Genomic DNA, 144179 nt, shown 5'->3' with positions numbered 1-144179 from the left:
GCAAACCGACTAATGAAAGTTCACTATCTAACTATGGGCTGAGCATTCAAAACTTGCCGCATGGCCAACCCAAAAGATGCATAAAGAGTCCTCTATATTTCTCCAACTAGCAATAATTTGGCCGTGATCAATAACTGTTTCTTAACAAACATGATATCCAAGCAAATCCCTATGACCGAGAAGCACGGAGTGATTTATGGGTGGGATACGCAGGTTGCTACCATATCAACCAGTGTATAGTCGTGAACTACTTGGCGGCAAGCTTTGACCCTCATGTATATATTGCATTCTCGGAAGATTTTTAGATAAGTTATCTTTCGATTCTCTTATGTTGTTTCTCTGCTCCTCTTAGGCTTCCTCCTATTCCTTAAGAGTCATGTTTGACTTAGGCACCAAAGGATCCCCCACCAAATACACTTCACTAGGCGAACTTCTTTGTTTTTATTGTTTCAAGTCGAAATAATGTTAGAGCCCCGGTTGAAGCAGTTTCTCCTCCATCCAACGCCAACTTATAGGCGCTCGACGCCGAGATCATCATCGATTGAGCGCAGCAGCCACCAGACCATCACCATGGAGGCATGCAGCGACCCCATCCGAACTTTTTAATTCTAATGGTAGACGAGTCGAGATCTCCGGTGACCTCGTTAACTTGGTGTTTGGGTCAAGTCGGTTTCCAATGGCAACAAGACATAAGTTAGCTTAAATAAGTGACCTTTAGAGCATACACTCTACTTGGAAGGGAGTGGTTGAATCGAAATAACCAATATATAGATATAGAGATCAATAATTTATAATATCCTACCAAAAATATGCCATAGATTTAGAGATTTATAAATTAGTAAATAAATTATCATAGTCATGTCTATGAGAGAGAAATATACCAAGAAAGAAACGAAAAAAGTAAACGAGATTTACTAATAGTTAGTGATGTGAAATAGAAATTTACTAAATTGAGCTCTCCACACTACATGGACTTTCGTATTAATAATATCATATGATTTTTTTTATTTTGGATACTAATTAGGGCTCTTATAACTAATACAAGATGAAGATATTATGACCAAAATTTTGTTATAAGTGAGCATTATATTATCTGTTCCATTAATGATAAGTGATTATGTGTAATAGATAATGGAGTATCTTGTTGTCATTAATATTAGGTGTCAATGAACTTATAGAATTGACATAATCACACTTGATAATATTTTCTAGCTACAATATACAAGTATTATACTTATCTATATTGATATTACCATGACAATTTAGATATTTGATAGGTATTCCTACTTGGCCATCATTAAAGTTCATTACTTAATGTGCAATAGAAACTTGGCTATCGAAGCATTCTATTTATCATAATTTACTATATTATCTTATAACATTTAAAGAAAAAAAAGGGTACCCTGCACGTCGCTAGGGTTGACATTATTGATATTAGCATTAATGATGAAAGTTTTTTCACGAAGGATCAGCCTTGTGCAAAGTTCTCCATTTACTATATAAATACCAGTATTAATGATAAGAGTTTTTGTTTAGCCATTATTAAAGTTAATTACTTTATACGTACTAGGAATTTAGTTATTGAATCCATCCATTTGTTATCATTTAATATATTTCTATATTGCATTTCAAAAATAGTCAAAAAAAACTGTATCCTATGCATAATGCGGCTTATACACTAATATATATGTATCGTGCACATCTTCATAAATTATGCACATCTCAATGCGCACATGCGGCATAAGGGGCCAAGGCAAGTGAGGACCGACCTTGCACTACACAAAAATCAGGCATTGCTGATGCTTATCATTGCCTATACCGACGCTTATAAGTGTCGTTAGTTTTATTAGCAATACTTTATAAAGCGTTGCAAAAGCATCGGCAATGTGAGCGTTGAAAAAAAATTACCAACACTGTTAGAAAGCATCACCATTGCCAAATATATTTTTTATGCATTGGTTAATAGCAATGCTAAATTGCGTCGCCAATTATATTTTTTATAACAATGCTTAAAGCGTCATTATAATTACTTTTTTTGAAAAAAAATTATTTTAAAAAATTTTAAAATTCTGTATACATATATATGCTAAACACATACTAAACAAAAGTCAGATTATTCGAAATATTCATATTGTCAAATATGATTACATTTACATTGCCCATTGATATTTACAATGTGCTTCTAAATAAATAGTCCAAAAGCTATCGGGGTCGATGGCATCATCATCATCTCTAGGAGTAGAGAAAGTATCAGGAACCTACAAGGAACGCTGACACCAATGTCATATTCTAATCTTCTTCTACATTTTCTCGTGTTTCTCGTTCGACTCTTAGCTCTGCAGAATCTATGACATCATCGCACAATATTTGTAGAATTTTGAGTTTTCTGGCCACAAGAAGTTCATAATATTCTCTTTCTGAAAGGACATACTAAATCCCTTCCCACCAAGGCCTCTCATGCATGTATCCCACTGTGTAGAGGTACTCCATTAAGAAAACTGACCAAGTTAATGCATTGAGCAAGGTCCAATCTTGATGTTTGTGGATAATATGGAAAAGAAAAAGAACAAAAATCTTTTAACATCCAATGTCCAAGCCACTAGAAATTTGATTAACAAGTAATCACTCATAAATAAGGAGACAAAGGAAGTGCACTTTAAGCATTTTGAGGCTAGCTTCGAGCCCTCGGACGAAAGCATTTGAAGATGTCGTCTTAGAGCCCGCATGAGGGAGACATGGATGACATCCATTAATAAATTCTGGACATTGCAGTTGAGCAACCCCACAAAATCATCAAATCCAAAGGGACTCAAAAACAATTGGACACTGAACGATCTTAATAAATTGTACATAAAGAATAAATAACTAATCGATTCCTCAAGAACAACAATATCCCTCGAGGATGGAAGCAGAGGCAGCACCCGGATCTCCTGAGATGACACAAAGGCCCGAGCATGGGCATAGTCACAGGAATCGCTGGAAGAGTCGGCATCCTCAGAGAGGTTAGAGTCTAACCTGCTAACCACCAACCAGCGCATCACTATCTCTCGTCATGGCCTCTTCGGATCCCAGATCCACCCTCTCTTTAGCAATGCTACTCTCCTTCATGTTCCCTTGGCTATGAGACTTGCTCCTTCTGATTCTTTACAGCATGAGCAATGAAATCCTAGAAAGCAATCCATTTGCCTTTAGAATCGAAAGCCCCCTCCTCGGATTTCATACAAGAGGGGAGGGGGGCTTCGAATCGGCATTGAAGAGGAGGAAAAGGGGGCTAGGGCTGATGGAAAATAAGGGATGGTGGGTTGGGATTAGATTTTAAAGGGGGACATGACGCATATAAGTATCATCTTAATTCACCTATTATGCAGCCATTGTTATGATTACATATCAAGGATTATAGAGACTGTAATTGTCACACACACACACACACACATATGTATGTATGTACGTACGTGTGCGTGTGTGTCTATATATATATATACACCAATACTTCCCTACATGGATGACTCTCCATGGGTTTGATACATTGACTCTTTTACATATATAAACACTCATATCAATAAGAGATGGCCGATAAGATTTGGGTTGTTGATCGATACACGATACTTCTCTCCTTAACACATGTATATACAAATACATATATCTATTATATGTAACTAAAATAGAGGCTTAGCTTATGCTGAGTTTTCCATTCATCATATATTGTTATTAATACAATCTTAATTTTGGATTAAAAAAATTGGACTCTTGTTTAATATGGTCCTTTATTTTGGACCGCACTAATAATATTTTTAATATAATTTATTACTTTGGATAATAAGTAGGGCTCTTATTTAATACTATCTTTTATTTTGGATAATCTATTATATATCTAAAACAACCATAGTAGATCATCAAACTCTCTACTCTTGATGAGAAGTGAACATAGTTACCAAATTTCGTTTGCTCTTAATAAATTTATAAAATCTTACTATCTGGCCCTATAGTTTATGTAAAGGTTTGATGGTGAGTCCTACGAGAGAAAAGTTATGGTGGAGCGGACCTCCCATTAAACCTCCAACCCTCCTCCCCCACACCATACACCAAGCTGGCAAGTCCTATTCCTGTGCCATGCGATGTCCACTCCCAACACCCTCACGCGGCCCCGGAGCTACGAGTCCCTCCCTCTATCCTCGAAAGCCTATTCGGAGGCCAACACTGTGGCTCACAGTGAACCAAATGGGTGCTCATTGGGTCTTTATCATTGGAAATCTTGTGCTTTCTGGATAGCTTGTAATCCATTTCTAAAGTTAATAAAATCTTGTCTGTTATGTTGTCTGTCCGGTACACCTACCTTTAGATGCCGGAGGTACGCCTTCCAGTGGTCCTAAATTTACATAAGAATGAGAGAGGTAATTGTTGCTGGAAATTGGACCCGGGGGCCGCCGCGAAGCCGGGGAAGGAGGAGCTCCGCTGCTACAGGGGGCGGACGGCGGTGCGCCGGCCGGCTGCGTCCTCCGCTGCGGGGGGGTGTGCAAGTCCTGCAAGGAAAACCGGTGGCCGGGCTCCCCGGCGCCGGCCCTCCGATGCCTAAGTCAGAGGGGGCAAGTATGTGGAGAGAGCAGGGAAGAGAGTATATGGAGAAGACAGCAAGAATATTTGGATAGGATAAAGAAGACGAAGAGGATGATGTCCTCAATTGTGTCTATGCTTCCCGGCGGGTTCAGTCCCGGGGATCTGTTTCCGTTTTTCGTTTGTTTTTCTTTTCCCTTGGTTCTCCCAGCTTCCCTTTTATAGGAGGGGATTACGTTACCTGGGAGGTAACCGGGGGATTTGTCCCTGTCTGTGATAATTGGGCACGATTTGGCCCATTTATGGCATAGTGGAGAACAGGGCCGAATCAGACCGGAATCAGGGAGTTGTCACGGTCGATCGGACCTGTTAGAGTGGTTGAACCGCCGGCCGTAGCGGGCCTGGGGTCTGTGGATGGTAAGTGCATTTATTACCGAATGAACCGGCGGTCAGGTAGAGCCATGCGCTCTGATGGTTCAGTGATCCGGAGATCGTCTTGGGCCGTGTTCATTAAATGACTGAGTGCATCGGAGGCTTGAGAGAGTCTCGTGCATTAATGGCAGGTCGTGCCGAATACCTGCGAAGATCTTATGCCTTGATGGCTTGGAGATAGTGGCAGGTCGCAAGCCGTAGGAGTTGTCAGTCCCTTGGACTTTAGGCGGAGGTTGAACATTTGGTTAAGGCATCGGCTCGGCAAGAGTGCCGAGCCGAGCTGGTCGCCCAATGGGGCGCCCTGTGGCGGGGTTGCTTCAAGTACTCCTGGTCGGCGCCCTTTAGGCGAGCACCTTCTAGCAGAGCGCCTTGGCGATGTCTTTGGTCGGCACTTTCTAACCGAGCAGCTTTGGGTAGGGCACCTCTTGGCGCGCGCTCTGGTCGACGCCCTCTAGTCGAGCGCCTTCCTGGTCGGCATCCTTCGGCCGAGCGGCTTTCCGGTCGGCGCTCTTCGGCCGAGCGCCTCTGTGGATATATGACTTAGGGTTTTTCCCCTAACACTACCCCCCGACTTCCGAGCTTCAGTTGGCTATCAGCTGGAGCGCGGGAAGTAGCTTTAATTGGGTCATCACGAATTCCGAAAATTTTGATTTACTGTGCGTTTTGAGTTATCGAACGCTTCGAGGTGCCTTTAATAGGCGGCGTCTCTTCTTTCCCGAAGAACCTCATTATTGGGACACCTTTTGCGAAGCGTCCTCGCGTCGTGGGCTCATGATGGGGCCGCACGATCTTCGATTGCGGATGCCTTTCCGCACGATCCGATGGGGCGCTTCGACATTCGAAGCGCTAGCCCTAATTAAATGCGTCGTTCTGTCTTTTAGGCCGACACGTGTTATCATCTAACCAGGACGCAGCGCTTTCTTCGCTGATCCGGGCCGTTGGGGAGGTCTATATAAACTCTCCCCCGGCCCCCTGTCCTCTTTCCATTGCCTTCTGCTTCCAGCTTCCTATTCTCCCAGTCTTCCTCAGACCGAAGTCCCTTTTCTCCGGCATCTTTCCCAGGTCCCCCTTCTTTTTGATTTCCCTCTCTTGTAATGGGTTCTTTGCCTAGCGAAGTAGTATCCACCATGAGTGTCCTGGAGGTCGAGATGACCGAAGAGTGGTTTTTCCCTCTTCACGGGTTCCATTTGGAACCCGCCAGGCGAAGGGATCGGGTAACCGATCCTCCGGTAGGCCGGATCGGAGTGCACTCGGAGTCACTCTGGGCCGGCCTCCGATTTCCTCTTCACAGCTTTGTGAATGAGTTGCTGGCGGTATGCCAGTTGGTCCCGGCGCAACTCACTCCAAATGCTTGGAGGACAGTGATGGGTTTCCTATCACTGTGTTTACTACAGGGGATTCCTACCTCTGTCAACGTCTTCCGGCGACTTTTTATTTTTAAGTCGAACCCGGGAGACGGGGAGTGGCTCTACATCGCCCTCCGGGTGGGTCGTCCACTTTTTCATGGTGCCCCCTCATCCATTCATGGTTGGAAGGAGAAATTCTTCTTCCTGGGTTCTGAACGGTCCTGGGGGTTTGACCCCAGGTGGAGGCCGGCCCAACTTAAATCCATCAACAGGCTCCCCCAGCTTTCTCCGCATGAGCAGGAGATCTTCGATACCATCCGCAGCCTTGGGGACGGGATTTTGCTGAACGGCCTCATTGGCGAGGACGCCCTGGTGAACGTGGGCTTGAGCTCGGCACGTCCTCAGGGTAAGGATAGTTACAGCAACTTCTTATTTCCTTATTGTTCTAATGTTCTAATTTTGCTCATCTTTGCAGACATCGCAAAAATGGTGACCAAGAGCGAAGTCCTTTACGCCCGCTTCCAGAAGAGGGCGGCCGAACTCTCAGGAGAACCGACCGAGCCGAGGAAGAAAGCAAAGACCTCGGCGAAGACCTCGACGACCACAACCGTTGAGGCGCGCGCTTCTCGCCCCGTGCGCCCTGAGGCTGGTCGAGGAGAGGGCGTGGGCTCTGGCGGAGCCACGATGGCACCTCCGTGTCCGGTGCCGATTTCGCAAGTCCCTGGTCGGCGGGAAGCTCCAAATTCCGACCAGGGAGGGAGGACCTCAACAGATCTGGCGCTCGCACGCCCCACCTCTACCACGCAGCGGTCCGGTCAGCCGTCTACTCGACCCCAATTCCCCAGCTCTGAGCCGGGGAATAGCCAAGAAGCAACGGGGTCGGCCGCACCCAGGCCAGCTGAGGTCGGTCTGGCGGATTCTTCGGGTCCTCAGGAGCGGGTGCCTTACGCTCATGGATGGGCTGTTTTCGAGGGCGACTCGGCCCTCGATAATGCACAAGTGGCGCGCGAAGTTCTTCGGGTCGCGCTGCTCCCGGCCGACCAGGCCAAAATTCGGTCCATGAACTACGGCGAGTTCATGGACTCCGCTATTTGCTCTTCCATCCGAGTAAGTCAGCTTTTATCTCTGTGCAAATTTGTGTTTCGGCTTAAAACTGTTTCTTACATGTCTCTCTTGCAGCGCCTCCACGAGACCGAGACGATGATTCACATCATCCAGGACTATCGGGACCGGGCCCGAAGGCATCAAAGGGGGCGCGAGGAGGCCGAAACAAAGTTCCTCGCGTCTGAGGCCGAGCAGAAAGTGCTTCAAGCGAAGCTAGGGGCGGCCGAAGACGAGGTTCGGACTCTGGTCGCCGAACTTGAAGAGGAGAAGGGCGCGCACTCTTTGACTAGGTCCGAAGTGCGCGCCGCGGAGGCCCGCCGGACGGAGGCCGAATCGTCGCTCGCTATACGCGAGCAGGAGGTGGGGGAGGCTCGAATAAAGGTCCGAGATCTCGAGATCCGTCTACTTGACGTGCAATCTCTGCTCGCGGATCGCGAAAGAGAAATAAAGATTTTGGAGCGGAAGGCCGCCTACCATGAGGCTCGGGAGAAGGAGGCCCGGGAGCAGGCCCAGGACGCCGTCAAGCTCTTTCGTGAATCGGAAGAGTTTCGCAACTTGATGAAAGAGGAAGGCGTCAATGGTCTCATCCAGGGCTTCAAGGACTTCCGCAATCAGTTGCGGCGACTTCTCCCAGATTTCGACCTTAGCCTGCTTCAACCAGGCGCTGGGGTCGAAAACCCAGAAACGGAGGCGGAGGTAGAGGTTCCAACCTCTGGCGGGACCGACCAGGAGGGTCAAGCTGAAGAAGGCGAGATCGTTCTCGAGGTCACCGAGGCAGCTCCTAAAGCCACCGTGGGGGCCTCGGCCGCAGTAGAGCCAGCTGTTCCTGAAGTCGCCGGGCCTGAGCCCTTGGTGTAGTTTCCCCTTTTTCCTATCTTCTTTTTCCTTTTTGTAAGCCGGAGCGGCCTCTATACTTTGTTAAGGCCGGGTCCGAGCTCTTGTACTAGGCCTCCGGGCTTTTTGAAATGAATATTCATGTGTGGAAACTTGTCTATTGTAGCTTAAGTTTCTCTGCTCGGATCTATTTTAGGTTCCGAGGATATGGGCTCCAGGGCCTGGCCTTAAGTTTTGGCTTGCCGAGCTCCATTGCTCGGTTCTTCGACCAATGGTATAGCAACGCATAGATAATGTAAAAAATATTAAATAAATGGGTACCTTGTACCGTATGCGTCCATGCGCCGAGGCGACTGAGGACACTTCTCTGCTCGGACTCCGTTCTTCGAGGACGTCGGCAGAGAAATCCAGAAGCAGAATGGGTACCTTGTACCGTATGCATCCTTGCGCCGAGGCGACTGAGGACACTTCTCTGCTCGGACTCCGTTCTTCGAGGACGTCGGCAGAGAAATCCAGAAGCAGAATGGGTACCTTGTACCGTATGCGTCCTTGCGCCGAGGCGACTGAGGACACTTCTCTGCTCGGACTCCGTTCTTCGAGGACGTCGGCAGAGAAATCCAGAAATGGAATAGCGGGCCGAGCTCGTTGGCTGAAGCCGGTAAAGAATGAGCCGAGCTCGCTTGGCCAATAAAGACAACATCCCAACGTATCGGGGCATCTCGGCCGAGGTCGGGGTAGGAGCACGAGCCGAGCTCGTCCGGTCAGAGAGGACCGCTACTCAATAGTCAATGGAGCACGAGCCGAGCTCGTCCGGTCAGAGAGGACCGCTACTCAATAATCGATGGAGCACGAGCCGAGCTCGTTCGGTCAGAGAGGACCGCTACTCAATAGTCAATGGAGCACGAGCCGAGCTCGTCCGGTCAGAGGACCGCTACTCAATAGTCGATGGAGCACGAGCCGAGCTCGTCCGGTCAGAGAGGACCGCTACTCAATAATCGATGGAGCACGAGCCGAGCTCGTCCGGTCAGAGAGGACCGCTACTCAATAATCGATGGAGCACGAGCCGAGCTCGTCCGGTCAGAGGACCGCTACTCAATAGTCGATGGAGCACGAGCCAAGCTCGTCCGGTCAGAGAGGACCGCTACTCAATAATCGATGGAGCACGAGCCGAGCTCGTCCGGTCAGAGAGGACCGCTACTCAATAATCGATGGAGCACGAGCCGAGCTCGTCCGGTCAGAGGACCGCTACTCAATAGTCGATGGAGCACGAGCCGAGCTCGTCCGGTCAGAGAGGACCGCTACTCAATAATCGATGGAGCACGAGCCGAGCTCGTCCATGGAGAGCGCACCATAAACTCATGGACATCTTCAGGGAGTCCACGCAGGTACTCCATCATCCCGAGGTATCAGGGCATCCCAACCGTGGTTAGGGAAGAATAAACCTGATGCCATGAGATAATCAAGAAAATTGGTGAGCTCGGAATAAGTTCGCAATCCATCAGTTTACCGTGAAATGAAATTTATAGAGTGAAATTCATAAGATGAAATTTAATGGTTGAATAATGAGGGACCCCTTAGGGTTCTACTGGTGGTACACGCGGAGATTTTCAGAGCTCCAGCTCCGCGGAATGGGAGTCCCATCTAGAGACTCCAATTGATAAGCTCCGGGTCGGCGAATGCGCGTGACTCGGTATGGTCCTTCCCAATTCGGGGCCAGCTTTCCTCGCTCAGTTGGTCGGGAGGTTTCAGCTCTTCTTAGGACAAGGTCCCCTGGTCTGAAAGATTTGACTTTGACCCTGGCGTTGTAGTACTGAGCTGTCTTTTGTTGGTACCTCGCCATACGCACTCGGGCGACCTCCCTTGTTTCCTCGATCAAGTCGAGGTTGCCTCTGAGCTGCGAAGAGTTGGAGCTAGCATCGTGGTGCTCGACTCTTGGAGAGGGGAGCCCAATCTCTAGTGGAATGACGGCCTCCGTCCCATATGTCAGGTTGAAGGGAGTCTCGCCGGTGGGGACGCGGAACGTAGTCCGGTAAGCCCACAGGACATTGTATAGGTCTTCGACCCATTGTCCTTTGGATTTGTCGAGCCTGGTTTTGAGACCCTGCAAAATAGTACGATTTGTTACCTCGGTTTCTCCGTTCGTCTGAGGATGCGCGACCGAGGTGAAGCGGTGGTCAATGCCAAGCTCGGAGCAGAACTCTCTGAAATGGATGTTGTCGAACTGGCGACCGTTGTCAGAGATAAGGATGCGGGGAAGCCCAAATCTGCAAACGATGGACTTCCAAACGAAATCCCGCATCTTCTGCTCGGTTATCCGGGCGAGGGGCTCAGCTTCCACCCACTTAGTGAAGTAGTCGATGGAGACGACCAGGAACTTCCTTTGCCCGGTGGCCAGAGGAAATGGCCCGAGGATGTCAATTCCCCACTGGGCAAAAGGCCAAGGGGAGCTGATAGAAGTCAAAAGAGCCGAGGGCCGGCGTTGAACGTTGGCGTTCCTTTGGCACCGGTCGCATCTCTTGACGAAATCCATAGCATCCTTCTGGAGTGTCGGCCAATAATACCCTTAGCGCAGAATTTTATAGGCCAAGGCTCGTCCTCCCAGATGGTTTCCACAAATTCCTTCGTGGACTTCGCGCAGGGCATAATTAGCTTCCGTTGGGCGAAGGCATCTGAGAAGGGGAGAGGTGAAGGATTTCCGATAGAGCTTTCCCTCGTATAGTATGTATCGGGTGGCGAGGCGCTTGATTCGGCGAGTCTCTCGTACATCAGCAGGGAGAGTTTCGTCTTGCAGATAGCTGATGAGTCCATCCATCCAGCTTGGCTCGAGCTCGGTTTAGAGGGTCTGCTCGGTCTCGTCCGTGCTGGACTTTTGGAGATATTCCAGGACTGCCTCTTTGGGAAGCTCGCTCATGCGAGAGGACGCCAGCTTTGATAGCTGGTCGGCCCTGAGATTCTCCGACCTGGCAATATGTTGAATGTGGAAAGAGTCCAAGGTCGAGGCGAGATCCCGTACCTTCTGGAGATACTTCTGCATGGTCGGGTCTCTAGCTTCGAAGTCGCCCACAATTTGGTTGACGACGAGCTGAGAATCACTGAAGGCCTTCAAGTCCTTCACTCCTAGCTCTTTGGCTAGCTTAAGCCCTGCGACGAGCGCTTCATACTCCGCCATATTATTGGAAGCAGGAAACTCGAGGCGCAGGGCCTGCTCGGCGACCACCCCCTCCGGGCTGGTGAGAATAAATCCTGCTCCACTACCCCCTGAGTTTGAAGAGCCATTGACATGTAGAGCCCATGTAAAACTCGGGGTCTGCTCCAGCGGTGGCTCAGGTTCAGGCTTGACCTCATCTGGTATAGTGCACTCGGCCATAAAGTCTGCGAGTGCTTGTGCTTTGATCGCCTGTCTGGGCCGGTACTCAATGTCGAATTCTCCGAGCTCAATGGCCCATTTAGTGATCCGACCCGCACGATCCGATCTTTGCAGGATCTGCTTGATCGGCTGGTCAGTCAGCACGGCCACTGTGTGAGCTTGGAAGTAGGGTCGGAGCCTCCGAGCTGAGATGACCAAAGCATAGGCGGTCTTCTCAAGCTTGGAGTATCGGGTCTCAGCATCCCTTAAGACCCAGCTGGTGTAATACACCGGTTTCTGAAGTTTCCCCTCCTCTCGGACCAGGACCGAGCTTACTGCTACAGGGGAGACAGCTAAATACAAGTAGAGGAGCTCACCCTGTTGAGGCTTCGTGAGTAGGGGAGGGGAAGCCAGCAGGTGCTTGAGCTCTTCAAAAGATTGCTGGCACTCGTCCGACCACAAAAAGTTCTTCGGCTTCTTGAGGGCTGCAAAGAATGGAAGGCAGCGCTCGGCCGAGCGGGAGATAAACCTCCCGAGGGCTGCCACTCGGCCCGTGAGCCGCTGTACCTCCTTGACCGTCCTGGGAGGCGTCATCCTTTGGAGGGCTCGGATCTTCTCTGGATTGGCTTCGATTCCTCGTTGTGTAATGATGAAGCCGAGGAATTTGCCGGAGGTGACCCCGAATGCACATTTAGCTGGGTTGAGCTTCATCTGGTACTTTCGGAGTGTGGAGAATGCTTCATTGAGGTCGGCTATGTGGTCTTGCGCCGCCTTGCTTTTCACCAGCATGTCATCCACGTAGACCTTCATGTTTCGGCCTATTTGGTCTTTGAAGATCCGGCTGACCAGCATTTGATAAGTCGCCCCGGCATTTTTTAGACCGAATGGCATCACTTTGTAGCAGTAGGTTCCCCCGTCGGTGATGAAGGCTGTCTTTTCCTCGTCTTCTGGCGCCATGCGGATCTGGTTATATCCGGAAAAGGCGTCCATGAATGCCAGCAGCTCGTGACCCGAGGTGGAGTCCACGAGCTGGTCTATGCTGGGAAGTGGAAAGCTGTCCTTCGGGCAGGCTTTATTCAGGTCGGTGTAGTCCACGCACATACGCCACTTTCCGCTAGCTTTTTTGACGAGGACCACATTGGCGAGCCATTCCGGGTAGGATATCTCCCGGATGAAGCCGGCTTCAAGGAGCTTACCGACCTCCTCGGCTGCTGCTCGTTGTCGTTCAGGGGCGGCGCCTCGTTTCTTTTGTCGCACGGGCTTGCAGGTCGGCTTTATCTGAAGCCGGTGGACCATGACCTCCGGGTTTATTCCCGGCATGTCTATAGGCGACCAGGCGAAGACATCCATATTGTCCCGTAGGAAGTTGACGAGGCGACTCCTCCCGTTTTCGCCAAGGCCAGAGCCGATCTGCACGGTTAGCTCGGGAAAGTTCTCTCGCAAGGGAACTTGAATTAACAACTCACCAGGCTCTACCCGCTCTTTCTGGGGGTTGACCCGTGCCTCCATAGCTTCAGTTGAGGGCTGGTCAGTCGTTGGGGCGGGCACCTCGGCTGGTCGTCTTGCCTCGTGGGTCGCTAGGTAGCATCGCCTTGCCACCATTTGGTCCCCTCGGACCTCACCGACTCCCTGGCTGGTGGGGAATCGCATCAGCAGGTGGTGAGTTGAGACCGCTGCTCGGAGGGCGTTGAGTCCTGGCCTTCCAAGGATGGCGTTGTAAACCGAGGGCAGGCGTATCACAAGGAAGCTCATACCCATGGTACTTTCACGAGGGGCGAGCCCGGCTGTGACCAGAAGGTCGATCTCGCCCTCTACTGGGACTGAATCCCCAGTGAATCCAACTAGCGGAGCATTCATCCTCCGTAGCTGTTCTTTTGTCATCCCCATTTTACAATAAGCATCAAAATACAAAACATTCGCCGAGCTTCCATTATCAACCAGGATGCGTTTTACATCAAATTTATTTATGATCATGGAGATGACCATGGCATCATCATGGGGAGTTTCGACTCCTTCTAGATCGTCATCTGAGAAGGAGATAGCTTCAGATGTGCGCGGGCGCTTCGAGGAGGCTCCTTCCCCTGAGGCTTCTCCAGCCGAGGTCCCTCCTCGGATAGTGTTGATGACGCCGGCGATGGGCCTGTTGGCATTGGAACCTTCAGGCTGTGCTGCTCCTTCGGCTGGCTTCTTCCCTTCGCGCCGGCCTTGCACAAACCGATCGAGCACCCCTCGGCGAATGAGTGCTTCGATCTCATTTCGGAGCTGATAACAATCCTCGGTATCATGGCCGTGATTCCGGTGAAAACGGCAATACTTCCGGAGATCACGCCGGATTCTGGTGTCTGACTTTGGAGGGGGGAGCCGGATGCAATCCCGATTCTCAATCTCCATGAGGATTTCAGCCCGAGGAGCATTAAGGGGAGTATACTTTTCATACCTCCCTTCAGGTGCACGGGCCTGCAGTGGGAACCTCGGGCGGAGTGACCTCTGCTGCGGCGGTCCTCTCAACCGGGGTGGACTCTTCGGGCGGGGCGGATTCTTAGCTCGTCGTGGAGACGAGCTTCTGGGTCGGCCGCGTTCCTCGCGGCGCCTCTTCTTGGGATTCTGCTCGGTCCCGCCCCGCCTGACGGCCACGGCTTCCTCAGCCTTGGCGTACTTCCGGGACCGAGCGAACATTTCTGTAAGGTCCGCTGGGAAATTCTTCTCAATCGAGAAGAGGAATCTGTAGGACCGGGCTCCAGTCTTCAGCGCCGACATGGCGATTGACTGGTCAAGCCCCGGACTTCCCATGTTGCGGCGGTGAACCGGTCCAGATATTCCCTTAAGGACTCTCCCTCCTTTTGTTTGATGTCGAGGAGGGAGTCGGATGTCCGCCGCTGAGGCTGGCTAGCGGCGAAGTTGCCGGCAAACTGTCTGCCGAGCTGCTCAAAGGAGGAGACAGTACTTGGCTTCAGCCCGGTGAACCAAAGCCGGGATGGTCCTCGGAGTGTCGCCGGGAAAGCCTTGCACATCATGGCTTCCGAGGCTCCTTGTAGGGCCATTAAGACCCGGTAACTCTCTAGGTGGTCAAAGGGATCTGCCTTGCCGTTGTAAGGCTCCACTTGGGGCATCTTGAACCGGAGGGGAACCGGTTCATCTTCAATCTCCTGGGAGAAGGGCGACTTCGTATTGAACTCGAAGTCGCCGTTACATCCCGATTTTCTCCCGTGGAGTGCCTGGATTTGGCGCTCCAGCTTTTCGACCTTCTTGTCGAGTCCATCACTCTGGAGGATCGCTACAGCGGTTCCTCCGGGTGCAGGTTGCCCTGGAACCGACTCAGCTTCTGAAGGCTGTGGCCAGCCTCCGTGATCTCTGACTGGGTGCTCTCTCCAGAGGGAGGCCTGGACTTGAGGGTCCTGACCTCGAAGAGGAAGCCCGCTTGTAGGGGGCTCCGGTTGAACTGGAGCTGGGGGAGGCGGTGTTGCTGGGATGCCCCTGGGTTGCAAGCTTTGGACGGCGGTAGCCAACGCCTGCACTTGCTGCACCAGGGCATCAAATTGTTCCGGTTGAACTTGAGGTGCTGGCTCAACCGGGGGTGGTGAGTTCCGAACGGAACATTCTGGGCTTGGTGGAGGACGTCGAGAGGCGTTGGAAGCCCCTTTGCTTCTTAGCTTCATGGTAGCGAACTCGGGCCCTTCCTCTAGCGCCAACTGTTGCTGGAAATTGGACCCGGGGGCCGCCGCGAAGCCGGGGAAGGAGGAGCTCCGCTGCTACAGGGGGTGGACGGCGGTGCGCCGGCCGGCTGCGTCCTCCGCTGCGGGGGGGTGTGCAAGTCCTGCAAGAAAAACCGGTGGCCGGGCTCCCCGGCGCCGGCCCTCCGATGCCTAAGTCAGAGGGGGCAAGTATGTGGAGAGAGCAGGGAAGAGAGTATATGGAGAAGACAGCAAGAATATTTGGATAGGATAAAGAAGACGAAGAGGATGATGTCCTCAATTGTGTCTATGCTTCCCGGCGGGTTCAGTCCCGGGGATCTGTTTCCGTTTTTCGTTTGTTTTTCTTTTCCCTTGGTTCTCCCAGCTTCCCTTTTATAGGAGGGGATTACGTTACCTGGGAGGTAACCGGGGGATTTGTCCCTGTCTGTGATAATTGGGCACGATTTGGCCCATTTATGGCATAGTGGAGAACAGGGCCGAATCAGACCGGAATCAGGGAGTTGTCACGGTCGATCGGACCTGTTGGAGTGGTTGAACCGCCGGCCGTAGCGGGCCTGGGGTCTGTGGATGGTAAGTGCATTTATTACCGAATGAACCGGCGGTCAGGTAGAGCCATGCGCTCTGATGGTTCAGTGATCCGGAGATCGTCTTGGGCCGTGTTCATTAAATGACTGAGTGCATCGGAGGCTTGAGAGAGTCTCGTGCATTAATGGCAGGTCGTGCCGAATACCTGCGAAGATCTTATGCCTTGATGGCTTGGAGATAGTGGCAGGTCGCAAGCCGTAGGAGTTGTCAGTCCCTTGGACTTTAGGCGGAGGTTGAACATTTGGTTAAGGCATCGGCTCGGCAAGAGTGCCGAGCCGAGCTGGTCGCCCAATGGGGCGCCCTGTGGCGGGGTTGCTTCAAGTACTCCTGGTCGGCGCCCTTTAGGCGAGCACCTTCTAGCAGAGCGCCTTGGCGATGTCTTTGGTCGGCACTTTCTAACCGAGCAGCTTTGGGTAGGGCACCTCTTGGCGCGCGCTCTGGTCGACGCCCTCTAGTCGAGCGCCTTCCTGGTCGGCATCCTTCGGCCGAGCGGCTTTCCGGTCGGCGCTCTTCGGCCGAGCGCCTCTGTGGATATATGACTTAGGGTTTTTCCCCTAACAGTAATAATGGCAGTAAAACATATGGTACGTTTGCATATTGCATATGATTTTTTTGCCATCATCATTGGATTTTTTTAATATATAAACAACCTTCTAAAAATTCAAACCTACGTAAACACTCTCTTCAAATTTATATTTATTTCTGTACTCTTATAAAATACTGTTTTTGTACATTTGCCCCTAATATAACGGTTCTTCTAACACCATTAATAAAAACTATATTTATTTTAACTAAAAATAAAATTAAATTTTGAAATTACTTTTTTTCTTTCATCGCGATCGTCTTATAAATGTTTCTTTTTACACATCTATTGATTAAGGATATTTTGGTCATTTTAATTTGAAATCGTTAATTTTTTAACGGTGTTAGATGCATGGGTACATATGCAAAAAATATGGATAAAAAAGGTAGAACAATAAATCACGTGTTTTACGAGGATATACATACAAACATAAATTTGGAAAGGATATTCCTGCAAAATTCGATATTTATGAGATTATTCGATTAAGGAAGGCCTAGCCATGCAAAGTTTTATTGAATTGAAATAAATTATATAGAGTCAAGTTTGTGGAGAGAGTAGAAAACAAGGAGAACTCTAAAGATTCAATAGAAATTGAGAGGTAGGCCTAATAGATTGCATGATCTATATATGGACTGACTGGAGGAATATGAATATATAAGCATATCTTGCCTCAAGGAGCTAGGGGTCAGCTTTTGGCCACCTTGTGCTGGGAAATTTGGAAAGAAAGGAATGCACGACAGCTATTTCTAGGAAAGAACAACTCCATCTTCTCCGTGCTGTAAAAGGCAGTACCGCACTCGTTCAATAGCTGAGATACTTGTGTTCGGGAATTGTGGAAAGCCGCCGCAGCACCCTGTGGCACAATCTGTCTTCTTTGAGTCAGTACAGGACCCTGTAATCTTTCACTCTGTCCGTAACTATATATAAACTTGAATCTTACTTAATATATCTCTTTGTACGTATGTTCCTCCTTTCATCAATAAATTGGGGGAAGCTACTTAGCTTCCTCCGTTTCCAATCAAAAACAAAACAAAAAAAAAAAGGAGAACTGAGAAGCATTCAGTTCCTACAAATCAATCAGTAACAAAAAATTATTTAGTGATGCAGCGAAATCCACCAATGAGTAATGCTGATATTTATCTTCCATGCATGCAGAAAAATACTAGAACTTGTTGAGCTATGCATGTGTGTATACATAAGTTCTAGCCCCGTACAATAAACTTTGAACTTCCAAGTTAGTTAAGAAAATGGTTTAAGAAAATAATATTAATATGATATATAATAATATATTATCTTTATCTAACACATAATTAATTATTATAAGATTTTTGTAATAAATAAAGAATACTAATGTTGTAATATATATAATTCTTTTATTATTACTGAGGGACAGGACTAAAAGAGATGATATCTAGGCCTTCTTGGACATAGATTATCAGATAAATATCCAAGGATTTAAATCAGCATTCGCATGTCTATAAGAGTCAACAAAGGTGTGAATAAAGTGGATGCGAAATAGATACCCATGCTTAGTTTCCAATTTCTATCGACCAACTATGTCTTGGAGACCTCCACCAAACCCACCAACAATTAGACAATACTGATAAGCCTACGAAACGCACTATTTCTGTTCCTTCACATCACTCACTGTCACAGCAACTAGTTTGTTTGTTAGGCTACAGTGAATCCCTCACCCCCTCCTAGGAACCTGTAAGGCTAGCTATAACAATTATTAAGACAACCTAGAAATTTACCCTACTATTTTATTTGCATGTTGGTTCACTCATGGCAATGTTTTCCTCAGCCATATGGAATAACTTGGGGGTTAGATGTTATTTGCAACGTCCCCTGTGACAGAAGAGGAACCTGGATTTCCACCTATCATGTTGATTTGCTTCTAATCTCTCTGTCAAAACCAACAATATGCATGTTCAATTATGCATGCATGCATGTATGTACGTATGGGAGGAGGAGAGAGTAGGAGGAGGGAAAGGGCAACGGCCACGGATGGGAGTGAAGATTAGAGGCTGCCGTTTTTTTTTAAGCTTGCGTTTTCTTTTGGTTTTAATTCCTTGTTCTCCTCTTCTATGTTGGTGGGAGGGAGGGAGGGACACATGGAGGAAAATAATTGGCCCGATGTACGGCTGAGTTGGTATGCCAGGCGTAGAATTTTTCAAGGTTCCTAGGTTTGTTTGCGGCTTGCAAGAATGCACACGTAGGAAAGGTTGACGCCCAACTTCATTTAGAGGGTTTGGAGCCCTATAACTCAACCTCCATTTGTAGCAAGCAACTGGAGCTGTAGGTGGATGAGTTGCAGGGTTCCATTGCAATTGTTTTGATGATGACGAGGGGAGTGGGGGCAAGGGAGGAGGAAGGGTGGAGGAGGAGAGGGGAAACGATAGACGTTGGGTGTAGTGAGAGTGGGGGGAGGGGAGGGGAGGGGAGAAGGGAGGGAGGGAGAGATCATTGTCCGTAACCTCTCGCCATTGTCTCCACCTTGGCCGCCACTCCCTCCCTACCTTCTTTCCCTCCATCCTCATCTCTGCCAATGCCAACCTCACTCTTGTCACGCCCTGAACCCAACACCCGGGTTCGGGCATGCAACACGACTGCATGCTCTCTAGGGCATAGCCTTAGTGAATATGCTAGGCCTGAAATTTTAATGAAATCTCAATATCCACAATCAACAATGATCTCTATTCATACCAAATAACAAAGTTGTTCTAATTATAAAATTTGATCATCTAATCAGTATTAAGATGCACTAACTAATCATCCCTTCTATCTATGATCTCAACCATAGCCATGTACTATCCAACCTGCAACTCTGAAAAGAGAAAAAGGAAAGAGTTGTGAGCTTTACAACCCAGCAAAAATCCCCACACATCCACACCAACACAATAATAATATAAGTTGAAAATCATAAGAACTCGTTGCACACATTATAAAATCACAAACTGACTGTCAATAATGCTCGAATAATCAATATAAATATATACATCAAATATCAATAGAAATCCAGCTACTTAAGAATGATATATCATACGATATCTCATAAATCTTCAATAATATTTTTAATGCTTTTCATTCCATTCCTTTTAAACTCGATCCAGATTAATTATCTTTTCAACTTTGGGCCAAATTTCGGTCACGTTTTCAGTCCATGACAGAGCAATCAATAGTATCACATTTCCAGCCTGTGATGGGGCAATTAATAATATCACATTTTCAACCTATAACAGGGCAATCGATAGTATCACATTTTCAACTTGTGATGGGACAATCGATTTTTAGAACCCGCCCATGCCGCAGAAAATTTAAGAAAAATTCAGATGCAGCGGAAGAGGCATGCGCGGGATCAACCGTTCATCGCATGAACGTTGTTCAAAAACCGTTCGTAGTTAGATAAGAATTAAAAATTTTTAAAACATTATGAAGATCAGATCTTCACCTTGTGCGGGTAGATGATCACCGCAAACTGAAGTTCGTGGTTTAGGATGAAGGTTCGCTTGAAGCCGTTCAAATGTCCGGCCTCTACGGGTATCCACACGAAGCAGAGATCCAATCAAAGCTTCCTTGTCTCCCCGGGTTGCTAGCTCCCTTGCAGAGACTACTTTAGGTGGCTGATCTCCTTCCTTTTGATCAACCCTTGATTGTGCTTGGAAGGAGGGAGAAGAAGGATGAAGATTGAAGAAGAATCAAAGCACCTTTGAAACCCTTTTCTTTCCCTTGCGTTGGATGAAGCGAAGGAGGAGGGAGGAGGCCGCCAAGCTTCTTTCTTCTCCTCTTCTTGCTTGCGGCTGAACCAACTAAAAGGGGAGAGGGAGGCCACGGCACAAAGGGAAGAGGGCTTCTAATCCATGCCCTAGGTGCCTCCCATAGCCCTTTATAAGCAAGTGGAGCTTCTAACTTTTAGGAGCTCCTTGATAACCTTCCAAGAGGAGCGCCGACCCCTCTTGTTTGCAGCACCAAGTAAGGAAAAGGAGGAGGGGCGTATGCCCCTCCTTCATGGTTAACCTAATCCTCATTAAGTAAGGATTGGGATGTCCTAATGTGGCTAAGCCCTAATCTAATTAGGCTTAGTCCAAGAGTGAACCAATTTTGGGTTTGATCCATGCAATGTCCTAATCCAATTAGAACTCAATGAATTATGACTCAATTGAACCCTTCAATCCTAATCTAATTAGGAGTCATTAGATTAATAATTAATTGGGACTTAAGAAATTCTAATCCAATTAGGACTTATTTAATTTTAATCCTAATCCAATTAGGACTCTAATTTGAATCCAAAGTCCTAATCCAATTAGGACTTCTAGGAATCCTATTCTAAGTAGGAATCCAAATTGAATTCAAAATCCTAATCTAATTAGGATTGTTGGAATCCTATTCTAAGTAGGACTCCCAGTCCTACTCCAAGTAGGATTTTCAGTCCTAATCCAATTAGGACTTCCGAAATCCTACTCCAAGTAGGATTCATGTTTAAGTCCAATTAATTAATTTCCATTGTTCCTTCTTCAACTGATCATCAATCAAATTGATTACTCGTGATTCATAATCACATTTCAACCATCGGATCGGTCAATACTTCTAGTGTGTGTGACCCCATAGGTTCTATTCTGACTGGTAGTGAGATATATTGCGATCTCTATCACAATATCATTGAAAACTCCTTTCAATGGGTTGGAACGATTCCAACTCAACTCATTAGGGTTTATTGATCATCGAGATATTCCCTGTGAGTCTCACCATCCACCAGTGACACCTAGCAGCATGTAGTGGCTACTCAGCAGAATGGAATAATGAACCTCTAGGTGTAGTTATCGTGTGATACAGTCCTTCTATCGTGGATCCCTACAAGGCGGAGGTCATGGACAACTCGTCAAACCCCATCGCCTGTCATATGTCAAGATTTATTTGACTTAAGCTCGAGAGTGGAAAACTCTTTCTCCACTGTACAATCTGCCCCGGCTGAGGTCTTACGAACTCAGTCTTATGAATCACATAGGATCTCTCCTTATCTACCAAGATCGATAGATTCCATATAGGTGCATACCCTACTTCTACAGTGAACCTACTGCAGCCAATCTACACTGCATAGACCCATATGGCTAGAGACCATGTATGTGTGCAGTCAAACTACAATAACCTCACTGTGAGCAGCCGAAACATCGCAGGTCAAAGGACCAGTCACACTACTGCAACATCAAGCAAGTCACTGACGAGTGGATAGACATCCAAGTGACTTCTTGTCTTGGTCACGCTCAGTATCCTTGTTCTCTAACAAGCACCTGCACTATCACTTCAGTGTCCCTACATTGTGGACTCGAGTCTCGTCCATCCGTAATGAAAGTAATGTGTGCACTGATCTTATCGGATCGATCACCGTCCTCGTGATGATCCATCGATCAGGAGTATTTAGAAATTAATCACCAATGATACATAGCTCAAATTCTCAACTCTTGAGAATATGCATCATCATCTTATTAATTCCTTGGACGATTCATAGACACATAAACAATATAAATAAAAAAGATGCCTTTTATTTATTCAATAATAAATAGTCAAGTACAAAATTATGTCCCAGAATTAATAATGTGTCAGCCTTATTGGCTTCTAGGGCATATATCTAACATCGATAGTATCACATTTTCAGCCTATGATTGGGCAATCGATAGTATGACATTTCTAGCCTATCACGGGACAATCGATAGTATCATATTTCCGGCGTGTGATAGAGCAATCAATAGTACCATATTTTCGGCCTATGATGAGGCAATCAATAGTATCTCATTTCCGGCATGTGATATGGCAATCAATAATTACGAGATAAGTCTAAAGTTCTTGTTCATTTAATCAAGTTCACATTCACATATAGATTCTCTTTTATTTCTGGCTTTAGATTAATATGGTTAGTCCAGAGCACCACATCCATTAGTCCAATTATGCAAGTATAAGTTATGCTCATATATATGTCCATCACACCATCAATCACAAGCATACATGATCATAATATAATTTAATACCAAAACCATCATAAAACTATTCTTGCTTCTTTTTATCTGGATTATTAGCATATCATACATATATAGGTACAAAAATCTCTATATCATGTAGGTCAGTGTACAAGGATTCTTATTTCTTTGCTGACAACCTAGACAAACTAATTACCTACCCGCACTGTGATCTATGAACCGGTGTGCGCAGAACCCTGCTTAATATCTTCATGTCCAAAAGATTGTTCTCTTACAAAATCAAATTAACATCAAAATTATCCAAGGTATCCGACAACTCAGAACTCTCTACTAGCTCACTAAAGGGTCAACCATCACGTAGTAATTTAGGACTGCCCTTTGAGTCCCTTTAACCAATTTTCTTGGATCAAGCAAGAGAGAGAAAATACCAAAAGAAAGAAACAAAAAATAAAGAAACTAGAGCATAAAATCTCATTGGGCTTTTTCTTGCCCAGATGACTGTAGCCCCATACAAAACTAGAGTTAATTGTGAAAATAGATTCTTATAGAAAAATATACGAGGCTAACTTGAGAATAATGCCCAATTGTTCGAATCGGCCAGCATAACATAATTCAATTCATCTGATTAAGAAACATATATCAAATCAAAAAAATAGATCAGGGGTTATCAATTATGGGTCCAAATAGTAGCTGACAACAGTCGGGTGCAGGACTGATAGGGTTGACTAGGTAGCAGCATTTGACGATTCGGATTGGTCCACTCTGGCCAATCAAGCCAGTCAACTCAAGAGTTAGGTTTCAATATAAATAACTTAATAAAGATAAATGATGATGAAATTCAAATGTGCTCAGTAAGTGTCGTGGTGTGGGGCTGACATGTCGCTCGACGACCATGGCCTAGGGCCCTTCACGAGAGCCGACCAAAAGTCACTGCCCCTAGAGAGAGACAATCTAGGTAGAGAGAGAAATAAGAGAGATATAGGAGAGAGAAAAGTAGAGAGAGAAGAGAGAGCTTTCTTCCTCTTCTCAAAACAGGGGAGACTCTCCCTCTCCCTCTTCTTCTCAAATCGAGCCATGGAAGAGCTGATGGACAATGACCTACAACAGCCTCTGGCGATGGCAACGGTGATGACCCTAAGAAACCAGCCACTGCCACTGGTGGTCGGCAAACCAAGGAAGAAGAAAAGAGGAAGAAAGGGAAGAGCAAGGGATGATCAATCTCGGCCTAATCACGGAAGGAAGAGACGCTGAAACAAGGCACCCCAATTTCGAATGGATCCCAACGACTTGCCAGCTTAATTCAAAGAAAAACACAGCTAGATAACTGAAAGAAGAAGAAAGGAGGAGTGGCTTGGGTCTTACCTCGATCCGGCAAATATCTGGTGAGGTCTTCGGCGAGGAATCAAGGAGGAGACTCCGAGAAAAGGAGCTTGAATCGTGATGGTTCTCGGTGATTTGGGTAGAGAAAATCAAAGGAGGAGGAAGCGAGTTAAATATGCAAGATCCTTGTGTTCGATTCGAACTTGGACTGCCCTCGAGAAGTCTTCTTTTCTGCCAGAATTGGGAAGGAAGAAGACTCCCAACTCTCCCACATGCCGAGCACGGGTCGATAGGCCTAGCTTATTCGGGCAGGCCCACAAGCCCACAAGCCCACAAGCTAGGCTAGACAAGGTCGGGCTAGGCCTGGCCACTCCAGGCTGGCCCACGAGCCCAAAAGAACCGAGTTATTACACCTGTTGCCCAAGGTGACAACCCAAGAGGGGGGGTGAATTGGATTTTCTAAAAATTATGTTCCCTAATTTTTACTTTGAATAGAATGCAGCGGAATAATAAGATGTTATTTACTTAAGCTCTAGGCAATTACAAGTAAAGCAGTGGAAGATTAAGCTAGAGCAATTATACTATGGCTTTAGGGTGCAATTGATCTAAAAACAACTTATAGTTGTATGATCAATTTTAATCTATGTGTATGGTAAGAATAGAGTGGAAGCCAAGCAAATCACTTATAACTCTATAGAAAACAAAGCTAGAGATATTACACAATCAAGCATGAATGGAAGGCATGAAATACAAGAGATAAGGCATCACAAACACAAAGATGTATAGTGGTTCGGTGCACCCCAGCACCTACATCCACTCCCCAAGACCTCTTGGGAATTTCACTATAATCCCTTAGATTACAGTCGGTTGTTTTACAAGCTCACAACCCAACTTGTTGTTTTGCGAGATCACAACGAACTCTGTCGGTTTTCACAGGCTCACCGACTAGAACCTACCGATTGTTTTCACGGGCTCACAATCCAACCCAGTTGGTTTTCCCAAAGGCTCACCAACCACAACCTTACAATGATTGTTTTCCGGGTTCACAATCAACCCGGTTGGTTTTCTCCAAAGGCTCACCAACCACAACCTTACAACGTTGGTTTTTTCCTTTGGCTCACCAACAAACCTTAACCCCTTGATTCAATCCCTTGATTGAATCAAGTTACAAGATATTAGAACAAGAGTTTAACTCAAGTACAAGCTTCTCAAATAAGCGAATATAGCAAATATAAACGAGTAAAGTAAAGGGAAGAAGCCCTCAAACAAATTTGTAGATGGAGGAACTCAGCTTCTTCTTTACTTGACCCTCTTCTGATTTTGCACGAAGTAGAGGATCACCGAGGCAGCACACGGATGGAGAGGAAGCTTTGGGATTCACTTGGATGTTCTTCTTCTCTCTATTTTGCTTTGAATGGCCCTTTTGTGCTTTTGGAAGATTTTCCTTGTAATCTCTTTGAAATCTCTTCCCTAAATGTTCTCTCCCACTTCCATACCCTCTTCCCTAGCTCTCCTCTTGATTTTATAGCTTTAGAGGGAGTGGAAACAAAAATCTAGCCGTTAGAGACAAAAATAGAGCCGTTGGAATTAAGAAAAAACTAGCCGTTATGCCTCCCAGCGTGCTAGAGTCGACTCGGCTGAAGCAGGAGTCGACTCGGCTGAAGCAGGAGTCGACTCGGCTGAAATAGGAGTCGACTCGTGAATAGTAGTCTGCCGGCACTGTAGCTGGGAGTCGACTCCGCACTGTAGCACTGAAGTTGGAGTCGACTCGAGATCACTGTAGCGCTGAAAATCAACTTTCTGTCTTTTTATTTGTTCTCAGTCGGAGTCGACTCGTAGAGTATCGGAGTCGACTCGAGCACTGTTTCTTGAAACTCTAGAGTGCCAGAGTCGACTCTAAACTTCCCGGAGTCGACTCGAGGACTATTCTTTTGAATTTTTCTTTACATTTGCTCCTCCAACTTGAATTCTTTAAACTTGAAACTTGGGCCAATAAATTGTAGCTTTCTTCCAACTTTTCTTGAGAGCTTTGGAGGCCTTCTTGTATTCTTCCAATCTTGCTATGTTCCTTGCAAAATAAATTCTTTCTCCTTGCAACACAAACATTAGTATTTATACTTCAAGGTTTTGTGATCATCAAAATCAATCTTTAAATCAATCTTTGGGTTATCAGTCTCCCCCTTTTTGATGATGACAAAACTTGGAGTATATGCAATATATTGTGTTCTAGAAGTAATGCATAGCTAAGTTGCATGAAGTAGAAATTATATATCTTTAAAATATACTTCATGATAATGCTTTAGATTTAATCTTAACATAATCAACACATAAAGCATTATGAGCATATACTCAGATATTTCTCCCCCTTTTTGACAACATCAAAAAGGTTGTAAGATAATGAAACATTAAGCACAAAGATAATGGTACTCAAATATTTTTTTGTTTTTTTTTTTTTATAGTACTCTGATTTTCAGTTAATGCATGTCAAATTATTGCAAGAATATGAATCATAAAACTCAAGGCAATAATGTCAGAACAAGATTAATTAGCATAGATCAGAGCCAATTAAGATGATTTCAGAGCAAATTATGATGAGAGCACATCGAATGTGATTCCAAGGATAGTTTTCAAATCAAGTGTAGGTGGAATCTTTTTCAAGTTAGTTCAAGGAGTATCAAGACTGATATTCAAAGAAGGCACGAATGGAAATCTAACCTCTCTTCAATAATAAGTATGAAAGCTTGTTCATTTAAGATCTTTTGCCCAATATATAAAGCTTGTTTATCAACATGAGAGCAATTTAATTAATTTTCAGAGTATAAGATCAAAACTTATATACTTGAAAAACATACCATCATGTTGGATCATTAATTCTTAATGACTTCAAAGTTCTTTTATGATAATAAGAGCATTGGGGCACAAATACCAAAATATGGATTCAACACATTATTCTCCCCCTTTTTCATTAAGTTAGAGGCTCTTAAGATCAACTGTTTGAATTGCAATTTGGTTCATGATTTATGCATAAGATATATTAACCAAATAACAAGCCTCAAGGTGTATCATAAATTCTTTCTCTCTCCTTTAGTTATAGATTTATGCGATTAGGTTCCATAAAATTTCTTCTTCTGAAATTTTCTTTCTCCTCCTCAATTGATCATTCCATTTAAGAGTTTAGAATTTGAAGATAATGTTCAATAAAATTGTCAATCTCGAAAATATATTTTCTATAAGTTTCAGCTTATTTTCATAAAACTCAAGGTTTGAGATAAGACAATCTTTATAGAACTCATCTCAAAGTATAAACTTATTATATAATTAAAGCAAGTCTTGCAATATAAGGAGGTTCATCAAAATCAATCCATAAAATTCAAGGTATGCATCAAATTAAAGTAACTTTAGGATAAGATACTGAATATCTAAAGCTCCCCCTCAAAAGATGCATTCTTCTTTAATCATTCTTTTCTTTTGTTGGATTTCAGATTTTAATGATAAACGTGAATAAAACTGAAACTTTATGATATCAAGAATGTAGAGTGATCTAGAATTATTCAAAATTTATAGCAATCACTCTTTTTAATCCTTCAAGAACAAGTTATGCTTCCTCTTAATTTTTGAGAAAATGTACTGAAATATTAATCAGAAAATGATTCATTTGAAGCTCAAATTCTTTCAAAAGCATTTATATTTTCTTTCTTTTAAGAATCATTTGAGTGAGCTGAAATGTTTCTAGACTTAAGATCATTCACTCTCTTAATAATATATATATATATATATATATATATATATTGATGGAAGTATTTAATAATGTAGAAGAGAAAAACATATAGATGATCATTGAAGTATATATATATTTATAGAACTCAATTTCTTAATCATAGTTTTTCAGCAATGTATACATGAAGCACAATAAATCCTTTTTAATATCAAAATAAAATCATATATTTAAAAATATTTGTTTGCAATTAAGATCATTGAAAGACACATCATTTAGACCAATATTAGTACACTTTAAGGATAAGAAAAGATATATTTCGGATGCGTATCGAGACAATCAACTAAGGCGTCAAAATCAGATTCTGAATTTTCATAAGAATTTCCAAGAAGGCTTTCACAATTATAATTTGAGATATATATCTTCTACATTGTAGCTCATCTTAAATCTCTAAGATTGAAAACACATATTTCAATAACATTCGAGCACTTTCAGAATCTTCGTATTTAATATTGAGTTTCGATACAAAATAAAGGATATTTTAACAAGTATTAGGACATTATGTATCAAAGTTAGGCAAGTAGAAAGATAGATCAAGATCAATACATTTTGCCTAAAATAGAAATATCCTTCTCTTCTTCTTTTTGTAAATCTATTTAACTTTCAAAGATAATCGTGAATGATAAAACTGAAATTTCTTTTTAATATTGCTTAAAAAAAAGAACTTTATGTAGTATTTTAAACATTCAAGCATTGGAACACAAGTTAGTTTGAGGCAAGGGTGAAGCAAAGACTTGTGAGCAAAGTTAAGACATATTCCAAGTTAAGACATATTTCAATCAACTTATCCAAGCATGGAGCATTACAAAATATTGAGAATCCATAATTCAAAACAACATGCCACATGCAAAATATATTATGTGTTAAGTCATGCATTAAAATATTAAGAACAAGCATGTCAAGGATCAAAATCAATTCTTTTCAAATAAACTCCCCCTATTTAAATATAATCTTGCATTGATTTCATCCTTAAATTGTGTTTTCAAGTGATTTTTTAAAAAAATAACTTGATTCTTCTTATATACTTTCATTAACTTTGTCTTTCATTTTTACTTTCTTATGCTCTATACTCTATTTGCTCCCTATCCGGTGGAGTTGGGAAGGGGCACGAGGTACTACCACTAGCCTCCCTCTTGTGCCGTCCCTAATATGCCCTACACCGAATAGTTGGGTCAAATAGTGCCGGGTACTACCACTAGCCTCCCCATTGGCACCATCCCTATGATGAGCAATATAGAAAGGTTAAAATGTTCACTTCAAACTCTCCCTGTTTAAGTGTAATTAATTATGAATTTTATCCCTTCCAAATGTGCCGAATATATTATGCTTGTTTTGCTTTTCCTTAAGATTGGAGTACTTGCCTTTGCTTAGATTTTTCATCTCTTGAATAATATCCATTTTCTTTTCTTTATCTCTCTCTTTTTGTTATTCTCAAGTAATTTACATGAAAGAGCAGAATAAAGAAATAATCTTATGTATCATATAGATGTACATCATGCAAACAACATTTTTATTGTGCTCAAGGATTCATAACTTCTCACAAGTTATTTTAAATCAAAATTTTATGCATATACTTGTGTATTTCATGGTTATGATATAGGCAAAGAAATATTTTAGTTTGAGCAAACCATGAAACAATTTCTAAAAGCATAAGTCAATTAATGCATATATAGACATGATATCTAGAAATTAATATTTAAAGATTTTAATCATGCCACAATAAGATTTAAGTTATTGACTTTGCTTAGCTAATTTATGAGAGAGGTCTCTAAAATTACCGATTCATTCTGCATTCTTCAAGTCAGATACCTACTAGATTTCTTATGTATGAACTTTTGGCTGAAGAAGGTCCTCTCTCTTGTTTGCAGGTGAATGTTTATTGTATCTTACATGGAGATATCCTTCAAGTTGAAACCTCTCATTTTCTTGCTCAAGGATCCTGCATTATTAACAAACTCCTTTTCTTTCTTGAAAGAAAGTCATTAGTTTCTTCAAGATACAAAACATTCATCCAACATATTTTTTTTAACTAGATGACTCAATATAAGATATGACAATAGTTGAATATTGAGTCACTTTACTCAAGAGATTGCCTAAATATAAGCAAGCATATATCACTTGAACTAAAGGGATAGTTTCATTAACCAAGATGGTTCAAGGACAAGCATGTGAGGCAATAGGAAGATTTATCAAGGTCAAATCAATTTCTCAAAAACGATTTAGTTTAGATTTTATTTGCTTAAGATAATTATTAATAAGACATGCTAGCTAAGTTTTAATCAACTTATCTTAAACAGTTGTTTCTATCAAAATTCAGATTATGATTCATTAGAGTTAGATTGAAGTTTTGCACAAGGGCACATAATGAGCATACAATCTGGTCTACTAGCTGTATGATAAAATAATTATTCTATCATGCTTCAATACAGCTTTAAAACAATAGATCTACTTTGCTCATCCTTTTCAAATTCTACAAGATGGGGTCATAGACATATCTTCTTCATGCCAATCTTCTATAAGAGTTTTCTTGTGGACTAACTTTGGTCAATGAAGATCCCCTTTCTTGTTTGTCTTAATTTGGAGTTCGAGAGAAAATGTTACTTCATTCATCATACATATTTCAAACTCACCTTACATGAGTTAAGTAAAATCTTCATATAACTCTTCATTAGTAGAACCAAAAATGATGTCATCAATGCATACTTTGAGCAAATAAGATATCACAAATTCTTCTTTTTGATGTAAAGATTTATCACTATTACTTTCTATCAAAAAGGTTACTTAAGCTTTCATATCATGCTTTTGATGCTTGTTCCAAATTATATATTGCTTTAACATATTTGTAATGAGTGTTTTCAAATATGGTGGTTATTTAACATAGATCTCCTTTTTAATGAAATAACCACATAGGAGTGCATTCTACACATTCATTTGACAGAATATAAAGCTCATGAAGCAAGCAAATGATAATGGTGATCTTTACTTTTAATCATGCAAGAATCAAGATCTATTTCATCTTTTCTTGATTTAGCCTTTTAGTAGTCATCGATTTTTCTTCATTAAGTGTATTTCTGAAATTATATTTATTAACAAGTTTTCAGATTGTTATATGTAAAAGATTAACCATATACATATATAATTTAATTTTAGTATCTTGATAATAAATCATTAATCTCATAAGGAACAAAATGAATTGATATTTCTACAACTCGAATCTTTTCATTGAATGTTCTATATGCATTGCTTGATGAATGATATCCAAGGATAGAAATATCTTTATCAGATTTGGCATTATTTTCATGAGAACATATCAAGCATAGTATGTACGACTGAAAAATATGAGAGATATGCAATGGTTCATTTTCTATTTTTCAGAAGATCAAAAGAAGTTTTTTTCATCAAAAATAGATCTAATAGAAGTCATATGTATGACAAGCAGTGATGATAGCCTTTAACAAAAAATCATTTAAGTAGATGACTATCATACACAATTGTCTTTTTCATTTCTTCAAGAATTCTATTAACCCTATTTTACTTAAGGTGTCCTTGGTGCTGAAATAATTAATTTCTGTATAAACTTTATCAGGATTTTGGTTTTCAACACTGTGCCATGATACTCTTTATCTTCACAGTTTGGAAACCTTTATCATTTGAAACACTTTTACAAGATTTAGCAAATACAGAAAATATTTCAATTTTATTTGCCAAGAACACATCCAATGTAAGCTTTTGAAAACTTAGTGATGGAAACAACATCTTTAGATTTAGAAATTGATTTTTGTTTGTTTCCTTAGTTAGCATGCATAGTAAACTTTGACCTTTCAGAAGATAATCTAAGTAAGCCAATGGCAAGGTCTTTTGAGATTAAGTACATACTAGCATGAGTTGATTTTATATGCCAAAGATGGTTTCTTTAATCTTGGTATTCATAGTGCATATATTCAAAAGCACACCAAGTACACATTATCATATCTATGATCAATAAACAATAATGCCATGGATAAAAACTCTCAATCAAGCATATAGAGAATTCATAGAGTTATTCTTAATAAATTGATTAATCTTTTAGCAACTTGTCCAATAGTGAGTAAAGTATACTATAAAATGAAGTGATTTGATTATATTTCCAAAAGTATTTTCTATATCACAAAATTGGTCAATACTTGCAATTCATATTTTAATCAAATACTAAAGCAAAAATAATGATGAAATGCAAGGTTTACTGATTTCATTATTATTATTATTATTATTTTTTTATTATTTAAAATTGCTTTTCATAAGTATGTTTTAAGTTTCATTTTTGACGTGTGTCTTGAACACCCATTTGTATGAAAGTTCCATTTGTTCCATGGGTATCTTGGCACACCTATGTCTACATCCTCATATTTTCATTTTGGGTACCCAAGCTTGCTTGGGTCCTTGAGAGTTAGGACATATGGTTCCTTTTGGAACCCAAATTTGTTTAATTGTAATAACTTTACCACTTGATTTAATTATGTTAGAACGATAGGTAAAGTTGTTATGTCCATTCTTTTCATGTTTGAAATATGTTATCTTATTTAATGGTTTGCTTGATGCATTGATAACCTTTTTCTCTAGAGATTTATTGTCAAGTAAAGGAGTCAAGCCAAGTTTTGATTTATCATAAGCAACATATTGGCTTTCAAACATCAATTTTAATCGTTCTGAACTTACAGTGAATTTGTTAATAAGAGATTTTGATTGGTTAATTTCTTCACTTAAGTTTTGATTTTCTTTAATTAAATTCTGATTTTTCCGAATCAATTGTTCTGAATTTAACCTTAAGCTTTCATTTTCAGAATTTAGTTTGTCATATATTTTAGCAATAGAATTTCTTTCTTTTGAGATTTCGAGATTTAGCTTTTTAAGATTTTTATTTTTGATAGCTAATTTTCTACATTCACCATACAAATCATGAAAAGCATTTAATAGTTCATCATAAGAATATTCTTCATGAAATTTATTTGGTGTAAAATTAGATTCAGATTCTACTTTATCTTCTAATGCTATAAAACATAAGTTAGTTACCTCTTGTAGTTCATTGTTGCTTCTAGCTTTCAATTTTTTGCTTGACTCTTCCTTGGTCAAGGCTTTCTTGCTTTTTATCTCTTTCTTCCTTTCTTCTTGCTTCCTCTTCTTCTTTGTCTTTAGGAAGCTTTTGAATTTTTTTGTTGTTCTTTCTTCCTCGAGTCGACTCGGGTTTACTTGGAGTCGACTCGACTGACTTGAGAATCGACTCGAGATCTTCGGGAGACGTCTCGTTCTCAGAGGCCTAAAAGATGATTCTCTGTCTTTTGAACTGTTCTGCCTCGGAGTCGACTCGGGCCTTGTCGGAGTCGACTCGGCTAACTTGGGAGTCGACTCGGAACTACTTGGAGTCGACTCGTTCACAGGGTCTTCAAGACTGTGTCTCTGCCTTTCAAACTGTTCTTCTCTAGGAGTCGACTCGGACAAACTGGGAGTCGACTTGGCTACTGTGGAGGATTCTGCAATCTCATTGTTAGTACGCAATTGAAGCACATGTGAGCTAATCTGAGATTTATCATAAATATTTTCTAAAGTATCCCAGATCTCCTTAGCAGATAAGCATGCAGAAATTTCATTAAACTTCGTTTCATGAATAGCACAATATAATATGTTCATAGCATTAGCATTCAATTGTGCTAAGTCCTTTTCATTAATAGTTTGAGAGAGTGTGTGAAGGTCATTTATTATGATTTTCCATAAATAATAGTTTTGTGATTGAATAAAAATGCGCATGCGTGCTTTCCAATATGTGTAGTTTATGCCATTAAATAGTGGAGGCCTATCAATTAACTGTCCCTCTCCTAGAAAACTATCTATTTGAGTTGTAATGATCTTTGGCTCTTGTCGGTTAAGACTATAATTAATAAAAGAGCACCTGCTCTGATACCACTTGTTGCCCAAGGTGACAACCCAAGAGGGGGGGTGAATTGGGTTTTCTAAAAATTATGTTCCCTAATTTTTACTTTGAATAGAATGCAGCGGAATAATAAGATGTTATTTACTGAAGCTCTAGGCAATTACAAGTAAAGCAGTGGAAGATTAAGCTAGAGCAATTATACTATGGCTTTAGGGTGCAATTGATCTAAAAACAACTTATAGTTGTATGATCAATTTTAATCTATGTGTATGGTAAGAATGGAGTGGAAGCTAAGCAAATCACTTATAACTCTATAGAAAACAAAGCTAGAGATATTACACAATCAAGCATGAATGGAAGGCAGGAAATACAAGAGATAAGGCATCACAAACACAAAGATGTATAGTGGTTCGGTGCACCCCAGCACCTACATCCACTCCCCAAGACCTCTTGGGAATTTCACTATAATCCCTTAGATTACAGTCGGTTGTTTTACAAGCTCACAACCCAACTTGTTGTTTTGCGAGATCACAACGAACTCGGTCGGTTTTCACAGGCTCACCGACTAGAACCTACCGATTGTTTTCACGGGCTCACAATCCAACCCAGTTGGTTTTCCCAAAGGCTCACCAACCACAACCTTACAATGATTGTTTTCCGGGTTCACAATCAACCCGGTTGGTCTTTCCCAAAGGCTCACCAACCACAACCTTACAACGTTGGTTTTTCTCTTTAGCTCACCAACAAACCTTAACCCCTTGATTCAATCCCTTGATTGAATCAAGTTACAAGATATTAGAACAAGAGTTTAACTCAAGTACAAGCTTCTCAAATAAGCGAATATAGCAAATATAAACGAGTAAAGTAAAGGGAAGAAGCCCTCAAACAAATTTGTAGATGGAGGAACTCGGCTTCTTCTTTACTTGACCCTCTTCTGATTTTGCACGAAGTAGAGGATCACCGAGGCAGCACACGGATGGAGAGGAAGCTTTGGGATTCACTTGGATGTTCTTCTTCTCTCTATTTTGCTTTGAATGGCCCTTTTGTGCTTTTGGAAGATTTTCCTTGTAATCTCTTTGAAATCTCTTCCCTAAATGTTCTCTCCCACTTCCATACCCTCTTCCCTAGCTCTCCTCTTGATTTTATAGCTTTAGAGGGAGTGGAAACAAAAATCTAGCCGTTAGAGACAAAAATAGAGCCGTTGGAATTAAGAAAAAACTAGCCGTTATGCCTCCCAGCGTGCTAGAGTCGACTCGGCTGAAGCAGGAGTCGACTCGGCTGAAGCAGGAGTCGACTCGGCTGAAATAGGAGTCGACTCGTGAATAGTAGTCTGCCGGCACTATAGCTGGGAGTCGACTCCGCACTGTAGCACTGAAGTTGGAGTCGACTCGAGATCACTGTAGCGCTGAAAATCAACTTTCTGTCTTTTTATTTGTTCTCAGTCGGAGTCGACTCGTAGAGTATCGGAGTCGACTCGAGCACTGTTTCTTGAAACTCTAGAGTGTCAGAGTCGACTCTAAACTTCCCGGAGTCGACTCGAGGACTATTCTTTTGAATTTTTCTTTACATTTGCTCCTCCAACTTGAATTCTTTAAACTTGAAACTTGGGCCAATAAATTGTAGCTTTCTTCCAACTTTTCTTGAGAGCTTTGGAGGCCTTCTTGTATTCTTCCAATCTTGCTATGTTCCTTGCAAAATAAATTCTTTCTCCTTGCAACACAAACATTAGTATTTATACTTCAAGATTTTGTGATCATCAAAATCAATCTTTAAATCAATCTTTGGGTCATCAACACCCCCGGCATATCCACCCTCCATTCCAATGTCACCACCCAACCCTGTTGTCACTAGAGCCCCACTACTCTAGGATGAGCTCCTCCACCCTCATGGATGAGGGTCGGATCATGGACGAGAATGAGACGATGAAGGAGCACTTCGACCTAAGGCCATTTGACCCGAATTTGATGGATAACAATGGAGTAGGGAGACAAGGGATGAGGGGTTCGGGAAGAGGAGCGGGGCCGGCATGCTTATCATCCGTCAAATCACGGGACGACACAAGACTCCAACGAGCAATGGCCGAACTCGATGGGAAGGAGAGAGAGGGAGGAGGAGAGAAGTGGCTCCCACGAGGGGACCTAGGAGTGGTGGCAGTGCACGTGGAGCTGGGAGTGTTGGCAGGGCCGGCCCAACCCTTAGGCGACTAAGACGGTCGCCTAAGACCCCAGCCCAAAGAAGGCCTCAAAGACAAAATGGAAAGAAAAAAGGCCCCCCTGTGAGTTCCCCTTAGGCCGGCCCACTACAGAGAAGACCTCAAAGACAAAACGGCCTTAGACTCCCAAATATATTGGGCCGCTCTTGTGTGTTGGAGGACGATGCAACTGGCGAGGAGCAGGTCCTTTCGTGGCAACAGGATACACAAGTTGGAAAAGTATGGATGGCGAGGAAATTTAGCACGTACGATGGAGAGGGGTGCACTCTGGAAGGAGGAGGAATGCTCTATCAGGGGACCCAAGGTGGTGGGTTCTCTAGCTAAGAACCTCCAAATATGTGCACCAAACAATCCTTTAAATTAATAAGCCACTATTTGATATTAGCGTAGATCCTTGAATTTTTGTTTGTAAAGCTTGAGCTTTCATTACTAAAATTTTTAATAAAAAAATATTTATTATTTGGTAACTAGTGTCGTGGAACTTTAATATTTGTTTGATAACTAAATCGAGAAATTGCTTTTAGTTTTATAATATTTTTAATTATCTAATTACCTATACTATAAAACTATTATTATAAATATTTTAATTTATTATAAAATATAATAATATATTTATTATATTATTATATTATGATGATATTATAATTATACAATAATAAAATGATATATTATTATTTCAGTATGTTATAATAATATTATATTATTATAATATTATTGTAGTATAATCATATTCTAATAGAATAATAATGATAATTATATTATACTATATTTTATTATATTGTGTTATGTTGTATTATATTATTAAAAGTGTTATTACAAAAACTGTTAACTATTAAAGTATTTTTAAATTAATTTGTTAAAAAAGTTTTGTTGTCACGACTTAAAGGCAAGTCTATGGGAAAAAAATAACTTCCTAAACACATCTCAAATAGAGCTTTTGTCCAAAAGTTACATATTGGAGCTAGTAGATCTTTTTTTATTTTTGGAAGAACCATAAAGCTGTTTTAAAATTTTTACCGAATATATCAAAACTTTTTTTTTTTAGTGCAACGGCGGCTCACACATAATGGGTATGGATGCGGCCAACAAAGTCAAAAAACAACCACTGTCTAACCAGATAAACCCACTAGAATGATGGGCTGCAAAGGAAGCAACCCAGTCAGCAGCCTCGTTTGCCTTTCTGTAGACGTGTAAGATTTGGTGGGAGTGGCACTCTCCCAATAGTCTGCGAATCTTATGGATCAGCGGTCGGTCCTCAGTTATGCATCCCTTCAAAAGAACTTAAGAAATATTTTTTAGCTCTCCAAAAATACTGCCAAATGGGGTCTAAATAACAAATATAGACGATACCGTTGCAAAATATTTTCTACTTGCATCCCCCTAACCAAAATTTGGGAATTCAATTTAAAGTATGGACATGGTAGTCTAACGAAGCCTCAAGAATAGATCATTTTGAAAAATGTTTTACATTTTTTTCTCTTTTTCACTTTTCCAATAAAGAATTCCTTGCAACCGAAAGGTTCTTGAAGACAAGAGGATGGATGACTCACTGACAGAAACTAAGCCAACTTGAGGACCCGACTTGACCTTGTCTAGGCAGGGTTACGATCAAAATGTTTCTCAATTTCTTGATTGTGTTTAGGTTAAACATTTTGCCTCAGCTTATATAGGTATCGGGTGTAAGTGAAAGCTTAGACCTTGCTCAAATCATGAGGATCCAGTTTTCTTCGGATTAGGTCAGGTTTAGTTGGATTGGGTCATAGTTGTAAGATATAAATTTTGAGAGCTAGTGATTTGTCTGTTCTAATTGAAGTATTTTAGTTCACCTTGAATTGGCAATAATTGCAACAGTTAATTTGGATGGGATCATGTGAAGTATAGTATGGGTAATTTTGATTGGAGTTGGGTCAAAGTGTCAATCCATATTATCATCGTAAATTGACTCAACCCAAACTTATCCAAATAATTGCCTATCATAAATTATCTAATGAAGAGTTTAAAGGAATTATTCTCAAATGACTTGCATAGTACCAAGACAATCCGTCCATCAAAATCTTGGTCTTCTCAATCATTCTCAAAAAAATAGTAGTTTCCTAGTGATGGTGCAGGTGCACATGCCCACATTATTGATGTTCTACATATGACTTTGTACTCCTTTTTTCTGTCCTCCCCTCAAAAACTCTCAAAAATAGTTCTCATCTTGTGTGAGAATGATACTGCTTTCAAAACTACAAAGTTATGTTCAAGTCTAATACCCTTTTGGCACCCGATCCTTCGAGATGTTCGTAGCCTCGCAGAAGAGTATGGTACTTTTTAAATTTTTCATGTCTATCGAAAAACGAACAATGCAGTAGACTGGATTCGGCTCTTGCCCTTCTTGCTATACACTATTTTCTCTGGCATGAGTGACCGTTCTAACAAAAAAAAAAAAAAGTCTAATACCCCTCATGTCATGAATCCATGGTACTTTGTCAAAGGCAAACCTTCTATTGGAAGAACAAGAAAGGTCACTAATTGGTCCAATTCAATCCCTAGGTCTTAGTCCATGTGCTACTACAGCATTGACCGTACGTAAGCACCAATAAAAGAATCACAAAGAGAAATAATAGCATTAAATAATGATGTTTATGGTGCACCATCTCATGACCTTTTCACTTTTCATGTGAGGAAGCCAAAGGCATAATGGCTTATAAACAAGTTTAATATAATGATAATAATTCATTAGAGATAATCACATTATTATTTACAAAACCAAGATCCAAAATCCAAGTACTTACCAAACTCGTAAGGGTTTATAAAGAAGTTTAAGATGCAACTGGTTATGTTAATAATAATTCATTAGAGACAATCACATTATTATTTACAAAGAGAGATCAACCAAGCTCTCTCCCTCTTCTTCTTCTTCCTCCTCCTCCTCCTCCTCCTCCTCCTCTGGTTCGAAGACTTAATCGATTCTTCCTCCAATTCGACGAGGGACGACTCGGCTCGATCGCTTCTTTGCCATCTCTCTTCACCTCCTCTGGAGCTACGATTTTTCGGAAAAAAAAAACTAAAACTAAAAATTAAAAATAGACCAATGCAACCACCGGTCATCCCACCAAACAATCTCCTGTCAATCCTAGAGAGAGGAGAGTAAAGGAAGACAAAATAATAAAAGAAAATCTCCATGAACCCAAGCTGTTTGATGTAATGCCTCAGAGAGTCACCAGACCGGCTTCTCCGCGCGGAGGAGAGGGAGGGATTCGGCAACATGCCACCCGCCGCCGCTCCGGTGGCCGGCATGGCAGCAGCAGCAGCAGCAGCACAAGCAAGAGGAGGACGCCGGCGGGCTTTTCTGGAAGTCCTCGAGACTGAGGAAACGAGACGAAGAGGAGGAGGAGAGGTGGCGGAGAATGTGCTCGAAGAGGGACTCGTCGCAGGGGAGGGTGAGGGGTCCCGGGAGGGAGGAGAAGCCGTACTCCTCCTCGGCTTGCCGGAGGAGATGCCGGAAGATGGGGTGGTTCAGGTGCGCCGTGCGCACCACGAACCTCCGCGAGCTGCTCCCCACGCACACCGCCACATGCCCCGCCGGCACGTCCGCCGGCGCCGCCCGCGCCGACGACGCCGACGACGCCCGCATCCGCCACCGCCGCAGCATCTGGCGCAGCCTCACAATGTGCCTGATCGTGCTGCATTTCCCCGTCCCCGCTCCACTTCCCATTTCTCTCTCTCTCTCTCTCTCTCTCTCTCTCTCTCTCTCTCTCTCTCAAACCTACACTTCTCCCTCTTCCTTTCTTCTTTTCTTTGGGTTCTGGGAAGCAGAAAGAGAGGAGGAGGGAAGACAGAAGGGGGCTATAGAGGAATATATAGAGGAGGTGGGAAGGGAAATGGTCCTGGATTTGGTCATAATTACCAAAAAAAAAAGAATAATTTTTTAATGATTTATTAATTTTCTAGGCTTTTTCTTTTGTTGTGTTCTTGGAATAGAGATTGATTGGCTATCGAGAGGTACGGCTGGTATGAAAATAGCCATCTTTTAACTCTCCGTTTGTTTGTTATTCTTGGATAGAGGCCTCCTCCGGTATCCTTAACTCCATTCCTTTCCTATCTTTTAAACTTTAAAATTTGATGGAGGGCCAGGAGTGGTAAAAGGATTAGATTGGATTAAGTTGGGATAAATATTATATCTTCCATTCATATCTAATCCTATCCAATAATCTATAACAATTTCTCCACGAATAAGTATCTCTTGACCTTAATTCTTTTTGGAACAAAAACTCATTTTAGATCATTTCAAACACTTTAATATTGTAAAAAAATAAAAATATATTAAAAAATCTATTTCATCCTATCAGCTTAAGCTTTTAGGATAAATAGTAATTTCAACATGGTATCAGATCAGAGATGCTGAGTTGAAACTCTATCTCCACACTCTTTAACTCTGTTAAAGAAAAATCTAGCCCACATGTGAGAAAGAGTATAAGATAATTAAAATATATAAATAAATCTATCTCATTCTATCAGTTTAAACTTTTGGGACAAGTGGTGATTTCAACATGGCCAAAACCTATTTGATACATTCCATCCTACTCAAATCCAACTCTGCATTGTTATTTTTTAGGTATTTCAAAAACTAATTATATAAACTAATAATAGTAAAATAATCTATATTTATTCGTGTTATAATTATATGAGTCATCCATTGCAGCCAAAAAAAAAAAAAAAATCTCCATAAAACCTAATAATGTAGGCGTGATACAAGCTTTAATTTGCATGCAAGCATTTTTGAAGTACAAATTGACACATAAGAGTTCGGTTCAGACTTTGTTTTGAGAAGTCATATAGGCTGGCTTTTGAAAACCTAGGGGCTCTTGGAACCGGGGGCATGGGATCGCGCTTAGTCTCACCGGATGTGAAGCTGGCGAGCGGGTTCGTTTCGGCGTGGGATGGAGTACGGGTCGTATGATGCGGTGCGGCTCACGAGGGCTCGCCTTCGTTTGCTCTCGCTTTGTCGGTAACGTATTGGAAAGCTAACCATAGGGGCCAATCTCTACGTTATTTTAAATCTTTATCAACAGTGAGATTAGTGATGAGATGTTGTGATTCTCTAGAGACTATTACTACTTTAATTCTTCATTTGGTCTTCTCCTACTCACTAGGGCTCATTGCTTACAACGCCATGAAACTTGAATCATTAATGAGCTTTTCTTTTTTTTGTTATGCACTAAGTCATCTGCTTTGGTCTCTGGTCAATAACTTGTTGGTCATGATTTATCAATGTAAAAAAAAAAGAAGTACATACAAGGGCCATTACATTTGAATTTTATAATTGTCAGTAAAATCTTAATGTTGATCAATAGACAAGGAAATTGAAATATCTTCTATCATAAAATGTCTGAGTTAGTCTATATACACAATCTCAATGGGAAGGGTTGAGGAAAGGTAAGTTGATATTATCTCAATCAAAAAGATTGGAAAATGTCTTGAGATAATGAAGAATACAAATATCTAAAATATTAGTATTTGTGTGACAGAAACAGATGAGATATTAATGTTAAGAAATTTATCTTAAATGAAATAACAGTAATAATTTTAAGAGGAACTTGCTGCAAGGGAGATACAAATGACAAATCTTAAATCTTTATTCTCTTTCAACTTTTCATCCCTCAAAAAGAAAAATCACTAGTTATACATCTTGTATTCAATATTGATGTTAGTTATGGCAGGACGTTGGTACGATGAAAGCAGTGGAATGAGAATTGAGAACTATTCCAAGAAAAAGTGGGAGTAGGTTCTAAATGCTTATGTTAGCTATAGGTAGTAATTGGCATGGTGCATGCATTTGAGAGAGATTATTTTAGAAAAAAATTGAAACTAGTTTCGAAATGCTCATAATGGACATGTCACACAGCATTTCATTTGTAATTTGTAACGAATATTCTATAATGATATAGCGGTAAGGATCTCTGCTCAGCTTTTACGGAAACATCATGCTAATTTTATGGATAAAATTAGGTCTTCGATGATTTGTTGAAATTGTCTCAAGACATGCATTTGAGGAGGAATTATTTTAACAATGAATCGGCAGTAGGTAAGAATACGTTTTTGTAACATAGGGTTAAGGGTTGCTACTCAATATTTATTGAAACATTATGTTAATTTTATAGCTAAAACTAAATCTTTGATAATTCGTAAATGCTAGTTTTACTATTCCTTTCTTGCGCTTCAGAAATTAACGGTTATGTCATATCAAGAAATAAATTCCAAAGTAACATGGTGAAGTTTTCTCCAAAATTTACACACTTTTTGTAAAATCTCTTTTTAATGATCCGATCTAGCATCTACAACCTCTCAAATTAGATTCACAAGCCTATTTATGCATACATACATACATACATACATACATACATATATTTATATATATATAAAAGCCAATAGGTGAGAAAATTGTATATACCCAACTAGTTTTTTTAACCAAAAAAACTAGTCACATCATTATTTCCAATTCTTCTATCTTCAACTATTGGTCAAATTATCTTCAAGCTTTTGTTACTTAGAACTACATTCCAACACGTCTTAGGCAACTTAAATATGATATCTAGTTATTCACAGGTTAAAATATCACAAATTCAAGCACCGCCCAACCATCCAGGGTTGATAAGACGAGGAAGAAAACTTGAGTAATTTTCCTATTCAGCAATGGCTAAGTAAACTTTTAGGTCAATATTAGTTCATCTCTCGCATTCATATCATGATCCAGACGAATCAGATCAAATTTTCATCATCCATAAATCAATCAACAATAGATGATTTACTATAACAGTAAATGTAAATAGTTAATTTTAATCACATCTATCTATTTATCTTTCCTATTCAATTATCATACTCCCAATTTTAGGCTCTTGGAAGTTTTCTAGCATCACTATTATATTATTCTTTTGAGAGAGAGAGAGAGAGAGAGAGCGAGCGTGTGGCGCGGTGCAGATGAAACCCACCACGTGGGTGCTGGAAAGGTGGTTGGAGCCCCAAGATGCCTCCGTCCAAACCCAATAAACAATTCCCACCTTTGATTCCCCACCCATGTGCAAGCTGGACCATCTTCTCCATTTTTTTAGGTCTTTTCCTTCTACCACCATAACTCCCTAACTCAAGTAAACATGGCATGCTTGGCTTTAATCAAGAGCAAAAAGTGCTAGCTTCATGATTGATTTACTTACCAAATTGATTATTTTCTCTTCTTATGAGGGAAATTTTGTTTGGCTTGGTTGTTATATATAGCCATTCTTAGTCCTTAGGTGGAAGGAAGCAACATTTTGTGGACTCATTCTCAAGTACTTCTTGTAGTTACATATTTCGCAATGATGGCGGAGTCGTGGCATAATGTAGGCCTAAATCTATTGTGGCATTAGTTTAAAAATTTATGTTAAAATTAAAATTGTTACTGCATAGATTGTGGAGTAATGCAAAGCAGGGTTGCGAGTAATATCTAATAATCATACAACTCTACCTAATCATTAGTAAAATTGGGTCGGACACCAAAATTGAATACGGAAGGTCCATTATGTCAGTCTTGGAGATAAATGTATACGAATCGTTAACATGATATATAATATAATAACAAATTTCATGATGCGTACATATATACAATGTGTGACATGGGCTATATATATTAGTAAGTTTAGCATCATATATTCTAGGTTTGTTGTGTACTTGCGCTTATGCGTATGTGTTTCACGTGGTTTATAATTTTTGAAAAAAAAAGAGAAAAAAAATAAACTGTATTCGAGTAATTGAAAGCTCAAAACTAAACATCCCCATTAGGCTAGACTTTTTTATATCAAATAGTTTATTTATTGCACACTTTTAACATAAGTTTTTACACTTATACAGTTATTAATTGTTGAATTATTTAGATTTTTATTTGATTAATTAAGTTGAAACAATTTGGAAGTTTTTTCTTTTATGCGCATCATGCCAACTTGTTGGACTGCAATGAATCGCTATGCAAGTGCTTGCAATTCAGTGAGTGATATCCAAAATTAGTAAAATGTTAACTCATAGTATGTAAAATGATGCACTCCCTTATAAACTCAATTTGAAAGGGGTACTTAAATAGTTTGGGCCAACTCTTCATTTTCTTCTAGCCTCTTCAATTCAATAATATTTAGTAGGAAGGAAAATGGTGCGTTGCTCGGGTTAGCTTTATAGTTGACATTTGTATATGTTCAATGACAGTTATTAGAACATATGTTTACTCTCTTTCGTCCTAAATTAGTGTTTTGCACATGGAAGAATGCAATTAGCTCAAAAATTATAAATATTCTTTGAATGGGCATAAACTAATTATTTTGCTTTTCACTTTTTCTTTTTGGTTAAACTCTTTATTTTAGCTGATACGAGGCCCCTCTACTTGTTTGGTTGTACTTGATATTGTCGCCTTTGATCGGATATATCTTCCTATCCAGGAAGAATCAAATTGAGTGACAAAAAATAGAGTTGATATAAAAGTCGAGATCTACTTCTTAAAAAAATTTATATTTTTTGAATTTATCTTTACTAGTCATATCTATTTTAGAAAAAAGAGCCTTGTTAAAACTAGAAAGAGAAATTCAACCTGCATTGTACAAGGACAGATCTCATCATTATAAATAGAGGCAGTATACCTCGGTTTTAGATTATCAATGAAAACGAAGAAGGCTTAAACCTAGTGTTCACAATTCTTCTATCTTCTTCTACTCTTTTTTTTTGAAAAATTTGAGTTGAGCGGGTTAAGAAAATTCTTCCTTCTCCTCAATCCGATCAGAATATGTTACCACAGTTAAGCACATTTGATGTTAAGTGCAAAAGACAAAACTATTTAAAGCTATTTTTTTTTGGAAATAAAAAAAAGGTTTGGGTGCATTGAAATTTATTTCAAAATGAGGAAATTTGGGTGAGCAGCAAAATTTTATGAAAATATCAAATTCATAAAGTATATTTTTTATGCTTTGAGCATATTTTTCAGATTCACATTATTCTCTCATTATGACCTTATTTTTTTCTATTTTTATACTTTTTTGACACCAAAAAAATCTAGAAATGGAAAAACCTCAATTCTCAAAATTTAAATATTTTAAATCTATAAAAACAATAACATCATAATTTAAAGTTAGAAAAATCCAAATTCATCCAAAAATTTTGTGGAGCATGTTTATCAATTTACATGTAATAAAAATTCATGTAGTAAAACTTCTTGATAGAGTTGCAAAAATCACTGCATCTTATCTCTAGAACTTCTATCACATATATTGCTCTTGCTGATCACTAATTACCATCACAACTTGTAAAGTGTCACTTTCCTTCAACAAAAGAATGAATAAGTGCTGTGATGTCTGATGGCATTTTTAAACTGCAACTAGATGCTTAAAAGAATAAAGTATATCTGCCTGTAGCTACTAGATACATAGCATCATCTCTTGGATTAAATGCTCAAGATCAGGCCATTTCTGATCCCATTAATTGGACATATGTTCAGAAGCACACGCAAAATCTGCCTGTTTGTTCACAATACTCTCTTTTTCTTTATATATAAAAAATGCTTCTAAACATGAACAATTTATTGCCATGTAGGGTATATGCTTTACTATCATGAACAACTTGTATTAACCACTTGAATCTTACCATAAATATTCCAGATATTTAAGTACAATATGCATACCAACTTTGAACCTAGGCATTTCTTTTTGCAACCACCCAATGGAAAGCTTGTGACTTGATCATGTGCTTCTTTTACTGCAACAGTGTACCTGGAAATAAGAAGACATGTCCAAAAAAAAAATGCCACTGAATATTAAATTGTTTGAGTTGAAGCAAGGTTTCCCTGCTCCTCCCTTAACAGATAACCATGAGCCACTGCATATACATTGCATCGAATGTTCGGGATCGCAGCATATGAAGGATTCATGAGAGAAGATCTATCAGCAGATGAGAGGTAGATTTGTTTCTTTGGACAGCTTCATGATTCATGAATCAAGGCCAAGTTGGAGGTTTGAATGGAATCAAGCCATGAGCACTGAGCTCAGGAGATGGAACATGGAAGCAAGCACTAATAATATATACCACAGTCCAAGCTTGGAACCCTTAATTGGAGAAGCCGGAGAGGGATGCCCTATTGCCCACGGTTTAGTCCTCATGATTGCCAACTTGTTCCAACTTCAACTTATCTACTTCCATGTATATATAAAAGAAGGTAGAAAGGAGCAACTGGTTATCTAGCTATCAGCATATCTGCAACTAAATAAATAGAAAAGATAGAAGAAGGGATGGAGAAAAGCTTGCATTCCAAAGAGATACTGCTGTGACTTAGTTGTTCTGCCGCCCACCAGTATCATTGCCTGCTTTCCCAGCTTTTGCAAATAAACTTCCTCCTATCTTCCAACCATTTATTAAAGTGTGCATGAAAGCAGATGCACTGGATAAAGTATTCAACTGTCAGTGAAACCATCTAGGTTTGTTACTCTTGTCACAGGTTAGGACTTTTAAAACTCTTTTGTTGAGAACTTAAAGCTTAGATTAGTTTTATTGGGGTTAGCCATAGATTGGGACCCTTTAAGCTAATTTTTTTTCTAGATATGTGTATACACATCAATCTCGTTACTAAGTTTCTCCTAGAAAGTGTTTTCTTAGAAACAACGTAAAGAGACGTATAGCTAGTGTCAAACACAAGCTAAACCAGGCTTAGCTCAAGCTCGACTTGTTTTATGATCAAGCTGAGCTTGAGCCATTTGTTTTTGAGCTATTAGTGAGAGGTTGAGAACAGTTGAGATTTTTTTTTCCTGCATATTATCTAAAATAATAATCCTGATGATATTTAATCTCATAGTTATTTCCTTCGAAAGAAAGTGAGAAAGAAAGGGAGGGGGATCCCATCCCAATTTATTCAATCTAAGAAGAAATAAATGAGTACAAATATGAAGAATTTAGTGCCTCCAAGAAGTTGCTAAACTTGGAGAAACCATGAAGTCTTCTAGGATTAAAACGTATCCAATCCAAGAAATCTAATGCAACAAGGCTAACCGAGGTTCGATCTTTAACCAAAAAATCTATCTATTCCTCTCTTTCCAAATCACCTAGCAGAATGCAATGATCTCAAATAGATCTCGATATAATTTTAACTTTATATCCAAAATACCTTATATATTAATTTATGATTATAAAAAATAATTATATAGATATAAATAATAGTAATTAAAAATAATATCATATATAATTATTTATATATTGGTCTTCCAAGCTAATTCAAACCAAGCTTAATAACCTAAGGCTAGTTTTAGCTCGTCTCATTTTTTAATCAAAAAGCAGAATTTGAGCCAAATTTGGAATCAAATAGGAGCTGTGAACAGCTTGGCAGCATGCTCTTTTGCCAGCCCTACGGTCATGCCTTCAGAATTGAGATAAAGTTATTATTACAAGAGCCGGCTGAATTGATATGTTCCTCCATATGTTCTCTAATTTGGCTTTTCTCATCTTGTGTCATGTCATGTCCTGTCAGGATGTTGCAATCCTAGAACGAGAAGCAACGCATTACCATGTGAAACCTGGATTTCAAGTCCAACGAGCATTAATCCTTGGTACAAGTTGTAGACTTGAATGGACATAATGTTCACTATTTTATTTAATGGACATACAATGAGTAAGCTTAATAAAATGGACTGCTACATAGATTGGAATACATACGCTTGAAGGCTAAGCATTTGGTGCCATGAAGGCTGCATCACTTTCTTATTGGTTTCGAAATTAGGTTGCATGCAACATGATCAAGAGGGATCATAACATCGAACTTCTTATCGAGCACTAATTAAATTTATTTTTCTCTTCCAATCTCCTATGGCATTTCGGTATGGTACATGATCCAATAAAATACAAGAACTTCTAAGAATGCATCTTAGCTTTAACCTTATAATATAAATTCGCACCAAATTCGAAGATAACTTGCTCTTCATTAAAGAGATCAGTTTAGAAATATAAATTCAAGTAGCTAATAACAATAACCATGGATGTTGTCAAGATCATTGGCTTCATGAAACAATAGTTTGGGTATTGAGATGACCTCTAAATGGTGGGTGGGCAGGTGAGACCGGGGGGATCTGAAGGTGGTTCAAACTTCAAATCAGAAAAGTACCTAAAAACAAAGATTCTCGCACTGTTGTCCTTTAAACACATATCTCCACAAATAAATCCACAAGTACGTACTTGGTGGCCGGACATACCACTTTGCTCCATTGCAGTAGAAAGCAAAGAGAAAGAGCATGTTATGTGGCCGGAATAAGCGGGGAGTTTGTCCATCTCTTTGGTTGCTTCTTCCCTCTGTAAATATTTAAGCAAACCCCACATGCACAAGAGCATCATCCACCAACCAAAGCATATAAACAAAAGGGAGACCTCTAGGGCCATTATCTCTCTGTCTGTATCTCTCTATCTACCAAGTGGAAGGTTTGCAGCTGATGATGAGTATATACCAAATCCTCCATGCTTTGGTAATATTCTTCTGAGAATTGCCTTGTTAATTATTCCCCGGTCCGCCGACCTACCGGCGATTCCTACGTGCCTCGCCATGATGATATTTGGCAATCATTTGTGCATCCAAAGGGAATAAGTGCTTGCTAACACTTTGGTTGTATGATGGACGATTACTTTAGTGTGTTCATAGACTGCTAATGATTTTGTTTCTTGGTAGAAGACCGTCGAATAATTTTGTTGAAGTGCATTTGTCTCTCCTTAATTTTGTAAGTTCGTAAACAAAGTTTTTATAATTTGGACTTGTTCCGCTTCTTTTTTGAAATACATGCTGAAGTAGTTTGTTAGCACCACCAAAGTTACTTTCACTGGACCGAATTGATCGGTTGTATCAAGAGACTAGTGAACCAGCACGGTTAGGTCTGGTTTTGTAACTGGACTGCAGTTGTATATGAACCGGTGTAAGTCGGACTAAACCGAGCAAATCAATTTTTATGTTAAAAAAATAAAAACTGCTTGGTGGTGATTTAAACTTAGGGCATGTTTGGATATCTCTCTGAAATTGGGCTAAAAATCATGTAAGATTCATAGATTACGCCATCCATTTAAGAATGGCCCAATATCAACAAAACATCGCTCAGCCCAAGTCTTATGGGAAGAAAAAGAAAAAGAACTTCATAGGGCTTTTTTTTTTCTACAACCCAAAAGTTAGCACATTATTGTAACTACATGTTTGTAAAATAATAGCATATCACCCAAGCATTAATTTCTTTTGGTTTGCATATAATCCATATGGTTGAATTGTGGCAAAGCTTAGGAATGCATAATTAGATTGGATTACGCGAGTACTATACTGACTCGACCTTAGCCCGCATTGTTGAATCCATAGCCTATGATTAGTGCATCTAATACTCGGCACAACTAATTCGAGCCTAAAGCCGGCTCCAATTACCTCAAGCCAAGGAATAGGCTTAAGTGGAGTCCAAAACAAATTTCTTCACACTCTAACATCATGGATCCATTTACAATGTAATATGAAAGCCATGATGCTTTAACATCCGCATCAAACATGGGACATGAACATTCTTAAATTTAATATTTGAAAAAACATACTGCTGAGTAATAAATAATATTGTATAGTGTGACAAAAACATTAGTGACGATGAGAAACTAATAACTTCGGGATAAAAATGATAGTAAGAGACCAAAAGTGGAAAATGATTATGTTGGTTTATATATTTAAGTCTTTTCGACTCGTGCAAATATCAAATGAAAACTGAATTACAGATTTATAATACATGCATCATTCGATATGCATCTTTGGCTAGTCTTCATCACCAATTTCAGAAAAAATAAACTTTATTTTAATTTCATTTAACCAAAATGAATGCATAGTCCATTTTCATTTAAAAAGGAAGAAAGAGAGAGGGAGTGGATGAAGGAGGATAAATAATGTAATTTTGTTAGAGGTGAAGGAGAGTATGAGGGAAGAACAGTGGATAAATCATGTAATTACTACAGAAGCTAACCCTTTTTTGCTGTGAGAAATCAGAATATATAGCCAATACGATAAATATAAAATTAATTATCACTTAAGCAATTAGTTTTAGCAATTTAGTAAAAAAGTATGAAATATAATGATACTATGTTGATATTGTACAGTTATTACCTCTAAATATTGGTTCACCTTGAATGAGATAAGTTAACAAGAAGTAACGACTCTTAAACCATTCGTTCTATTTCAACTTTTCAATCAACAAAGACATCTATTTATGCATAGTATATTTAACAAGTGCTCATTAGACTGATATATAGCTGACTCAAAATTGAGATGATCAAAATAATCAACTAATGATTTCCAACTCAATCATTATTCAAAGATTCATTTCACATGCTCATGTACAGCTAATATTTATAAGAGATAGAAGACTTTGTTCATGTTGAGAGTAGAGGGTAGGAAAGGTTAACTACTCCTTTCAACTCCAAAATCAATAATAACCATCCAAATCAAAGGTTTACATTATTGATCATAAGTTACACCATCAAAATTTGTTAGAGATAAAAAATGACATATTTTTATGGTCTCCAACCTATGCATCATGTGAATACAAAAGTGAACAATTGAAAATGATATAGACCATTATTTTGTTGTGATCTAAGCACTAAATTTATTGATTTTCAATGCATGTATGTTTTAACATATATAAATCATGATCAAAGGTAGATTCTCTATATGAATGTTTTATCATGTAGTTTACTATATTAGTAAAATAAAAATCATCCATTTTTATATTTTACATGATGCATAAATTAGAGACCATCAATATGTGGTTTTTAATTTTTAGGCAACTATTAAAACTATAGATCATGATCTATATGTTGATCTTTGATTTGATTACCTTATTATGATTTTGTAGCTGAAAGTAGATATCCTCTTCTCTTGAGAGGAACGAAGTCCATCTCATATATATATAAATTATATTATATTCATCTCCTACTTTCCAAAGAATGTTTGAGACTTTCATTAAAAGTTTGGATGTGAATTTTGTAAAAAAAAAATAAATAAAAAAAAACCTAAATGATTGCTTGAATTGAATTATGTCATTTTCATATGCCAACCTTAATATATTAGCATCCCACTCCACGTTGAAGAGGTCTGAAAATTCAAATATGAAGGAGGCACCCTCACCTTATTTCCCAAAAAAAAAAAAAATTAATCATATTCATACTTAGTCATAAGGAAATATGTAGTGTTCATTATATACTTGTCCCTATTAGCAACGTTAATGATGATGAGAATTGCGAGAATGATTCCTTAAATTAAATTATATTTTGCTCATTTTTTTCCCTCTAATGGCTATTTTTTAAAATCCCTAGCTCATGTATATAAAACAAACATTATTGTGTACATAGATTTGGTTTTGACATTTTTGTGTTCATGGTTTTGTGCTCAGATGATACATTGATTTTTGGAAGGTTTTAGAAAGAACATTATTATGAATTGTTAGTATCCTAGCTATCAACTAATGGCCTTGCTAGCGAGCATCCGTCTCTCCAAGTGTGGTCTCGAGATCAAGCATGAGTGGTGGTAAATAACCACTATATTTTCGAAACAAAATAAAAATGAAAAAGCATTGTGAATATTCTGTTCATGGTGCAGAGATTTTTCGGAAAACAAAATTGAGTTTGTGAATCAAGGTTGGAAGGAGTTATTTGTTGATTGCAAGTGACTCCAATTGCCCTATGATCAGCCATCCCATCCTCGAGGAGGTCAGCCACCCATCCTTGAGGAGGTCAGATAAAAGGATAGCTTAAAGAAGCAAGTGTGCTTTGATTTTCCATTTTGTCTAACAACAGCTATGATGCCATGGTTAACATTAGCACCTGATCTAATCCAAAAGGAAGATTTTAGCCCATCTCCTTGGAAACCTATCTGCACAAGTAGTAGTTGCTAATCAGATTTGAAGTAGAGTCATAGAACTCGGTGATCAGATTCGTATGTACTATGGGGGTAAACAAACAGCATAATTATTAAAAGAGAGAGAGAGAGAGAGAGAGAGAGAGAGAGAGAGAGAGAGAGAAGGAAATTAAGTATAGTTTGCCACAAGGTGAAAAAAAGCTCAGCTAATAGACTAATAGGCATAATAGAAGGCATTAAGAAAAATAAATAACAAAAGGCTACTAATAAGTTCATTGGAAGTTTGATAGAGGCAACAATTATAGGCCATGGCAAATCACCAACACCACCTGTCAGCTGCAAGCCACGAATAATCCTTATTATTAATCAGACATAATTCATGAATAAATCGTAAAATGGTGAATGATGGAATAATTATATATTGATCAATTATCTGGGGGTCAATTGGTTAATGGAAGGTCATGCCTAACTTGCGAACTTCCCAATATTTTGGAAAAATAATGGTTACATGTCTTGGGGTTTTTTTGGATACCCTCTAATGAAGCTGTCGGTATAATGCAATGGCTGCTTTCTTTGATTAACAGAGAACACGGACTAGACTGAAAATCTAGTACATTTCTTGTCATTTGGAAAAGACAAAGGGAAAGGAGGAGATATGATATATCTTGACAGCTGAACTAAGAAAATAGCAGGAACTAAGAAAATGCAATGGCGCGCAATCACTTTTTGCTGAGGTGCATTCATGCTCTTTGCACCCTTAGCTGCCTTATCCTTTGGGTCTAACTTTCTTCTCTTTTGTTTTAAATATATATACCTAGTTTCAACAGTCCAAATAAAGCAATTGGTGCATTATATATCCTATTTCAGAGCCCTTCATCTTCATGATTGGATGATGTGGCGGTCATCCAAAACTGTATCGCTCTCTGCAGTGCAAAACACACACTCCAGATTTATACTTCCATAGTATACGGCAACATCTAATTCTGTATTAGTTCTGTCGCTGATGGTGAGTCTTATCCTGATCAAAACATACAGCATAGTCTAAACTCATATCACACTCAAATAGCATGAGTCAGGAATGTGATATTAATGGCCCCATATGCATAGACAAATGCCTACATATAAGATACATAATATTCATTATCTATATAGAAAGAGAGAAAGAGAGAGAAAGTGATAGAATAAGAGGGCATAAGTTCTATATTATCTATATAGATAATATTCATTATCTATATTGCAAGAGAGAAAGAGAGAGAAAGTGATAGAATAAGTAAGCAAACAAATAACACACCTCTATTTAGCAACTAAAGATTCTAGGTTTCATAGGTGACACTTTCAAAAATTCAGATGTACATAATTTATGGTAAAAATGAGTTTCCTTTCTTTTCTTTTCAAGAAACAAAAATAAGAGGGCATAAGTTCAGCTTCTGAAGCAGGTTTAGTTCTGACTTGGGGTCACTTCAGATGATACAGGGGAAGCTCGAGAAGTTGGAGTAGCAGGCAGCATACTAGAGATATTTGACAGCAGACTGCTCTCCATTCCGCTCATGAACTCAAATATGAAGTATTTACTTGCATGAATACTGTTATTATGGTTTATGGACTTCGCCATTTAACAATTTAACAGCTGCTCGACTACACGAGCAACAATAGTGCTACTTCTGGGCATATATAAATAGAGTGCAGGGAAGTAGATCAAATTCTGATTTCAATTAACATATTTAATCATATGGTCAATCCATACAATCTAAATTCCAAGCGCATAGTTTCATTGTTTGTAGCACAAAGAACAGTAAGGTACCAAAACAGGCACTGTGAACATTAATTTCTTCATGTCTGTTGAAGGTACTCCTTTTACCATCAGTGCGAGCAATGCACAGCTGCGCCAGCTAGATATAATTTGCAAACTTCCACCTCCAGCACTTCGTAAGATTTTTGGTTGATTAATAAATTCACAATGTCCACTCCATCAGATGATGATACTTTCACATCAATCAACCTAGAAGAAAGTACCTTCAGGGGGCTGGACTAGTTTCCGGTTATGTGATGCTGCCATTTCTTTCTTAAGCTGTGTTAATATGTCTTCCATTGTGTATTCGCGTCGCCAATTTGCCAGAAGGCCAAATTTTTTCGGCTCTACCTGCACTCAGTTCAACCAAACATCAGCCTCAGAGACCCATATTGATGCCTAAACCACATAGAAGATTCAAAACCCAATGCAAAACACATATCTTTGCATGTCACATGTGCGCAAGCACACACGCACAGAGAGAGAGAGAGATATATATACCACTCCTGTCTAAGGATTAACACCACACACGCACGCACACACGGAGAGAGAGAGAGAGATTGAGAGAGAGAGAGAGAGACCACTCCTGTCTCATGATTAACACAAGTCATGTTTATTCGTGAGTGGAATCGAACACTGGGGGCTTTCTCCGGATAGTCCTTGTCACAGAACAACTTTAGCTGATATATGCGTCCCTCGTGAATAGACTGCAAAACAGTACTAATGTTGGAGATGATAACAGGAACCACAAGATGATTGAGATGTAACTACAAAAATAACTCACATTATGAGGGCCAATTATTGTGCCTGTCCAGGAGCGCATGTAGATGTCATCTCCATCATCCATACCATAACTAACAGTTCCATCTCCAATGCCCTTTTCTCCTCGTTCAAGCTCTTCCAGCAATCTGAAGTTCCGAGGAACTGCCATGGAACAATGAATTAGCATTTTCGCAGAATGATGGTTTCTCTTAACCAGGTATTCAAGTGGTATAGTACTCCACCTTGTATAGAAATCCAAAACATTCACATAAAAATCTTGAAGCACAAATTACAAGACAGGAATACATTTCTTCCAATAGAGAGAGAAAATGATTATGAACTTGATGTCTAATATTCTATATTGAATGCAAACTCCGGGGGCAGTGACTCCACCCACAGTTTCACTCAACTTTCAAGTATTTCCAAACTGCCCTGTTTCTCTTGCTGAGGCAGGCCATCATGTGGGACCCAATCTCTGGATATCCTTAGAAAACTCATCTCCCCATGCAGCCTTTCATGTGCACCGCATATGCGAGGTTCTAGTATAATGCAAAAGGCTTCATGTCTGCCACATATCGATGGACCAAAGCCGTCATGCAAAATTTTGTTTTTTCATGTTCTCCACAGGTCTCAAGAATCCCTACTTAAAGAAGGAAACCAAAGTAGCAAGGAGCAGAGATTTTGTTTCTTCAGAGCCATCTATGATTCGCTCACATTCATTGCAGCACAAACACTTTTAGTAGCAAAGAATACCAACAATACTGTCACCCAATTTAGAATTACTCAAATCAGAAGCTGATAGTGTACATTATTTCAAGATATTAATCAATAGTCAACCTACTTAAATTCAAAAGAAGAAGCAGGAGGTACCTCTCTATGCCTATTAAGATATCAAGAAACCCTAGAGTTGACTGTGAAATGTTTGCTACAGGGGTGAAGCCTATCATGCCTTCATCTTACATGACTTTATTCTTCAATGTCAAACAGCAATGTGATGCCATCCTCTAAACTAGTACTAGAAACAGCAGGTAGACATGGATGCAGAGTTACAAAATCTTATTCAGTCTAAAAATCAGCGACATGCAAAAGGAAAATATCACTTATTCATTGACAGATAAGAAATTAAAAAATAACAGATTTTAATTCTTCATCAAAAAAGAAATGAATTTAGTCATTTTTCTTATTCCTTGCGCTAATTAAAGAGACAAAAAAAATCTACTTAAATGGTTTTCTAGATATTTGGTTCTTTTTAATTTTGAGTAGCTCGTCTGATGAAGTCCCAAGTTTCGCTAGAGGATATACGCCAAGGTGGCATATAGTTGTAAAAGAATCACGTTCTGTAGGATAATCCCCCAGATAACTGAGTTAAGACATATCATAGTAATTATGATTATAGTCAAGTTTATTTAGGTGGGTTTCTTAAATTCATTAGATTATGATCTGTTTAATAGGTGGGCTCCATGCTTACAAAATCTTCCTTCGAGAATCTATATAAATAGAGTTTAACAGAGCTTAGGCGTGAACATTTCCACAGAGGTTTTATATGATTCCACCAAACATTCACAAGCAATTGCTTTAACTGGCCTGAAAAGGCAGGAAAAAAAAACTTATTTCATTTGGTAAAAGACTAGAAGGACCTTAATGACAAGGATTCCATCCTGAAAGTACTGCTATGTCCTGTTGGTACCATACCTACATACCATTCCACTAAGAAAGGTACATGAGACACCTCCCAGACACTTGTTTGCTCGTGAACCGGGATGTCTAGACCATCTCAATTGGTACTGATCGGGACAAAAGGGTTCGCTAGCTGGGGTTGCTCGGTACCAGCCAGGATAGCCAAGTCCTGTGCACAGGAAAAGAGAGCCCCTTTTAGCTTTCTTTTCTCTTGCCGGTTCAGTCATGGGAGATAGCTTAAAGAGGAAGAGAAGAGAGAGACAGGGGAAGGGGGAATACGAGAGAAAGGAGAGGAAGAAGGGAGAGGATATGTCTATATCTGGCCTCCTGTATGCTAGAGTTGTTGCAAATCCAATAGACTAAAAGATATATTAAAAAATCATTAAAAACAATAATAGTTACCAAGGTCCGCAATCTCGGTATCGGGTACCATATCGATACCTTATCCGTTCGATTCAGCTCGGTACGGTATGATACACCCCTATACTAAAATAGCTTTCTAGCAATTTTTCTCAATTTTTATTTCGGTACGTCTCGATATAAGTCGGTACAGGCCAATATGCACCTCGATATACCTTGATGCGCCTCAGTACAGTTTGCTACATCTCGGTACGGAGCTTGTACTAACTTGAAGTTAAGTTTCATACTGGTTTTCTTCCAGTATGGTATTAGTACGCCCCCTATGGACTGGTACGGCAGACCATGATAGTTACAAAGTGAAGAAAATAAAAATAAAAAACTACAAGAAAGAATTTGTTGGTACCAATAACTATTTAAGAAGCTCTAAAAACCTATTTAAATGGCTAAAATAATTTCAAGTAGTTAAAAAACACAAAAAACACTAAACAACAGAAAAATAAAAAAGGACTTTGGAGACATCTCTGTAAATTATCATGACACCATCACATCTCAAGTGTCGGGACAGTAGCTTCTTGGTATTGTATCAACCCAGAGCCAAAGCAGGTGCTAGCACCAGGTCTTAAATCCTTTCTTAACAATCATAGTCTTTCACATTCCTACTGTATTTAATCCAAGAAAGACAACTAGAATTTATGTTGTAAGTGTCAACTAGAATTTATGTTGTAAGTGTCAAAGTCATATCATTATCTGAACAATGAATTAATATAACATAGCTTACATGCAAAATGCAAAGATTGATCATCCAAAAAAATGTTCAGGTGACCAATTTCAGCTGAAGTTTAATAAAAAAACAATTTGAATAGTTTATACTGCAATGCACAAAAATTATAATACTGATATTCTTTTGACATTTCAAAAGTTACCTATATATGATTAGCAACTTGAGTTGGCCAGCATTTGAAATTTTCTTTTGCATCCGGGTTCTATTTTGGATGGTAATTCCAATAATAATTTTTAGATGGAAACAAGGTTTCCTCATAATTTAGTCCAAAAGAGGACCTTTATATACGACAATTGGAATCTAAGAACTAAGGCCTTTTCTTTTTCCCTGCACCCACCAGATAGGGTTCTAAGAGCAGGTGTTGCATGTGCATGTCAGCCTTTTGCTGTGCAATTGGATATAAATTCAAAGCCCGCCATTATCTTCTTTACCAGATATCATCCTGTATCTCTTTGTAAACTGTTCACTTTCTGTTTAAACAACTACAATGACCCACTACTGCACACCATAAACATCAAATGGAGACTATGTCAACGAAATTATGAGGAAGCAAAGGTAGCAGTTTTAGTTTCCAGTATAGGCTTGTAAAGAGAGTTTTAGCAAGATGGACAACCTCACAAGTTCAAACCCAAGAGTTACCATTGGCCCAATCAAAACTAAAGGCATTGTGGTCTGCCACTATTTTTCCTTCCTTCTGTTTCTTTGGGCAAATGGTTAACCAAACTATCCATAATTACGTGCACATCAAGGTCCTTCTCAGAAGAGAAAAAAATTCAGAGCATATTGCAGGTGGACTGTTAATTACCTGGCTATATCTTTCAAGAGCCAAGATCCATATAAGGAAGGTTTTTCTATAATGCACCTCAAACATCAATTTGCCCTTCGTCTTGACCAGATTTTTGCATGCTACACTTAAGACCATTTGCCATTTATTGCTGAGTAACACTCCTTCCAACAATCTTAAGACTGATTTCTTTTCTTTTCACATGATCATGAGAAACATAGATTAGAACTCTTCCAAGCCAGATAAGTTTCATACATCAAATAGCAAAGAGAATGACAATATAGGATTGATTATATAGTGGCTGAGATGTCTCGTATCAGTTTGAAGTATCAACTAAAGCTTGGCCATATCAAAGGAAATTCATGAAGGTGACAAGGGTGTTTTGCTAAAACTTATCAAGGAATATTCTGAGTTGTCTCTCATGTAAACTCTAACACATCTACTTAGGGCTGAAAATGGATTGGATATGGATCGAATATTAAAATAGACATATCAGATTTGAATTTAATTAGCAAATACAGTCTTAGATATAGACATTAAATAAATGCTTAAATTTCTATAGATATTTGTCTCAAACAGATATAGATATGAAGTTGAGAAATCCTCTTAATACAGATCGCATACTCTAATCTAATGGAGACATGTTCACAGTTCCCTCCTTGCTTTTTCTAGAGAAAGCTATAGATGTTGCATACAACAGTCTTACATGTGCAAACAAAGCAAAAACAATCCACCAATGTGTATATTCTTTCTGCATCTTTGAGCAGATTGCCAATATCCTACCTCACCATTAGAGGTAAAAATTTATCCCAAAGTAAAAATCTTTTCAAACATATCTCAAATGCCACTTCTAAATTTCATTGCATATTTGAACAGACTGCTGATATGTATCCTATGCTAACAATCTTTTTTGCAAGCCTCAAAACTAACTTCTTTCTTCTCATTCATCAGTTTATGGCATGCATTGCTATTTTCACTCCTCTTCAACAATAACAGAATCAATAAGCCAAATACACTAATCCCAAGCTACGCTACTCATGGAAATCAAGCTAGATTATAATACACATAAGCCGTACATGAAACCTCTACCGGTTCTTAAACTAATGCATAAAATAAGCACCGATTCCAGACTTATCAAAGAAACAATTTAAACCACGGAATTGTTACGCTTTAATTCAATAATTCTTTGAAAAAATCGCATTAATTTCTGCCCTTTTCTCAAATTTCATGGATGGATCTGCACCGATACCGCTTTAACATCTAGACCAAGAAACAGACACGATCGTTCATCACAACAAGCAAGAATAACAATACAAGAAACTGATAAGAAATCCGACGAGATCCAGATGAAAGCCCTAATTAGGAGCAAGATTTCGACGGGAGAAAAACTCTCACCAACGACGCTGGATCCACCGGAACCTCCGAGCGTCATGAAGGACCTCGCCTCTCGCCTCCCTGTCTCTCTCGCCTCTCGCACCACGGGAGCCGGTCGCAGCCGACCGAATAAATCTGAGGGGAATGAATTCCTCTAGTTAGATGGGTCTCGCTCTCTCTCTCTCTATAAGAAATTTTGAGCCAGCTAATAGGAGTATAGGACCCCGAACATGGACCTGAGACCCGGATTTCTACCTATTAGAAGGCGTATTCTAAAAAGTAGCCAAAATGTTTGCCTTTAATAATTTGCTTAGTTGTTCAATTTCTACTAAAATAGAGGGTAGGGATAAATATGTAATATTTAGTAAATAAAAAACTTATAGTTTATTAAATTATTTTTTTTTGGGGCTAAAGCGAGCATTTCATACATCACGGGTATGCTTACATCCAATAAAGTCGGAAAACAAAAAGATCCTGAAGTGCTCCAGGCATTTCTCCCTCCCCAACCTATAGGGTGCCTTCTGAATGGCTCGCTACATATGCGGTTCCAGTCCGCCGCCTCGTTAGTCTCACAATATATATGTATAGCCCGAAATGTAACGCCCTCTCTTATCATCATCCAAATGTCGCGAAACAGGGCATAAACTCCTCTGTCACTGCTCGGGCCCCTACGACCCAACGATCACCGTAGCCAAATCACCCTCTAATAGAACTAAACTCGCTTGAAGCACCTGCCGCGCATAACACATGCCCATCTAGGCCGTCCGCAGGTCTGCACCAGAAACCGAGGTATCGAAAATTTGACAACCCTCTGCTGCCACCGCACTAGAGCTCGAGCCCCTATGACAAATTCGGCCCCTCCTCTCTTATCTCCATCTGAAACTAAGCCATCAAAATTGATCTTGAGGAAGTTTGGGGGTAGGAGCTCCCAGATAAAGAATACCTTGTGTAGAGCTGCCGAAGCAGTATAGGGACTTCAGATGTCCCAAACTGTTAAAGGTCTATGGAGCGGACTTGAGCACAGGTAGCAGAAATTATCCATGCAGTATTACATATTTCTTCAAAAAATATTTGTCTTTTAGACCACAATACTCTTTCGAAGACATCACACGTTTATAGAAAGACGAACAGCGCTGCTGATTAGATAGCCTCCTACACGGCCCATCACTCTAGAGATTTTATTTGGATGGACCACGTGTTAGTCCTACTTCACTATATGATTTTTTCTTTTCTAATTCTATTGGCCGCATTTACACCCATCGGATGTGAACCGCTATTATACTAAAAAAAAATAATTTGATTATAGTTAAATTTCTACTAAAATAGAGGCTATGGACAAATATGTAATATTCAGTCAATAAAAAAATTATAGTTTATAACATATTTTTTCAAAAAATATCTGGCAAGGTAACATGAGATCTTGGCCCTCCTGACCTCTACCATGCTCTCCATCAATCCAACGGTCCAGATAGTACATCACGACTCTTGATACCCCATTTTTCTTCAGCTCGTCCCTGCCATGTAGATGCCCTCGTGAAACCCCAAACCATACCTCCGTCCCTCCGCCTCCCTCCTCGCCGCCGCTCTCCGCCGCCCGCCGCCGCCGCCATGGGGCGCGTGATCCGAGCCCAGAGGAAGGTGGTGGCCTGGTGGGTATGGGAGCGGAATACCCACCACCGCAAGGGCCCGGCCCGCTTCTGCAGCCTCGACTGAGGCGAGCGCAATGGCTACCTTAAGGGTGTCGTCACCGATATCATCCACGACCCCGGCCGCAAAGCCCCCCTCGCCTGCGTCACCTTCCGCCATCCCTTCCGTTACAAGCAACAGAAGGAGCTCTTCATCGCCGCCGAGGGCATGTACACCGGTCAGTTCGTCTATTGCGGCCGCAAGGCCTCCCTCATGGTCGGCAACGTGCTGCCGCTCCGTTCCATCCCAGAGGGTGCCGTCGCTTGCAACGTCGAACACCACGTCGGCGATCGCGGCGTCCTCGCCCGCTCCTCCGGCGACTACGCCATAGTTATCAGCCACAACCCCGACAACGGCACCACCAGGTCCGGTTTCTGTACCATATCTAGGGGTTTGGACGCGATCTGATCTCTTCCTGAGTTCGAAAGGTACGATCTATTTGGTTTTCATTTTTCCCTTGATCTGATGGCAGAGTCTGCTCCTTTTAGTGGGGAAAATGGTATCTTTATCAGCTCGTACCTTCATTGAAGCTGGAATAGGGAAAAATATTAGGTCTTTCTCCCTCTGGTGATTATTTTGATGTTTTATGATTTATATTGAATCATTATATCTTGTTTGTATCAATGTACGTATAAATTTATCTCTGAATCTCGTGCATATGTTCTCATTTTGGTGATGTTAGTGATGTCATGGGGATGGTATTGGTTTGACAAAAACTTGACGTGTACTGTTTTGATGCAGAGTTAAATCCTAAAGGATAGCTGAATTTGGTAGTTGATTGTTATTAGGGTTATATTGATGCTTATTTTGTTGATGTGAGGATGGTGTTATCTATGGCTAGTTTGGTGATTTTTATAGCTGGATGAATTTCAGGATGGTATTTTAGCTGGCGTTATCTAAGGCTAGTTTGGTGAAAAAAGTCGCAATGTTTAATGTCATCAGTGTAGTTTCCTGGTGATGTGATGTAGTAGTATCAGTGTTGTAGGAAGTGCTGATGCACACCTCTGATTATGCAGCATTGGTAAGTGGGTAGGGAAAAGAATTTCATGAATTTGCTGCTATATAAGCTTATGGCATTCGAACGTGTGTTTGTGGTATTCTCGGTTTGTAATCAGTGGATCAGTGTTTCATTCTTGAAGATTTTGAGTGAATTGTAGGTGATGAGATTCAAAATTTGTTTTCGGAAATTTTTGATGAAAGGGGCAATCAGCAGCTTGGAATAGAACAAGTAATTCAATTTTCCCTGTGCTTGCAATTAGTTGCATCAATTGTGTGTTTTTTCTTTTGCAGCTCTTTTAAATTTTTAATTAAATCTTCTTAAGTTCACAAAACAAATCATGTATATTAATATTGTTAAGGAATTTGAAGAAGCATCTCTCATTTATGGAGAATCTTTTCAGAAATAAATATCTTTGTTTTCATTTCGATCTTTGCATGATTTGTTTGTCTATATCTGTTTAATGGGCATGCTGGCCCCCATATTGTTAGTCCTTCCATTATTTTAAGTTGCATGTAGAGTTATATAAATGGCATGAGTTTTTCTTTCCTAATTGCATATGCATGGACGAATAGTTATTACAGTTGCAGTCCTGGCAGTTTAAGTAGTTAGGTTATTCTGAAATGTAAGAGAGGGTATTTTAAAATAATAGGAAGCAACACATGAATGACTAGTAGAACATTGCTCGGCGAGGCCATAAAAGATGTGCTGCCTCGGAGTTTGACAGCACTACTTTCTGACATCCTTGCAGGATCAAGCTTCCATCTGGTGCAAAGAAGGTCGTGCCAAGTGGTTGTCATGCAATGATTGGACAAGTTGCTCTGGTGGAGGTAGAACAGAGAAGCCCCTTCTCAAGGCTGGGAATGCCTACCATAAATTCCGTGTGAAGATGAACTGCTGGCTGAAGGTTCGTGTTGTTGCCATGAATTCTGTGGAACAACATCATGGAGGAGGAAACCACCAGCGCATTGGGCATGCATCAACTGTCCGCCGCAATGCCCCTCCCGGACAGAAGGTTGGTCTTATTGCCGCGAGGAGAACATGACGGCTCAGACGACAGGCTGCTGCAACTGCTGCTAAGAGAAGAGTGCTTAGAGGTTCCTTATATTCTTGTTCTTTTTTCTCTTATTTGATTTGCTTGAGCATCTGTTAGTCCTATTTTGGAAGCTTAGCCAAAGTTTTGTAGCTGAAATCAAGAATCTATTAGGTAGTTTGTTGATTTTCTAGCTAACTTGTCGGTTTTTTATGTTGTTAGCCAGTCATATTTGGAATTGCTGTTCAGTGAAATTGAAATGGTGCACCATTTGTTTTGCTTTTTAACTGAATGATCTGTGCTATAGCAGTCTAGCTTGTCTCTATAGGATGCTTGATGATAAATGTTGTCGGTGTCTTTGCTTTTATCAACAGTGACACCCCCACTGCACCCTGTGAAGGGAATCTTTTTAACATAATTGTGGAGGTGACTTTTTTTATCTGCACCTTGGGGAAGTAAATTTACAAAATTTTGTTGGCGTATTTTTCTCATGAGAATTGTGGGAAGTGCTTTTATGTTATTCAAAAAGACGAGTGCAAGAAGTCCCATAACTTGTGAGTTAAGTGCATTCTATTGTATTGTTTTTTTTAATTTTATTTAAGCAATAGGACTGCAAGAGTATTTCTGGGTTTCATTTAATTTATTGAGATAAAAAAAAATAAAGAGGCAGGGACTCTAACACACAGTCACTGGTAAGCAATAATAGTTCTTAGCAATTTACCAGTTGAACTAATTAAACCAGTTAATGGACTGATAGGTGCTTTCTACTGTTAATACCAATCACTTTATTGAGAATAAATTTTAGTGATGCAAAGCGAGACTTAGAGGTGCAAAGAATACTAGGCTCATTTAATGACCAAGCCGAGCTTGAGCTGTTCCCAGTTTGTTTGTTTAAGAAATCTAGTGTGACTCTAGGATCATTTGAGATTTTTATTATAAAAGTTTGGTTGGAACAAGTTATATATGGTATTCAAAGTCCGTCCATAACCCTATAAAACTGTTACAGCAATCCAAATGAAAACATGAGAGAGAGGGGAGGAGGGAGGGAGGAAGATGAATCAGGCCAAATGATTTATAGATAGGATTTTGCGGAGTCTGAACCATGGTGTCTAACTGCTCTGTCTTGGCTAAATTCTTAAGCTTGGCAAGCTCCTCATTCATCCTGTGGGTTTGTTCTACCTGAGGAAAAAAACCAATGGGCTAATCCAGCAGTAGCATTGGCTTCACTCACTCTGATTTCCAGCCAGGTACTCTACTGCCACAGGAACTGGAACTTGTAATATAAATACCTAGAAAGATCATTAATAGATTGTACTTTAAACCATAGATCTTGTGAAGAAGCATGTGATAAGTGGGTGTACAATGAAGTAAGGTGTAAATAAATGGCTTTGATATAAGAGATTATGATCACATCCTTCAATTAAGTTGTTTCTATAAAGTATTTGATGGAGATGGGTTCTATTATGTTGATATAATCTCAGCTCATCTGATGAAATATTTTATTGTTGTACCCCAAAATATTTTATTTAAACAGCAGTAATCAATTAATGTGATCACTGCATCTTAACACAGAGCTCTAACTTTTCCTTCCATGTGGAAGCCTAAGGAAAAACAAGAAAAATGCCTCGGAAGGAAACAAAATATTTCTCAGAAAACTATATAACAAGGCAAAAAGGAAAGCTTTTTTTTTTCAATTATTTTTCTTTTATTCTCTTATCTCTTTTGCAATATGATTTCTTTTTTTTCTGTGGGTTGAAGAAAGAAAATTTTTGCTCATCAAACTGTCTATTCTCAATTGGGCAAAAATAGAACAAATAACCCTTCTGAATCAATGTCTTAAAATATATTATGTTGTATCTTTGCACCAAAACAATGGTTGGGATGGTTTGGAAGCAATAAATTGTCAGATGAAAGCCAAGTACTCTGAAAATTTTATATTTAGATATTTCATTGCAAATGCCAAAAGGCTACAAACAGCAGCACTCAGATTTTCCAAATCAAGAGGCATTAAGCAGCTCAAAATGTTGGCTCATCATGACTTCCCTGCATATTTAAAACTTGTAGTTCAAGGAAACAAGAACATTATGACAACATTCCACATAACATAAAAGAGATATGAAGACAAAATTTGTTTGCATTAAGCTAGGATTTCATTGAGAGCTTTGTGCTGGGATGCGACCTCCTTGGCCTTCTTAAGCTTGGCAAGTTCCAGATCCTTGCTCATCTTCCTTCGGTACATCTCAGCGAATGTGATGGGCTCATCTAATACCAGCTTCTCTCCCTCTCTGATCGCCAGTGGGTACACAATAGCCTCAGGTGCCGGGTTCTGGAATGCTGCGATCGACAGCCGTTCATAATTCGAGTTCACCACCGCCTGGTGGTCGGCATTCTTGAACCGTCCGTTGCTCAGATACTGTCTCAAAGAAGCATCAAGTCAGAATCAGGAGGACATTGTTAGGCTGATTTAATCTCTGATTTCATCAACAGATGAAACATGCACTGTTACACATTTTTCACCTTTAGAAGTCAGTAAATTCACTTGAAGTTAAAACTATTCCCACTTGTTCATGATGCACTTCAATGGTTTCTCTGTGATCAATGATCATACTCTTGTCAATTCACTTCAGCATGTTTATATTATAACCAAAAAGGCTGCAATTAGAAGTTTTATCAACAGATTTAGCAAAACCCCTAAAAAATCTAGAATTTAAACTAAGGTGAAAACCTTGATTTTTTCACCATATAGATTAAGTATGATAATAATATTTACTAATGTTAAAATATATTAAAGAAAATTATTCTTTTACTAATAATACTAGATATATAAGGTACTTACATGACCATGGTCCCCAAGGTTCACCACAAAGGCAGCTTCCACCGGCTGAACGGCGATCCATGTCTTGCCCCCATCCTTTGTAGCTTGGAGGCCACCTACTTGGTCCTGGTATAGGAGGGTGATGGTGCCCGGATCTGTGTGCCTCTTCAGGCCAAGGGTGAGGTCTGGCTGAGGGCATCTGGGATAGAAGTTCACCACCAACTTCTGGTCCATGTCCACGCAAGCCTTGGTCAGGGCCTCCTTCTCAAGTCCCATGGCCTCAGACAACACTCCCAGAAGCTTGCATGCCAAAACCATCAGCTTCTCGCTGTACGAATCGACGGCCGATTTCCACCCCTCCGGCTTGTCCGGCCACCTCGAGTAGTCCCGAGCTCCGACCGGGTGTGAGAAGAATGTCACAATCTCTCTCCAGTCTTGCACTGCTTCTCCCTGCACACAACATTAGTGCAGTGTTTAATTCTTCTTGTGTGCTGCTTGAATACAATCATGATCTTGTTTTTTTTTTGTGGAGATATTTAGTTTTGTCCATACTTCCATTGGCAGATCAATTTGATCTGTGCTTGATCATGCATGCATGTCTGAAAGCCAGCCATGCATTAATGCGTCCGCATCTAGCATGTAAATTGATGCAGTTTCCACCCAGCAACAAAAATATGTTCCAAGAACAAACGCAATATATACCTGGAGATGGCTGGATACTATGAATCCACCCTTCTTCCCCCCGGACATGTCGAACCGGAGCTTCTCCTCCGGCGGCAGCGCGAAGAACTCCTTCGCAAGCCTAGTCATCTCCGATACCAACTCCGCATCAACACCATGATCCACCACCTGGAATATCCCCCAGTCCTCGCACGCCGCCACAATCTTGCGGCGGATCTCCTCTCTCTTCTCGCCACCCGCTCCTTCCTCGTCGTCGATGCCAGCCAACGATATCACGGGGATATCGTTGCTGAATTGGTTGTATGCCACCTTCAGTCGCTCGTCCTCGTCGCGAACGAAGCTCGGTCGTAGTGTCTTCTCGTCGGTGGCGGTCGGAAGGAATGGTGCGGCGCCGGGTGCCATTTCTTCTCTCCCTTTCTCCTCCTCCTCTGTACACCGGAATTGTTCCAAGTTGTATGTGACTTGGAGATCATTGGCCATTGTGTGAGCTTATAAAGTTGGATCCATGAAGATTGGCAGCTCTAACTACCACTCGTGGACCCCGGCAGCTACCACATTTCTCTCTTCTTCTTCTGCTGCGTCTTCTCTAAACATTGGAATTGTTCTAAGTTGGATGTGACTGAGGCGGCGAGTGGCTGCTATGTGAGCTGATAAAGTTGGGTAAGGGAAGAATCGCAGCTCCGCCTGCCAGTCGTGGCCGTGGCAGCTACCACGTTTCTTAGCTTCCTTCCGTGACATAATATTTGTGACGTTTTCGGACCATTCTTGGAGAAAACAAGGTAATGCCAAATGAACTAGTGTCTGCTGTTTTCTCGTTAAGTTCGTAGAATAGGGACATTTTTTCTTCGCTAAAATATTTTTTAAAAAAAAACTGATATCTAAATATACAATATCTAGAAAAATAGTTTTAGTTCATCCTATAATTTTTTTAAAAAAAATATATATTTCAGAATGACTCATGTTTGGTTGAGTCTTTGTTTTTCTGAAAAAATCATACAATATATATATATATATATATATATATATATATATATATATATATATATATATATATATATATATATATATATATCATATTCTTAATAAAGAAAAAAATCTTGTCTCAAGCTTAAGAGCACTTTTGAAAAAGAAAAAAAATTATCCTAATTTTTAAGTGGTAAGAATTGGACTTTCTTATGTTCTACATAGATTTTTCTTACTCATGGAAGGTAGAAATCTTTATTTATATAAAAAAAGTCACTTTTTTATTTCTTTTTTTTGAAAATTCAATCAAATATGAAATATCTCTCTATTTTTTTGTTGACTCATTTTTTTCCTTTTTTTGCAAACTAAGCAATTCCTAGTGGGAAAAATATGGGACACCTCAAAAAGACTCTTATATATGAGTTTGAAATGTGGATGCATTGAGTGGCCGAGGGTCATCTACGTGAGTTGCTTTAAGGGCAGCCATTTGAGAGGTGACTAGGGAGGAAGGAGATTAGAGTTTTAAAGGCCCGTCCAATAGGCACAAGCTGATGTCGTGGAGGAGCTGATAGATATCCTGGTTTTAATAAAATGTTTTTGAAAGAAATTTGTTAATCAATTAAAGGCTTGATATATAATAGCCTTACAGCTGATGCAGTTTGAATCCCAAAGGAGAACGGGCTTTTGCAAAAGTATTCGAGGCGCCAAAGGCAAGCTGGATTGACCCCTTAGCGAACTGGCCCAAAAGTACATAAATAGATCGGGTTTGAGCTGAGTTGGGTGCACTCGAATCCATTTTGACAAGGTAATGTCTTCGTCCTCCCCTGCTAGGGCTTCACTGATCAAAGGATGGTGGAGCTCCCGTGACATAGCGCGGATGAGAGTAGGAGCGGTGCCCCGACAGTTCGATGGCAGTTGGATCTGGAGACTACATGTCTATCCCCCCGTCGCACTGTTTCTGTGGAAGATGGCATGAGGCTGCCTACCCACTAGGAGCATCTTGGTGCGGCTGGGAGTGAGGCTAGCTGCATATTGCGAAGTATGCCCGGCGGTGGAGGAGTCCATCTACCATGTGCTCGTCGACTGCCCGCGGGCCAGTCGGATTTGGAGGTGTGTGGGGTTCTCTTATGATCGAGGCAGAGGTGGTCGTCCACTGAGGAGTTTCTGCGCTTTCTAAGAGGCCCCAGGGTCGGGGTCTGGGGCGGAGGAGAGAGGGACTCGGGTTGCCTACCACTCCTGGTTGGACAAGAATGCACGAGTCTTTGAGGGCAGCAGCTCGCCCCTGAGGATGGTGGTGGCGAGGGCATTATTGCATGCGGAGGAGTTCTTTAGCACTGCTGAGATTTTACCCATCATGTTGGCCAAGAACATATGGGGTACCCCTTCTGCTCTTACAGCGTCCAGATATGTTTTTGTATCTTGGGTGCCCCACCCTCTGGCTTCTTGAAGGTAAATTTCAACGGCAGTATAGCCATTGATGGGAGAGGTGGAGGCATAGGCTTTGTCATTAGAGATCATGACTCCAGACAAGTGGTGACGGAGGGCCAGTGAATCTTCGATTCCTCGGTGGTGTGTGCTGAGCTTAGAGCCGCCTGGAAGGGCATATCCTATGCCCAATAAACACTCAGTGCAGACCGGATTAGGTCACTTCCTATGTGGCTTACCATTCTGGAGGTTTTATTTGGAGAGAGTGCAACATAGCGCCGGAGTCTTTTTCTGCTTTATTATTTTCGGATTTTGTTGGCCGTATCCACATCCGTAGGGTGTGAGCTGTCATTGTACAAAAAAAAAATTTCCTCAAGTCTTCCCATCGTAGACTTGATGGGCTGGTTCTGGGTGTGGACAACATCTACCTGAAAGGAGACTTAATTACAGTGATTGAGTGAATTCGAGGCCACAGTTGTGATGACCGGTACTCGCTGCTTTGGGACATATGCAGGCTCATGAAAGAGTTTGGCTCCTTTCGGACTATTCACGTCTATCAGAATGCAAACAAGTCGCTTCTTATACTGTACATCATTCTGAAAAAAATTCTTTATGAGTGTCTTGTGTCTATTTTTTTTTCTATTTATTTTTTTCTATTTTTATTGATTGCACTCATGGTCGACCCGTGTTTGTCGCCATTTAAAAAAAAAAAAATCCTTGATTGGCTTGCACGATGTGGGACTCTAAATCCAAAGAGGAGGGAGGCCACCACATCGGCGGTCCACAGAGCAATGGTAGGTTTAAGATGGTGGTATAGACCTTGAGCTTCAGCTTCTGGTGTACTCCTCCTTGTTGAGCTAATTCTAGTGATTTTAGCCAAGAGATTCCACGAAGGCGATCCCGCCCAGTTATTCCGATATTCTGACCATGTAAGTGGCAAAGAGTAGGATGAGGATGCAGAGGAATGGCCAGCACGAACTCCCTGAGGTCGGTAAGAACCGGATTATCCTCCGTCGAGCCATCCTAATCCTAATCCCTCATCCTTTGGCCGAGGAAGCCCCCCAGGCTCTGTCTTTCCTCCCTTCTCTACTTCCATATTCGTGGCCGTCCTCGCCGTCTCAGGTTGTTGCTGCCATCGCGGCTACTTGTCGCCGACCTAGTGAACTTGCTATGCCACTGCCAGACCACCGACCCACCTCCCTTACTCTCTGTTTTCCTATTTGAGTGGGATGAGAAACCTATGTTCATTCCCATTTTGGACCAAAGAGAAAAGGAAAGAAGAAAAAAAAGAGAGAGAGAAGAACAAAAAAGAAAGAAAACAATGATGAAGGAAAATCACTTTCCTAATTCTCCTATGATCCAGTTTATTGACCAATTAGGCTTAGACCTTTCGCTAATGGTTGACCCGGACTACTTGGGCCCAACTGGCCTTAGATGGGTATCTCTCTCTCTCTCTCTTCACTATATTGGTTGACCCATGTATCAGGTGCAGTGATTTAGCCAATTGCCAATGAATCAAAATCTGACCCTAATTGGATCCAAACTGAGTCTCTCTCTCTCTCCTCTCCATCTCTATTAGTCGACCTAGATCGAGTCTAATTTTTGTTAATTAGTCTAATTTTCTTTTAATCGATTAACTTGATTTAACTCAAGAACTATAATTTGATTAGATAAAAACTCGGATCTAGATAGCGAGGAGACATGATCGACGCTAGATTTATTACATTCAAGTAACCACGAACCCCACCTTCTAATTAAATTCAAAAGGACCTCTAAACCAAGGGATGATGAAAGGGATGGTCAAGACCCCTAAAGCGTAGATTAGTTTTGGTGGTTTGGATGTGGATAGGACCCTGCATTAGGATCTTTTTAAGTTGTGGTATGATGCTTTATAAAAATATAATAAGATATTTAATTATTTTAGTTTTTTGGATAATTTTCTTGATGGGTGAATTTCGAGAGATTTTAGAGGGGAAATAGTAAGTTACCTCTACCCCTAGTATATAATCATGATCTGATCTACATTATTTGAAAATTATTCTATTGTTATTATATTCTGCTTATATTAAGCATAATATGCATGCTGCATGAAGATGATTGAATCGAGTATATTTTATTTTACTTGGGCATAACTTGTATTTTATTGCATCGATAAATATATTGATATCGTTGTGCTCTAATTTTGTTACTCGCTAGTCCGACTATGATCACACAGATTTAGGATCTAGTCCCCTTTGGGGTCTCCAATGGGGCGGCATTGGTGCAGCCGACTGAGGCATTTTTGTAGTCGGAGTTAGTTTTCTTTCAAGCTTAGCGAGTCAATGTTGATTGCTAGCACATGCTGATGTAAGCATGTTCTCTGGGTGATTTCAAAGCTAGTTTCCATCCAGATATCCAGTAGGGCGATCAGTGACGCTTGATTGGTAGATAGTATATTATAATCAAGATCTAGTCTCTTTCGGGGTTTGCCATAGGCTGATCATAGCCATAATCGTGAGGATTAGGAGAGTGAGAATGGATGGTCCATCCCCTGTTTGTTTTGGAGAATATATTTTTGGCCAAATTCATTGTCTATTTTGAAATCTATATTGATAGATATGATATATTTAATGTATTCTTTAGCATATTGTTATTTATAGAAAATCATGCCAATTGAATTTTTTTTTTGTGTAATAACTTGATCTTACTAGAGGTTTTGGTAACTTACTGGGTTGTGAAGCTCATTACCTCTTTTCCTTTTTTTTACAAATGCATCCGGGGCTTGTGATCGAGCACTGAGGAGCTTAGGGTTTAGATATCATTTAATTAAAGAAATAAGTTGATATATTTTTATTAGTAATTGTGGACTATTTTTTTGAATAAATGCATTAGTTTAATTATCTCTACTACTGCCTGAGTTTAGAATGACATCAATAAAGGGCGGGCCTTGCATGTCCTATGGGTTAAACCCTAGGGATGTGTGGCCGTTTGTCACGTGCTTGGCTCGGGCCATTAGGTCCAGGCATGACAACCAGACTCCCACAATAGCTTTTAGAAATTCTGTTGATGTTTGGGAGGAGTGGTGGTTGCCATGTTAGAGACGGTTGGAGAGTTAAGGAGGGACATTAGCAAGTTGGTGAGGGAAAGATGCATGACGAGAGGAGGGGCTTGGCGTGTGGGAGAATCATAGTGAGAGGGGAGGGGCATGGCTAGATGACTCCTTTTAACTCTCATTATCATGTTGTACATTACATATCATTCATAATTATTACTAATCATGTGGAACATGAGACGGATTTGAATCCCAGATATATACAGAATGCAGAAAGATGTGCCTTTTGCTATAAATAATCATTAATATTTATGTGGAATACAAGAAGGTTTTGAATCCTACACAAGTGGAATGCAAGAAGGATAGAAATTGAACTCGATATACACATGGACCGGTTTCTAAAAAATAAATGATATAGAACTCAAGCTTTTCTAGAAGGATTTGAATCTTATACATATGTGGAATGTATGAAGGATAGGAATCCGACTAGGGCACTCGTGGATTGGTTTCGTGGTAAATAAGTGACGTAGAATTCAAGCTTTTTGGTCTTCAAAATCAAAAATTAAAAATCTGAATCCATAGCATGTAACTACCAAGGACCTCACCCAAAATGGCTAGCCGGAAGGTATTATTTGAGTTTTTTGATCCTATATAAGTACCTAAGATCCATCCAGTAAATAACCGATGTAGGACTAAACACACGGCCACACAGGTCCTCACATACTCCCTCCATTCAAGTCCTGACGTCCACGTCAGGCTAAGGATTCAAATCCATTCAAATCTAATTATAAACATCATGTCGGCCCGTGGTCAGCCCCAATGAATCTGTGTTACAGTGTCCCCTAGTCAGCATAGGTTATGAGCCAGGCCCGCTCTGATACCATTTGTAACTACTCAGGACCTCACCCAAAATAGCTAGCCGGAAAGTATTATTGGGGTTCTTTGATTCTGTATAAGTACCCAAAATTTACCCAGCAAATAACCGATGTAGGACTAAATACACGCCCGTACGGGTCCTCACAGAGCAACCATGAACAAATTGGGTTAGGATCTAATAACATCATTGTTGAAGAATATAAGTTGAAGAGTCTTAGTACACAATATTCAACTCCTGCAAATCATCAAAACTATTGATTTCTTAATGTAGGTTAGTTTTGGATTATCTTAACCAAGCATATTCATAATGTTCATCTATTATTTGAAGGAATAGAATATAAAAAGTTTAAGGTTAACTTGCCCAATGTAGGTCAAAAAGTTTTAATATAAAATATTAAGATAATTTTGGATCATGTCAACCAAGCATATCCATAATGTTTATCTGCTATTGGTAGAGCTTGACAAATTCAAGATGAGCATGTCCAATCTTTAATATGTTATCCTCTTTTCATTACAACTCTCGAAGCCATTCAGCTACCCTCTCTAGGTTAACTTGCTTTGTCATTACTACAGATATTCACGTTGCAACGGAGAGCTCAGGACAAGCGAAGCCTTTAACACAATGCTCTTTTTTAGAAGAAAAGCTAACCATTCCTCTCTCTGATCCAAAATCAATGATCAAGCAGCCAAATCCAAGATTAATATCATTGTTTTTGAACCATACTAGTGAAAATGCCTAAAAACAAAAATTATATATTTGATGTTTCCCAGTCTATGCATCAAATAAACAAAAAAATGCAACGTTTTCAGCGAGCTAGCGTGATAAAATATACAATAATCTATATATGCTAAAGCATGTATAGATTGAAATCAATAGTTTTTAATGCTTTGAAAAAAAACATGGTTTTGTACTATAAATGTTGTTCGGATTAGGCTGTCATGAACCACTAGCCCAAGCTCAACAAAACCCATAAATATGTTATTTTACAAGCTATCCAATATTAAATATATATTAAGCAAAGTAGGATGTGGGTAAGCCCAGTCCAATGTGCACCATTAGGCTCCATTATGTATAAATAGGGTGCGCAGATAACACGGCAAAACTGCATATAAAATTTCAAGAACGATTATGAGTTAAATGAAACAAGGGCAAGACCTAATCAACATCTTGAAGTCATACCAAGGTTCAAGAATCAATTTTCTAATTCAAAAATCCTTCCAAAAAAAGTTATGCTAAAAATATAAAATCCTAGTGAAATAATTATGCTAGTAAAAGCAAAGATGGTGCTGGAGGGTGACTCGACCACTGTCATTAGTTAGATCAGGGGGGTCCAAGAGGTAATGGTTGTGTCGACCTTTTGCTCCGAGATATACGGGCAATGGTGAGAGACGGAGGGGCTTTTCAGACCAAGCATGTTTTCCGTGAAGCTAATGGAGCTGTGGATTGGATGGCCGCTTATGTAGCCAATCATTCTGGTAGTATTCTGTGGACTGGTGATGGAAAGTTGCCTCTGGCACTTTAAGGTATTCTGTTTTTCGATTTTGTTGGGTGTATCCGTACTCGTCAAGTATAATCTACCCACTTGAGCCAAAAAAAAGAAGAAAAGAAGCAAAGATGGTGAAGCAATTTTTTGATTATTTCTGTACTTGGTGCTAAAAAAGTTGGAGAACCTATAAATATAATTTGTTTTGGATAGATTAAAATCAACTTGGATGTAGCTCCAAAATTTATAATGAATTGCTCGAAGTATCTATACTATATTATCAAACTAAAAGGAATATATCAGATAAATTCCATTTATTAAGTTTGTTAACCAAAGCGTCCTTAATTTTTCAGTAGACATTTTAAAAATCATGCTTTCAATAGAATCTTTAATAAATATCAAATAAGACATTTTATTTTCTTAATTGCCAATTGGATGATTTGTTATCTTTTGAACCCACCAATTCACATACTATTACCTTTAGATTAAACCATTTAAATTTCATCTTTTTTTCCCAATTCAAATTTTATGCATTCAATTTGCTATTTTTATTTCATATTTATATTTATGTAAAAATATTAATTTAATTATAATTTTATCCTGCCATACTTTTTTTCTAAACATGCATTACACGTGCTTGAATTGGTAATTTTAATAAAAAAGTAGGTGTGTTTATTTGCTCCCACTATACAAAAACTTAATTAACTCGAGTCTTGAACCCTTCTGTGGCTTCATAAGAAGTTATTTTTATCTGATGTTAGAATATTATGAGCACTAACATATGTCTATTGCAACCATTAGGATCTTTATTTCTTTGGACAAAAAAATGTTCATTGTAGTTGATTACTGTGCATCCTCTATGAGATGCATTTTTGGTACCTTTTATGATATTACTTCAATACCTTAAATCATGAAAATCGTGTTTTTTCTTTTTTGTTTTTGGCTACTAATTTGCTCTTCAAATCTCCCAATAGATAAAGAATGCATGGAAAACAGCAAAATAATAAAGAAGCTGAAAAATCATGAACAATAAAGATGCACAATCCAGAGTTTCTCAAATGGTAAATCTATCATTTTGGATGGTCTCTGTTACGGGGGGTTCCCCGAATTTAGTCCCACATCGGCTAATCAGCGGGAAGGTCTGTGCCATATAATGGGGGGCTCAATCACCCTTCCCTTAGGAGGCGCCTTTTGTGGGGCAAAACCGTGAGGCGCCGTGAGGAGGGCTCCGGGTACGCTCGACCCCCAAATCGGACCCAAAGCGGACAATACCTTCTGAGGGACACTCTCTCTTCCCCTGCTCGGCTGGTGTGTGGGCTCTGCTGGTGACGGGGTGCAAATCCCGCATCAGATGGCGCTAGAAGGAGGGCCTCGGCCCTCCGCCTATCCAGCAAGGAGCCGACCCGGGCACAGGACCTCCCCGTTGGGGGGGCTGTGTTACGGGGGGTTCCCCGAATTTAGTCCCACATCGGCTAATCAGCGGGAAGGTCTGTGCCATATAATGGGGGCTCAATCACCCTTCCCTTAGGAGGCGCCTTTTGTGGGGCAAAACCGTGAGGCGCCGTGAGGAGGGCTCCGGGTACGCTCGACCCCCAAATCGGACCCAAAGCGGACAATACCTTCTGAGGGACACTCTCTCTTCCCCTGCTCGGCTGGTGTGTGGGCTCTGCTGGTGACGGGGTGCAAATCCCGCATCAGTCTCTACTATGGTCTAATTTTGAGAAGCGCCTAACTTAGCACATTTCTTTTATTTCTCTTCCTATCCTTTATTATTTTGACAAAAGTTGCTGCCACTAGGATATCTTATTTCTTTTTTCTTTTTATGCTCAAAAGCAGGAGTTACTCTCATGAAAATATCTTTGTTGCAACGAGAGTATCTCTATAAAAGTAGAGATTAAGCATCCAAAAATATCAATAAACATGTGCTATATATATATAATATTAGCTATCTATAATAAATTATAACATTACATGAACAATGATCACTCAAGTTCATGCTTATCCATTTTGAACCTTTAGCTAGTCCAAATGCCCAATGCTAGAGGTTGCAATTTTTAACCAAAACCAGCCAACCTGCTTAACCTAGTGGACCACACTAGGTTGAACAAAAATTTAAAATTTATATCCAAGCACAAGGAATTTTGAAAATAAAATTGAATAAATGGCATGTTTAAGATCTTCTCAGTTCTTATTTTCTGATTATATTTGAAAAAAATAAATTTTTTATTTTACTTTTCACTATATTGTAATTTTGTTTTGCTGAGGTATACAATTAACCAAGAAAACACTAAAGTCCCGTTTAGGGGAGCTGTTGGCAGTAGAGCTTTTATAAAAAGTTGTCTTGTTGTTTGGTAACTACATTTTTAAATTGTTATGACACTTTAACATGTGTTTGGTAAACAAACTGATAAAAGTACTTTTGTATGGCAAAATTACTATAAAGGATATTGTATAGTATGATACGCATAATAAAATATAACATATATTAATACATAAATATATGATATAGTATAATATTATTATAATGTAATATAATATTATATTTATAGTATAATACAGTAATAAAAGTACAATATTATAATTATTAGTGTACATTAATTTTTCATAATATGATATAATACTAAATTATTTAACATAATATATTAATGTATTATGATATAATGTAATATAATATTATATTTATAGTATAATACAATAATAGGAAACAATAATACCTCTTCTTGCATAGAAGGGAGTTTGTTCCATGGCTAGGGTTCTTTGTTAGGGCTCTAATAGATTTTTAGATTCATAAAGGGACAAAATATGTAATTATTATTGTGGTTCAAATTTGGCCTGAGGATGACCACGCTGGAGGAGTCGAGGGAGCTGCCGGAAGGTTGAGGAAGAGGGCGAGCCACCTCCCGTGTGACAACGTACATGCACAAAGCCTCACTGGTGGTTCCGATGAGGCCCCGCCGACGCTCAAGTTAGGATGGATCTTAGATGGATCCAAGTCCTTTAGGCGTTATCCGATGGGGCTATTTATAATCCCTGTAGAGATGCCCAGGTAGCGGAGATATGGCCCGTTCTCATCATGAGAAGAGATGGCTTCAAGCCAGATGGCGCGTTGCTAGAGCTTGCTTGAGACACACGACGCAGTCCATTTTTGTGAGCGGTATGGCGTTGACAGCTATAGCAGGGTATGGCTAGAGTAGCAAGACATTGTCCTTGACTGTTGTTGGCCAGCAAGCAAAATATGACGCGAAGGCGTTGCAGTGTACGACTATGTAGGCAGCGTAGGCAGGCTCGTGGATGCGCCTGTAGGCAAGATCGAGCTCGGTGAGAAGTCGCACATATGTTTGGCTAGGTCGGCTTGTCGGATGCTGAGGTCGGCCTAGCATCCCTAGTTTCGAGATGTGCTCGGTAGAGCGCCTCGAGCCCGAGGGTCGGGGAGTGTTATTGAATAAGGCGCTCTGAGCTTGGTCGGGGCGCATCGGCGAATATAAGGGCGCCTCGGGCTCGGCTAGGGCGCGTCGGCGAATATAAAGGGTGCGACTCGAGCTTAGGCTCAGGTCGTTGTTATGAGCATCAGAAATAGGTTGACACAAGTCGTAGCAGCGGAGAGACCCATCGGAGGTCGGCTGAGCTCTCAATGAAGTCCGAGCTCGGATTAGCTCTTAGCGGGACCGAGGCCCGGCTCAATCGGTGCTGGGATTTATTTGGCTAAAATTAGGTGGCCTTATTATTGTGAGCAGGACGATCCATTTTGCCCCCCCATCAATTATATTTTATTATAGGTATTTTGGTTAAAAAATTTTTTTCGGCAAAGCTCAAAATAGTTTTTTTAGAAAGCTCCAATATGGAGCTTCTCCTAAAAAGCGGAAAGCTAAAATAGCTTTCTAAAATTTTTATCGGATATTTTTTTTATTTAAAAATATTTTTAGAAGATCAAAAGTATTTTTTGGTCCTCCAAAAATTTTCTAAATGGGCCTAACTATATTGATAGATTAAGTATATATAAAATAGATGAATTTATTATAAATTTGAATGTAATTCGAAGGTACCTCGACGTAACTCAATCCGAAGACGACCAACTAAATGCTCGCTCCCTCCCATTCCCTATTTGACTTTTTCCTTCTCTCTCTCTCTCGCATTTTTTTTCCATATTTTTTTTTTCATGTCCCACAGGAACTCCAGGACCCCGCCCATCAGTCTCAGCGCCCGCGGATTAAAACGCTCCCAAAAAAGGCACAAACCCCCTCTCTCTCTCCCTCCACGGCCCATTAATTCCCCCCTCTCCTCACGCCAAACATTAAAAACCCCCCAAATCTTTTTCTTTTTGCTACCTTATTCGCATCCCCTTCCGTCCTTTCTCGGATCTAGGGCACAAACCCTAGCTCCCCAATCGTCCACCGCCTCGCGCCCGTCGTTGAAATGTCGGCCGCCGACGCTGAGAAGAAGCCGGAGGAGGGCGAGAAAGCGGCGGCCGCCGATGGAGAGCTACTGTATTGCGGCGGCACCAACTGGGGTGTCATGGGCCGCAAGGCCGGAACTCCTCTCACCGGGAACCTCGTCTCCCCCACCCGCCTCCGCCCCCTTGTTGGGGTCGACATCCGCTTCGTCGCCTCTGGCTGCAGTGAGTTTTCTCTTCTTCTTCTTCTTCTCCTCCTCCTCCTTCGTCGCCTCTGACCGTTCTTTCCATTTTCTCTAATCAAATGCTGTTGTCTCCTGTTAGGGATTGTTTGTTTGATGTTTCTCTTATATAGTTTTCCCATTTGCAATGTTGCTCTTTTCTATTGCGCACCTATGGAAGGTGGGAAAGTCTTGCGTAAAAACTCTTTTTTTTGTTTAAGGGCGTTTTGCATCGGGTGGATCTGCATTTTGTTTTTATGATGTTAGATGAGTTGCATTTCGTCTTCTTTGATTTGATTTTCTTTAAATCATTGATTTTCGAAACAGGTTCTATGGATTCTGGCGGGTAGAAGGGATTTAACAAGCTAAGTGATCCAATTTTTTTTAAATTGTTGCCTGCTGAACAAGTGATTTCGTGGAACCGCAAGGTCCTGTAGCATTTGTGCAGTTTTTAAATTTCCTTTATATCCGAATTTGTGCTATCTTGTTATTCTTTTGTGAAGTTTAAAACGGAAAATGTAAGGCGGGAATCAAGTGAATGTTGTGCTTTGAAAAATTCTAGTTATGGTGAAGTATTTGATTCCTTGTTTTTACGTGTTATTTCATTTTTATATGGATCTGAACACAATTTTTAATAATGCGCTTCTTAAGTTTAATTAAGACCAGAACAAATTTTTTTTTTACAAAAACCTGGTGATACCATGGAACATTCAAGCACACCCTTGCACATCTCACTTTCCTAGATTGGTGCATCTGTTGCCTTTCTATAGGTGGTTGGGTTATCTTTGACATCAGTGAACTGATTTTGGTACCCAAATGTGACAACACCCCATGAGAATTGTGCAGAAATAAACAATAGTTTATCGAAATATTGTAGTGTTCTCTTGCTTGTAACTCTTGTAGCCACATCCTGTCATAGAAAGCCTAAGAAATGTCTTGCATGGATTATATTTGGTATTGCCAACAGGCTAGCAGTAAAACATCTTATAATTGATCTGCATGATGAACTTCTCCTTGTATGTAACAAATATATGGCATCGGGTGTGGTGATACAAGGGAGCTGGATGAATCATGCTGGGCAATATCTGTCTATTTGATTGTTTGCATGATTTGTAAGGAACTATTTGAACTATTTTATGGGAACTAAGGATGAAAGATGCACCTAAAATTATATTTTAATATGTTAAAGACATCCATGAAGGGGTCTCGGCACAAGTTTCTTAAGTTGCTGCAGTGGGATGAGTTACCCAAAGATGGAGTTACTACCGATGACAATGAGGTACTGTGTATGCTTAATTTGCTTGCTGTTCAGTGGAAATTTATTGGACAGCAATACAGTTAAATGCTCAAACTTTTTGGTGAAAGAAAGTATTGGGAAACACTAGAACTGGAATGGAGCATATGGGATGCAGTTGGATCAGTAACTCTCACAAAGAAATAGTAGAGAACGGATATGAGGCTCCAATATGATAGGGTGATCAATTTTGTTTCATTGATATGTCCTGTAGTAGAGTAAATGGTAACAGGGACTCATAATAGTATAAAGTTGATTGATAAGATCAGAAGTGCTTTTGGAACATATGCCTTTAAGACTAATGGTGAAGCTATATAAGATGATTCTAAATTTCATGGTGTTGTGCAGTTTAAAAATACAAGTGCATAAAGCAATATAAGAACGCTGAGGTGGGTACCTAGTAAAACTAGCAAGGAAATGGTGAGGAATGAGTATATTTTATGAAGTAAAGGATATGGTGAGGAATAAGTGCATTATATGAAGTAAATTAATTGGATCGATTAATGACAGTGTTAAAAATCAATGCAGATGGTATGCACAAGTGCAACAAAAATTTAATGGCAAACTTGGTAAAAATAAGGAATAGGATCTTTTGAAAGGTGAAGAGGAAATCTGGGGAGGCCTATAATAGCATGGATAGAAATAGTGAGAAATAATTTGAGAAACTTGCATTGACAAGGGATATAACCCATAATAGGCAAGTATGGAATATGATTACATTTCATGTCATCTGGCCTACTCTGTTATGAGGAACATATGCTAAACTGATGATCAAACTTTTGGAGGAATTCTACTGCTTAAAACTGTCTAGCTCATTAGCGCATCTATAACAATATGTTTCAATTTAGACTATATTGGAAGCAAATTTTGGGAGCCAGATATGTTATTCTGTCTTCTATGTAGTTATTGTAATACTGGAAAATTTCAAGTGACTGTTGCTTTCACTATTCATACTTTTGTAGTAATTTTTTTTGTTGAACAATTTCTTGGTGTAGGGATGACTTCTCAACCCATTTATTGTGATTGAGTTGGTAATGTACACAAGCAGTCAGCAGCTGCTGCTGCTCTCTTGTTTTTTCCTCACTTCTATTAATTTCACATCATGTTCACCAGCATCTTCTCATCCAAGTCCTGGCCTTTATTAAGTGATTTCCTTGTGGAAGATTCACAACATTAGTCCTCAAGCTTGTAGTCTAGAAGCGAAGACTTTAGCCATGCTAAAGAATGCTCGTGATTGAAAATTGTGAGAGATGTATGAAAAACCTCTTTCTTAGACAGCATCTTGCGGTAGCTTTCTCAAGAGGAGAAACTAATGTGAAATGGGTTACGAGAGTCTACATGCTTTTCTTAATAAGCATGTGCCTTAGAGCTTGAAAATGAGACAAAGTGGTGAACCATGTCCTCCTTGCGAAAGCTTTGGAAGCACGAGACCTGATTTCTCTTCTGTATTTGAGCCTTTTTTCAGTATATCCACTTCATTGTCTTAGCTACAGCAAGTTTTCCTTTTCGTGTTTTGCTGCTCAAAAACTGCCCACAGTCTGCTGATATTCTGGGTTGTTGTACTTTAGATACGTTAATGTGGAAGCGTGATCAAGTTGGTCTTCTATTGTGGTTCATGTCCCAAGAATTTGGGATATTGCTTGGTGATTGGCTAGTTTCCTCTTCCTCATCTTATTCGTTTCTACCCTTAACATTTATTTTGCCTCACCTTTCAACATTTCTTATTTCCTGCATTTATTTATTTAGAGATACAAACTCTGATGATTATTTACTATTATGTCTCTAGCTTCTTGCCATTGCGTGGCTTTGGATGTTGAAGGCCGTTGCTATACATGGGGACGGAATGAGGTATGATCATAATTAAGTAGTATTTCTGCCTTGCTAATACTCACATCATGATATGCACACAGAAGGGACAGTTGGGACATGGGGATACTCTTCAAAGAAATTTGCCAACTATTGTGTCTGGATTGTCAAAGTAAGTCGTACATATACCATCCTTTTAACTTTTTTAAGTTTTCCCCTGGAGTTCAAATGTTTCGATCGTTCGTAAGCTTGCCTGTGTTATTATGCTATTCATATGATGATGTCTTGGTGTAAGCTTATATAAGTGTATATATATATATGATTATCTTATAGATATAAGTTTCAGTTATTGTCTGTATGTAAATCTCATATTTATGTTTTCCGCCAATCTTTTCTCGTGAGTAATTTAGTGCTCATATTCCTATGATGTATTGTCTGTAGAGCTCATATTTATGTAAAGTGCATATTTTCCTATTCATAATCTATTGCTCAACTTTGGCTTATGTATTTTAATGAGTGTAAACAGATCTGTCTTTTATATAATTACTCAAAAGGTTTTCATGGCATTATGTCTACAATACTACCTTATCTCAATCAGACAGCCCCTCACATGTGCTGTTCTAGTATCACATAACTCTAGCATTTTCATATACAATGCAATCAGTAGTCTCATTATCCGATTTTATTATTATATCTATGTCATGTAGCTCTAGTTTATCCATGTACGTAAGGTATTTAGAAGTTCACCTAAGATTTTTTTTCTTTTTTCTTTTTTCTTTTTTTATTGAACTAGCATTCTTTTGAACATCTATTTTGTACTCTAATCTCATACATACATCTCCAAATGGCTGCTGTCTTCATTCTTAACTTAATTTTCTGGTTTAATATTTTTCCTGCCTGAATACTTAACTAAGAATTATTCGAAGTGCTGGTTTTACTAATAAAGGTATGACTCTTCAAACTTTAAGATCATTGGGTATTGATTCTCTATCTGGAGTCTACCCTATGTGAAAATTTTGTTGGATCCTTGATAGGGCAGCTTCAAACAATAGAGGGGCTTGCCATGAGACACTGGAAGCTAGTTGGCTAGAAGGTATATCTATGTCGAATTTCTGTTGACCTAGGATGCTTTCAGCTGCAGGGATGAGGCATTGTTAGAAAACCTTTATTGTTCTTTGAGGGTTATTAATTATAATTTTACAAACTTTGTTAGATTCATTATATATATAAGCCCGGCACTATTTCTCCCTTATTGGATTAAGCAAACAATAAGAGTAGTTATGCTATACATGGCTGAGATCATGCAATACATGAGATTATGTGAAGTCCAAGTCACTATCAGGTGCCTATAGCATCAATGGAGCCAAAAAGGGACCAGAATCACAATTCATGATTTAATCGTTAAAAAAGGCTTTCTTGTGCCTTAAGTTCAAGACATGAACTTTAGGAGAAGTTTATCTGGGCGAACTATGTGTCATTGTCTGAGCCCCTGTGTAGTCTTTTGTTTTCTGATCTTGTTGGCCACATTCACACCCATTGCATGAGAGCCGCTGCTGTACCAAAAAAAAACTTTAGGAGAAGTTAGACGGTGTCAGGAATTTGAGAATTTCTAGGAGTGTTATTTAGAATCTTCAGACTTCCATCTGATAGTGTTCTTTCTTTCATTTTATTTGGATGGAATTAGGTAAGATAAGAATACAGTCTAGTTTAATGTTTATGAGGAGTCCTTCTTTGAGTCAAATTACCTTGAAAGAGTCATGAGCATGATTTTGAAACTCGTGAATTGAGTCAAATCTTAGCCATATCAAATTTTCTGTGACCCATCTGTGAATCTCTCTGATGAGATCATACAGTAATCACCTGATTTTAGGTCCAGAACAGTTGAGTTTAAGGGCCCAGTCTATGGGATAGTTGTATTGGTATCAACCTAGTATTCATGTTCATAATATCATTATATTGTATAATAGCTACTTGATTTGTTGTATTTATACCTGTTAAATCTTGTATTTGCATTTTCAATCTGTTGGATGTACTATATTTAGATGATAAAGAATCATTATTGCTTGGATTTTGTGATTATCTTAGATCACATTTATCACATTTATCAAATTTGCTGTGACCCATCTGTGAATCTCTCTGATGAGATCATACAGTAATCACCTGATTTTAGGTCCAGAACAGTTGAGTTTAAGGGCCCAGTCTATGGGATAGTTGTATTGGTACCAACCTAGTATTCATGTTCATAATATCATTATATTGTATAATAGCTACTTGATTTGTTGTATTTATACCTGTTAAATCTTGTATTTGCATTTTCAATCTGTTGGATCTACTATATTTAGATGATAAAGAATCATTATTGCTTGGATTTTGTGATTATCTTAGATCACATTTATCACATTTATATGGATAATAAATACACTAAAAGTAAAGTATGTTTATGTGATTTCAGTAATAGCAGTCATTAAATATTTATCAACTGATGACTTGTGATCTTCTGATTTTCCTTTTTGGTCTTTTTTGTGCATTCAAGTCGGAAAACGTCATGACTTGTCCAGGCTTTTGAGTTGGTTTATTTGATTTTTTTGACATTTTATTATGCACTCTAAAGGCTTTTAAGTTGGCCTATTTGATTTATTTTTTCTCGGCATCTTTATTATACACTCCAGAAGGTAGCTTTATCAAGGGAAGTTTATTGGAGAAAATTATAATTCCTGCACAAGCTTGCCATGCTGATTATTGCGTTTTTTCGAGCCTAGATATTGTTAACTCAAGTTGCTAAACCTTACAAGCAGTGTGACTGCTCTTATTTGGCAACAGCTGGCTGAATGTTGTGCATTTTTTTTATAGATATAAAATTATCAGAGCTGGCACTGGGAGGAACCATACAGTTGTGGTAACTGAAGATGGGAAATCTTTCTCTTTTGGTTTGAACAAGTATGGGCAATTGGGGTCAGGTTCAATAAAGAATGGTTAGTTTACAATTCATGGATTGATTTATTGTGCCTTGTCATGTACCTTATTTTTCTTACCTTGGTTCATTATTGTTTAAGTATGTTCTGATTGTAAAGCTTGCTGTTCAGGGTTCAGTGTATTATATGTATGCCCATATCGAGCACCAAAGATCAGTTTACTATCCTTCTTTGCTCATGAAATGATAGAGATGCATGACAACAAAGATGTGCCTTAAGACATATAGTTAATTATACTCTTCTGCTATTGTTGCTTTAAATTGGACTTGAGTGATGTATCATGCATGTGTCATGCTGGTTTCATTTGGATTAATTATACATGACATGACTTTAGCATGCTGATGCTGCTAATAATAATTAAAAATTCACATCTATCTTGATGTTGATAGCTGTAAACTACCAACTAATATCTATAGGTTTCTGATGAAATAATTTTGTAATTATGCTTCATAATATCACATCTAAATTGTAGCAAGTTACATACACTGTGCAACATAATGAGAAATTATGTAAACATGTGTTGGCTGAGCCAAGTAAGGTACACAGGCATACAATAGGACATCTTCAATATATATAAAATTAGATAAAAACCTAAAAATATGGTAAATTTTGATTGCTAACGATTATCAAAAGGCTGAAGCAAACAAATCACCACTCTTAACAGTTTGTTCTTTTATGCCAATAATATTATTTGGGAAACATGTCCTATGATGTCTTATCTAGTTTTTTTTTGTTATAAAATACAATGGAGGAATCTGCTGCTGCTGCTGTAGATTTTCTTTTCTTAAAACTGACCTAGTTGATACATAAATTTTATGTATCAATATGATACTGTTCCAATTTTGCTTATTTACTATTTTATCTAGTGGTGAGACTTAAAGCACTTTTTTCTAAAATATGCTCGATCCATTAAAGTTTATATGCACCAAATTTTTGCTATTTCTTTCTTATTTCTTTTAGCAAATTTGTGAAACATACGTTACTTAGGAGTGAACATGGTGACAGCAAGCCTGACATAAATATTACTCCTTTAATATGTATTTAACTTCTGGTTATATACTTTTCATAGAAATCGAGCCCTCTCCTGTTGCTTGTTTGGTTTCTGAAGCCACAATTGGTGTTTGTGGGGCTGATTTTACTGTATGGCTGTCGTCAGTGGAAGGCTCCTCCATATTGTACGTTATGCAGAATATCTGTTCTGAAACAGTGCATATCTCCTTTGCTTTCTGTCTGTTTTCATGGTAATTTAAAATGGGTACTATTTCAGCAGTTTTCTCAGTCAATTATGTTTTGCTATGTTCTGCAGAACGGCAGGTCTGCCACAGTATGGACAACTTGGTCATGGAACAGACAACGAGGTTCGAATAGGAATACCTTTTGTGTTAAAAATCTTCCGTACGTTGACGTTTGTGTTGTGTACTTGCAGTATAATGTCAAAGAAGGTTCTGTAAAGCTAGCCTATGAGCCGCAGCCTCGTCCACGAGCAATAGCTGCATTTTCAGGAAAAACAATTGTTAAAGTTGCCTGTGGAACTAACCATACAGGTTCCCTTTATTATTTTCTCTTGCTTTTTAAGGCCATGGATACTTATTCCAAATGAATATTGATTAGCTTTTTTTTTCTTTTTTTTCTTTTTGGGTCCTGACCTGCCCAACTACATCCAGTTGCTGTTGATTCAAGTGGCTTTGTTTACACGTATGTGCCGTAAGCTCCTTTTTTTGTGTATGGTTTATTTTATGCAGACATTAGTTTGTGACCATTCATAGTCTTCTACGGGCTGTTTCATACTTCTACGGGCTGTTTCATATCCCTTTTGTGTTCTACCATTCTATCTCCAAATTTCCAGATTGAAGCTTGTTTGCAAATGCATGTCTGTGTACTGCTGTCAAGTCATTTGATTTATGCATCTTACTTAACTTCTATTTTTCCTTCTGTTTTACTTTCCTTTCTGATGGCGTGACTCCAGCTGGGGATTTGGTGGATATGGAAGGTACTTACGAATGGGAACTACTGCTTGAACTTGCTAATTCTTTTGCACCGGTGGAAATTTGATTGCCTGACATGTGTGCTCTCATAATGTGTCTGCTTGTATTTTTCTGATGACTCTTCGATTCGATGAAGTTCAGGCTGGGTCACAGAGAGCAGAAGGATGAATGGGTTCCTCGTCTTGTTGAAGTATTCCAAAGGCAGAATGTTCTACCACTTGATGCTATAGTCTCAGCAGGTTCTGTCAGTTCTGCATGCACTGCTGGTATTATTTCTTCCTTCTTAACATGCTATGGCCATTATGGAGTTGCTCTTCTGTTTGACTTTTCAAAATATTATAAATTACTTGCTTTTTAACTGTACATTTAACATGCTAGCTTTGGTTCTTCTTATTGAGAGCATATGTTGTGGTCATTGTAAAGTCATTCCTCTGTCTGAATTTGTAAATTTTGCAAATGTATATTTAAATTCTCTTTTCTTTCCTTGCCAATTTGCTCTGTATATTCTTTAACTATGACACATTTCACTTTAAGGAGGTCAACGTATATCATGCATTATCAAGTATGCAAAGCGGGTTCAACAGCTCAACTGTCTTCTAATTGTAATTAAACTATATTTGTCATGGAATAACTGGAACTGCTACTTGATTATTTATCTCCATAAGCATGAATTGAACAAAAAGAGACTCCCTTTCAGTCTCATTCAGTTGAAATGTTTTTGTTATAAATTATCTGACAATATGCTTGATCAACCAGATCAGGTGAAGGTCGTCAGTCATAGTTGTTGGTAAAAGTTCATCATAGTTATGTTGGAGAAGACCGCATGGCATTGTTGTGTATGAGGATGACCTCCTAGGAAGAGGGTACTTAAATGTGACCGGAGCACATGGCTCCTTGTCCTTATTTATAGACCTGGAAACTGCAATCGAGGAACATAAACTTTTGCTGCAATTAACAGTTGACTTGGCTGCCTGACTGCTAAGATATATATGTGTGTGTGCATCCATTTATGTAATGCTTTATATGCCTATGCTTGACTTTCCAACCTTATTTTCTTCTTTCCTTGAGATGTAAGATGTTTTGTTTGAAAAAACTTGCTGTAGAAAATGATTTGAGAGACATATATGCATCCACAAGTCCTATGATGGATGAAGCTGCATGTCATTGGTCTTGTTCTTCTAATAAAATGTACTGCAATTTTGGTGCCCAAAAGTTGTCTTAAAATTTTCTTTGTGGCTTCATAATCTAAGGAAGCAGGAGCACGCATAAACAACAGAAATAGATCTATTGCTATGAAATATCAAGTTTTGTAGAGCATCAATGACACTGTTTTGTCATTATTGGCCCCCTATAAATTTTCCTTAATAGTCTTTTACATCTTTTTGTCATTGTTGTCCAGTTGTTGAGCTAAATTTTGTTGTGAATTGGTGCATATTTGTCTGATAATTAGGTTGATGCTGTACTTTCTTCAATTGCTAATAGTTTTAGGCATATCCGATCAACTTCAGTGCCTGAGAAACACATCAGGCTGTCCAAGTATTTAAGTTGAACTGCTGATGTCACAAATGCTCTATTTTAATGCTTGCATATACTGAGTTTTCTACATTGATAGCATCATCCAAATATAGCAGTTAGGTGACCACCAAATACAGCCTGTATCTGTTCAAAAGTTAATATTCTGCCACTTGTTCTCATTCTCATATAGATCTTTTTGAAGTTTGAACTTTTGACTTAATAGTTGAACCCTTGATTCTAAATCAACTTATCTGCAAAGCACAGGCAAGATGCTACTAATATAATTAAAGAAACTCCTACTTCTCATAGGATATATTTGACACCTGTTTCTCAATATATGAAAGCTATTGCTTTATTATGAATTCCAGATCAAAGTTTATATAAACAGAGAAATGCAGTATGGATTTTTAGATATTGGTCATAAAAGATCATTATTCATTATATATTCAAGTTTTTCCTTTTAAGGATTTTAAGAAATACAACAGTGTTCCTATTATTGATATCGTTGTGACCTTAATACTTCTCATCAAACGTTTAGATCAGCACATTACTGGTAGCGGACAATGGTAATTCAGAAAATAATTACTTGCCTTCATGACTGTATTCCTTTTCCAGGAGGAGGTCAGTTATATATGTGGGGAAAATTGAAGACCACAGGCGATGACTGGATGTATCCTAAGCCAGTTATGGATTTGAGGTTTGATTTCTTAAGCCTTTGCTTGCCCAAATAATTAATGGTGAATAACTGGTTATCTTTTCAGCTTTTCTTAATTAGCTTGTCCTGGAACTGTAGCTGTCAAATTTGTATTAATTAGCTTGCTAAAGTATTTTAATTAGATATTTTATGTTATGTAGAAAAATTTAGTTGGCAGTTTGCTGGCATCTTGCATTGAGCTGGCATCCTTACAAATATTTCCTTTCTGCAAACTGCAAAGTCAAACTCCACCAGAAATAGATAAATTTCATGTTTCTGCTTAGAAATGCAAACATAATATACACACATATGCCTATGTTACTGAGAAGAAGTTTAGTTGGCAATATGCTGGCATCTTGCATGTACTGGCATGCGTTGACATTCTTCCTTTCTAGAAAATCAATTACTTCGTAGAAATAGATAAATTTCATGTTTCTTTTAGTAATGCATACATATAGACACATATATACTTTTAAATATACGTTTATACATACATATATACACTTATATATGCTATCATAACTGATGTGTTTTTGAAATTGAACTGATTCCATATTGACAGTTCCTGTTTCTCCATGCATGTTTATTCTCTTGATACCTATTTCGCTTCATGCACTATTATGTCTGTGTTCTTTTTGTTTAACATTTGCTTATAATAGTGACTATTTAATTATTTTGTCACCAAGTTTGTCAAGAAATTTTATATTGGTGGCTTGGTCCTATTGGTATCCTTTGGACTGGTGTAAGGCTAGTACGTTGTTTAACATACTAATTGACGTTATCATACTAAGGGAAGAGTGGATGGAAAAAATGCATTTGATGTAGTCCTTATGGTCAATTTTGGTATCTGAAATCTGTTTTTGTCTTTCTGGGTCTGAGACCCCAGATTACTTTTTGGGTATGGGATCTACATAGCCTTGTAAAGTTCTTGTGTTTTGTTGAATTTATATTCTGTCCTCATGGATGTGATACCAACGATGAGAGAGAGGGAGAGGGTGAAGAAATAAAAACCAGAGCTGCATTACAACAAGGATCAAAGAAGACAAGTGCGAAAGGTTTTTTAGAATGTCAAGTGAGATTATTAGTTGATAATAGCAAGTACTACCTAAATGATATGCTCCTAATAACTCATTCATGCAGCTAAGTTTAACATAATGCTAGGATCACCATATGGCATCTACTGATGTAATAATGTCAGTACTTCCCTAAAATGTGTTGTTAAGAGGTCCAATAGTCTGCTGTTAAAAGTTCCTGCTGTTAGGAGCATCCTGCAACTTCTATCCTGTACATCAAAGATTCCACGTAACAACTAAGTGTTTCCAAAATGAGTGTCTGAGATAAATTATGCGATTATTATTAAGTCACATCTACTAACCTTGTGTACTTTACTGCTATCAGTCTGAGCACTTTGATGTAGTTTTTGCTTTTATTTCACTGTTGCTAACTGGTCCACTTGACTGTTCAATTGTTCTTCATTCTTTTTCTTTTTCTTTTTCGTTATCAGTGGGTGGAATATCCGATGCATGGCCTCTGGTTATATGCACCATGTTGTTGGTGCTGAAGATTCATGCATTAGTTGGGGTCATGCTCAGTATGGAGAGCTTGGATATGGTCCCCTAGGACAGAAGTATGTGTATTTGACATTTCGTATTTTTATTTCATTATTATTTGCTGAGATTCTTGTATAGTTACGACTAAATTGGTTTTTGTCTTTTTTATAGGTCTTCTGCAAACCCCAAAAAAGTTGATATTCTTAATGGCATGCATGTGACAAGGTACTTAGTACACTGCTACTTTCATGGATTATAATATTATATATTTTTATATTTTTGGCCTAAAATTTGAAAAACTTCTGTAGCGTGGCCTGTGGATTGGGTCTTTCTCTGATTGTTGTTGATAGAGCAAATGTTGGTGATCGACTGGATCAGGTAACTATATTGGATATAATACGGTTTTTTTTCCTACTATATACTTCTGGATGCTTATTATTTTTCATTTTTAATGTGGAAAGTTCATGTATTACTACAAGTCAAGAAAAATCTGATGCTACCTCTAGATTTAACAGCAACCAGTCAAGTTAGATCTTTTGTTTTTGTTTTTCCCTTTTGTTTTTTATGTGCTACACCACTATTCTAAGAAAAAGGAGTGGAATCATAACTTAGGTGGGCTGTCCTGCTAAATGACCTGCTTGGGCCTGGGCAGGTGCATTGGCAGCCTGCTGGACCCAAAGCGGATGCTATGGTCAGACAAGTTGCATTAGACACTATGGAAGTGGTTGGGGTCATGGGTCAGGTTAGGAAAATAAGGCAGTTTGGTTGGGTTTTAATTAGGTTTTCTGTGTAAATCAAGGCACAGTGACGGGATCTAAAGGCAACAACAAGGCCAAGCAGTGGCAAGGGACCCAGCATGAAGTACATCTTTTACTTTCTCCTTCAACCAACCTTATTTTTCTTCCGACTTTTCCACCTCGTCTTTTCTTGTCTTTGCTTTTTGTTTTGAGTTTGTGGCAATTGCTGCTATCTCTTCTGCCACTGGCATATTTAGCAGTGCCCTGTGTTACAACAAGCAACATAGGCAAGCAACAACAACGGCCACTGCAGACAGTGACAGAGGCTACATTAGTTGCTGCTATGCTGTTGAAAGCATAAGTGGTTGCAATATGGAGAAAAATATTTATTTATTTTTTGGTTTATTTACTTTCCTCCCCTATTTTGGGCTTTTATATTTTATAGGTTCCTTAACGTTTTGGTTCCTGCCTATCATATAGGGTCTGGGAAAGCTTGTTATTGCCCATCTTGCACCCATGGTGCTTTACAACATCAGACTACATTACAAAGAGTAGCCTTCACCCAGTACCATGTACCCTTCTAACCTTGAGGAAGGTGGAAAACATTCTCATATATATGGTACAATCAGCAAGAGATCTTATCACCAGGCTAGCTAGCGCCTTCAAGAAGTCTGAATGGTATTGCTTGACTAGGAGCTATTCGTGTACCTCGAATGTAAAAGTAGTTATATGTTGCACGGTGGCCACATGAAAATATTGTTTGCTGCTTTCTGGTTAACCTCTTTGATCCACTATGATACAATTATCTGATATATGCTGTAGTTGGTCCATGGCTCGAACATGTTGTCTCTTAGATCATTTAATTTTTGTTGATGTTCGAACCGAAAGATCATCATTAGATGATTGTAGTCAATCCTTCACCTGATTCTTTTATCAGTCTTTGGCTCTGCACCAAATGTGATACAAACTTCTAGATGAATTGTCATCATATGAAAAAGTGTATATGAACAGTACTTTCTATTAGATAAATTCCTGTTTAGAAAAAGGTAATACTGATAAACTGAAAATTGTATCTTGTAGTACTATTTTTGGTGCAAAGCTCGAGCAAACAACCAGTTCATGGGTCCTAGCCTTGGTAAGGCTAGATGTAGGTCATAGTTACCACATATGAATCATTACCAGGTTTAACTGTAGGACTCGTTGACTAAATATATGGTGCTTGGTTTCTAAAGGCCTTCATAGGTTTTTCCTGTATGGTTGAAAATACCTTACCCGTGATTTTGTGAAAATTACTGATAGGATAAATCAATTTTGTCAGATACGAAGCCAATAATGACCCTGTACAAAAGTGCATGCATATTCATTTATAGGTTTATGGGTCAGACATCAACTTATCTTTATTCTCAATGATTATGGATTGGGATTTGGTTTCTATTAACTTGGTAATGATAGAGCTCAAGTTTGACCTGTACTTTAGTTGTAATAGCCTTCTAAATTGGTTGCCACAATTACAGCTTTTTTGGAAATTAATTGATGCATTAATATACTTCCAAATTTTAGTAAGCCCATACCATTAGCTTTTATTACCTTGCATCTGTCAATTTGCTTATTAGTAATTTTGTGTTTCCATTTTCCCTCCAATCTCATCCCCTAGTTAAGACTTAAGACATAGACATCCACATCCACATGTATGCTTGCATGCATGCTTGCACATTCATATGTGTGCATATGCATGTATACATGTACATGAAATTGGAATTTGTCACTAAATAAACTTTGAATATGATTATTAGTAATTTTGTTTGTTAGTAAGCCCATATCATTAGCTTTTGTTTCTATCAATATGCTTTTTAGTAATTTTGTGGTTCCCATTTCCCTCCAATCCCATCCCTGTACTTGAGTAAGACATAGACATCCACACGCACATGTATGCTTGCATGCATGCTTGCACATGCATATGTGTGCATATGCATGCATACATGTACATGAAATTGGAATTTGTCATTAAATGGATTTTTAATATGATTATCATGTTTAGTAGTACTTTGTTTAATTTGATTTTTGAGGCACTTTAAAAGTGCTTTGGAATTGCTAAAGAGACTATAACTAGGTGTGCATGCACATCTGAAAATTTTTCATATGAGCTGCACTTCTTACTCTTAATTTCCCACCTTCTTTGGAGGAAAATAAATTAGATTTCATGGAAATATGAAATCTGTCTTTCTTGTCCTCCTAATGGTATCTGGATAGATTTACAATGAGAGCCTATGGATGCACCTTTTCTCTCTAAGGCCAATTGTCAAAGAATGTTGGCTGGGAAGGGAAATATTCTTTTTTTTAATAATTTCAATGGAAGGTAAGAATGTTTTATAAATAGGTAAATGATGGAGAGGAAATTTCAAGATATTGATCAAAATTAGATGGCTTAATAGAGAGAATAACATGATCTCGTGCAAGGATGAGGAAATTAAATAAAGATGGAGATGTTATTTTCAAAAATTGTCAGATGAGGATTCTGCTAGAAAGGGGTTGTCAAGTTTCTCCTCTTAAAATTCATGAAACTGTGGGGGAGATGACTCGAGAAGGGATCCAATAAGGCGAGACATTTACATTAGATGAAATACCTATTTAGGTTTGGAAAATTGCGGGATATGCTGGCTTACTTGCTTTCCTAGCTTATCTAATGATATCATGGAAACAAAGAAAATGCCCAATGATTGGAGTATTGTGGTATGTATCTTTGAGAACGAATGCAGCATATAAAGTTTGCTCTAATTATCACAGAGTTAAAATACACTATAAAGTTACAAGAAAGGAAATTTGAATAGACATTAAAAAATGAGTATGGACTTAGAGAACCAATTTGGTTTAATGGTAGAAGGTGAATAATCGATGCCATCTTCTTGGCCAATTAACAAATGAATATGGAAAGAAGGGAAAAATCTCCATATGGTCTTTATTAAATTGAATAAATTTCATCATAGGGTATGAAGAAAGATTGTTTGGTGGGGCTTTAAGAAGGTTGTGTATCTACAATACACTAAAATTATTCATAACTATGCTAGAGCATATGACAATAGTTAGGAATAGGCATAATTAATGTCCAGACATAGGAGGGATATATAGTTAGGGCCATATTTATTTATTGCCAATTATAGATGAATTTACTGTTAATGATTAGGAGATTGTACCATGGTGTATGTCATTTATAGATGATATAAAGTTGATTGATGAGAAAAGAACAAGACTAAATGCTAAGTTGAATCTATAGAAAAAAGTCCTAGAAAATTGGCACCGAAAATTGATAGAATAAAAACAAATATATAACACAATTTGTGTGAAAATAGAAATGAAATGGGCCTCCAACTAAAATTGATGTATAAGAGTATCACAGAGGGATCATTTTTTTATTTGGGTTATATTAAGTAATGAGGAGGCAAAAAAAAAAAGAGCGGGCTAGTGCACGAGGCTCTTCCTATTGCAGGGTTTGGGGGGGTCGGTGCACATAGCCTTACCCTTACGTGCAGAGAGACTATATCCGTATTTCGAACACGTGACCTCTAGACCTTACCGTTGTACTAAAGCTCACCCTCGAGGAGATAGATGAAGATGTATGTAACAGAAATAGATCTTGTTGGATGAAAGTAGAGAGGTTCTCTTGTGGTATTATGTGATAAATACATATCTTATTGACTTGTTAGAAAATTGTATATATAATAATATGGTCTTAATGTTACGTAACTTTAAATGTTGGGCAATATAAAGGATTCAAGGTAACAAATTGAGTATAGAAAAGAATCTGTAGCCTGATCTCAGAGGTTAGATTCCTGAGTTGTTTTTAGTTTTTGTCTGAAATGGATCCCTGCCTGTGTGTTACCTGGACTTTTGCATCCATCTTGAAGAATTTGTGCTGGTTACATATACATGATCGTATACGCATCAAATCCATAGGTATTTGTCCAATTCTTTGTTCACAAATTTTAGAGATCAATGGACAATTAACCTTTGCAGCAATGAGTTCAAAGACTAGTTATGTTGCAAACAGGCATTAAATTTCTCCGTGAACTTGTGTGTTTCTTGTATCCATAGGCTAATCTTTGGGTTTGGATAAATACCTGCATAACTAAACACCTTAACTAGTAATATCTTCTAATGATTTATGTTTTACATTATTTGCAATTTGTTGTGTGGGTATGCGCTTGTGAGCTTGCATGCGTCTCTCTGCTCTCTGTTATATGTGTCTGTCTATGTGTATGTATTGAATTACTTGGTTTTGTACATGCCCTGTATCTCCTTTTTCTAGTTTATTGATTTAGATACTTGAATGTGTCTGGATTGGATGCTTGCTTCATGGACATGAATATTGCTTTAAGCTTTGTGTCCTGAAGGTAAAAGTCATCTACATAACATGTTTATAGACCCCCAAAAAATAGTGTAGCAGGAAAATTTAACAATAAAATGTCATGGTGGCACACTATTGTGTGCTGAGTTATAAAGCTAGATTAATCTCTTTGTTCTATGTTCTTTCTCTGATTGCTTTAATTAGTAACTTTTAATCCATAGCATATAGTCATGTTCATTGAAATAAATTCTGAAGTTGGAGATGAATGTTTAAATACTTATATATGGGAGGAAAATATAGTTTAGGGGATAACTTTAAGTACATTATCTTTTTTGTTGCTCTTTGTCCGGGGACCATAATATGATCCAGTTTTGGCACTTTTAAATATTTTTGTTTGAGTTTCAGAGTGTCTGCACAAAGAAAGAAAGAAAGTACTAGAAAAAAAGATATAAAAGTAATGAAAAGCTAAACAAGTAACTTGGGGGCCATCTGGTATTCTTTTTGTTCTTTTTTTCAAAAACCCAACTTGAAAAATTAATTAGACTGAATAACATGTATGATGAAACCTTCTTGTTTTTTAAAATTCTTTGTATCAGAGCTTCTGAAAGCATAGGTTTATTGTTTTTAAAAAAGAGAGGAGATAGAAGCAAGGAATAGCAGAAGTTTGGCACAAATGCCATCTTCTATGTCAATATCCATGTGTCATTTCACTAATTTTTTGGAGAGATAAAAATACAAAAACAGCAACAATGCCAACTGGCCCTTAGGTTTTATTTTATAATTTATGGTGCACTTTTGAATATTTGAGTGTATGGTATGTACACCTTCCACAGATTGTATGAATTACTAAATACAAACATGGTGGAAAACTAGCTATAGTTCATATCATGGTCGGTGGAACCGTCCCGATGCGGGCTGTTCAGGGAGTACTTAGCCGTACTGGCTGCGGACCGGAACAGTTCTAGCGACCAAAACAAAATAAAAGTCGAGGGGTGGGAGGAGAAGGAAAGAGACGAAAAGAGAGAGCGAGCGGGAGAGGAAGGGAGAGTGTTGGCGGAGGCCGGCGAGCGCGCGGAGGGTCGTGGAGGGGCTCCGCCACCCTCTTTCTCTCTTCCCCTTCTCTCTCTCATTCTCTCTCTCGTTCTCTCTCCTGTTGCCTCTACTGTGTCGGTACGGGCCCAGCACGGAACAGTACCGAGGCATACCGACCCATGCCGCCAGGCAACTGATGCGGGCCTTGGTTCCGGCATAGTAGACCATTGTTCATATAGTTTTAAATTATAATATTTTATGTGAGAGCTATCTTATACACCATGTATGTGTTGGAATAACAAAAGTACTTTAAATAGAGATATATGCTATTTTATGCATATGATTGTTTAATGTATTTCACAAGTTGTAATAAATGTTTAATAGGTCTTGCTTAGATTAGTCAATCAAACACCTGAAGCTTAAAATTCTACTCAAAAATTGGAAATTTTGAATTCGGTCTTTTGATTATACTTTCTAGAGGTTTCATATATCACCTAAGAGTAATCCATACACTGACACTTGCACACATGCGCACAAAAAATGTTGAAGTAAGACCTTTTGCCTAGAGTTTGTTAACTTGGGCCTTGTATATTTGATAAATTAGGCCCCATTAGGTGTTTTGGTTGGAAGTTGAAAATTGACTTAGTTTTGGATCAGTTTGCATGGTTTTGGCCTCAGTTCAATGTGATGTTACAATCCATGGTTCATGAAGTTACTTGCATTCGCTATGTTGCTTTTCATGTAATATGGATATTCAAATTTGTTATCTTTTAGTGTGTTTATTCTTATTGCCTATGCCAGTGTTACCCGGACACTAAGACTTTCGGTCACGTGACTAAAACTTTTGCTGTGTTCAGTTGTGGTCATGAGAGGGAGGATGGATGAGGTTGGAAGGATGGATGGGCTCCATTCACAGTTTGGTTCAAAAATCTTAGGAAGGACAAATGAAAAAGAAGGAAATGTCTATCCATCTTGGCTCACCAATTTGTATCCTTCCAAATTGGGAGGATGCAAGGATGGATGGATGGAGCATGGGAGGGTTGAATTTCTATGTTGACAAAATTACACCTCATTAATTTTATGACAAAATCCTAACACTTCTTAACTCTTTTACTAGACCAAAGACCCACGCCCCACCTCTTCTCTACTCCTGCTGCCGTCTCTCTTCTCCTCCTTAATTAGCTATTTAAATTAAATTATAAATTAATTAGTTATTTATATAATTGATATATATAAATAAATTAATTCTATATGATCAATTTATAAAATTATTTATTAAGTTAAATTAAATTAAATTAAACTTAAAAATTTTCATAATTTTTTATACAATTATAAAGATTATATGTTTATATATTGCCTCACTTCTTTAGTATAAAGAAGTGTTATAAATTGATAACGATAATATCTTTTTTATCAAAGGGTAATTTAGTAAAAATTTCATACAAATATTTTTCATCTTCCCTTTCATTCCTATACCAAATAGAGAGAAGAATCATTCCCCTCCATCCTTTCATGTTTCACCAAAGACTCATCCTTCCTTCCCTATCGATCCTTCTTCCAATCCATCCTTCGTACCAAACAGATGGTTAGTGCCAGAGAAACATGGACCGGACAAACCATGGTACTTTGGTTATCTCTGGCTTGAAATAATTTCAAATCCAATACAACTTGATAATCAAAAATGATTCCAAATACGTTCACATATATTTATATTAATATTAAATTGTATTGCCATGTCCATGTGTCCAAATTTATTAAGATTGTTATGTTAGATTCTTCAAGATACGTGAACACTTGACACCCATGGTTTGTGTCCAAGTAACACTGGCTTGCAGTACTTTTCAAGTTATACATGATTTCACATGACTCTGATCAAGGTTTTTAGATCTTGAAATATCAGTTATCTTGGTGAATGGTTGAGACTGGAATGAGCCAAGATCTCTGTTTTGCTTGGCCAATATGGTTAGTGGGAAAATTTAGGGGGAACCGAGATGTTCTGATATCTTTGGAATGAGATATCAAAATCTGGCGGATATGGTAAAGCTAGATTAGAACTATATTAAAATATTATTTGCAATGCTTATTAATTAAGAAATCCTATTTAAGAAAGTAAAATAGTGATTGAACAATATTGCGCCTGTTATGAGTACGTCATATTGGCTGATATCTCAATTTTTTATTTGTTAAAGTTTTTACACATTGTATCCAGAAGTGTGTGTCCGAAAGTGTTCAAAATCGATAAAAACCAAGGTCTCAAGTCTCAACCGAGATGGAAACCTTGAATTTTATAAACTTGCTGACATAGACAGTGGAAGGATCAGCTAATCAGGGAGAATAAAAGGAAATGCCAATAAGTTTTAGAATTCGAACGTAAGCAAACAATGAGGACTTTCCTTTGATGGGTTAGATGTCCATGTTGTAGTTTATTCTAAATGAAGTGAGAATACTGGAAAAGAATGATAAATTTAATTACTTATTTTGTGTCTCTGGATGCCAGCAAGGAAATAGATGACTGACGCTACATTTTTAAGGACATGAGGAGAGATAATCAGGTAACTTAACTTTAATCAGATGAAGTTTTAATGAAGGGTTTTATTTTACATGTTCGATTGGTCCCACTTCTCCAGTTGTATGATTGTGTATATAATTTTATTACAGCATTATCATGCCATGTAGGGAAGCAGTCTCAGGATATCAAGGACTATTATGCTCTTTTTATTTTAAAGAACTGCAACCTAGCCTTTTTGATATTGCTTTGAATTCTATCATGTTAGCTTAGCAGTCAGCTTAGTACTGCCTGTATCTTTATTATCATTTCCTTTTTCGTAAAAATATGATCAAGCCTTTCTCTTTGTTGCTTGTCTTATAAGTGTTTATGCATACTTTTAACAGTCCATGAAGTACCGCTCTAATCAATCTAATGATTTTTTTTTTTTCCAGCTGGAAGTTTACCATGGTGAAAGTTCTGCTGATGGTACGTCTACCCTGCTATTCAAGCAGTTTTCTGGACTATTACTATATGTTTCATTACCTTTAGTTTGATTTTACTCTAACTAGTCAGTGAAATTTCTGGAGGTGTCGATCATCCCTTGGGGGGTGGGGGAGGAAAAACGAACAAAAATCTTATCCAATTGTTTACTCAGTGATCTTAACCATAAAGATTTAAATTAGCACTTTGGGGTAGATCTAGGCAAAATAAAGTTTTTAGGGTCTGCCATCATGATGATGTTAAAGTTCATAAATGGAATCATTTCATATCATTTTTGAATGGAGGTATCTAAATTTTCTTGCTAGTCTAGGTTGTCAGTTGGTATTGGAAGAGATGTAGGAATCACTTTATATCATTTTCGAATGGAGGCATCTAAAGTGGATGGAAGCTGAATTTAATTGTCAGTTGGAATTAGAAGAGATGATGTCTGCCCTTGCTGGATTGTTGGATGGGAAAAGTTTTTATCATGTAGGAGAATAATTTTTATAGAGTTGGTGGTCATATATGAGATTGGACCTAACAACCATTAAACAGGACAATATAATTTGGTGACCTTCTCTAGCTGAATTCTGGTTCTGTACCTTACCAAATGTAATGATTCACAATCTTTTGTGGGACTTTGTAAATTTAAATTTGGCTTGCTTAATTCAGCTTAAATCATATTTCCATATTGCTTGTACAATAAAATTTATATCATTACCATCATAATTTACAGATGGAACCCAAGTAGTTAAGGCACGTCGGTATTTTCTGAGACACTGGTGGGTGGTCAGATTGGGGGATCAAAGTGATGGATTGTTTGCAAAGAAATAGGGGAAAGTGGATAGGAGACAGGAAAGGGATGTATTCGTTGGTTTACCTAGTTTTAATTAGATAGGTGGCTTTTAATGAGATTGAACAAGAACCCATGGTAAACAAAAAAAAATTGATTACAAAGTGAGATAGCCTCTTGACCAGATGATTGTATGCCCTGGTGGTAATTATATGGAATGTGACTTGCCCTGGAAGTTGTATCGCATACTTGTGTCTTGAGGAGTGGTGAATACTTGCAGGTTCCTTGGTTGAATCAGAGATATTCAGACTTTTCCCATGTAGGACACTTCTTATCCATCCTACTTGTTCCTTGTTCACAGGCTAGGCAGCCTGCTCAAGCCCGAAGCATTTTGGGTAGGCCTGGGCCAAGATTTTAAGCCCAGCAGGCTGGGCCAGACTCAGGTTTAGGCATTAAAACCCAGCCTGATCTATTTTATGTGTGTGTGTGTGTATGTATTACCTAGGTTCACCCTAGGGTGGTTCGGCTAGCAGATTTACCGCTGTTTATTGGAGATTGGGAAGGAAGAAAGCTAGTTCTCCTATCCTGTTTTCCGACTGTATCCGTCTAACACCCCTCTCCTCCTCTTTCTTCTTCTCCTATCACAGCCGTGGCAGCCATCCTCTCCTCTTCTTCTCCCATTTGTTGGAGCGCATCTGTTGCCATGGTGACACTGTCAACTACAGCTCTGCCACACAAGCCTGTTAGTCCTCTATGTCGTCAATTGCAGCAATGCAACTCCTCTACATGGCCATGATCTCCTTCTTGACCTTGTTTCATGGCAGTTCTTGTAGTTGTTCCCATCATCTGGAACAGTGAGAGTGGTGGATTCATCACGGCAATCTCTAAGATTCAGTTCCCAAGGGTAGATCTTACCCTCATTCTTTGGGATTTTTACTCACTTCATCGTCTTGTCCGTCTTCTTTTTCTCCATTTCTGGATTTGGCGGTAATTCATCTTATTCTTGGATTTGCATCTTAATCTGAGAGTGCTCCTCAGGGAATGCCGGGTTGTTTTTCCTTGGATCTGGGTTTGGATTAGAGGAATCAGGAGCTTTTATATTATTTGCTGTTTTTCGCAGAGGTTATAGTGCTTCTGGTTTAGGTAATAGCTCAATTTCTTGTCTTTGTTTGGCCTAGCATAGAACTCGTATACATTTGTATAGTTGATGAACGTTTGAATAGAATCAGGAAGAAAAATTGTTTGGTTTTCTCCTTGGAGAATGATTTTGTGTCTTATATCATTTTCAATGTGATATGAAAATGTGCTATTATCTGTTGTTGTTACATTTTGATTTCGGAAATTGGAGGTCTTTCATGTTAAAGATCAGACAATGTTTTGGGACATGCTCTAATAAAGCCCAATGCTAGTGGTTTGCATTAGATCGATGATAACCAAACCCCAGTAGAATGTTTTTCTGATCTTTCATAGATTTCTTATCTGAGAAGGTGTATGCAATCTGAGTTCAGCTGCCACCCCCCATCTCTTAGGCCAACAGCAGCAACACTGCTGCCCATGCCACCTATCCTAGAGCATGTCAACCTAGCCTAGAGCATGTCATCGGGGAAAGTTTAAGCTCAGGGAAGATCAGTAGTGACTTATTTGACATCTTCTTAAAAACATTTGTAAGTATTTTTTTTTTTCATTTTTTTGAAATTGAAAAATAAGATCAGAAAGCTTGAGGCTCAGCACAAAACCCGAAACCCAAGTATGTGCCAGGCTTAGGGCTGGGAAGTAGGCCCATAGGCTGGGCCCAGGCCTAACTATAACTTAGGCAGAGCCCAGCCCGAACCCAGCCCAACCCTGTGAACAGGTCGAGTTCCCAGTCCAGTTGTTGATTCTATGCAAATCTTGAAGTTTTATCTGATGGAAGATAGGCATGAAGATAATGGCAATTTTTAGTGTTTGTACAGTGGAGGTTAGGTTTGACTTATGTCAGATTCTTGCTTGCCATCCAAGGAGTCCTGGACATGATGATTCAAAAGCCAAGTAAGAAGGGTTTGATATACTTTGTCAGAAGTGGAAGGTGAGAAACATTGTGAAGGGAACACAGCTGAGAAATTATAGGGTTGTTGTTCTGCCTTCCTTTCAACCCCATTTTGCTCCATATCTTCATTTCCTTCTAAAAATTTATTCAAAATCTTTGAACTTTAGTGATCACTTCTGAATATCTATCGAATAGAGCACTTTTTATCCCATCAAATTTTATTCAGTAACAAACATATAATTGGTTCCTTTTGTAATAGAGATATGTGAAAATGCAGTTCAATAAATACACAGCTGATCATGCAGTTCTCTATTAATATTTTGATTGTTTTGGGTACATAATATTTTGACTTTCAAAAACAGTGGCTCAGGTGTTGTTAAACTTCTAGAACAAGTGAAAATATTTTTTTTCCTGATTAGACTATGTAATGGATATATAAAATCTTTAGCTGACAGCATTTGAGCTGACATTGGATTTTGTGGATGTCTTGCAACTTACATCCAAATGTAACGTCTAATTAAGGTTATCACTGTTGCAGGAACAGAAGATAATGAACATGAAAATAACACTCCTGGTAAGAGCGCAAACAAAAGTGCTGCTAATTCTTCTGCAAATTCCAAGAAAAGGAAGAATGGGGACTCGTCAGAGGATGAAGATGAAGGGGATGACAGCAATGATGATGAAGACATGAATGGTGAGATCAAGGACACAAAGGGTAAGCGGGGTGGCAAATCATCTGGTAGAGGCCGAGGAAGGGGTGCCAAGAAGGGCGTAACTCAGGTGAGGAGTTCAGGAAGAGGGAGGGGCCGCCCTAAATCTGAGAAAGGTTCTGGCCGTGGCCAAGGGCGCCAAGAAACTGAGAAAGCAAGCTCGGGACGTGGTCGTGGGAGAGGGCGGGCTGGGAAGAGGGGGAGGTCCAGTAGGTGATCATTTACCCATTAAACACCTCAAATTTTGTTTGGGATAGCATAGCAAATTGGGTAGCTTTGATGCTGTGACTTGAGGGTTTCTTTATATTGACATTTATTTCAATTTTAATGGTTTCCTCAACATAGTTACAGGACTTCTCACTGTCACTCTAGGATGGGCCAAAAGCAAGAAAATGCTGTATATCCATTTGTCTTGTAATTCTGTTGGTTTTAAAGCAACCTTCATTTTATTCTATTGTTTACTTGAACTCTAGACAGCTTCTCTCAAATCTCTAAAACTGCAGGCCCCATGTCAGAACCTGCCAGAATGGCCCTGAACCCCTGACCTCATGCCGCTGTGGTTAGAGCGATGCCTCGGGTCGTTAGATCAATCTGTCGAAGTGTTCTCACCTGAAGGCCTGCAAAAGAGTAGCTATGAGAGTTGCAGGATAGATTTATTTCTTTTGCTTCAGCAATGTGTACATGTATCATTTCTGATGAGCCCATGCTGATGCATGCGAAATCAAATGGTGCATTGTATACTTTATCAGAATGGCTTCTTTCATGGTTTGGTTTTAGCTGTTCTCTTCAAATGTGGTTGGTGATGAGGTCTTATATACTCTTTATTATTCTCTCTCTTGGATAGTTGAGCCTGGAAGCAGGGTTACTGGTGCCAAACTTGCAGGGCCATTTCCTCCATATACAATATATTTATCAGTTTGGGTGAAAAAAATTGAGATACCCACGAGCCTTTGAGCTGGGCTGCAAACTAGTTTGCTTCATGATGATATTATGTGAAATGGTGTGCCAGGAGATGATGGAATGGTGAAGCATTGCAGGCTCTACTATGTATAGATCTCTGTTTTTCAAGATTGGAACAAGGGTGCAAAATTACTTTGATATATAATTTCTTGTGGGTGGTGGATCAACCACAAGCCAAGTGCTGTTGGCATGCCCATTTTGAATCAAACAATTAATGCTCGGTGACAAAAAGTCTCTTTCACTTTGATGGCTTCAATTGGAGCACGATTCTCAAATCTTGCAATGTATAGCTGGCACCAGCTTAAGGGCGCGGGTGAAAAGGGCCGTCTTTGTTTTTTTTTTAATTAATCCATGTTCTCTAGGGCTCCACCGCACGGAAATGGGTTGCTTCAGATGTTTTCCTACGCTAACCTCACTGTCCGATGTGGCTGGTACTCCACTGCTCCTTAAAGAAAATTCGTAACTAGAAATTGTATCGGATGTAAGGACTTACGTGGTTAGCGGAAAGAGGAAAAAAAAAAGTATGATCAATAAAAAAATAAAAATATATTTGATAATTGGTTGGAGTTTATAAAAAAGAGAGATGAAAAAGTAGTTCTTTTGTCGGAAAAAAAAAATCATTTGGGACGTGCCGAAGTTCAGTTCTCATCGGCTGAGAATTGCAGTTTTTATTTTAAATAATGAAACAACATTTTTTTTATAAGTACGTGATAGGTATTTTATATAATTTTTTGAAAAAAAGTAATTGTTCAATTAAAACTAAATATAAGCCATTTTAGAATGTGTTACTTTTTCATTATCAATCAAATAAGTAAAATTTATCTTTTTTAGGCTTAAGCTTTTTAGAAAAAATATTATAAATTTTGCCCGTGAACCAAAGAAATTTTAACAAAAAAAATCTTCTAACCGTTTTTCTTTCTGAACAATCCAGTAAGGTTATGAAGCATTTTGACTTATTTATTTTCACTTCATGCACGATAGGTTTACCTGGAGTATTTTCGGCATCACTCATTGTATAAGGAGGTATCTGAGTAGTATTATTTACCGATTCCAGTTTTTTCCTTGTCCCGCTGAAATTGCTTCTTGTTTGTATATTCTATACTACATCGAATTCCTATGAATTTCATAGCAGTCAACTAGCCATTCTATGTTCAATATTCCACATGGTTTGCATTCCTATTTCCAAACTTCTCCAACATACGCCATTCTATGTTCAAATGTTCACGTGTATTACTTCCTAACAACCTCATAATGCCTGCAATATGCCCTGCGACTTGACTTCCTCTTCTTTTCATTTTGTAAATGGTGAATGGATGGTTCTCCACCTTTTCACTCATGAAACTGGTAGATTGGATTGAGAGCTCTTTTATTTTGCATTCCAACTCAATAATTGACTTGGTTAAATGCACTGCATTGTCTCCAGGCACTTGGATCAGTCATATAACTATTGGAAAGGGACAATAACAAAAATTACTGTTCCAAGGTTACATTGGTTAATGACTAGTTCAAGTTACATTAATTGGCGCAATACTCCATATCTTCAGCATAGCTCATCAGATAGAATAGCCATTTATTTATGGGTCTGAGTCCTGATATACATACATATCTGTATAGTATGTAATAGCCCACAGGAACCTGGATGAAGTGAGAGAAGAAGGAAGAAAGAAGACTCCCCTATGCACTTCAGATGAAACTAGCCAATTGTTGAGAAGTTGGTACATTTTAATGAAGCTATGACTGTAAGACAAATAACCGACGTGAGACTAAACATATGATTGTACGGATCCTCAATTACTTACTTCCGTTTAAGCCCTGACGTTCTTGTCAGACTAAGAGTCCAAATCCATTCAGTCCGTTGTCAGCCTCAATGAGCATGTGCTGCTTTGATATTATTTGTAATAACCTAGAACTTCACCCAAAAAGGCTAAAGATAATTTTTAGATTATTTAATCCCGTATAAGTATCTAAGATCTTTCTGGTGAATAACCGATGTGGGACTAAACATACGTCCGCACGGATCCTCACAATTGCCGCTGCAAATGTTATGCCATGATCACTCTCAAGAGCTTCCTGGAAAAATGATGGGTCCTGATAGTGGGTGGGTGGTCCGGGTGGAGGATCAGGAACTTATTTGGATAGATCAGTACCTATACTTGTGCCGGAAATCCGATGATGACTGCCATTCAGGCAAGCAGGAAGACGAGTGCTACTCATGGAAATGGCAGCAACAGAGCCGCGTGCTCGTGCTATGGGAGATGGCTTCTCATGAAATCCATCTTGATGCAGTAGGAAAGTGGACTAGAAGCAAAGATATGGCAGTCTGACTACAAAGGATCATGAATGGGAACAAATAAGCTCAGAGGTATGTAGTAAGAATTATGCGGTTCTCATTTTGATCAGGAAAATCCTCAGAAATAATGTACAATGTTTCTTTGGATTAAAAAAGGTCATGATAAATTCTGGAGGCATGAGAATAAAGGGCTAAGATCACCATCAGCCATTTTAAATAATTTGTCTATCTAATATAACATTAAGATTATGGCTGGTGTCAGAGAATACAGACACAGAGATAACACTACTAAATGCGTTAAACAAACTAGAATCTATGATTGAGTTAAGTCCCATCTAATGACATTGCTTTCCAAATTTTTCAGAAATAATGACCAGCTAGAATGTGAAGCAAAGCCTTCTAAGCATCGATGCACTGGGAATCAAAGAGGTTCTACGTTCAGAGAAAACAGAGGCTTCTTTTATCAATTATGCAGAGAAAGGCATTTGGCTCAGTGGGAGCTTTTGCTTTTTGACAAAGAGCACATCACCAATCACCAAAACACTGTCTCCATGTGATGTGTGGGCTCCTGTGATCTCTTTGCTCATCGGATGTTAGAACTGCCGGGGAGTGATAAATCATCATCATGACCATCTAAAGTTTATGTTCCACCATTTTCCTTTCAGCCTTGAGTTGTTTATAGAAGAGGTTTCAATTCCTAGTAGGTAAGGCATGGAATTTAGGCTGCAGTTCTTATCTTGTTTTGGGTCTCCTAAAAGTAGGTAAGCATTTGTTTTCAACACTGATAGGCAAGGTGCTCTGCTAACCAGAGATCATTGTATTAGTTCTAAATTTTGACTTAAAATAAGCTCTAACTTTAAAAATTTGTGAAACAGTTGCCAGAAAGTTAAGTTACAAACAAAAATGAATAGGAAAGATTAACAGATACTGACAGTTATGTGTGGCCTTGCAAGTTCCAATTCACTTTGTTGTTGGCAATTAGACATGGAGTCATGAAACTGGACCGTCTCCAAAAAGAAAAAGAATAGATAATTCCACATTGTGGATTATTTCCAGTTAAGAAATTCTAGGTTGACAGACCCAAGTTATGGTTCAAAGTTCATATGATTTGACTGGGCTACAAGTTACTACTAGGAATGAAAGCTGTGTCCTTGATGCCCAGATCTGCTCATGGATCACTTCTGCATGCATCCAGAACCTGGAAGAACAAGAAACTTCTGTGTGAAAACTGCAATATGATGCTATATACTAGTCTTTGCCTCACATTGCTGAGCATATTGAATAGATAATTCAGATTTTTATTAGAAAAATAGGGGGAAAAGAGAATAAAAAACAGATGAGACCTCCATATCATACATGGCATGCTGTGATTTGAGCACGTTGACCTAATTCGCATCCGAAAGTGGGATTGAGAGGCCAAGCTTCATGACTTGGCTAGGTTTAGATAGACTTGCATAGAGCCGACAAATATAATCAGAAGATCTAACTATAGCACACTGAATTTGAAATTGATAGAGGGCCCGATCTGATTGATCATTTGATATAAATGGTTATGCATCTAAACTTGCAAGAGTATGCTGAATGTAATCTAAGTCGAGCTAGAAACATACTCAAACTGGAAATGTTATAGAAATAATAAGGGTTCAGAGCTGTTGCTGCTGGAAATTGTTTTGACCGAGGCGACAAGCTGGTGAGGTTGCTGGAGGGCTCCATGGTCCGCTGCTTCGACTGTGTAGGTTGGTGATGCACCCAAGCTAGGCAGTACCGGTAAATTGGGGTCGTGCTCAGATCCTCGCCCCGACGTCGGGTTCAACCTGAAGCAACAAAGATGAAAATGAGCATTAATCCACCCTCAAACAATCACATTTCCCATAAAACAGATAAAACTTCTATTTCTTGCTCGATACATGCAAAAGTTTAATAGCTCTACAAGCTCAAAATTTACATTATGTATCATGACTTCCTGTTAAACTTCCACATTTTAGTGGCTCTCACTAGTTTTTGAGAATCCAAGAATACAGTGTTTTAAGATTCTCCTTACATTCGACTTACGACATCCCTCGAAAACTATTGTAGCATCAACTTCTTGCAGTAGGAAAATTTCATGCAATGTAATCACCAATCCGTTATACCTGGGAATCTGTGGCTCTTTTTTGCAGCCACACACACATGATCTTCAGAAATTTTCCATCTAAGCTGCTACATTGTCAGCACAAAAGCTGTATAACCAAAAAATCCAATAATGTTCATATGGCATAATATAGGCTACCAAACTTGACTCCCAAGAGGGGACCCCTTGCTGTCTAGTTTTACACATGGAGTCCATGAATAACTCTCATATACTGTGCCATATACTGTGTTATTTGGTCCCCCACTGGGGATGCCATTGACCCAAACTTCTCTCTTTTTTTCTTCACAAGCAACATGGAGTAGGCTGTCTTTGTCCCCAACTTTATGACAAAGACTCTCCCAAACATCTTCTCAATAATAATCTTCTCATTAAAGACAAACCACTCTAGCTTCCAAACCTTAATCTATGCTTCAATTATAAGGCCTTTATCAAGAAAAACAACAATAGTGAAATAGCCCTGCTTTTTGTTTATATAAAAAAAAGCCCTCCTTTCCTAAACTGGGACTTAAACAAAAAAAATGACATGACAGTTTCATATTAATTATTATTCCCCTTTCACATCCAACGGTCAGTATCATGGGATCGCAGGCTTCCATCAGCACTCTCCTTGCACGTGTCAATAGCAAAGACCGCGGCCCACGTCATGCCCTCGACAGCCCTCGTGGCCTCGTCGGCCCCACCGTGTGCGCCTATCATGGGGTCGTTTCAGATGTTCCGCAGGAAACGCCGCGTCCGTCGAAGTTGGGCCGTCCGAGCCGCGCGCCGGCCCACTCCATCGGCTCGCAAATTGGAGATGCGCCAAAGTTGTTCCTGCGGAACATTGTGCCGGGAGATCCCAGTGCTCCTTCTCCAGCTCGCGCCTGCGTCACACGATAAAAGTGGGACCCACGTAATCGTGTCGCGATATTCTCGCGCATTCTCCGGTGCCATTTGTAACGCAAGGCGATCCCACCCGCCGGCGGTCTCGAGATTCGCGATCAACGGCCCTGATACTGGGGACCTTTTATGATATTTCAAAATTGATAAGTTTCAATAATATTAATATAATCATTTTTGGAGAGAAATTTTATTAGACTATAATCGCCAGTTCAAATTTTTAGAAATGTGTCGTCGGAAGCCTAAAATCAAAGATTACCGAGTAGAATGATATGGTTGTTGAGCGCCATCACTTAGCCTATGATATATATGTTTTAAAAATAAAAAATTTTATTAATTTTTAATTAAAGTAGTAATGATTATAATTAATAATTGCTATGACTATCAAAAATAGAAATCATGGACCATGATTTAGAAATAGTGACATATAAAATAATTACTATTGTTCGGTTAGAATAAAACAATTTCAAACTTAAAAGACTTTTTAGTTGAATGCATGAAAAGTAAAAAAAAATGGTCAACTAGTTAGTGTTACGATAGTAATTATTTTAAATACTATATTATGAAATTTAGAAAATATGATCGGATAAATTATGAAAATTTTGTTTTATATTTATCTATTCTCATTACGACTATAATATAGCTCTGCCAATGAAGATTATTCGTTGGCGCTGTCGATTTGTAATTTGAGAAATTAATTTGGACACCAAATCATCGGTGATTAGAATAATGGTATTTAACACTTTGTGCATTCTGATTCATACCACTGGATTATATGGTCATAGTTTGAAGTTGAATTTCTGCTATTAATTTATAAAAATAATAATAATATGACAGTTATTCTGTAGATGATTATTATTATCCATTATACACATAGACCATCTATTCAAATTCTCTACCCCCTTAGTTTCGCTCATTGACCGAATCGGAACGGAGTTACGGAAGAGAGGCGTTTCTTTCCCTTATCGGCATGTTCAAAGCCAAGGAGCCGACGCCGAGCAGTTGGGAGTGAGCGTGCGAATTAATGGTGGACGTCAGCCGCCGAATTAAACCCGATTTAATGAACCACTTTTTTTTTAAAAAAAAGAAAGCCGACAATTCCGAGTCCCCTAGAAAAAGTAAGTATGCAGCGGTTTGCTACCTGCTGAACAGCTACTGCGAAACCGAGAAGACCACCCCTACTCTCTCTCGAACTTAGAGAAAAAGGAGAAAAATTCGAGAAAAAATCGGACGAGGAGGTGATGGGGAGATCGAAGGGCTCCTGCTTGAAGATCATTGCCTGCAATGGCAGTGCCGATGCGAATGACGACGATGATGTTTCGATGGCTGAGGTATTTGGATCTCTTTGTCGCTTCTTGTTTTGCTGTGCTTTTCCGTTTGGTTGGAGCGTTGAAGCTTGTTCTTTGATGATTTAGTTGGGAAATTGGAGGAGCTTGGTGGAGGTTCTGATCAGTTTGTGAGGGTCGGACGTTGGATTAGGTTGTGGTTGAGTTGTGACTGGAGGGGGCTTGTGGTGGAATTTGGGTGAAATTTTGATCTTTTCTGGCTTGGGATTTGGTTCGGATTGTTGCTAGATCCATGAATGTGGGTGCTTAAAAAAGTGCAGAGGTCTCATAAAAATGCCATTTTTGTCCTTTTCCCCCTCCTTTTTACTTTTGGTGGGTGTCTGTGTTGTATCGGGAGTTGCTGCTTAGCTGCACTGAAGCACAATGTTTGTTTGTGTCCGTTGATTTTCCTTTCTACTGGAAGTAGTGCCCTTTTAGGAGGAAGATTGGGAATCGATTGGGTTGCTGGAACGCACTGATTTGGGAAAATGGTTACTTGTGTATGTTGTCTATGATTAAATGTTGGTGATGCTTAAGTGGATATTCTGCGCACTTGGATCTGAAAGTGAGAAAACAAGGGCTCTGTGGAATTGTCCAAAATTAGATGCGTGAGAAAAGAATTGATTTTGATGTAATGCTTAATTTGATCCAAAACTTTAATTTAGCCAACAACTGTATTTTGTAATCTTTGATTTTCTGAGGACACCCACCACTAGATCTGGCTGGACCAATTTAAGAGATGCTCATGAGAGAGAAAAAAGAAGACATGAGCAATTGTCCAGCACCATGGATCTGAGTTCGAGAATGCCTTTGCTTGGATTTTGCACAAGTTGGAAAATGCAGGTTGACTAGCACAATCCCATTATTTATTTTATCTTATTAGCTTACACAACTTATTTGAATATCTTGCAAACATTACTTAAATTGAACGCTTGCTTAACACTTGCCTAATTGATGAATTTAATTTGTCATGCTCAGAGGCATAGAGACATTATGATGTGATACCAAAATAATATAACTCGAGCATCGTATGTGGATTTCTTCCTCTGTCATTGGCAGCATATAATGCTTTAGATAGGCAGATTCCATCAATGCTTGTCCCATACTATCTTACTATTGTTTAATGATGAGAGGATCTCTGACTTTTGATCCATTCTTTCTCAGAGCAAAGCTTCATCAGATAAACGCCGATGGAGCTTCCGAAAGAGATCAGCCAGGCACCGAGTACTAAGCAACAGTGTGGTCTCAGAACCCGTGTCTATCAGCTATAACAAGGAAAGCACAGAAGTCATGACCAATACTTTTGATTCTCCAATCTATTCTTCTATTCCAGAAAAAAAAACCATAGAACAAAGGATAAACGAAACTTTCCCATTGCCATCTGCTGGCATGGATTCTGAAGTAGCTAATCCTCTGGCAAAAAATGAAAATTTCCCTGCCAGTGACATCAACCTCGATGAATCTGTTGCTATTGTCATTCAGGCTGCTACCCGGGGATACTTGGTATATTCTTTTCTCAGTTGCAACGACTTTTTGTATTTTCCAAGGGTTTGTATTATATTTCTCCGATTTCCTGTGAATATGTTCAGGCTAGGAGAGAATTCCAAAAACTTAAGACTGTTGTCAAGTTGCAAGCAGCTGTACGTGGACATTTGGTTAGGAGACAGGCCATCGGAACATTGCGTTGTGTCCAAGCCATTGTAAAACTGCAGGTGCATGTGCGAGCTCGTCGCGCTGAGAAGTCAGCTGCACAAGAGGTTGACCTCCAGGTACATGTCCAGATGTTAAGATTATTGGTAATGGATTTTTTGCTTCACCGATATTGATTTGCATCCTATAGAAAAACAAACTCGCAGTTGCATAAAATAATTTACTTCACCGATTTTAATGATTATGTTTTAAATAACAACAAGAATTCCATTATTTGTTTTATAAGAATTTGTGAGTGGCTTCTTCTAGCCTTAAATGGCAATCAAAGATCTTAGTGAAGGCAACTCTTGATCTAGCAAGATGCTGCTTGTAGGACAGCTGACTCTGTTCGTACACTACCATCACAGCATCAACAAATGTTTTGTGGTTGAGTGCCATAGGGATTTGAATATTTTTGTTACTTTTATGTTTTCTCTTGCTATGTTGCCTTTTAAAGCTGCAATATTTGTTCATTTAGCTCAGTCTACTGGAAGTAGTGATAAATAAATTTGGCTTAGTCAACGTTCATTAGAGAATCAATTTTTGATTGCATTTTGGGAAGAAGGTGGAGGGGTTCTTAAAGTAGTATTTGTACTTATGATTCAACTGATCTATGAACATTGTCTGGTAGTTGTTGTCACATGCTATAAAAAGTGGTCTCCTCTTCTTCTTGCGAAACATTATATTTGTTTTATCTCTTATCAGTTTGATCTTTTTTTGGGTTCAGGAAAAGGGAAATTCTTGCATGAAGCCAAATAAAACATATTCCTCAACCAAGATACTTCTTTCAAATCGATTTGCTTGTCGGGTATGAGTTATCTATCTTTTTTACAAGTTTAGTATGTTGTAAACAGTGGTTCGTTATCTTAATCTGATTTCCTTTAAAATTAATTTACTTTTTCATCAAATTAATTTACATGTTTCAATTTGTACAAGCTTTTGGAGGCTAAGACACGGGAAAAACCCATTCAAATAAAATGCGATACTTCAAAATCTGATGATTCAGCATGGAAATGGTTGGAGAGGTGGATGGCTGTGACTTCATCAGATATAGGACAGCAACTGGAGCCAAAACTTATTCAGGGTCATATGAGCCAAGAAGGAAACACTGAGTTGGTTGATTATGAAGCAAGAAAAGAGGTTCCACCTGCAGTCTCTATGCCATCTGATGCAGAGATAGCTTCCGATGAAATAAGAGTACCAGCTAGTGGTGAAGCGGATGTGTCAACTAAAAGTTCTGGTACCTTGAAGTTCGAGGCTCCAATATCTGTTCCAGATAATTGCTTAAGTTCATTAGTGAAAGATGACCAGGATAAAACTCAGTTCAAGAATGAGACTTTGGGTATCACACAAGAGAATTGTACAAAGATTGAGAATGTTAATGAAACAATTATTGATTCTCTATCAAGTCAAAATCATTTGGAATCAAATCCAGCTGCAAAGATAGTTCTTGATAATGCTTCTGAGAAGCATGATTTTGACTGCAACAGCTTGAAGAATACTTCTAAAAGTGCATTTTTTGAACCAGTAGCTGAAGGAAAGAAACTTGTACAAGGGTTGAGAAAACCATGCAATCCAGCATTTGCTGCTGCACAGTCAAAATTTGAAGCGCTGAGCTCGAGCTCTTCTATTAGCAGGTCTAGTAATTCTGCTTGTCAAGATGCTGCAGCCAAGTTGAAATTAAATAGCTTTTATTTTCAAGTAGATGCTTCAAAGGAGAGTAAGGACATAAGCTTAACGGAGAACTCAGTATCTCATGATCCAAGAGTTCAAAATGCTGCTTCAGAATGCGGCACTGAAATTTCTATCTCCTCCACACTTGATTCACCGGACAGATCTGAAACTGAAGGTGGGGAAATTGTCCTAGAAATTGGAGCTTTGGAGAAGGGCCACTATGATGTCAATGGCGATGCTGATACTGATCATAATCTTGTTAAAATGAATATTGAAGAAAAGAACTTGTCCTTTGATAAGGAGGCCCTTCAGTCGCAAAGATCTGTGGAAAGTGATGGAAATTTACTCAAGTCACCTGCTGCCAGTAATGTAGTGCAGGTGGAACAACAGCCAGCTGAGCCAACCACATCAGATATGCCGATTCAACTGGAAAGTTCCACTCAGTCATCACCAGAAGGAACCCCCAAAAGCCGTACAATGGTCCCTGAGTCACAGGGAACACCATCAAGTCAGATATCTGTGAATGCCAAAAAGACCAAAAAAGAAAATAATGTGCCTGTTCAAAATCAAAGGTCTCAATTGGTAGTCAAGAAGTCACCATCTAATCTAAACAATGATTCAGGTGGAAGGACCAGTACTGAGCAATTGCGAAGGGATTCAAAGAATGCGAAAAGGCGTAACTCATTCGGGATGGCTAAACTAGATCATGTTGATCATGAACCTAGGATCAGCAGTAGCAATTCCCTTCCAAGTTACATGCAAGCCACTGAATCTGCAAGGGCCAAGGCCCATGCCAATATTTCTCCAAAATTAAGCCCTGAAGTGCATGATAACCATGTGAAGAAAAGACATTCCTTACCTATAGCAAATGGCAAACAGGGTTCATCCCCACGCATGCAGAGATCGACATCCCAAGCACAACAGAACTCAAAGGGCAATGCCAGTCATTCTCCTCATAATTCTGCAGGTAGCTTGTCAGTCTTTCGTATTCTACTATCATGGGCTGCAGATACTAGATTTCTTTAGTTTGCTCATCCAACTAATTCAGATTTATCTAATGCACCGTGCCATCTAGTATAATGCTTCCTATTTAAGTGTTTGATGGGATCATTCTAATCGGTAAACATCTTTCAGTCATTGTGGTTGCTGATTGACCTAGCACTTAAATATTAAGAATCTCAAATCTTGTATTTTGTTTTGGCATTATGGTCTGCTTGCAGTACTACATTCTTCTAGCCAAAATAGATCTTTGTCATATACTGTGATCCAATTATCTGTGGATAAACTGTCATTGGATTTGGTCATAAGTTCCCTGAGTAGGCATAGATTGGGATACTAAGTTACAAAATATATAACTTTGGACTTTAATTTGTGATCATAAAACACCATATTATTTTTTTTATAACATTTGTGGTCACACCATGCTCGGAGCACTAGGTTGAAGTCAAATAGTTGTCTTATTATTGTCCTACTACTCGAGTTTGCTCACAATAGAAATGGCATTGTCAAAGCCAACTTTAGCTCGTAAGGTGTTACAACTTTGCAGAACTTGTTTCAGTTTATGGCACTAGCATGACAAATGACAGTTGTTGCTTTAATTAGTAAATTTAAATAATTTGATCATCCAAAATTGTAGTTCTATAGAAATTTGTAATATAGAAATTCACCCTACGTGGATTGAGCTTCCTTCTATTCTGTGATTACGGTATAAGAATTTTCTAAACATATACTCTTTCAGAACTAGAAAACATGTGCTGTCTGTGGGCTGGCGAACAGTCGCCTGTTACACATTTGAGAAAACAAACAGTAAATATAATATGGATATTAATTATGTCTTTTTAAATTTAGCTATCTAATTATGGTCAATCATATAATATACCTAATATAAAAATGAATTTTTTTTTTACAGCCTGAGTATTCTAATAAAACAAAATAATAAAATAATAAATAAATATAATATGGACAAAATCTAACAAATGTAAATTATAATAGAAAAAAAATCAAAGATGAACGTCTAGAATAGAAGATTAATAACACTAGTTGAAAAAATAATGTGAAAGAGAAAACATGAGAAACAATTAAACATTAAATACAAAAAAAGTGAAAAAGAAACAAAAAGTGCAGCCTAGGAAGCAAAAATAAGTTAAATAAAAGATAACTGAAGTACCATAAATACAGAAAATATAGCAGAATACAAATAATCAGAACATATAAAGTAAAGCAATATAAAAAAACTAAGAAAATTAAGAAAACTGAAAACATGGAGATGGAGAGTAACATGTTTTCCTTTCTCCTTTTCTTTTTTCTTCTTTTTGTAGCGAAGGAAGGGCGGGGACGGGTGGGAGTCGATTTTGGGGTTGGACGAGGTTGGTTAGGTCTTGGGAGGTTAATTTTAGCTGATGCGGTGATATTCAGATTGGGATATGGGAAAGGAATAGAGAATACGTGCAGTGGATGTTAGAGAGACGAAACATGTATGAAATAGGGTGTGGGATTTTCAATATGCACTTAATTGAATCTTTACAAGACAATAATAAAAGCTAAATTATATTTAATATATAAAAATGAAAAATTAACTGTTTTTTGAAATTTTAAAACCTCCCTTTGATATGGTATGTATGAGTTCAAATTCATCCAATTTGTTTATCAGGATTGTGGACATTGCTGAGTGAACATGTTCTTAAGCTATAATTTTGCTATCTAGCTGATTAATAATAGCTTCCTCTTTGTTCTAGTTTATTGATGTCGTTCACACATCTTGAAAATGTCTGTTTTCAGAGAGGAGATGGCAAAGATGATCTTAAAAGCCTTCCGAGCAACATGATCTGTACTCATCCTAAAAAAAATGGTATGGATTTCGAGGTCCATCGAAATTAGCTACTTCAGTAGTGATTTTAATACATCCTGCGCTTTTGTTATTGGCATATGGTGCAACAAATGGGCAAGAAGCAGATCAAGATAACATGATGTATGCTACTGTTTGATGTAAGCTTCGGCCCATAGTTTGTTATGTCGGCTTTTTATGTGTGTGATATATGACTGGAGTCCAGAAGGTTGTTTTGTGCTTTCATAGAACAAGCCTGATGTGTTTATTTGCACCAAAAGTTTTTGAGTTTTGATTGCAATAAACCGAGACTGCCTTCTACATTACTATCATCTGATCAGATGGGCTTGTAATGAGACACCAAGGCTAACACAAAATCATCTTCTCGAGGCCGAAGACTGTGTCGCAGGGTGCAAATCAACCAGGGTTTTGCTATATGTTCATTTTTTCTCTTTTTCTTGAACCTATACCCAAGGTTGATGATAGGATGGTTTAACATGTTTCTGAAACACATTTGTGACCCGGTGAACCACAAACTAGATTCAGACTCCTTCCAGGGTGGACCAGCATCCTCATCTGCATGCGAGACATCATGCAGGGGCAATGGAAGATCCATGTCTGAAAACCATAGGTTATAGCCAGTGTTTGGCTACAGAATCGAATTTCTTGCTCCTTCCATGTCTATTTTGACAGAGAAAATTGTCCTGCTTGTTGGTATTCATAGCACAAGACTGTGTCAAGAATTTTCCTGTTGCTAATTAGGATAAGCAAGAAAGCGTGGCGAGCAGTTGGAATGGTTTCAGTCGAGCATTTCTCCACCATTGCTGAGGATGCCACTCACCACATTCCAGTTCCTCTTGGGGACCTACTTGATATTTCTTAGCACCTGGAGAACCCTGTGGGTCGGAGAAGCTGGAGAGAGCATGCTGAGCAATGCGAACCATGGATCAGGGCTCAGTGGGGTAGCTCGGTGATAAAGAGCTGCTCAAAATTTTCTCAAAATCCTAAGGGTTTTGCAGGGGAGAATTTTTTTCCAATAGAAAGTCGATTTCGAATCCTTTGTGGTGCATCTTTTGCATTGTAGAATTTTGTCCGTCTCTGAGATTGATGATGTAGTGGCTATCCAGAATAGTGCACTCTGGTGCAAAAAGCATACCATCGAGGATTCTGGGTCTAGAAAGTCAGAGGCAGTGTCAGGCAATTGGAAGTTTGCTACCGAATCAACATGCAAAGTGCCCACTGACTCGCAGCTAAATGCTCTAGATTGGAATGATTATTTCAATCAGGTTTAACAATTTTCCATATCATGTTGCAGGTGAATCTTGAAGAAATCTTGATTTCCTCCAATATTTTCCAAGAGTCATCCCTTTAAACAGGAAAGATCTCTCATCAACTATTATCCCATAGACCAAACTTGTTTTGGATATGGGAAGAATGTGAAAGCATCAATATGGGGAATACCAAACGAGAGTGAAAGGAAAGAAGAGTTAGAGAAGTATAGGGACATCTGGTGCATCATCCACTTTTCCAGAACACCATGTTAACATCTAGCAGGAAATGGAGCAACGGTGTCTAGCTCTTTTTAAATCATCAAATTGCAAGTGAATCTATCATCAAATGGGGATCGAGGAAATCACGATTTCATGCAATATTCTCCATGGGAAAGTTCTCTCATCAACTATGGTCCCATGGACTATGACTACCAAGCATTGTGGGGCCTGCTGATATGGGTTCTATACATAAATACATACATACATACATAAGGAGCAGAAGGAGCAGAAGCTTATCATTAACATATAACAGCATACATGCCTGTTCACACTGATTACCACCCCCTGTGAACAATGCTCCTAAGCGAGCTCAAAATCTCCTCTCTTTTTTTTTTCTTTTTTTTTTGACGGGTTATTCATACAATGCATGTACGAATACACTCAAGAAAATCAAAAAACACAATATCGCAGAGTGCCAATGGCAGCTCCCCCTCTCCTGACCACAGGGCGTATCCTGAGTGGTGGGTCGCGTAGGCAGCCACCCAGTCAGCCGCCCCGTTGGCCTCTCTGAATACATACTTGGCCTGGAAGGCTACACCATCCCTCACCATTATTCCAATATTCCGGATCAGAAAGTGGTCTGTGCTTTCACCACTCAGACTCCTCTGAATCCACCCAATGACCGTAGCCGAATCGCCCTCCAGGATGATCGAGTCGGCTCGCAGCACCTGCCGCGCATGGCGAAGACCAGCCTAAGTCGCTCGCAACTCCGCCCCCGGAACTGATATGTCGAACAACTGGCAGCCGCCCCCTACCACTACCCTAGAGTTAGGGTTCCGTATAACAAACCCTGCCCTGCCTCGCATACCTCCATCCAGCACCGATCCGTCAAAGTTGACCTTGAGGAAACTTGGAGGTGGGGGCTCCTAGGTGAAAAACACCGTCCGAGGAGCTGCCTGAGCAGAGAAGGAACCTCAGGTGTCCCGAGCTGTCAAGGGTATATATGAAGGGATGGTGGGTCTAGACTCCATTGCCAGTACTCGAGCGGACTTTGCAACAAACCTCGGCGACATTCTGCGCTCGCCGAAGGTGCGGACGTTCCTTGCCAGCCAGATCTGGTGGGCTGTGCAAGTCACTCTGATGGCCTCCTGACATGTTCAAGAACTAGCCAACCACTGTTGTATCAACTGTAGGAAGAGTCGCCTCTCACGCCAAGCCTCCTCCGGGATCCATGTCCACTGCCATGTCGACCTCGCCCACATGCACTGGAATAGCACATGGTCCACTGACTCTTCTGCACCGCAAGCCCCGCACTCCGCAAGGATCTCCAAACCACGCCTGCTCAGTACTGCTCTCGTCGATAGGCGGTCCCACATCACCTTCCATAAAAAGAATGCTGCAAAGATCTACAAACACTATAATTCAGTACTCCCCAGAAACTAATAATAATCCAGATTGCTTATATGGAATCAACATGCAGAACTTCTAGCAAAGACCCACTATACCCATTCACCTATCTTCTTCTTCTTCTTCAAAATGTGGTTGATCTCTCTTCCCCTATCCTTCTTTTTGTATTTCCTCCACCGCCCAAGTGCTGTCTACTTATTGTTAACAATTTTTTTTTGTTTTACATCATACGTGTTATACAAGGTTGTTGTTGCTTGGAGGTATGGGCTTTTTGAGAAGGCTAGGAGAGGGGTTGTTGGTCCATGGGAGGAGTATGCCGTCTATTTAAGGAGGCAGGCACTGATGAGAGAAAGTGGCCGTAGATTGGAGGCGCAGGGAAGACTTTTAAGCTGGTAATTGGTCCCATTGTCAAGGGTGGATTTCGAGTAGCCAAGGATGAAGAAAGCATGTTGATGGGCTCAGAGGTGGAGTATGTAGTGCTATAGTTGGTATGTTTTGAGCAGCACTATGATTGGATCAGGTCAGATTAGGTTCGGTCTGATCTGATTTGGAAGACCTATGCACCGAGTTCGCATCATGTTTCAAAACTGGTTTGGATTTGGGTTTGTCATTTTCAACTCAACCTAGACCAATCAACAAGTTACCTAGGTTTTTTTCAAGGATGTAGAAAGCAGGTTGATGGGCTCAGAGGTGGAGTGTGTAGTGCTATAATTAGTATGCTTTGAGCAACACTATGATTGGATCATGTCAGATTAGGTCCGGTCTGACCTGATTTTGAAGACTTGCGCGACAAGTTCGCTTCATGTTTTGAAACCGGTTTAGATTTGGGTTCCTAATTTTCAACTCAAACCAAACCAATCGGAAGTTGCCTAGGTTTTTTTTCAAGAATGAAGAAAGCAAGTTGATGGGCTCAGAGGTGGTGTGTGTACTGCTACAATTGTTATATTTTGAGTAGCACTATGATTGGATCAGGTCGGATTAGGTCTGGTCCGACCTAACTTTGAAGACCTGCCTGATAAGTTCGCTTCAAGTTTCGAAACTGGTTTGAATTTGGATTCGTAATTTTCAACTCAAACCAAACCAATCAACAAGTTGCCTAGGGTTTTTTCGGGTCAACAGTCCAAGTCGCAGACATTCTTATTAAAGCAATAACATAGAGACGGCATAGCTTTCTTATTAGCAAATTAATACTCATGGATTCGCAAGAATTTGAGAGGGCGAGTAAAGCATGGTTAAGACATTCTCGTATGCTCATGGACTTAAATGGTTACATTGTTATTTGTAGGGGCAATATTGTTAAGAATCAGTGTGGTTCATGAAGGTTGTGCCATTCATCGTCAGCCACGTGGACGCATTGCTTGCCACGTTGAATCAGCAAGCAAGCAGTTTGGTTACCATTTTGTTTCAAATGCGTTTCAACTTGCCGAGTCTAGGATGTCAAATGGCCTATGCGGGCTTGATGAACTACTGTCTTGAGAAAGTCACGGCATGGGCTAATATCGGGCCCTTACGTTGGGCTAATATTGTTAAACCTCACAAGGCCCAATTCGTAAAAGGACAATGTAAATTCCAAACTTGGGCCATGCCAGGGCCTAGTATGACCAGGTCACAACCATCTCATAACGGGAGGAGGCTTCAAGTTCAAACACAGAGGTGTGTTTACAAGTATTTATGTGGATGGTTTTTTTTATCAATTATATGAAGTAGTTGGTAACATGTCTAGGCTAAACGGGTCATGTCGGGTTAAATAGGATAGAAACAGATTAAATAGGTTTTAAACAGATTAAACAGATATTAAATAGTCAAACGGGTTACTGGACTAACCAACCTGAATATTAAATAGGTTAAAAGGATAAGATATCTAAAATCCAAATCTGACCTAAATGTTAGCAGGTTAAATGGGTCGATCTGTTTATGATTCAAACCCATTTAACTTAAACCGAAACCTACTTATGGCAGGTTGAACACGGGTCGGGTTAATAGGTTAGGTCATGTGGCCGGCCTTAATTTTTCTCCCAAGGAGCATATACATCAATGTTTCTATTACTACTTGAAGCTGCTTGCCAATCTCCCTGATCATTATCACAGTCTCACTGGTTAAATGAGCAATACTATCAGCGTCACACTTTTTACATTCAGAGATGTCTTAAATTTGCTTGGCATGTCAAAATTATGCCAGATGAGGGATTATTTGAGAGATTGGGCCATGTCAAAATGACATGTAAGAGCACGTACCCAATGTTAAGGAGCTTTTTGTCCATAACTTTATGCTCGATTACCAATGAGGACACAGTGGGTGCACTCAGAATCTGCACATAATTCAACTGCGAAGGCCTTGTGAACCAAGGTTTTCATAGGTCCTCTCAGATCCATGCCTTCAATGCAGGAATTTCTCTTCAGCTTTTCTCACTCTCTCACTCCTTAGAAGCGGAGTAGCAAATATCACTACATACAGTACATGAAACCTTGCTATCTAGGATTAGATACAAAATTATGTGATCCTGTTTTCAGGTTCATGGCAGTCAGCTCTTCTTCATCACACTGCCGAGAGATAATTTGATCTTTAACAAGTACAGCGTGATTACAACAGCGCAGTATCCCAGTACACGAGGTTCTGTAGGGTCAGAGAAGGCTTAGATATGTATAATCTTATCTCTGCGTATGGAAAAACTATTTTTGTGTTTCGAATGCATGACATTCAGGTCACAATGAAGCATCTACAGTTGGATCGAGACCTGGCCTCACCGACAAGATTGAACCAACAAGGTAGCATAACAAATGAAATGGTAATGAATTTCCTGAGAAAAAAAAAAGAAAGCTGAATAATCTCTTGAAACATCACTCTGACTGGTCTGGACCACTCGTGCAGCTATCATGGCATTATTAGTTGAATTCAGCACCTTATGTACCTTCTTACCAGAAACTAGGTGTCAAAATGATACAACTTTTGAGGGATTGATACAAGAAACGTGCAGAAATTCTATCTGAGAAACTAGCTTGGGGCCCCTTTCATGGATTGAGAACAATAAATATCATTATGTTCCTAGGAATCCTTTATGTAGCAGGCTGTTGAAAACAATCTTCATGCTTGCTACATATGTATATATCCATATGTATGTAGATGTGTGTATGTGTGTGTGGAGAGAGCAAAAGAAGCAACTTCTAGGATACATACATACATACATACATATATGCATGTATGTATTGCATTTTTTAAAAAGTGATTTGAACTAAACATGCTTCATGCTTCATGCTTCTCAACTAGACATAAACTAGGGGGCAGAACTAACTCAAGCTGTTCAACAAGGAGAAATGTTGATTGAAGTTTCTTCAACTGCAAAACCAATGAATTCACAAAAACAAAAAAAAAACATAAAGGAAAACAAGATCACTCTTTAAGAGAAAAGACAGACAACTGGAATCATGATCCAATAAACTAAGGGATTAAGATAAGCTTCTAAGAGCTTTAATCAGGTTGTCCTAAAAGGACCTCAGACTTGTTCAATATAAAGGGCACTTTTGTGTCTCAAGATGGAATTGTTGAATTTTGGGATAAGTTAGGACTTACAACAATCTTCGGCAAATATGGAGATCGATCGATTTTTGGGATCCAGAGGTGCATCAAATGCCATGAAACTTACAACCAAGCCTTGTATCTTAGCCAATCTTATTAGAGACCGCTCGAGCTATGTTCCAAAAAAACAACAAAATTAGAGGAGGGAAAAAGGGGAACAAAAAGCAATTGTTTGCCTCTTGTAATGAGATAGACAACATGTTCTGAAAGCAACATTTTTTTTTTTTTTTGAAATGAAAATGGAGGTATTCCCTGTTATTATTTATTACACCGTATTTAATATACAGGATGGAAATATAGAATTCTAAAAATATTATATACAGAGGAGTTTTGAGCTCTTTATTTATGAGAACTATGGGGACCTATCCCAACGTGGCTACATCTTGAGGTGATTTACTTTAGAGGGGAAACCTCTATTCTTCGATTGAATTTTCTATCTATTGTATTTTGCTTCGATCAGCGCCGCCTTTCAATCGGTTTGGCCTATTTTCAAGAAGACTCCCATACAACTGCTTGGTACTACTATCCAGACTTCTGCTGGGGGCTTGAAATCCAAATGCTGAAAAGGAAGAGGATCTATTTCGCAATCTCTTGATAGGAGTATGATTGGAACCAAAACACACTACAGAGATAAAAGATAATGCCGACTGTTATTTGCTGGAGAAAGCGTCGGAAAGTTGTGACGGTTGGTAATAGACCTCAAGGTTTTATTGACACTTTTTGGTAAGTGTCGTCAAAAGAGGAATTAGCTGACGCATATAAACATCGGGGATATTAAACGACGTGATTAAAACTAGATATCCCAGCTGGTGACAGCGGGTATGGAATCCATTGTCCGGTTCAAGATATTCTTTGGTAGGGATGCTCTCCATTCTCCCTAGAGCTCGATTAGAGGTAATAGCGGGATGTTGAAGTTCTCTAGTACTCTTCCATAAAGAGTGAGAATATTGACATCCGAGCATAAGATGGTTTACCAATTCCTCTTGGTATTCACAAAATGGACATGATCTGATGCAAAAAAACTACTTTTTTTGCTGGGTTATCAGTTGTAAGTATCTTATTGTGATAAATTAAGCAATAGAACAGTTTCACCTTTTTAGAGATCAGTAGCTTTCATATCAAAGGGCCGAAATGAGAGTGCACCCCTCCGTGTTTAAGGAACTGTTAGTAGTTTTTGACAATGAATGTATTGTTGGTGCTTCACTTCCACAATCCCCCATCATAGCCGGATAAGAAATTAGTTTGTTGAACAGGGATGAATAAAACAGTGCACCCTGAGGATTCCAGCTAGACAGTTCAAGGTCACTTAGTTTAAGTGCAAAGGAGGAGCATGTATGTTCCCAAGATCAAAACAAGGCTTTTTAATGCAGCAGAGAGAGGACTGTTCAAAACCATGCACAAAAATTAAGTTATCATCATATTATCTAGGTGATATTTGAGGGCAAGAGGTAAGGGACAAGTTGATTGGACAGCCAGATCAGCAGATCCCAGGTAAAAATAAGTGTATTAAATTGGAACTGGAGGGGCTTCGCCAAACAGAATGAAATGAAAGTAGTCTCAAATAATAGTTTCAGCTCCATCATTTGATTGTCAATGTTTAATGGTTGGCAAAGGGAAAGACTCACAAAACAGGAGGAGGAGGATCCCTAACTAACAAGGTGAGAGTCAAGCTCGAGACAACAATGATTCAAAGAGTATGATTTAGAATTCCTTTGAAGCTCATTTTCATGGTTTCCAGCCAGAGAGAGTCTGCAACAAAAATTCTATATATGTAGAATTTCAAATTGCTTTGAACAATATATTCTGCATGATTGCCCAGCTTTTTTTTTTCTGAAAAAAAGGGATGAAAGTGACTACCTCTTCTGTTCAAGAAGGATGAGAGTTTACTTGAGTTTCTTCAACAGCAGAAGATTCAAGGACAGGGATCATAAACACGCAAAAAAGAACATGGCAACATTTCAAGAATATTCTCCAAAAAAAAATAAAACAAAGAGAGAAAGAAACAAGCAAAAAGGGTGGGAAAAAGACCACATTTCAAGAGCAAAGATAAGCAACTGAAATCATGGTGCAACCAAGTCAGATATGCTGCAAGCAGCTTGTTCAGGTTGTCCCAAGACCGTCACTAGATGCTGGATCAATGAAAAAATATGTTTACAGTAAAAGAACTCGCAATTCTTGGGGTGAAACTGGACTTCAAAGAATCCCACTGAAGACTTGGGGGAAAACTACCAGCCGACTAGTATGTCACATGCTATATAAATTTCACAAATGCTTTGAAACTCGTTTTCACCACAACTTGCAAGAAACATAAAATCTATAATACTCTCCACAGAATCTCCATTCTCCTGCTTATGTTCCCAAGTGATTCTAAGGTAGCCAGAAAGTAACTGTTCTCTTTTCTTTCAAGTTTCAGCCCCTGTTATTCAACCAAAAACGATCCGTTTCGGCCAAGACCAAGCTGAAGCTTTCGATTCCCACCTACACATTTTGGGGTTTGAGGGGAGGGAGGGAGGGGGGTGGGGTGTATCCCCCACCACTTTCTGAAAAAGATCGAGCTCAAACTTACCATCAGTTTTGTTAGTTTTTGCCAGTTTTGGAGGTTTCGCCTGATCTGGCCAAAAGTAGCCTCGGATAATATGTTTATTCATTATTTGCCTTTACTATTATTATTTCAAGAACATCTCTTCAGTTCTTTAAGTATATTTCGGTAGTTAGTGTTAATTCTAAGCTACTGTTTGATTTTTCAAAGTTAAAATAAGGGGTTTTAAATCATATAGTAGCATTTCTCATCTCTAGTAACTGTTGTTTTATTTCTAAACATGGAATTTTCAATGTAAATTACTTCTCGCAACCAGAAATTTTCATCAAATGGTTCTTCCCACTCAAACAAATTCATGCTCCATGAATACTGACCAACCATTCATGTTGTGTGAGTATCTTCTTGTCAAATTTACTTTTGATGTACTACATTTAGTCATAGAAAGCACATCCACAACCTCCACCTCCCCAAAAAATGAAAACTTCAAGTAATTCCCTTGCTTCTTGAGCCCTGGCACCAACCAAATTTGGCTTCAAAAAGCCTAACAATTCATGCAGCATTAAGGAACAAAAGTCCTGACTTCATGTTTTTTTAGCATATCAAGTTAATGTTAGTCTCTGATGTTGTCTTTTATGTTTTTACATTTGATTGTTAAAAAATATTCACACAGTTATGCATTGATAATTAGTCCTTTATCAAACAACTAAATCATATATTAAACTTTTGAGATGATGTATAACATGATCTTTCTTGCATTTACATTGGTTTCCAATATAGTTTTCATTTTATTATAATATCAAACTTTCAGCTCCAAACATTGAAAGCATGCATCCAGTATTATTCACATTACATGATGCTCTGAAATTTTGTACGTTTTCTTGAAATGCTTCATTTTCTATATTCTTCTCAATCATTCCTGTCTGTTTTGAAACCAAACTCCAGAACTCAGATTGGAACTTTCCAAACCACAAGAACAATAGAAACCACAAGTCAATAGGTCTGGTCGAAGCTGAAACTAAACCAAGTTTCCAAACCTTGCTTTCTTCATTTTCCTTTCCATGATACTTGCAGCTGCTCTTAAGCTTGCTCATACTGTCAACAGATCATTTCGCAACCCAACCTATAAAAACATCTGAATCTACCATACTAAAAACATGTAACACCAACCCATACATTTAACTAATCCTTTCTCCTATATTTGATATTTAATTTCTTTTTTTTTCCCCATATCACATGGAAATCTGATTGCATACCTGATTACCTCCACCATCCATATCCTTTGAGGCTTAAATTGTCCATTGACCATTCGGTTATGTTCTGATCCATACACTTTTTGAAACCTTTTCTCGTCGTATTTTTCCTGTTGCACATCTCACAACAGAAAACTCAAAATTTCTAATACTATATCATTTAGCCAGCATTTGCTTATCCACCTAGAGAATACCACATCAAATAAGCACCTCCTACTACTGTTAAATCATACATCCTAGACAAGCCAAGTACACATCCATCACTGAAAGGGAATAATCCTTCTAGACAGCAGCCACGATGTAGCAATGTAGCTTATATGTCGAACTCTAATGAGAACCACAATGCCCAACAGCAAAACAAATTAATAAGCAAGTGAAATAAAGAAAACGAGTCATTGAAAAGCGGTATTAGAGATGGAAGTATCGGTAAGTTACAAGACTAATGTCAATCAAGGAGATTCATTATTCTAAATATCAAAACAAACCGAACCAACAAGAAGTTTTCTTGTGGCAGACCCTTTGGAATTGCATCAAACGCTAGACTTTTATGCAGAACAATATGGAACGTAGGGTCAGCAACAACTGATTGGATCAGATCCAATTCTTTCTCATAGAAAGACTTCGAGCAGAACCTGCAATTAAGGCTAAGCAAGAAACAGAGGATGACACCAAATTATCAACAGACAACAACTCAGAGTCTGTTCCAACCATGATAAAACTGTACAGAAATAATTAATGCACACAAAGCCAAGCTGAGAGAGTTCATCTACAATCAAACAACCTATGATAGGATATACAATGCAGAAGGTGCTCGGATTAAAAAGCACTTGGAGCTGCGGACGGACAAGATCTACAGTTGGCCCATGAAACCAAATACATTTGATCAGATTCAATCCTTCACAAGATATACAATTAGTATTATTCACCATACAGAATAAAACTCCAAATACATCATACCAGATCTGATCCATTCTCTCTGCTACCATTCTTAGATGAACAATGCATGTTGAAGCAAAACACAGAGTAATGGATCCAGCAATTATGCATCGATGAATAAACTAATCGATGAATCAATAATAGCGAACGGGATTCAATTTAAAACAATAACATTTGGGATTAATAACAGAGAAATTACACGAACGAAACGAACATCTATTTGATTGATGAAAGAAAGAAATATCACAGCAGAATTTTGAACACTAGAGCCACATTTCCCCAGAGAACATGGATATTATTTGGGAAAAAAAAAATTATCTAGACAAATGAAACTGAAATTTAGATGCAAGTAAGCATAAATCGAGATTTTGATGGACGAATGAGACCGACATTTCTATGGCTGCTGCTGAGCATCGATGTAGCCAGCGTCGACCAGCACCTTCTCCCTCTTGGCAAGCTCAACGTCCCGGTCCACCATCATCTTGACCAGCTCCTGGAACCCGACCTTGGGCTTCCACCCCAGCTGCTTCCTGGCCTTGGACGAGTCCCCCTTCAAGCTATCGACCTCGGCGGGCCGGAAGTACCTCTTGTCGATCACCACATGGTCCTTCCAATCCAGCCCGACATACCCGAAGGCGGCCTCGAGGAACTCCTGGACAGTGTGCGACTCGTCGGTGGCGACGACATAGTCGCCGGGCTCGTCCTGCTGCAGCATGAGCCACATGGCCTCGACGTAGTCCCCGGCGAACCCCCAGTCGCGGGCGGCCGACAGGTTCCCGAGGAAGAGCTTGGTCTGGAGGCCGACGTGGATGCGGCCGACGGCGCGAGTAATCTTGCGGGTGACGAAGTTCTCCCCGCGGCGGGGGCTCTCGTGGTTGAAGAGGATGCCGTTGCAGGCGAAGAGGCCGTAGGCCTCGCGGTAGTTGACGGTATACCAGTGGGCGGCGACCTTGGCGGCGGCGTAGGGGGAGCGGGGGTGGAAGGCGGAGGTCTCGGACTGCGGCGGGGGGGTGGAACCGAACATCTCGGAGGAGCCGGCCTGGTAGTAGCGGATGGTCCTGCCGGAGGAGGCGGAGGAGGAGCGGACGGCCTCGAGGAGGCGGAGGGCGCCGGTGCCGACGACGTCGGCGGTGTAGTCAGGGATCTCGAAGGAGACGGCGACGTGGGACTGGGCGGCGAGGTTGTAGACCTCGTCGGGGAGGAGGGAGTCGACCCAGCGGCGGAGGGAGGAGGCGTCGGAGAGGTCGGCGTAGTGGAGCTTCATGCGGGCCTTGGACGAGTTGTGGGGGTCCACGTAGATGTGGTCGAGCCGGGCCGTGTTAAAGTTGGACGAACGCCGGATCAGGCCGTGGACTTCGTAGCCTTTGCCGAGGAGGAATTCGGTCAGATACGAGCCGTCCTGGCCGGTGATGCCGGCGACCAGGGCCACCTTCCGGCGCTCCGGCACCGCCGCCGGGATCGAGGAGGCCAATGCGCCGTTGGATTCCGATCCGGCTGCGGCGGCGGAGTCGCGGTTGGGCTCGGAGGAGGAGGCCATTGGGTTTTTTCTTCTCTATTATTTAAGATCTGGGGGGTTTAGTTTGCGTTTGGAATCGAGATCTGGGATGGGAATGTGTGGGAGAAGGGAAGGAAGGGGGGTGGGTATTTATGGAAAGGTGGGGACGAGGCGAATGCGATGAAGAGGTTTCCTCCCTGTGAAATTATTTACGAGGGGCGGATGGCCGCCGAGCGCGCACCGTTCCGCCATAAGCGAATCAGGCTCGGAATACGAGGTTGCTTTGCGTCATTTGGTCGTAGGGGAGAAACTGGGCCGTTCGGTACGCCTCCAAATACAAAACCATGTGCTTGCCTTAGTCTGGGTTCTGACTCCAGGTTACTGGGATTTTTATTTTTAATTTTTATTTATTTTATTATTATTTTTTTTGCTTAAGCGGACAGTTCATATCACTCGGATACAAACACACCCAATAAAATTAGAAAATACAATATCTCAAAATGCCCTAGGTAACTTTCTCTCAATCGTCTACAGCGTACCTCCCGCGTGGTTGGCCGCGTAAGTACCAACCTAGTCCGCAGCCTCGTTTGCCTCTCTATACACATGTTTGGCCTGGAAAGCCACCCCATCACTGTCCATCTCCTAAATGTCTCGGATCAGGGGGTGGTCCGACCCCATCCCGGTCGGGTCCCCTAGATCCATCCAATCATTGTGGCCGAGTCTCCCTCCATCAAAATTGAGCTGCAGAAATTTTAATGTTTTAATGAAGAAATTTTACGTATGATATACATATATATACATACATACATACATACATATATATATATATATATATAGACATACATACATACATATATATATATATATATATATATATATATATATATATATATACATACATATATATATATATATATATATACATACCTACATATATATATATATACATACATACATACATACATATATATATATATATACATACATACATACATACATACATACATACATATATATATATATATATATGTTATGGGGGAATTGAGCCGCCATGCCCCACGTGATCGGCACGCGTATCCAGGAAAGCTACAGCTGCCCTATGATCCAGCACTCCGACCCCGAGTCGGACCTCCTCGGCTCCGCAGCCCGACCCCGGGTCGGCTGCCCTATGATCCAGCACTCCGACCCCGAGTCGGACCTCCTCGGCTCCGCAGCCCGACCCCGGGTCGGCTGCCCTATGATCCAGCATTCCGACCCCGAGTCGGAGATCTTTTGATAACGACAGGCTATTCTCCAGAGGCACGCCGCGGCCTCCTGCTCCACTACTCCCTGCAACGGCTGTACCCGATGCTGCCCACGATCTCCTGTATCAACCGTACAAAGCGGAGCTCCACTACGCCCTGCCATGACCGTACCCAGCGCTGCTCCACGACGCCCCGTAACGGCCATGTCAGTGGCCATTCTATCGTGCCCCACGACGACAAACCCCCCTGAGAGACCTCCCAGCCAGGTATATATGCGGCTGGGGGGAGAAGGGGGGGGCGTAAGCAATACCTCCCAGAGCACTCTCTCCCACTTGTGATTATCATCTCTCCTCCTCCAATCTCCTCTGACTTGACCGTCGGAGGGCCATCACCACCCTGGTGGTGGTGCAAGGCTTGTTTGCAGGTTCCTTGGCGGAAGGTGGAGCGCAACCAGCACCAACCAAGACAACTCAGGCGGAACCCCGTTCACACCGTCGTGTCAATCGTTCTCGGTTTGGACCACCAGCAACAGTTGGCGCTAGAAGGAGGGCCGAATCTCAGAACGATCGTAATGGCACGGCGAGGTGGTCGCGGAGCTTCCAATGCTTCCGGTCGCGGAGCCTCTCGCGCCTCTGGCCGGGAGGCTGCTGCGTCCCCAACACACTCTCAGCAGCATTCCACCGCTTCTCCTCCCATTCAGACGGTCGAACCTGCTCAGTTCGACCAGCTAGCCCAGCAGGTTCGCACCCTCGCGGAGGCAGTGCAGAATCTGCAGGGTGTGATCTCTCGGGTGCCGCAGCGGGCTCAGGAGCCGCTGCTCCCCGAGCACTCGCCTCTTCCTCACAACCCGCGCTCCTTCCTCTCCCATGGAGAGGAGCGCCGGCGCGGGGAGGATTCTCGAGTGCGGTCCATTCTGCCAGGACCTTCTCATCGGAGCTGCGCGGGGTACGAGAGGCGGACCCGGGCGCGTTCTCAGACACCCCAGTCCTCGAGGGGCCCGCACTCCAGTCGGTCCCCCTCGCGCCGCTCCTTGTCTCCCACCCACCGGTCGCGCTCCCTGGACCGGCGGGTGGACGATCTCCACAGACAGCTCCAGGTCCTGAAGGGCCACTCCAAAGATCCCTTCGCCGACTTGGAAATCTCCTCCCAGCCGGCGCTTGCCTCAAGGATCCTGCGAACCCTAAACCCGCCGGGGTTCAAAATGCCGGCGATCGAACCCTACGACGGGGCGGCGGACCCACGGGACCACGTGAAGAGTTTCAGGACTCTTATGCTCCTCCATGGAGCATCGGATCCTCTCCTCTGCAAGGCCTTCCCGGCGACCCTCCGCGGCCCGGCAAGGGCGTGGTTCGCCGGCCTGGAGGCTAATTCCATCCAGTCCTTCCACCAGTTCACCCGTCTCTTCATCAGCCATTTCGCCGTCAGTAGCCGGCGAAGACTGGTCTCCGACTCCCTCTTCGATGTCCGGCAGAACGAGGGAGAGAGCCTGCGGGATTATCTCACCCGCTTCAACAAGGCAACACTGGAGGTCCGGAATTTGAGCCAGGAGGTGGCTCTCTCAGCCCTGAAGCGAGGCTTCCGGAAGGGCAGACTCACCTTCTCCCTGGACAAACGCCTGCCGCGGAGCTTCCCGGAGCTGTTGTCTCGGGCAAACCAGTATGCAGACGCCGAGGAGGCAGCCTCCCACCGGAACAAGGAGGCCGCCGAGGCCCCTCTAAAGCCCGGGAAGAAAAGGCGAAAAGAGGCACCCCAGAGGAGGAGCCCGACGCCTCAACGCCGGCGCAGAAGCCCGTCACCAGCAAGGAACCACGGCGCCACACGCCCTCGTTCTCCGCACCGACGCTTCAACCGGTACACCCCACTCCTGGCCCCCCGGGCCCAGATCCTCATGGAGGTCAAGGGGCGGGAGGACCTCCCGGTCCCGAGGCAGATGAAGAAGATCCCTGGGAGGAAGCCTTCTCGGGCGTACTGTGAGTACCACCGAGACCACGGCCACGATACCGAAGACTGCTTCCAGCTTCGGGACGAGATCGAGGCTCTCATTCGCCGAGGGCGTCTCGGTCGATATGTAAACGACCGACGTCCCCCCGCAGACCCGCGTCCAGCCGACCCGGCCCCTCAGGAGCCTCGGGAGCAGAATCGACCCGTTGCGGGAGTGATCCACACCATCACTGGGGGCTGCTCTCGGCCCGTGAGGAACGCAGGGGGCTCGGCGGAAGTATCAGGAGTGGCCGTCGTGAAGAGGCAGCGGGTCGGAAATGTAATCACTTTTTGTGATGAAGATGTAAAGGGGGTTCAGACTCCCCACGATGACGCCATGGTGATCTCTCTCACTATGGCGGACTATGATGTAAGGCGTGTTCTTGTGGATAGTGGAAGCTCAGCTGATATTTTGTATTACGAGGCCTTCCAAAAGATGGGCTTTTCCCGACAATTGTTGCACAAAACATCCACCCCCCTCATAGGATTCACTGGAGACGCTATCTCGGCCGAAGGTGTCATCGAGCTGCCTGTGACTGCGGGCATTGCACCCGCAGAAGCCACGGTGCGGCTCGGGTTCTTGGTCGTCCGTGTCCCCTCGGCCTACAACGCTATCCTCGGACGACCCGGACTGAACGCCCTTCGCGCGGTGGTTTCTACCTACCATTTGCTCATGCGGTTCCCCACAGCGGCCGGGATTGGAGAGGTCCGAGGTGACCAGCCGACCGCACGGCAGTGTTTCCTAGCAACTCTCAAAGGGAAGAAGCCCATGGAGGCCCTAAGCGTCGAGTCACTTGACGCCAGAGACGAAGTGGCCTTGCGGCACGGGGAGCCGGCCGAGGGCGTAATCGAAGTTCCCCTCGAAGAAGGCCGCCCGGACCGCACGGTCCGGGTCGGTGCCAACCTCGACTTGGAAGCTCGGCTCCGGTTAGTGGAATTCCTCCGAGCCAATGCAGATGTGTTTGCCTGGTCGGCGGCCGATGTACCTGGGATCGACCCGGAGGTCGTTTCTCACGCCCTCAACGTCGACCCGACCCACCGACCAGTAAAGCAAAAGAAGAGACACTGTGCCCCGGATCGGATCCGGGTGGTCGACCAGGAGGTAGACAAACTCTTGGAGGCAGGTTTCATAAGAGAGGTGAGCTACCCCGAGTGGCTGGCAAACGTCGTACTTGTCCGGAAGGCGAGCGGGAAGTGGAGGATGTGCGTCGACTACACCGACCTGAACAAGGCGTGCCCCAAGGATAGCTTTCCGCTTCCACGGATAGACCAACTGGTCGACGCGACTTCCGGATATCAGCTACTGTCTTTTATGGACGCCTTCTCCGGCTACAACCAAATAATGATGGCTCCACAGGACGAGGAGAAAACTGCCTTCATAACAGACCGGGGGCTGTACTGTTACAAGGTAATGCCCTTCGGTCTGAAGAACGCTGGCGCCACTTACCAGCGCCTCGTCAATAAAATCTTCAAGGAGCAGATCGGCCGGAATATGGAGGTGTACGTGGACGATATGCTGGTAAAAAGCCGCCATGCAGACCAGCACATTGCAGATCTGGAGGAGACTTTCACCACCTTGCGAAAGTTTCGCATGAAGCTAAACCCAGCGAAGTGCGCTTTTGGTGCTTCGGCCGGGAGGTTCCTCGGTTTCATTGTCAACCAGCGGGGGATCGAGGCCAACCCGGACAAGATCAAAGCCATCCAAGATATGTCCCCTCCGACCAAAGTGAAGGAGGTTCAGGAGCTCGCTGGAAGGGTCGCCGCGCTCGGACGATTTGTGGCAAAGTCGGCCGAACGCTGCCAACCATTCTTCAAGGTGTTGAAGCGCCCAAAAGACTTCCTCTGGACGGCCGAATGTCATGCGGCGTTCGACCAGCTCAAGGAGTACATGGCGTCTCCTCCCCTGCTGTCCAAGCCGCAAGAGGGGGAGATGCTCTACCTTTACCTGGCGGTCTCCCCAACCGCGGTCAGCGCAGTACTGGTTCGGAAAGAGGCAAGACTTCAGAAGCCTGTATACTACATCAGCCGAGTCCTCCGGGATGCCGAGACGCGGTACACGAAGGCTGAGAAGATCGCCTTCGCGCTGCTGACTGCGACCAGGAGGCTTCGCCCCTATTTCCAGGCTCATTCTGTCACCCTTTTGACCGATCAACCACTGCGGCAGATTCTCAGCAATCCAGAGAATGCGGGACGGCTGGTGAAGTGGGCAGTAGAACTTGGTGAGTTCGACATCCGCTACCAGCCCCGACCAGCCATCAAGGCCCAGGTGCTCGCGGACTTTCTCGCTGAGTGCACTGTGCAGGAGGCGGAACCTAAGCCGCCGGAGACACCCAGCCTCGATCTCCCGATCTGGACGCTCCACATTGACGGGTCGTCGAACCCTGAAGGTGGAGGGGCTGGGCTGGTCCTCACCAATCCCGATGGAGTGATAGCCGAGTATGCCTTGAGGTTCGGATTTCCAGTGACCAACAATGAGGCGGAGTACGAGGCTCTAGTCGCGGGACTCAAACTCGCCAAGGAGCTCGGCATCCGGCGTCTGAAAGTCTTCACCGACTCCCAGCTGGTGGTCGGGCAGGTTCGAGGGGAGTTCGAGGCGCGGAGCCCGACCATGCAGAGCTACGTCCGGAAGGTGCAAACACTCATTCCCGACCTCGGCAGTGTTGACATTCAGCAGGTCCCGAGGAGCGAAAATGCCAGGGCCGACAGGTTGTCCCGCCTAGTGGACGCAGACGCGCACAACTTGTCGAGGGCAATCTACCTGGAGACCCTGGATGCCCCGAGCATTGACGGGGCTGGAGCGGTGATGGCAATTGATCCGGAGCCGTCTTGGATGGACCCGCTCGTCGCCTACCTCGCCGAAGGAATCCTTCCTGAAGACGAAGATCAGGCCCGGCGGCTTGTAAAGAAGTCCGCCCACTACGTACTTTATGAAGGGAGGCTGTATCGGACCTCGTTTACCGCCCCCCTCTTAAGGTGCCTCCGCCCCGCGGAAGCGGCCTACGCCCTCGGCGAAGTCCACGAAGGCATCTGCGGATCGCACTTGGGGGCTAGGTCCTTGGCGCATAAGATCATGAGGCAAGGCTACTATTGGCCGACCTTGTTGGAGGACTCGAAGGACCACGTGCGGAAATGCGACGCCTGCCAGCGCCACGCCAACGTCCAGAGAGTCCCCTCTGTCCCCTTGGCGCCAATCACCGCGCCCTGGCCCTTCGCACAGTGGGGAATGGATATCCTCGGACCATTCCCCGTCGCTTCGGCCCAGCGGAAATTTTTGATTGTCGCCATCGACTACTTCACCAAGTGGGTGGAGGCAGAGCCACTGGCCACCATCACGGAGGCACAAGTCCGGAAGTTCGTGAAGAAGAACATCATTGTCCGATTTGGAGTACCTCGGGTCCTCATCTCGGATAACGGTCGACAGTTTGATAACAAGCACTTCCGGGACTTCTGCGAGGAATTCGGGATCGAGCATCGGTTCACATCCGTGTCGCATCCCCAAACCAACGGCGAGGCCGAGGTCACAAATCGGACAATCCTCCAAGGTATCAAAGCGCGGATCGGCCGGACGGGGCAAGCTTGGGTCGAGGAACTCGAGAATGTCCTTTGGGCGTATCGGACCACACAACGGACTCCTACTGGAGAGACGCCTTTCAGCCTAACCTATGGCACGGAAGCCGTTGCCCCCGTGGAGCTCGGACTCCCCTCGCCTCGGGTGGCCGCGCACCGACCCGAGGCCAATTCAGAGCAACTCCGAGGGAACTTGGATCTCTTGGAAGAGGCAAGGGAAATGGCTCAGGTACGGATGGCAATGTATCAGCAGAGGGTGGCCCGATATTACAACTCCAAAGTCCGACCGAAGCTTTTCAGAATTGGAGATCTGGTGCTGAGGCGAGCTAAGGCATCTCAACCTACGGAAGGTGGGAAGCTAGCGCCAAATTGGGAAGGCCCGTATAAAGTTCGTTGGGTAAACCGACCTGGCTCCTACCAGTTGGAAGCCCTAGATGGCCGAGGAATTCCAAGGGGCTGGAATTCCGCTAACCTGCGGATGTATTACCAGTAGAACAACAAGGCCAGAAAGACAATTTAAAAAGGTGCAATACTTTTCATTTCAATAATTTCTGGTTACAGTGGCGTGCTCGTGTGATTACAAGGAATTCCCAGAGGGGAATTAGGGAGTAAAGAAAGTAAAGAAGAGGTGGGGACCCAAACCCTCAACCCAGGGCGGCTGCAGTCCCACCAGAAGTGGGTGCTTCTAACCGGAGGCGCCATCCAGCACCTCACCAAAAAGAGGAGGAGCCGCCGCAGAAGAAGCTCCCGCTGCCCCCAGGGGAACGCCGCCTCCAAAGGATATTCCCATCTTCCCCAGTGGTAGGGAAGAGAAGGGATTCAAGGGGGAAGAGTATATGGAGGCGCGGTCCCGGATTGAGCGTCCGGCGCAGAGCTCAACCGGGAGGCTGAACTTCAAGGAGGGGAGATGTGATCCCGGATGAAACGCCTAGAGCGGAGTTCCGCCGGGGAGACCCTCCTTGTTGATCCCAGATGAAACGGCTAGTTGGCTGAAGTTGTAAGGGGAGCGCCTCCCCTTTCCTTCGACAGGAGTCTCTCAGTCATATGCCAAGGAGGAGGTCCGCGATCCATGGCAACCTGCAGCTCCGGCTTGGCAAATTCCATCGTACCTGCACCTGTATTTATAGCCAAGCTGCGGCCCCCTGGTAGTTCCGATACGGGTGGCTCCAATAAATGCAGGCGCACTGAATCCGGAGCCGTTCCGGCTCCCGAGGCGTATCTCCCCGCGATTTCCTAAGCGTCATTCTCCTTAAATCGCATTCTTTGTGCAGGACGATCCGGGTGACGTATACCCCTAGGTCCACGTGTCTCCGCTCGCGCCCAGGCCGCATCCTCCTCGAAGAACCCGCGTATCGCGGCCGCTCAACTAACACTCCTCACCAGCAGCAACTGGCGATCCGATTTCCCAGGTAACGCATTAATTAGCGTTTAATACCCTTCTCGTGTTCCCCCCAGGCAACGCTTGGAGGAGAGGAGAAACACGGTCGCGGCTGGGCACAGAGAAACCCCGATGGGCGGCGAGCGACAAGTGGCCGACCAACGAGTGGAATGTCCCGAGGCTCGGCCCTCGGATGCCTGGCTAACCCGATGATCATCCCGGGAGCAGACTAGCCGGAAGCCCCGACCGGTCGCCTCGGCTTGCGCCAGCCTTGGCCGACCAACGAGCGGAATTTCCCTGAGGCTTGACAACCCTCGGATGCCTGGCTAACCCGATGATCATCCCGGGAGCAGACTAGCCGGAAGCCCCGACCGGTCGCCTCGGCTTGCGCCAGCCTTGGCCGACCAACGAGCGGAATTTCCCTGAGGCTTGACAACCCTCAGATGCCTGGCTAACCCGATGATCATCCCGGGAGCAGACTAGCCGGAAGCCCCGACCGGTCGCCTCGGCTTGCGCCAGCCTTGGCCGACCAACGAGCGGAATTTCCCTGAGGCTTGACAACCCTCAGATGCCTGGCTAACCCGATGATCATCCCGGGAGCAGACTAGCCGGAAGCCCCGACCGGTCGCCTCGGCTTGCGCCAGCCTTGGCCGACCAACGAGCGGAATTTCCCTGAGGCTTGACAACCCTCAGATGCCTGGCTAACCCGATGATCATCCCGGGAGCAGACTAGCCGGAAGCCCCGACCGGTCGCCTCGGCTTGCGCCAGCCTAGGCCGACCAACGAGTGGAATCTCCCGAGGCTCGGCCCTCGGATGCCTGGCTAACCCGATGATCATCCCGGGAGCAGACTAGCCGGAAGCCCCGACCGGTCGCTTCGGCTTGCGCCAGCCTTGGCCGACCAGCGAGCGGAAGAATTTCCTGAGGCCTAACCCTCGGATGCCTGGCTTAGCGCCGGAAGAATTTCCTGAGGCCTAACCCTCGGATGCCTGGCTTAGCGCCGGAAGAGTTTCCTGAGGCCTAACCCTCGGATGCCTGGCCTAGCGCCGGAAGAATTTCCTGAGGCCTAACCCTCGGATGCCTGGCCTAGCGCCGGAAGAATTTCCTGAGGCCTAACCCTCGGATGCCTGGCTTAGCGCCGGAAGAATTTCCTGAGGACTAACCCTCGGATGCCTGGCCTAGCGCCGGAAGAATTTCCTGAGGCCTAACCCTCGGATGCCTGGCCTAGCGCCGGAAGAATTTCCTGAGGCCTAACCCTCGGATGCCTGGCCTAGCGCCGGAAGAGTTTCCTGAGGCCTAACCCTCGGATGCCTGGCCTAGCGCCGGAAGAGTTTCCTGAGGCCTAACCCTCGGATGCCTGGCTCAGCGCCGGAAGAGTTTCCTGAGGCCTAACCCTCGGATGCCTGGCTTAGCGCCGGAAGAATTTCCTGAGGCCTAACCCTCGGATGCCTGGCTTAGCGCCGGAAGAATTTCCTGAGGCCTAACCCTCGGATGCCTGGCTTAGCGCCGGAAGAGTTTCCTGAGGTTTAACCCTCGGATGCCTGGCCTAGCGCCGGAAGAACTTCGGGAATCAAAAGTCAGCAAGAAGCAACCAAGAGCTAAAAAAAAAAAAAAAAAAAAAAAAAAGAGGACGAGGGCGAGATGAAGAAATATTCAACGTGCATTAATTTTCAGGGCCGAGGCCCATACAATTGGGCAAAACGCCGACATACAAAAATAAAAAAGACAATGAAAGGTACAAGAGGTCAGCTTGGAGGAACTCCCGGGTCGGGAACGCCGGGCTCGTCCGCGGGAGGTAGGGAAGCAGCAGGAGAACCAGCAGGCGATGGCGCCGGAGAGGAGTCCAGGAGGGAGATCTCGCTCAGGTCAACTTCGGGATACTTAGCCGACACCCTTGCCAGGCCCTCCTCGAAGCCCAAGGTGAAGGCTTCGGCCCCCGCGTCCGACGCGTCATGGACAAACTCGTCAGACTGGCGATAGGTCCGCACTGCCTCCGACATATCATGGGCGAACTCGGCGGACTGGCGATAAGCCTCTACCGCCTGACGCCCGATTTCCGCCCTCTTCTCGGCCAGCTCCGCCTTAGCTCGCTCCATAATCTGAGCCTTGGCCTCCAAGACCTTCGCCACAATCCGGCCTTCGGCCTCAGAGGAGACCCTCAACAGATCAGCCTGAGCCTCTTTATGCTTCGCCTCGGTAGCAACCCGAGCGGCCTCGGCTTCCTTCAGGCGCGAACGGAGCTCTTGGACGTCCGTGCATGACTTCTCCAGGGCCGACTCCAGTTCGCCTAGTTTGGCTTCAAAAGAGCGGATTCGGTCGCAGGCGTTGTCGGCAGACCGCTGGGCCTTCTCCCACCGCTCTCGATAGTCCGCGATCTTCCGGGACTGCTTTTCAGCCCGTTCCTCCGCCTTCTTGACCCTGCTTTCGAGGCCCGAGGCGGCTTTGAGTTGCTCCCGAGCCTCTGACAGTTGCTCCTCCAGGGCGGCGAAGCCGAGTGCCCGCTCTTCGGCCTCCCGGAGCCTCGCCTCGAGGTCCCCGGTCGTCCTGCCTGCCGCAACCCGGCCTCCCTCTTCCATTGCTTTCAGCCGGTCCTCGGCCTTCGCCAAAAGCCCCGCCTGTTCCTTGTAGCACTCCTCCAGACGGATCATGTACTGGGCGAGCTAAGAAATAGGAAAAATAAGGGAGTCAGGCGGAGAACAACAGAGCCAATAAATGGTGAAAGACGGCCAGAAGAACACTCACCGACATGAGACAGACGCAGCTGGCGGCCCCAACGTCAGAGACATCCAACTCCCGGACCCGCCGACGGTCCTTCTCCAGCAACACTGTTTCGATGAGATTTCGGGCGCCATCGGTAGTGAAGGCAGACCCCGATTTCTCCCCGGAGCCGGATGGTGGTTCTGCAGCCTTACCCTTATCCATCGCCTGGGGAAGAGTCCGGCTGATCGCGCTCGGGGCGGGGGTCGCCCCAGGAATTGATAGGGTCCCGCTCGGCCGGGGCCTCGGCGCGTCCCTCCTCGAGTCATCAGGAGCCGACCGAGTCGAAGGCCGGGTCGGGGACCGATCACGTCCGACCCGTCCGTCTTGAGCAGGCTCAGGTGGCACCTCCGGAGTAGCGGCAACCTTACCACCGGAGGGCTGATACAGCGTCAGCTGCCGGTCGGTGCCCACGACATCTCCCTGACCGGTGGGCCCGGACTCGTCGGTCGGCATCGGAGGTATCTCCTTACGGGACTTCTTCGCCGGTGGGGCCCCGCTCGGAAGAGCTCGTTTCCTCCTCCGGACTGCTTCCAGCAGGGACGCCCTACCAACAGCCTTCGACTTCACCGACCGCATGACGTCGTCGACCTCTGCAAGAAGGACGGGATGGTCAGGGACTGAGAAACCGAAAGGAAGAAGGAACGAAAGAGAAGAAAAGAGCTAAAGAAACGATGGCGGACTCACGGTCGGTGGGGACCGAGCTCAAACCGACGTTCACCAAGGTATCCTCAGAAATAAGGCGGCCCACCGGGGGAAGCTGGCCCTCGGCGACCAACCCCTTCAAGGCGGCGACGCCCTCGGATTCCTCCCTCGACAACTTCGACAGGCCAATTGGGGACTTCACCGGCGTCCCCCAGATTGCCCTGATTTCCCAGGAGGGGTCTGCATCAACGAAAAAGAAGCGCTCCTTCCAGTGGTGAATGGAGGTAGGACCCTCCTTGACAAGGCCGCACCCTCGCCGCGCTGCGAAGCACCACCACCCTTTGTCCTGGGGGTGGCCGCTCAGGCCGTAGAGCTCCCAGAAAACGTTCAAGGTGGCGGGAATCGCATGCAAGCGACAGAGAACCTGGAAGACCGTCAGAGCACGCCACGAGTTCGGCACCAGTTGCGTCGGTGCCATTCCTAAACCCCGGAGCACCTGTAAGACTAGGTCTGAAGGGGGAAAGCGGAACCCGGCCTGGAGGATGCCCTCATTGATGGCGATCTTCCCTCGAGGAGGATGAGACATCCTCTCCTCAGGCCCTGGGAGCGTGACATTGCAGGCCTCGGGAAGGTGGTACCGAGCCACAAATCCGTCTAAATCCTCGGCGACCAGTTTTGACTTGATGCTATCTGCTCCCACTTCGCCCATCCCTAATGGCCAATCTACGGTCAGGACGGGGTCAAGAAGGAGGGAAAGGCCGGAACGACTGGGGTGCACTAGTACAAAAAGAAAAAGTATGAAGAGCTCAAAGTAGAAGAGTGGGAAACTCACTTGAAGAGGAGGAAGAACGGCTCCGAGAGCGTCAAAGGAAAAGCAAGCGAACGTTTCGGCGGCAACAATGGTAGCGCAAAGGAGAAACTCGAAAATGTCCGTAAAGAAGAAGACGGACGGGGGAGGGCCCCCGATTAAATAGGCGAAAGGGCAAGTGACACCTCGATGACGCCAGAAGACGCCTGGCCGCCGAAGGGTCGCTCGCACCCCAAAGGCGAATCGACACCATTAAGGAAGGATGTCCGCCGAAATCCTCAGGTTGCCAGGTCAGCAGCAACCGCCATACGCCATAAAGAAGGCGGGAAGCTTGAAGCGCGCGCGCCTCTCCGAAGGATGGCGGCAATCTCGAAACATCACTCCCTTCACCTGTTCCCCTTCTGGTTCCAGGCTCGGAAGCGGGGGGCTACTGTTATGGGGGAATTGAGCCGCCATGCCCCACGTGATCGGCACGCGTATCCAGGAAAGCTACAGCTGCCCTATGATCCAGCACTCCGACCCCGAGTCGGACCTCCTCGGCTCCGCAGCCCGACCCCGGGTCGGCTGCCCTATGATCCAGCACTCCGACCCCGAGTCGGACCTCCTCGGCTCCGCAGCCCGACCCCGGGTCGGCTGCCCTATGATCCAGCACTCCGACCCCGAGTCGGACCTCCTCGGCTCCGCAGCCCGACCCCGGGTCGGCTGCCCTATGATCCAGCATTCCGACCCCGAGTCGGAGATCTTTTGATAACGACAGGCTATTCTCCAGAGGCACGCCGCGGCCTCCTGCTCCACTACTCCCTGCAACGGCTGTACCCGATGCTGCCCACGATCTCCTGTATCAACCGTACAAAGCGGAGCTCCACTACGCCCTGCCATGACCGTACCCAGCGCTGCTCCACGACGCCCCGTAACGGCCATGTCAGTGGCCATTCTATCGTGCCCCACGACGACAAACCCCCCTGAGAGACCTCCCAGCCAGGTATATATGCGGCTGGGGGGAGAAGGGGGGGCGTAAGCAATACCTCCCAGAGCACTCTCTCCCACTTGTGATTATCATCTCTCCTCCTCCAATCTCCTCTGACTTGACCGTCGGAGGGCCATCACCACCCTGGTGGTGGTGCAAGGCTTGTTTGCAGGTTCCTTGGCGGAAGGTGGAGCGCAACCAGCACCAACCAAGACAACTCAGGCGGAACCCCGTTCACACCGTCGTGTCAATCGTTCTCGGTTTGGACCACCAGCAACAATATACATACATACATACATATTGTTACGGGGGAACTTAGCCACCATGCCCCACGTGACCGGCACGCGCGCCCAGAAAGACTACGGCTGCCCCTTGATCCAGCAATCTCTTGACAACAACAGACTGTTCTTCTGAGGCACGCCGCGGCCCCCTGCTCCACTACTCCCTGCAACGGCCGAATCTGGCGCTGCCCCACGATCCCCTGTAACAACCGTACGAAGCGGAGCTCCACTACGCCCTGCCATGGCCGTACCCGGCGCTGCCCCACGACGCCCTGTAACAGCCATGTCAGTGGCAACCCCATCGTGCCACACGATGACCAATCCCCAGAAAAACCCCCCAGCCTGATATATATGGGGCTGGGGGGGAAGGCGGAGGGTGAGCAAGATTCTCCATAGCATCATCTTACCTGCTACCTCTCCTTCTCCTTCGATTCCCTCTAACTTGATCGTCGGAGGGCCCCCACTACCCCAGTGGTGGTGCGAGGCTTGCTTGCAGGTTTCCCGGCGGAAGGTGGAGCGCAACCAAAGTAATTCAAAGGGAACCCCGTTCACACCGCTGTGCCAATCGTTCTCGGTTTGGACCCCCAGCAACAGTTGGCGCTAGAGGAAGGGCACGGATCTCAGAGCGATCGTAATGGCACGGCGAGGTGGTCGTGGAGCTTCCAATGCTTCCGGTCGCGGGGCCTCTCGCGCCACTGGCCGGGAGGCCGCTGCATCTCCAACACGCTCTCAGCAACACTCCACCGCCCCACCGCCCATTCAGATGGTCGAAGCCGCCCAGTTCGACCAGCTAACCCAGCAGGTTCGCACCCTCGCGGAGGCGGTGCAGAATCTGCAGGGTGCGATGTCCCGGGCGCCGCAGCGGGCTCAGGAGCCGCTGCTGCCTGAGCGTTCGCCTGTCCTCCTCAACCCGCGCTCCTTCCTCTCCCATGGGGAGGAGCGCCGGCGCGAGGAGGATTTTCGAGCACGCTCCATTCTGCCGGGACCTTCC

At 41.4% G+C, this 144179-nt stretch overlaps 6 protein-coding genes and 2 pseudogenes across 12 annotated transcripts; 4 read left to right on the top strand and 4 right to left on the bottom strand.

The window, feature by feature from the left end:
• The first annotated feature begins 7013 nt into the window (after positions 1–7013).
• On the top strand, positions 7014–8291 carry LOC149751120 (uncharacterized). Its single transcript, XM_089927671.1, has 2 exons — positions 7014–7436; positions 7509–8291. Exons 1-2 carry the CDS (start codon positions 7014–7016, stop codon positions 8289–8291), a joined length of 1206 nt encoding a protein of 401 aa, XP_089783797.1.
• Positions 8292–38560: 30269 nt separating this feature from the next.
• On the bottom strand, positions 38561–39498 carry LOC103708279 (auxin-responsive protein SAUR36). The gene has a single exon (XM_026805061.4). The coding sequence runs from the start codon at positions 39355–39357 to the stop codon at positions 38860–38862; it is 498 nt and encodes a 165-aa protein (XP_026660862.3). The 5' UTR covers positions 39358–39498; the 3' UTR covers positions 38561–38859.
• Positions 39499–53240: 13742 nt separating this feature from the next.
• LOC103708219 (ubiquitin-conjugating enzyme E2 variant 1C) lies at positions 53241–59310 on the bottom strand. 2 transcript variants are annotated; one of them, XM_039114780.2, is made up of 4 exons: positions 59098–59310; positions 54123–54262; positions 53920–54045; positions 53241–53689 (listed from the first exon to the last, which is right to left on the bottom strand). In XM_039114780.2, exons 1-4 carry the CDS (start codon positions 59132–59134, stop codon positions 53549–53551), a joined length of 444 nt encoding a protein of 147 aa, XP_038970708.1. In that variant the 5' UTR covers positions 59135–59310; the 3' UTR covers positions 53241–53548. The 2 variants fall into 2 exon arrangements, with proteins under 2 accessions (XP_038970708.1, XP_038970709.1); XM_039114781.3 differs by having other exon boundaries at positions 53840–54045; positions 59098–59267.
• A 1249-nt stretch (positions 59311–60559) lies between these two features.
• On the top strand, positions 60560–62985 carry LOC103708218 (large ribosomal subunit protein uL2-like; annotated as a pseudogene). Its single transcript, XR_015973994.2, has 2 exons — positions 60560–61127; positions 62511–62985. The product of XR_015973994.2 is annotated as a large ribosomal subunit protein uL2-like (transcript).
• Positions 62986–64711: 1726 nt separating this feature from the next.
• On the bottom strand, positions 64712–66999 carry LOC103708217 (flavanone 3-dioxygenase F3H1-like). The gene is made up of 3 exons (XM_008793040.6): positions 66310–66999; positions 65629–66057; positions 64712–65205 (listed from the first exon to the last, which is right to left on the bottom strand). The coding sequence occupies exons 1-3, from the start codon at positions 66766–66768 to the stop codon at positions 64930–64932; spliced, it is 1164 nt and encodes a 387-aa protein (XP_008791262.4). The 5' UTR covers positions 66769–66999; the 3' UTR covers positions 64712–64929.
• Positions 67000–78171: 11172 nt separating this feature from the next.
• Positions 78172–103878, top strand: LOC103708216 (Regulator of chromosome condensation (RCC1) family protein). Of its 3 annotated transcripts, XM_039114779.3 has the most exons (18): positions 78304–78682; positions 79006–81615; positions 81759–81820; positions 81883–81950; positions 84629–84750; positions 85820–85925; positions 86057–86108; positions 86177–86294; positions 86415–86445; positions 86717–86740; positions 86877–87001; positions 88866–88947; positions 90449–90571; positions 90666–90719; positions 90803–90872; positions 99546–99579; positions 102931–103315; positions 103606–103878. In XM_039114779.3, the coding sequence occupies exons 2-18, from the start codon at positions 81549–81551 to the stop codon at positions 103664–103666; spliced, it is 1584 nt and encodes a 527-aa protein (XP_038970707.3). In that variant the 5' UTR covers positions 78304–78682; positions 79006–81548; the 3' UTR covers positions 103667–103878. The 3 variants fall into 3 exon arrangements, 2 of the variants coding, with proteins under 2 accessions (XP_026660863.4, XP_038970707.3); XM_026805062.4 differs by lacking the exon at positions 79006–81615 and having other exon boundaries at positions 78172–78682; XR_005506638.3 differs by lacking the exons at positions 79006–81615; positions 103606–103878 and adding an exon at positions 99103–99157 and having other exon boundaries at positions 78243–78682; positions 102931–103022.
• A 6585-nt stretch (positions 103879–110463) lies between these two features.
• Positions 110464–117197, top strand: LOC103708215 (protein IQ-DOMAIN 32-like). Of its 2 annotated transcripts, none has more exons than XM_008793036.5 (6): positions 110464–110690; positions 111849–112187; positions 112274–112453; positions 113101–113181; positions 113310–115014; positions 116826–117197. In XM_008793036.5, the coding sequence occupies exons 1-6, from the start codon at positions 110601–110603 to the stop codon at positions 116843–116845; spliced, it is 2415 nt and encodes an 804-aa protein (XP_008791258.4). In that variant the 5' UTR covers positions 110464–110600; the 3' UTR covers positions 116846–117197. The 2 variants fall into 2 exon arrangements, with proteins under 2 accessions (XP_008791258.4, XP_038970706.3); XM_039114778.3 differs by having other exon boundaries at positions 110471–111527.
• Positions 117198–128220: 11023 nt separating this feature from the next.
• LOC103700075 (GDP-mannose 4,6 dehydratase 1 pseudogene) lies at positions 128221–129834 on the bottom strand (annotated as a pseudogene). Its single transcript, XR_015974119.2, has one exon. The product of XR_015974119.2 is annotated as a GDP-mannose 4,6 dehydratase 1 pseudogene (transcript).
• Positions 129835–144179: the final 14345 nt, after the last annotated feature.

Source organism: Phoenix dactylifera, chromosome 16 (assembly GCF_051530095.1).
Source record: "Phoenix dactylifera cultivar Ajwa chromosome 16, Ajwa_hap1_PhDact_Kaust_v1.1, whole genome shotgun sequence".
Lineage (NCBI taxonomy): Eukaryota > Viridiplantae > Streptophyta > Magnoliopsida > Arecales > Arecaceae > Phoenix > Phoenix dactylifera.
The sequence above is the reverse complement of the archived record's forward strand: the minus strand, read 5'-3'. Positions and strand labels throughout refer to the sequence as shown.

What these genes read in the sequence shown, in the direction of transcription:
- LOC149751120 (XM_089927671.1), top strand. Translation starts at nt 7,014, where the DNA reads ATGGCACCTCCGTGTCCGGTGCCGATTTCGCAAGTCCCTGGTCGGCGG. An exon ending in CTATTTGCTCTTCCATCCGA is followed by an intron (nt 7,437 to 7,508) that starts GTAAGTCAGCTT and finishes TCTCTCTTGCAG; the next exon opens with CGCCTCCACGAGACCGAGAC.
- LOC103708279 (XM_026805061.4), bottom strand. Translation starts at nt 39,357, where the DNA reads ATGGGAAGTGGAGCGGGGACGGGGAAATGCAGCACGATCAGGCACATT.
- LOC103708219 (XM_039114780.2), bottom strand. Translation starts at nt 59,134, where the DNA reads ATGACGCTCGGAGGTTCCGGTGGATCCAGCGTCGTTG. An exon ending in CGGTGGATCCAGCGTCGTTG is followed by an intron (nt 54,263 to 59,097) that starts GTGAGAGTTTTT and finishes GTTCCATGGCAG; the next exon opens with TTCCTCGGAACTTCAGATTG. An exon ending in CAATAATTGGCCCTCATAAT is followed by an intron (nt 54,046 to 54,122) that starts GTGAGTTATTTT and finishes ACTGTTTTGCAG; the next exon opens with TCTATTCACGAGGGACGCAT.
- LOC103708217 (XM_008793040.6), bottom strand. Translation starts at nt 66,768, where the DNA reads ATGGCCAATGATCTCCAAGTCACATACAACTTGGAACAATTCCGGTGT. An exon ending in TAGTATCCAGCCATCTCCAG is followed by an intron (nt 66,058 to 66,309) that starts GTATATATTGCG and finishes TGTTGTGTGCAG; the next exon opens with GGAGAAGCAGTGCAAGACTG. An exon ending in ACCTTGGGGACCATGGTCAT is followed by an intron (nt 65,206 to 65,628) that starts GTAAGTACCTTA and finishes TCTTTGAGACAG; the next exon opens with TATCTGAGCAACGGACGGTT.
- LOC103708216 (XM_026805062.4), top strand. Translation starts at nt 78,481, where the DNA reads ATGTCGGCCGCCGACGCTGAGAAGAAGCCGGAGGAGGGCGAGAAAGCG. An exon ending in ATTGTGTCTGGATTGTCAAA is followed by an intron (nt 81,951 to 84,628) that starts GTAAGTCGTACA and finishes TTTTTTTTATAG; the next exon opens with ATATAAAATTATCAGAGCTG. An exon ending in GTCATGGAACAGACAACGAG is followed by an intron (nt 86,109 to 86,176) that starts GTTCGAATAGGA and finishes GTGTACTTGCAG; the next exon opens with TATAATGTCAAAGAAGGTTC.
- LOC103708215 (XM_008793036.5), top strand. Translation starts at nt 110,601, where the DNA reads ATGGGGAGATCGAAGGGCTCCTGCTTGAAGATCATTGCCTGCAATGGC. An exon ending in CACAAGAGGTTGACCTCCAG is followed by an intron (nt 112,454 to 113,100) that starts GTACATGTCCAG and finishes TTTTGGGTTCAG; the next exon opens with GAAAAGGGAAATTCTTGCAT. An exon ending in CAAATCGATTTGCTTGTCGG is followed by an intron (nt 113,182 to 113,309) that starts GTATGAGTTATC and finishes AATTTGTACAAG; the next exon opens with CTTTTGGAGGCTAAGACACG.